The following is a 143,269-nucleotide window of genomic DNA, read 5'->3' on the forward strand; positions in this document are numbered from 1 at the left end:
GAGGGACGTGGTTAGTGGGCACGGTATGGATAGGTTGGACGTTGGACTAGGTGATCTTGGTGGTCTTTTCCAACTGCAATGATTCTATTCTATACTATACTGTACTGTACTATGCATCTAAGCTAACTGGTAGGTGGGACACAGCATCCTGGTGCCTGGAGCTTTCCCAAGATCTGGCTCCTTGCATGCACGCAATCCCCCACGGGCCCTGAGGCAGGGTGTGAAGTGCCAACAGCCCACACTGAGGCCAGGGAGCACGAGGCTGATGCACCAGGAAGGCCTGAGGCAGCGAGGGCTGCGCTGTGCTGTGATGTGTGCATGCCCAGCGAGCCTTGCTTGTGTTCAAGGGTCTGTCAGACTTCGGCACCCCTGGATAGCAGCACCGATGCCTGAATAATACAGGGGCTGTGCTTGCACTGCTGCCCCTTTCCGAACATTAACAGGTGCTCTGGCCTTGCCTGTTGGCTTCCCAGGGAAGGTGGCGGGGCGCGTTACTGATTTATGCACAGACGTGATTTGTTTGCACCGGGTCAGAGGAAGCAGCACTCAGGGCCTTTCCGCCAGCTCTCAGCCAGCTGCCCGCTAACCGCAGCCCATCTGCCTCAAGAATTCACCGGAGCCGAACGCCGAGCTCGCGGCTGCGTGCAAAGCGCTGTGTCTGCGGCGCCCCGTTGGGGCTTGGGGAGCGTGCGGCAACCGGCCCTTTAACCGGCACGCGCCGCCAGCCAGCGCCGAGCCGGGCGGGCAGCGGGCAGCGAGCAGCGGGCGGGGCCCCGGCAGCGCTGACCCCGCCCAGCGGGGGTCTCCTCCACCCCGACACACACCGCTCCCATTGGCTGCGGCGCGTGCGTGACACCGCCCCCCCTGCAGCCCGCTGCCCGCTCCCTCCCTCCCTCCCTCCCTCCCTCCGGTGCCGGCGGAGCGGGAACGGCGGGGGCGCGAGCGGCGGCGTCAGCGTCAGGTGGGACGGGCGCGGGGCGGGCGCTGCGTTGCCCGGGCGACGGGGCCGGGTCCCGCCATGGGCCGCCGTCAGCGCGATAAGAGCGGGGCGGGCGGCCGCGCGCGGCGGCTGCGGCGGAGCGAGGAGCGGGTAAGGGGGTGGCGGGTGGCGGGCGGCGGGCGACGGCGGCTGCGGCCTCGCGGGGCCCGCGTCGCGTTCGGGCGGGGCGGATCGAGGCCCCGATACGCGGGGCCGGTCGCGTTGTTAACCGGCGCCAGCTCGGCTGCGCGGCGGGAGGCGGAAGAGGCGGCTGCGGGCGGAGCTCGGGCTGCTCGGGAAGGGGCCGGGCCGCGGCGGCTCCGCCGGTTCTGAGCGCGGCCTCCGGCTTTGCCGAAAGGAAACGCGGAGCGCTGCCCTCCCGTGAGAGCCGTGCGCGCGGCCGTCGGCGTCGGGGCGGCGTGGCCGCTCGGGTGCGGGCTGCGCGCGGCCGGGGCTCGGGGCCTCCGAGCCGGGCTGTCACCTGTGTGCCTGCTGTAAGCAGCGGGCAGGGGGGCGATGAGAGCTCCGTGGGTATTCCGCAGTCGTGGGAGCCGGCGTGGGTAGAGTGTGTGGAGATGCTTCTCTGGGAGGAAGTGTTGGTTAACTTTTGGGTACTGCCTAGCGTTCCTGGGTGAAACCCAGATCTGCCTCTTAGGTCTTCATAAGCTGAGAGCGGGTGCTGGAGGACTAAATGCTGTGTGTGAGAGAAGCAGGGTGACGGAAGAAGTCAGGAAGGTGGATTGGCCGTGTGATCGAGTGTGGTAAGCTGGGAACTGGGAGAGCATCCGGTGTGGGTATAGATGGGAGCCAGGTGGAAGTCGGGACAGGAGGTACCCTTGACTGTAGTGCCGCATGAGCCAGTCAGAGCTATGTGAAAGTATCTGGAGGAAACTTGTTGGTGATACAGAGCCGTGCTACTGCCAAGGTCGTATTGCTGCCTGTGGGGTGGTGTGATAACCTGTGGCAGAAGCTGTTAGGAGATGGTTTTTACTCATGTGTCTGCTAGGTAGCAAAGAAAAAGTGCCTGCAACACTTAACTGCAGGAATTATCTGTAGGAGAGGTGGATCTGTTGACATTGGCTGCATTTGCTTGCTTGGCCAGGGGGCAGTTCTGCATGGAGCTTTTATTGGAATGGAGCCTTAGGGTGTGAGAAGCCATAAAAGTATGGTGGGTTTCTTCTTCTTTAACTGTAAGCTGGCAGGCCATTATCAGCCACGTGAAGATGAAAGTATCCTGTTAATTTAGGAAATGTGCAGTATAACGACCCCAAGAGTTTCTGTTGGACACTTAAAATATTCAGTGAATGAAGAACAAGAATGCTTCTGTGCCTTGTCACAGATAAGGAGAAATCAGTCTTTTTGTGCGGTGTTCTAATTTCATTCCTGATCAGGTTTTGGAAAGAGAATCTTGAAAGTTAAAAGCAAAGAGCTTTCCTTGCTGTGCTTCTGAAACCAGCATTTAGAAGTGAGAGCTCAGGAAGGCACTTGGTTGTTACCTGCTGTGTAAAATTTGCATAGATTTCTTCAGTGAAGTTTTTTGTCACCACCTTCTAGCTTTCCCTCTTTCTCCCCATCAGTGTTTTTATAGTGTGCTCAGAGTGCTTTTGTTTTTAAAATGTTGAATTGTAATATTTTCTGTTGGGTCAGTAACCATGTAGTTAGATTTCTTAAATGCTTCTTTTACGTTTTCCTTTCTCAGTCCTCTGTAGCCTTTCAGTGCATCTCTGTCTTGGTTTGTAGGGCAGCTCTAGACAGTGAGAAAAGAGACTGAAAGCACTTGAGCAATAGCAAAAGATCTGATGGGAAATAAAAACACAGTATCTAAACATTAGAGAAGAGAAACTGTTCTTACCACTTATTGCAAGTATGTTGCTGCTTTTATTTCACTTTCTTTAGAATTAAGCTCAGCATTATGAAATATTAACAAATGCCTCAGGAAGCTCTCGATTCTGAGTTTTTTTTACTCTCAGTGATTTCTTTAATGGTGCATCTTTATTAATATGCAATTTTAGCTTGTGCAGACACTTGAATTTCCTTTGTATTTGAAGAATTTTGCTGTTATCATGTTGATGTTTTTTTCAAATGAGATAATACAGCACATAGAGGATTCTGAACCCAAAATTGGTTCTTGTCTTTTGTGGGTAGAAGGGAACAGAGGGAAAGGAAGGTGGAATGATTGTTTTAAGGGGATCTTGTTGTGCCAGGAAGCACTTGCTGCCAAAAATGCTCTTACTTGTCCTCAGCAGATGAATTTAACTTGATTGGAGTAAACAGCCATCATGGACACGACCTCACCAAGGTCTCTCGTGTCCCTCTCTGAGGAGGTGTCAGGCTCTGTACACTTCTTAAATGGAGAGCTTCCCTAGCGGAGAGCTGTAGCAGCTGCTGCCCAAGATGTCATTGTTTAATATTGGTAATTGGTTTAGCTTCAATGTGGTCTTCTTTAGGTTTTGGGAAAAGTAGTTTGTATTAGTTTATAAACATTGTTATATGCAGGCAAGGGGAGGTTATAATTGTTTGGGGTCATTTTATACCATCTTTTTCAGCTCAGTGTGATTGTGAGTCTCAGTGGTTCTGGTGCATCACTGCTTGTTGTTATCTAAAGGCTTATGAATCTTCATTAAGTAATTGGGCTCATATCATTGGAGCTATCGGCTGTTGTGATACCGCTGTTTTGGAGGTGGTGAATCTGTTTTTGAGACCAGGTAGAAGAGATCCGGACACTTGTATTCATTACCGTGGCTCTGATTTGTCTGAGCCAGCTGAGCTGATCCAGCAGTTCCAAAATGCTGCAGGGGAGAGCCGCCTGCTCCCCTTTACTGCCCTCAGCACAGTGATTCAACAGAAAGATAATCTGTCTGGAAAAAGAAATAGTTTTTGATAAACCTGTGATAATGAATGCATGCAGAAGAAAGGGAGTGAGCAGCCAGGAGGGCTGAGCTGCCCTGCTTAGCATTACCCTCCCTGCCTCTTGGGGAGGGCTTCTGCTTTGACTCAGCAGGGCATCTGTGTCAGCTGTTGGTGATTTGGGTGGAACTAATAAAGCAGTTTGGTAGGTAGCTGATTTAGATTTTTCCTTCTCCCCGTTCTGTTTCAGACATTGTGTTTCAGAATGTTTTTCTGTGATGTGTTGAAATGAGTGCATGGGAATGTCTCATCCCCAGATAAAAGTGTGCAGAAATGATGCTGACAGTGAAAGGGAGGGGAAAAGAGAAAGATATCATGTGCAGTCTTTGTGGAAGAGGGATTTCTTGCTATAAAGTGTTAGCTCTGCATGGCTCGTGGTTACAGCCTGGGGCTAGTTAAAATCCCATTTCCTTAGAAAGTCAGATTTTGTTCTGCTATGAGAGTCTTGTGTGTGATTTTAAGGCACTGTGCTTTGTGGATAGGCAGTGCAAATCAATTTAATACCGTGGGTGAGAGCGAAGTAGAACAAGAACTAACACAATTCATTAGCGTGTGTATTTTGAAGAGGGAGGTATGTAATGCCGTGTTCCATGTGGTAGTTCTGTGATAGTTGGTTCTGTGGGTATCAAGAAATAACACTATTACATGTTGGCTCCTGGATTTTTAAATTGCACCGGCTTGCTTTGAAGCCCCTACTACCCATTCCATCATCTTTCACTGTCTGTGTCTGCATACTGCTTCTCTGGCCCATTCTTAGCCCTCTGCCTCCCAGCACCTAACTCACTGCTGCCTGCTGCTGCTGTGGATGTTTTCTGCTGGCCGTTTAGTGGACAAGCACTGCAACAGTTGTCTTCTGTGCTTCTGAGCTTGTGTAGTCCAGGCAGTCTTGTGGGTTTATCCCTCACAGCTGTGTTTGTGTAGTGCTTTGAGCCACGTGGAGCAGAGGCTCTCTGGGTTGGTTCCTGGTAGGCAGCAAAAGAGCTATTCTGTGCTTGCTGGGAACCTGAGAGGTGCGATAGTGGGAGAGCTGTGTCTGTGCCGGGCACTTGGTCAACATCCTATAACAATCCCAGTTAATCCTCATGTTTATTCATTCCTTTCCCTCCCTCCACTCACAAGTCAGCTTCTCAACTTCAGTTAAGTGTCACTGCTGCAAGAGAAAGTGCGTGCAGGCAGAGTACTGAATGCAGGTGGGAGGAGACATCCTGGTTCTTCAGACTTCCGAAAGCAGAGGAAAAACCCTCCTACTTTTCCAAGAGAAAATTGGGAAGTGGGAAATCAAAATGTAGAAGGGAATTATTGCTGGATAGTGCTGAATGCGAGACTTTATTTGAAGCATTGAAACTGCTTATTTTGTACAGGTCTATTTCAGCAAGTGACTGACTTTATTCCTTCCTCTCCAGTATTGTGGAGGAGATTTGTGTTCTTGAGGGAGATAAATGGCAAAACAACCTCACTAGATCTGTCAATTTTGTAGTTAACTGATTTGATTCAGCCTTAATGAGCTAACCAGGTCAGGAATGACTAACAGAAATGGCAGTGTGAAGGGAGGAACAGTTCTGCCTCTGTTCTGGAACAGTTCTGCCTCTGTTCTGGAACAGTTCTGCCTCTGTTCTGGAACAGTTCTGCCTCTGTTCTGGAACAGTTCTGCCTCTGTTCTGGAACAGTTCTGCCTCTGTTCTGGAACAGTGTGAACTAGGAAGGAAGGTATTTAGGATTTAAGGAAATATTCCTAAGTATTTGTAATTATATTGTAGGAATTGATAGAAGTTTGACAGCATACTTCTATTGTAATGTTACAGGAGTTAAAGTATGTATTTTCTGAGTCAGTATTTCAAACAGACACTGAAATAGTCTTAAAGAAAAAATGCAAGTCTGTCAACTTCCTTTTTTTTTTTTTTTAATGAAAGGTGGGAGAGCAAAGCAATTTTAACCTCAGATAGTTCTGCTAGCTTCCCCTCTGCTTTTAGAAGTTTCCATTCCTTCAGTTAGGAAGTCATTTTCATTTCTGGGGTCATGGTAAGTCCCCAGTACTTTCAGCAAACATTGCATCTGGTGTTTGGTTACCGAAAACACTATTTCTCTGTATATGCAGTCTTCATCTGGCATAATTTGTTTCCTGAACTATCTCATCCGCTTAAAATCTTGTGTTTGTATGTGATAGATGTGTATAGTTTGAAGGGCCTCTTGAAGTGGGACTATTTTGTGCTTTCTGGATGGATTTAGGGCTTCCTACAGTGTTTCAAAATTTTCTTAAATATCCGTCTGTCTGTTAGTAGGAATAGGGGGAAGTTTCACACTTAGGTGTTATATGAGGTTAAGTATAAGCTGTTCGACTTGCATTTTTACTGGGGAGAAGCTGCCTGAAGTGAGGTTTGATGTGACTCCTTTTGGCTATAGTTGTCCAGCTGGCTGGCTGCAGGCCAATGCAGGAGGATCAGCACAGCTGGAACAGATGTCTCTGCTGCAGAATCTGAGAGGTGCAGGGTCAGCTTCCCTAAGGCAAGTAAAGCTGCTTGCACTTGAAAAGGAAGCTTAACTGGAACAAGTGTGTGAAACTCTTAAATAGTGTGGGAAATGATGTCTTTTTTTATATCACTTTCAGAATTGCTACTTGCTGCTTTGTCTCTTCTTGATTACTGCTAGAAAACATGGATTTCACAGACCGATTTTTTTAAAATCCCGGAAGCAGAATTAGTCTTCTGCATGTTAATGACCTTCTTTAACTCTGATCATGGACCTTCTTGTCTTATTCAACTGCTCTGTGTGAGTACCTCAGACACAATGGCCAAGTTTATCTTCAGCACCATATTTTCTAATTTTAATCCTCTAATAGTGTAGTTTCAGTTTCAGGAATAGCATATTCTCACTCATACCTCTTCAGCAAGAGTGCCTCAAGACACTGTTCAACTCTTTCCTGTTTTTTCTTCCCTCTTTGGTCTTGCTGAGTATTGTTGCAATCAGAATGCATCATCTTGCAAATTAGAGAAGGATGTGCACGGTCTTCCAGATCAGTTTGAGTAGAATGTTAGATGCTTAAAGTCATTTCCAGGTGGATGCAGTGTGTTCTGCATCACATCCACACCATTTCTCCCAGCTGTGTTGGAGACCACTTGATCTGCCATCCTGCACAATAATAAAGGAGGGTCTTTGCAAGGTCAGACACATCTTGCAGGAGTTAGTCTTGGCTGGCTCTCTGCTGGAGGGACCCTGAACTTTTGACTTACCTTCTGTGGTACCTGGTTTCTTCCCTGCTGCTGTTTACAGTCTGTGGAATTTAGTCTTTGTCTTCAAAGTCAGTCATTGCTGTGCAACCACGACTGTCAGGACTTGCTCTCTGATCTCTTTTGGGGGTATGCATCAAATCTAAAGCTTGGAAGAAGATATTGAGTATTACATGCCTTATTTTAGGTTAAGAATGTAGCAATCTGAATGCGCGTTACTTGGGAGCTGTGCAATTTCAGTCTTTTCTCTTCTGAATGCTTCACTGAAGTTCTTCATCCTCTGGTTTTCTTTTGAAATAATATCATGGTCTTCCATAGTTTATTTTTCTACATAATTTCTGTCTCGTGTTGGAGTATTTCTCAGGTTTTTTTTGTTTTTTTTTTGGCACCATGTGCTCCTTACAGGTCTTGTCCTTTAGATAAGATCTGGAACACATTCTTGTCTTCTCTACTTGTGCTAATCAGGCTTATCTCTAGCATTTTCATGGTTTTACTAACAGTGTGGTGGGATTCTTTTTTGGAGCATCTTACACTTGATATCACAGAGACTGTCTTGTTTTTAACACAGTTAATGTTGCAATGGTTACGTTTAAAGACCCACAGCTTTCACCATGCCTTTTCAAAGGTGTGTTTATTCTCTCTGCCTGCAGGCACTGGTCTGAAAGATGTAAAATTAAATAACCTGGAATGCACATAGCGTTGCTGACAACTCTATTGTAGTTACTGTTTTGGGTGATAGAAAACCACAAGCTTAGCATAACTTGTACACAGCATATGCTACACATGCTGTTAATGTGTGACTTGTGTGTAGGTAGCTGCTTGGGAACCAGTCTTTCATCAGTGCTGCATTTATCTTCTAGATGAGTCATGTTTTCTTTGACTTGCATTCTTGTTAAGGCTGAAATCGTGTCCAGGTGTTTCATTTTGGTTGATGACTCAATAAAATTACATATTGACTTGAGAAGCTGTCCCAAAACACTTGTGCAGTATGCAGCTAAGTAGAGAGATTCTTTGCTATATACTGTTGCAGTGATATTCTTTTCAAACTCAATGGAGGGAAATTGTGGGGAATTTGCTAGCTTGTAAAGGGGATACAGATCTTCATAGTTCAAGGTGGAGCCTGCTGAGTTGCTGAAAGTCAGCAAGATAAACTTTCCTAACACTGTGCACTGAATTTAACTCAGGTGCCTTCTTAGCACAAAGTCAGTATAGGATTGCTCTGCTTCATTATGACAGCTTGCATTGCTCATTATTACAACAAAAACTACTTCAATCTTTAAGAACTCCTAATCTCATCCACTATTTCTTTGAAGTAATGGTTGTATCTATCAAGTAGGTATTTATATGTTGGAAATCTAGTTCAAGACTGAGATATTAAAGCGTGACAGTTTTCTACCAACAGATTTCCTCTTTCTTACATGATGCTCTACAAATAGAGTAGAGAGTACTCTATGTGGCATGTAATTTTAGTCCCCAGGATAATACTTCTGAAAAGGTAAATATGAAGTATGGGAAGGATTTGCAGGTGCCACATGTCTCAAGTTTTAACATTTGCTTCTTAAACCTCTTGAAACTGCAGCAACGTAATACGCTTTTTGTGTACAATTTCCGTCCTATGTTGGTGACTTCACAATCAAATTGGATAAGCTGTTGTAGTCTGAGTTAAACATTGGAAATGTTGTTTGTGTTTTTGCTGCTGTGGACACTTCAGTAGCCTGTGTTGCACCAAAAACTGCATCAAAATTCACTGGATTGGTGTTAATGAGGTGTTCCTAAAACATCCTACTTCCTGATAAAGTAGGATAGCTAACTTAAGGTACTACATGAAATTATGCTAAGGATTTGATGGAAAATATGGGAAACCGTTGCCCGTGTCATTAACGAAGTACTTAGCATAAGGGTGGGCCAGAAGGCATTGGCTTGCAGATATGATGCTGGAGAGGACAACTGATGTGTTAGCCCTGTAAGGTTTGAATAACGTGTAGCTTGTCCTCTACTGTACACTTGGACAGACTGTGCTTTGTGATCTTACCTTGAACTGCAGCCCTAGTGACTAAGGCCATCACTGAAATCTTCAGTCTGTCCTGGAGTTTAATCATGATAGATGCCAGAATTCTTACTTCATGATGAGGGGCCTGAAGCATGTCCCATGTGAGGAAAGGCTGAGAGACCTGGGACTGTTCAGCCTGGAAAAGAGAAGTCTACGAGGAGATCTTATCAATATGCATCAATACCTAATGAGTGAGAGTCAAGTGGATGGGGCCAGGCTCTTCTCAGCCGTGCCCAAAGACTGGTCAAGGGGCAGTGGGCACAAAGTGCAACATAGGAAGCTCCATACAAACATGAGGAAAAACCCCTTTACTGTGAAGGTGACGAAGCACTGAAACGGATTGCCCAGAAGAGGTTGTGGAGTCTCCTTTTGTGGAGATCCCATTTTCCTGTTTGAGAGTTTCTAATATGTAACCAAAGATATTCCTTAATATGTAGTAATCTGTTATAATACATTTTTGATCCGTCATTTGTTCAGAGGTGCCGTTACTATTATGCTGGAGATAAGAGATTCTGGAAGCAGTCTTGGGCAGAGCACTGAAAGTCAGAGTATATCACAGGAACTACATTATACTTTTCAAACATGGCCAGCTTTATTTTCAGAAGTAATTTTGCCAGAGTTTAATCTGAGACTTAGTGCTCAAAAGAATTACTTGTTAGTGTCATTTCCCTTTGTAAACAAGCACACCCAAAAAAACACTGAATGATAAAGATACATAGCAATAGATGACTTGGGGATGAGGAAAGATGTTCTTGGTTTGTTTTTCTTTAGTTCTTTACTTTGCGTGGTGTGGTGCAGGTCTGGATCTCTATCAGAAGAATGACACTTCTGAAACTGAGAGGTTGACTTGCCTGCATGTCTCATGTCATTTTGTGCATCTATAGGTGCCTGTAGCCTTAGGTGTGTTTGCTAATGGAGGTCTGCTGGCTTGTTTATACCAATGTGATGGATATTTTGGGAAGTGCCTATTTCCTTAATGTGACTGGATTTAGCATAGCATTTGTCTGACTTGGAACAGGAATTGCTAGCTTAGGAAGCACTGTGACATGGGTAGCTGGCTGTACATCATATTAAAGGAAGCATTTTTATTTAAGTACTATTTTTTTGTTGTGGAGTGCCTTTTTTTGTTTGTTTTTAGGAAATATAGATGGTGCAATTCCCAAACTGTAAGATAACATGCTTTCACATCCACTTCATGGGAGAAATCTCTTAATCCCAGGTTGTATAAATACTGAGCTTATTAAAGTTTTAATTGTTAGGCAGTGGAACATAAGCAGGCTGCATGTTTGCAGGAGACTTAAGTTGGTTGTAGAAGCAGACTCTTCTGTCTTGTGGTTTGTAGGACAAGCATCCCACTGATGCGAGAAAGGAGCTGAGTAACTTCTGATTTTATGTGATTGTAGCATTAGTAAGATGGTACGTACACAAACAACTTGTATATGCAGCAGTGCTATTGCTCTGAAGATCTCAATGTACTCAATAGTGGTTATTAAAGTAATACTTGTTTACTGTAGTGGGAGCTTGACGTGTTTCCCTGGTTAGAGAAAAACACAGTGCATGCATTATTTTTCCAAAGGTAGTGAGCATTCTTATCCATTTCTGTTAGTGACCTAGTGGATTGCCCAGAAGACTGAAAGCTGGTTAGTGAGGTCCTTAGTGAAACAAGACTATGTCAGACATTGGAGAAAATAAAATAAAACTCACATCTCCCTGTAGTCTTAAGGAAAATTCTGTATCTTCATTTTAAAGTAAGATGGGAGGTTTAGGTAGGTATTAGGAGGAAGTTTTTCACACAGAGGGTGTGATGCAGTGTAACAGATTGCCCAAGGAGGTTGTGGATGCCCCATCCCTGGAGGCATTCAAGGCCAGGCTGGATGTGGCTCTGGGCAGCCTGGTCTGGTGGTTGGCGACCCTGCACATAGCAGGGGGTTGAAACTAGGTGATCATTGTGGTCCTTTTCAACCCAGGCCATTCTATGATTCTGTCCTAAGAAGTAGTTTTGCATGTGTAGGTTAATGGTTGATACAGTGTTGTCTTCATAACCTGTCTGCTCATGGAACCCCAGGTAGTTAATAAATGATAACAAAGAACAGACCAGAAAATGGTTAGAAATAGAGAGTAATTAGGAGATCTTTTGTAGAGTGAGAGCGCTGTCTGATCTGTCTGCTTTGAGAATGAACTGAAGTGTCTTGTTTATACTTGTTTGCTCTTGTGTTTGAGTATCAGTGCTGTTGGATGGTTAGCAAATGTTCACTACCTGTTTTTAAGCTGTGCTTTTGGCTGAATTCCTTGTGTTTTTTTACAAACCAGGTATCAAGGGCCTCTCAAGTCTTCTGTTGATGCTCTGCTTGAATTGCAGGTTCTGTTTTCTAAAAGGGTTGTGTTGTTCATGCTGCTTAACACCCCCTGACAGGGTCAGCTGGTATTTGTTTCTGGTCTGTGTCAAGTTTTGAATGATGTCAAAAGGACAGAAAAGGAAGAATGCTAATTTCTGCAGTGCATTTGCTTTGGGTTTTACTTATTTTCTCACCAAGGAGTCAAATGTGATGTCTGTTGATGCCTAGACAAACAATTTCCAGGGTAAACCTGGCAGTCTGTTACAGTTGTGAAAGCCTATTGTGGAGTGACTGTCAGTGATGTGCTGCTGCTCTTCATCGCGTCTGTTGTCCTTTGCTGACAGAAGTCAGAGTTACACTGAGGGTGTAACGCCAAAGGAAATGAGATGAAAATCACTGTTAATGTTAGCATATAAATGTCAGTCGTTGATGAGGTCGCGAGAATATTCCATAACCTGTATATGTGAAGTATAAGCAATGAGGCTGGGACAAACATTCGCTACACGGAGTGAATGCTCTATAATGTAAACGTAGCATTGGCTATAGCTGGTGGTGACTTTATTTTCGTATTCTTTGTTACAAAGAATGAGTAAAACAGCTACAGATTGGCATCGGAAATAGCTGCTGTACAATAGATTATCTAGATAATGTTTTTCCCAAGTGTTGATTTTAATACCTTCTGACAGTGTAACCCCACTGTACTCTGTACTCAACAAAGAACTCGCAGCTGTGTCTTTGTGTAAGGTTTGGGCAGCATTTGTCTCTTATCTGGAACAGAGTATTGAGGAGGGTAAACAAATGGCTGGCTTCGTGTGCCAGACACTCTACTCTTTGTTTGCATGGTTAGTGATATAACTTCTCCTAAGATTATTCTTTTTCTTATAAACATGGCTAACACTCCTTCAGTGCAGTGTACAGCCAGGTTATACCACATATAAACTTGCATACAAGGTGTTTTTCATGAAGATAACAATGGGCTACAGGAAATCCAGGCTTTCAAGTGGTTCCTGCCTGTCATCCACACCTGCTCTGTATGTACAGCTCCTGTTTTACTCAGACACTGTAGCCTGACAGTGCAGCTATATGAGTAGTCCTTGGTGTGGTCATTTTGGGCTGACCTTTACCAGCCTCTGATTGGTAGGAATTTGACATCTACCTCATAACACATAGAGGAGATTTCAGTAGTATATTACTTGCTTTCCTTTGCTAGTTCTGTAGAATTAATAGTGAAAAAATACCTGTTAGAGGTCTAATTTGGGATCTTGTGTTCATCTAGAGACCAGCACCAAACTTTGTCTCACTCTAACCCTTGCTGTGGCTGTTGGACAACAGTTACAGAATGTTATTATTTGAAATCATATTATGGCATTTTGATCTAATTTGGCTTAGTGTATAATTTTATTATAATGTTGCTATAATTCTTTGATAATTAGTATTTTTATTACATTACTGGACTTTCCAGATCTTTCTGGGCAGTGTGTTGCTGAAAGGATAACCAAGTACAAGGCAAAATTCACACAGTAATAGCTCTGGCCACAAGTTCCTTAATTTTTTTTGTCATTCCCCCACATTGCACTGATGCCAGAGATAACACTATCTGATCTGTAGCACTGTATGAAGTGTATATGCTCATGACCCATATTCAATGCTGAACTTGGTCTCAAGTTCTACTGTGGTTTAAATTATTTAAGGAATGCTTTTGCTATTGTCTTTCAAAGATGTAAAGCCCACCAAAGTACAAAGCATTCCTATACTTAAAAATGCTCAAAGTGATGAGCAACTTCATGAAAATAGAATGAAGTCAGTAGAAACCATGAGTTTCAATTGCAGGTAAGTTGATCTGTACCATGACAGTAAATAGAAAATGTAGCCCTTGAGAGCTGGTACAGAAAGGCCCTTGAGGGCAGAAGTGGTAGCAATTGAGTTGAGGATGGTGTAAAGATGGATGTGAAGAGATCACATATGAACACTGGGTCATTCACAGCATAAGCGATTTGTTCGCTTAAATGCTTGTGAATATCTTCTCTCAGAAGTGGATATTATTTTAGAGATGTTTTTTTATGAAATACAATCTTCGTATTCTAGGAGGTGAAATGGAATGTAAGGATATTCTTTCAGTATCTAAAGGGAGCCTACAAACAGGAGGGGAATCAACTCTCTGAAAGGGTTGATAACTGCAGGACAAGAGAAAATGGTTTTAAGTTGAGGGAGGGAAGATTTAGGTTGGGTGTCAGAGGGAAGTTCTTTACAGAGAGTGGTGAACAGGCTGCCCAGAGGTTGTGGATGCCCCGTCCCTGAGCTGTTCGAGGCCAGATTGGGTGGGGCCCTGGGCAGCCTGGTCTAGTATTAAATGTGGAGGTTAGTGGCCCTGCGTGTGGCAGGGGGTTTGGAGATTCATGATCCTTGAGGTCCCTTCCAACCCTGGCCATTTTTGATTCTGTGATGTGCATTTATTTCAGGACTAGCAATAGGAAGTCCTGACACATTCTTCCAGAACTGTAGCAATCCCATTACACGTGTGCACAGCAGTGCTGAATTGAGATTCTGGTAGGTTTCTTGCTGTTCTCTCATGGCCTAGTTCCTGTCATTTATTTTGGGTTACTTTTTCCTCTGATGTGTGTTCTCTGAAGTTCAAATCTGGGTGAAGACACTTTACCTCAGTACTGGTGTTTTGCACAGCATCTATTTCTGTATTACCAGGCATCATGGCAATTAAGGATATGTCATTTTAAGGAAAAAAAAAAAATTGTAGCACTGTCTCTACCTAAAGTGAATTGGGTGACACGCTTTCTAAGTAAGAAGAAATTCCATGCCATGTGGGTGCAGTGTCAGTGTGCTGCAATCTGTAAAAGAAGGGGAAGGTGATAAGCAGGCTGGAACAATGAACATACTTTAAGACAGGATGAACAATGAGGTTAAGTAACAGGCTGCCCAGGGAGGTTGTGGATGCCCTGTCCCTGGAGGTGTTCAAAGCCAGATTGGATGGGGCCCTGGGCAGTCTGGTCTAGCATTAGGTGGAATGGTGGTGGCCCTGCATGTGGCAGGGGGGTTGGAGATTCATGATCCTTGAGGTCCCTTCCAACCCTGGCCATTCTGTGATTCTGTGATTTAAGTTTGAAGCTGCATTTCCAAGGATGTGTGTGCAGTGAGTCTGTTTAGTGACAGGACAAGGGGGAATGGTTTGAAACTAAAGGAGGAGAGATCTAGATTAGATGTTGGGGGAATATTTTGTGGAGAGAGTGGTGAGGTGCTGGGACAGGCTGCCCGGAGAGCCTGTGGTTGCCCCTTTCCTGGAGGTGTTCAAAGCCAGGTTGGATGTGGCCCTGGGCAGCCTCTTCTAGTATTGAATGTAGAAGTTGGTGGCCCTGCCTGTGACAGGGACTTAGAACTCTGTGTTCCTTAGGGTCCTTCCAACCCAAGGCATTCTGTGATTCTTGACTGAAGGGAAAGAAATAGGTACAAGTAAGAAGCAGCTAATGCTTGTTCCAACAAATCCATCTAAACAATAGTGCTTTGTTATCTGGCCTGGTAGCCATAAATTTTCTGTGGTGTAGAATGAAGGTATCTTATTTCCTTACCAATTACATATGAACTTTGTGCATTAAAAAAGCATGCTTGACATCTTTTTGCAATTGGAATTAATAAAATAGTGCTTTCTCTTACTAGTGATGTTGAGAATGCACCCTTGTGGTGGAGCATTGCCAATTTGTTAATCCTTGGAACAGTGCACACAGTGTGGGAAGTTTGGAGACTGAAGTTTCAGCAAACAGCATAGCTTTCACGTCTTTCAATAAAGTCTGCTGCAAGTGTAAAAATCTGTGAGTTGCTCAAGGCATTCAGTTGGGATGAGCTGTAAGGATAAGTTGATGTTCTGCAAGGCTCTAGTTGAAATGTGTTGCTCCAGGCACTCAAAAGGGAGCCAATTACAAAGAAGCCCATAGAAGTCTTTTACCCAATGTTCATACTCTGTCACAGTTGTAAGGCTAATTTGACCAAGTTTTCCTTTAATTTCTGTGAGTGCTGCAGTCATAAATTTATCCTTTTCTTTTTTGATTTACTATCCTCATCTCTTCTTTTTTTTCTATCCACAATTCTGAACGTGTCTTTCGAGCACTCACCTAGAGACCTTTGTAGTTGAATGATTTGGGGGCTTCACATTTCTACCGCTAACAAACACCTTTCTGACTCTTAACCCCTCCAGAGAACAGGATTTTTGATGTTTATATCAGCTTGCAGCTGAAGTGCCTCAGTTTGTGGACCCTGGAATAAGCGTATGTTTGGACAGTTCGTATATGTACATGTCTGTGTGCTAGGTACAACTTCTGAGAGGTGTAAAGCTTTGCTAAAAATTGGATGCAGTTATGTGTATATATATGAAAATGTTAACTATGAAGGAGACAGATAAGGAGTTCTGGTACCATAGAATAGCAAAATAATTAGCCCTGGAACAAGATTTGGGAACAATAGTAGCACATGTTGAGAGATTGTAGTAATAAACGCTGTCTCTCTAATTACTGGTATCCCTTTTAGGAGACAGCAGAGAAAATATTTAACCAGTCAGAGGAAACCATGCATTAGAGCTTTAAGTATATTTAAGGAGCTTTTCAGTCTTGCTTAAGTAAAAATAAGAAAGATTATTTTTTTTTTTCCATAGGCTGAATTTACTCTGAAGATGTGTGAAGAAACCTTACTAACTAGAAATTCCAAGTTTTCAAATAGAAAAAATTAAGTCCTTTGACAGCTTAGCTTACAGCGCAGAATGCTGCATGTCGGGGCTGTATGAATGCTTATTATGCATAGCAATAATTTTCCTTGTGTCGTCGTGGAGATGATATTTGCCCTTCACACAGAGTTCACAGAAACAAGGCTGCTGTATGTGTTTTGTTGACACATTTACATGTTCCATTTGCTTGGGGTAATGGACTTGCTATTTCTGGACCTTCTGGAGTGAATTAGGAGATTCTCCCTCTTGGTCTCTTCTTCACTACTAATTACAGCTCAAAACTTGGGAAGTGTAAGGTATGCTGAGGAACACTGATTTGTTGCCTCTTTGTATCCTCTGTTAGTACTGGAGTGGGTTAGAGGCATGAGAGGGAGAAAAGAACTTGATACTGCTTCACTGTGCTCTCTGGAGACAAAGAGCAAAGCAGGCACAATACCAATTCTTCCTTTCCAGTTCTATTAATTGCAGCTTCCCAAGCACCACAGACATGTACATATACGATCTTCCCATCTTAAAGTGATAAAGATGGGTTGTTTGCCAGGGTAAAACAAAGGGACAGGACTGAAGTGCAGTCAGGTGCTGATGCAAATGCATAGTTTAGTTTCTCCTAATATGCTTTACTTGTCCCAGACCTGCAGGTGCGTGAAGCATTATGTATGCAGATAATCAGCACTGAAGAATTTGTATTTTTTCTAAAGGGAAATGTTGAAACTTGCATACCTCATTCATCTTACATTTTAAAAACTAGATAATTCTATTATGTTGACTTGCCATGCACCAGTTACTTCCTCTGTAATAGGATTTTGTGGACAGGGTAATAACAAAAAAAAAAAAAGAGAACTTGAAAGCTCAAACCTCAAGGAGCTTCAGATAGCTATCACAGAATGAATTGTTTAAAAAATTGCATATTAAACATCACACATTTTCACTTTTTCTAAACAGGTGAACTGGGAGTGACGTTTCCTGGGTGTATCTCCTTTTCCTTCCAATTAGAAGCTAAATGTATTAAGCTGGCAAAGTAATTCTGGTAAGAGTCTTTCTGTTACTTCAGAGAATGTCATTATATGTGAAGTATTCAGTCTTGCCACTAAAAGAACTTTTTCACCATCAGCACTAACAAACTTGTTCTTTCTTACAGCTCTCATTTTTGACCTAATGCCTGTATGTAGATGCTAGCTGATCATGCTGTACTAATCCATTCATTACATTTCCATGACCTTAGGCCATTTGGCTCTCATCTTGGAAGTTCTGGGTTTGGACGATGAAAATATTTGAGTTTTGAAGATTTCACTTGAGTTGCTTATTCAGGAATAAAAGAAGTTAAACGTGCTGTAGTATTCATTAAATGAATTTTCTGTGGATTAAATATTCTTGCTTTTGTTCTGCCTTCACCAGTGATTCCCTTGATCAGGTTTTTTATGGCTGCCTCTTGCATTTCTTTTGGCTTCTTGTTTTTTTTGAACTTTTCAGCACGTGCTAGTGCTGACTGATGAGAACATTTCTCATATAAGAGAACCAGAAACATTACTTAGTAATAATGAATATACAAAGTGCATGAGTGCCTTGTGTATATTATCTAAAATAAAATTAGTTTGGGGTCAGTAGCAATGCTTTTAGTGTTTTCTCCTGAACATGTGCATCAGAATAAATGTCTTGAATTAAGTACATGATAGTGACTGCCACCCACTCACTTAATCTTATTTTGAAGGAAGTGCTTGGGGGGAGAGGAGGGAGAATAAATCAAAAGTATTATATTAACAGAAGTCTAAGTTTATCTCCATTCCTTGATTTTTTTTTTTTTTTTTCCCTTGAAACAGTCTGTATACTGTTGGAATACTGAACACTGAAAGCATTCAGATAAAATATTTGACTGCATTTCCTATGCAGTGCTGTTTAATTACTACCTTTGCTGTCTTTCAGAAGCAGATAAAGATTCAAGATCTTATCTAGGTTTAAGTTAAGAATGAAATCATTAACTTTCATGTTTGCAATGTGAAGGACTGCTGTGTGTCCTAGACTTACCTAATAGGTTTATAAAATGAATGTTTGGGATCACTGGCTGTTAGCTGAAGTCTCACTGTAATAAGCTTATCTTTCCTGTTCCCTTCCATTGTATGTTAGTATATTGATTCCTCAGTCCTACACATCCTCCATGCTTCAGAGAGGAGGCAGTTGGAAGGAGTGACCTTTTCTGCCTCTTTTTTTTTTTCTTAAGAAATATATTTTCTGGTGAATTTACTTTCCATGCTTTCTACTTACAGCTCAGACATGAGCAGTGCCAGTAACTCACTGGCACGGGAGTTCTTGACAGATGTCAACAGACTGTGCAATGCAGTGGTCCAGAGGGCAGAAGCCAAGGACGATGAAGAGGAAGAAACTCATATGGCTGCCCTGGGACAGTACTTAGTTCAAGGCCGTGGGTTTATTTTGCTTAGCACACTCAACTCCAATATTGATCAGGTAATAGTTTTTCTTATCTGGTTATAAGCTTTTCTTTTTGCATTGAGCCTTGACTGTTGTGTTCTGTCCTTCTGCAAGCACAAAAGAAAAATAGCTAACCGTATACCTGTTTGCCAGCTGATGCTGATGGCTATTAAACTTCCATCTAGTTAAGCTGTGTGAATCTTGAATTCGGCAGCTGGGTAGAAAGGCAGTAGGGTAGAATTTTTGAGAGAAATTAGTCTGCTTACTTAACCTGTAGTGAAAAACCAGCATTTGTTACTTTGAAGCAATAAAGTCAAAATGTACACCCTTCCAGTTTGTTTAAAAAAAAAAAAAAGCATACATCTTTCAACAAAACACTTCGCAGGAAGATAAATGCAATTCTGTGAGCGGCTTTTTTTCACTGATTGTGATGTGAATGAGAGATGGATATTTGAGTTTGTTCTAATTGTAGTGTTAAAATCTTTCAGTCCTAATTATCACCATACATGGAATCCCATCTATTATTGGCAGTATTATTTCTAGAAAAGGTTCCAAAACTTTAAGACTTGACTTTTCAGTAAACTGGGTTGAAATGTATTTGCCTTGTTCTTTCAATTTTTATTTTCATTTGTTGCACTATTTACTACATCTTTCTCTTCCATTCCAAAATGGAAAAATACAAGTGAACTTGTGAAACCACATCTAATTCAAATTTCGTTATCAACCTAATAATTTGTAGTGAGGTTTTTGGTTATGATGCATTTCTGGTTCAGTCTTTTGAATATGCAGACCTAACTTTTGTATGCTGGTTCTATTCAAAGGCTGAGAGGAAGAAGGTTGTTTGTTTGTTTTTAATGAATGATCAGGAGTCATATCAGTGTTAAGGTGATCATTGAACCAAGCCAGGTGAATTAACTGGCATGAAGAAATGTATTTATGTTTATGTAAGTAGAATCATCGAATTCCTTCAGTTGGAAGGGATCCTTAAAGATGTTCTAGTCTGACTCCCCTGCAATGAACAGGGACCCCTACAGCTACGTCAGGTTGCTCAGAGCCTGGTCCAGTCTGACCTTGAATGTCTCCAGGGGTAGGGCTTCTACGACATCTCTGGACAAAAAGAAGTTGATGCTGCTTTGTCATCCATAATCAGTTTAACTTACTGAGTCATTTGGCTCAGTATCTTAATTTCTTAAAATTTTAGTAAGAAACATGCACAGAATACTTAAATATTTCAAGTAGATTATCTCTAAATAGGTGGCTTGTGAAGTTAACAGTAGGTTTTTCACTTTGTTCTACCTCTTAACATTTGCAAGTGCCTTTTTAAGGACTCTGGATCTCAAATCTCAGTAGATAAGAGTGTATGCAAACATTTCAAGGCACTCAAATTCTGATCTTCAGTTAAAAGCAAGTTGTGTAAGCTTCTTAACATAATGTTGCAGCTTCTTACCAAAATTGTTGCTCATCTTCACACACCTTAATTTATTTGCATCTTGAATTTTTGGGTAAAGTTGTTGCTTCAGCTGTGTGTCACTGAATGATGTCAGCTACAAAAATGCTCAGGTCAGGTTTTTATGGTTCTGAATTGGGGGTTGGGGATTTCTTTTTATTTTGTTTCTAGCACTGAAACCATACTGATAGTGACATAAAGCAACCAGTAAATTGTTGGAATTTTCCATCATCTTCTTATATTATTTGCTTTCAACTTTAACTTCCTGGTTTTCTTATGTTGTGGGTGAGGAATTTGTTCAACAAAAAGGATTTGAAGAGCTTTTTATATGAAGAGTTGAAAAAGTTTAATAAATACTTCAAAAGTATTCTGATTGGCTCCAGTTAATGATTATAGCATTCTTTGCAATTAAGTTGTCTTTCCAGTTCTGCATAGAACAGCAAGAAGACACAGGGAACTGAATGTTTATAGCTTATTAAAATAAGCTGGAGGATTCATCTTTTGGGGGGGGGGGAGAGTACAAAAGATTGTTTTTTTTCCTTCCGAACACAGGAGCTGACATGTCGGGAAGAACTGCTGACCCTCCTTCTGTCACTTCTGCCACTGGTCTGGAAAATCCCTGTCCAAGAAGAAAAAGCAGTAGGTAAGATTTATTACAGTATTAAGGATATAGAAGAGGTCATGCATTGTATTTGTTTTCTAGTATTGCCAGCTAAAGAACAGAAGTCCATTGTGTCCATTGTCTATGGCCTCTTAGTATAGAATGAAGGTGGTAATTCTACAAAGAGATTAAATTTTAAAATACCAGTGCTCTGTCAACATACAAGGAAAATTGTACAGAGAAGGTAAAGGCTCTTGGTTTATGTACAAGATGATGCTCACATTACTGTGTATCTGAACTGTGTGGTGAGATCACTTCCTGTGTTGGTGGGTTGGTTTCTGCTTTTTAGGTGATATGGGGAAGACTGGAAAGGAGTTGAAAGTGCATGATTTTGCAAATATGAAGTGTTTCGTGGTGGGTGGGAGGAGGAAAGACTTAATGGTTAATTAAAAAAAAAATCCACAACAGGATGCTTTAGACTGGTCAGAGATGGAGTGAGACTTTTTTCCTTCTAAAATTGAAGATTTTCTGAAATGAAAGACATGATAGAAGAGAGACTTAAAAACTAATGAGGTAATAGAATGTGAAAGTAGAATGAATATCACAGATGTAGGCCTTGAAAATGGAATAATACTGGATGACTATGAACAGAATGAGAGTGCATCTTGGATGTTCTGTATCAGGAAAAACTGATGTGTGAACAGGAAAACTAAATCACAAGGATTCAATTGCCGAAAAAGTTGTTTAAACCAAAGGAGTGGAAGGTATGATACAAAATCAAGAGATTAAAGAGGTGATACAAGATAAATTGTGCAAGAAGTGAACTATGAAGTGACCCCAGCTTTTGGGGGGAGGGGGAGCTTCTGTGTTTTTCTTTATTAGAAGATAAAACAGAGGATGAGACAAGTTATTTGTATGTTTGAAAGAATTCTGAAGGATTCCCAACTGAAACTTTCCCAGAGTTCTTTGCCATTTTAAAGCCCTGTAAATCTAAGGATTTTGTTAATGTTTGGAGTTGCATGGCATTTAGAATGCCAGTTTCATAATACTTTATGTAAACAACTATCCTGCTTGCATCTTTCCTCTGTGTTCCCGGAAGCATGATTGAATTAAATATTTTGGCCCTATGATAGCCTAGTGACTTTTCTAATGTTAGTTTAAAATGATGCTGTTGAAACAGGTTTTAAGATGTGCTGATTTTACACTTTGTATAATGTGGTTTGCACCTACTACAAACTTCTAGCTTGTGGTACTGAAGCAGTAAACATGATATAATCAATTTTGCATGGAGAGCATGTTTTCCTTGATCTGAAATAACATATTTTAACCCATCTGTATTAGCTAGCTTGCTTTCTTCTCGTTCAGGAAATACCCTTTATTTGATATGATATTCATAGTTCCTGCCTCCAAAGCAGCTGTTCTACAAGTATTGCAGCTATGGCTATGAAACAGCAAGAGTGGTTGTGCTTGCTCACAAAGTATCTTTTCTTTCAGTTTAGTGTTTATATCTGTATTGTATGCTTTGGGATTTTTTTTAGGGGTTGAGTCGTGCATTATTGTTAACTATCACTACTTTCTCTGAGCACTGAACATAGTGGATGGTGAATACTTGCCATTGTTTGGTTGGTTATTCTTATGCACAAAGCATACAGCCACTTTTCTGCTACTGATTAAAAGTCACGGTGGACTTCATCCAAAAGCATATAAATTTTTTTCCATCTGCTTTTTTGACTGTTTACAGTCTGAGTTGACCAGTGCAAGTCAAGTGGAAATATTGTATTTTATTTTTCAAAAAATTTCTTGCCCATTGAATAAGATTTAGATTTCATATTCCATACTTTACGCTGAATAGTTGAAAGGTGTTTCATCTTGGCTTTCCTGGGAGCGTTGCACATCTTGAACGTAAGGGGTCCTCATTTCAATCTCACTCTTGGCCTTGATTATTTCTGGAAGTCCACAACATATGTCTGCTGCTTGGATTTGAAACAATTAAAGCTGGAATGGTTAAGACCTGTTTACTTAAAGATCTACTCTGTACTTAAAGGGTTTTTTCTATTACTACCAATAGTCTGTAATCATATCTTAATGCCTATAGCATGTGAGTTGCGTAAAGCAATGTTGAATCATCAAGCTGAAGACATTTTCTCACTCCCTTTAGAGTTCAGTTTTTCTTTTACTTGTTGTGGGTTGGAGTTGTTTGGCAGTGCTTACTGTGAATGACTTCTGAATGATGAGTGGAAAATAAGTAATGTTTTTGTTGCTGCCTAGAACTGCTTCCACAACTAAGTAATAGAGTAGATCCTGGAGTTGGAGTGCTGCTGACTGATATTTTACTACTATATTGGTGTGTCTAACTTCACCAAAGTAGATTATAATCAGTGGCTATAACAGGCCAAAAGATTTTTTCAAACTAAACTTTCCTTCAAGAAATCCTTTTATCTGCCTTCATGACCTTATTTTTTAAGAGGATGGAATAGTTGTGCCTACAAGTAAGTTCTAGAAAATGCTAGCACAGTTTATCTATTCGTAATACCTCAGCTGTCTAGGATTTAAAGGAAAGCCACTGTGGTTCCTAAACATGAATCGTTACCAACTTTTTCTGTTGTAAATGTCAAATGTGCAAAATCATGGCATGTTATGATACTACTCACACTTGAGGCTAAAAGTATTCAAGTATTTTTCTTATTTTTGTTTTTTTAACATATTATTTCTGAGTGTTCTTTTAATGTTCCTTTGTCTTTCTTTTGCAACAGGTTTCAATATACCTTTTACAGTAGATGTTTGCCTGACCAAAGAGAGCAATTCAAGTGTGAAATCCACTCAGGAAAAAATAGGTTTAGATCGAAGCACTCGTTCATCTCTTCAGGCTTCCGCACACCTACATCCTCGATCTCGAAAAAGTGGGCGGATGCGCAAAACCACCCATCGTTACTCTGTGCGAGATGCAAGAAGATCGCAGCTGTCCACTTCAGATTCAGAAGGCAATTCTGATGACAAGAATACTGTAACAATGAAACACAGACGTTCCCAGTTCCTGCAGCCTTTTTTAACGTATCCAGCTAGAGACAGCTACCTTGTAGGTAGAAGTGATTTCTTACCTACTGAAGTGGTACCAAATCCTAATCCTGATGTCCCTAGTCTAGAAAATTCTAGCCAAATTATTCCAGTGCATGAGCTAAATCCAGAGATTTTGAATGAGCCAGTTGCAGGAATTGCTGAGAGCAATATGGATAACTCTCCTTTTGACTTATGCCATGTGTTATTGTCGCTACTAGAGAAGGTGTGTGGATTTGATATTACTTTGAATCACAGTTCTGCTCTTTCAGCTACTGTGGTGCCCACGTTAACTGAGTTCTTATCAGGATTTGGAGACTGTAATCTAAGTAGTAACACGGAAAATGAAGTGGTTTCTGCAGGGTGGACAGAAGAACCTGTGGCTCTGGTCCAAAGGATGCTTTTTCGAACAGTTCTGTATCTTATGTCTTTAGATATAAGCAGTACGGAAGCAATGCCTGACAACTTGAGAAGAAATGTGACAGACTTGCTTAAAGCAGCATTAAAAATCAAAATTTGCTTGGAAAAGCAGCCTCATCCTTTTGCTCCAGAATATAAGAAAACACTACAGCAGCTTGTTCAGGATGACTTTGAATTATCTAGATACCGTCATAGAGCCTTGCTTCTACCAGAAGTTATAGAAGGAATCTTGCAGATCTTGATCCGCTGCCTGCAGAGTGCAGCCTCTAATCCATTCTACTTTAGCCAAGCAATAGATCTTGTTCATGAGTTCATACAGCATCAAGGTTTTAAGCTGTTTGAAGTAACAGTACTTCAGATGGAATGGCTGTGTACGAAGAATGAGGGAGTAACTGGGGAAGCTCCAGAGCATCTGAAATCCCTTATAAACAGTGTCATGAAAATAATCAGTACTGTCAAAAAAGTGAAATCAGAGCAGCTCCATCAGTCAGTGTGTGCAAGAAAGCGGCATAGACGATGTGAGTACTCTTACTTCATGCATCACCACAGAGATCTCTCTGGGCTCTCTGTATCTGCTTTTAAAAACCAAGGTTCCAGAAATCCCTTTGAGACAACCGATGGAGAAGTTAATTATCCTGACAGATGCTGTTGCATTGCTGTTTGTGCACACCAGTGTTTGCACTTGTTGCAGCAAGTCTCTCTGAGCAGTACTTGTGTTCAAATTCTCTCAGGTATACATAATGTAGGAATATGCTGCTGCATGGACCCAAAATCTGTGATTGTCCCATTGCTTCGTGCTTCCAAGTTACCAATATTAAAAAACTTTCAACAGCATATACTGAACATCCTTAACAAGTTTATACTGGATCAGCTGGGTGGAGCGGAGGCTTCTCCAAGAATTATACAGGCATCGTGCAATATATGTACTGTTGACTGTGATCAGCTTTTGCAGTTGGAAGATGCCTTGCAGGGCAACTCTAATGATGCTGGTCTTGCATCTAGTTCCTCCTGCAGAGTTCAGGGAATTCTGCCTAGCAATGGATCTGAAGATGTGTTGTTGAGATGGGATGCATTGGAGGCTTATCAGAATGTTGTTTTTGAAGACGACAAACTACACGGCATGCAGGTTGCAAGCCATATTTGCCACTTAATTCAAAAGGGAAATGCAGTGGTCCAGTGGAAACTATATAATTGTATTTATAATCCAGTGCTTCAGAAGGGGGTTGAGCTAGCTTGCCATGCTCAACAACTGGGACTAACCGATAAACACACAAGCAGTTACCATAGCCAGTGTTTGCCTTACGAAGTACTTCAGATTTACTTGCAGACACTTCCTGCGTTGCTTAAATCCAGGTTGGTAGATTTTCTGCTTATTAATGGAAAACGCAGTAATTATGTAGTACAGAGTTCTATCTGTTTGTCACTTATTAGAATATAAACATTATTTGGACTATATTTTGCACTTGGATATCTCAGAGAGGATGTCAAGATAAATTAATAACAGAAGACTTTCTGTTAGATTCATAAGCTGCAGAAAGTTATGGGGGCCTTGAACAAGTCAAAACAAAGCATGTAAGAACAAAATCTTTGTCTAATGTGGTATGTTCTTTGCCTCTTAATTCTTCATGCTAAAGTGAGTCAGTGTTGAACAGATTCTCATTTCACTTCTTGATAAGAATTTCTCCGAAATTTTCTGGTCTCTTTCCCTTCTCCTAGTACCTACGAATCTTGTGAATCAATTTAAAAAAAAAAGGAGAAAACAAGCTTCTAAGATATTAAGTAGAAAATTTTCTATTTGTTCTGCACTCATAGCTTCTGAATAAAATTCCATATATTTTATTAAGAATATGAATGAGTCCTTTCTTCTATGAAGGATTCTGATCTTTTCTGTTAGAGTCCTGATGAAGTGAATTTAGTAAATATGGGAATGAAGTTGGAGGTTAGGGAAGGTGAATGTCTGTAAGCCAACAGTACATTAAGAAACTTACAGATCTTTACCCCCAAATTCTGTGTGAACTCAATGTAATACATGGGCAATAGAAAGAATGGAGAAAATATCCTTGGAAGTATGCCAATATTAAAAAACGCCTTTGGCAATAACAGTTGCATGAAGTTGTGCTTGAAATGTCTCAGATACTGTTCAGCAGTCTTTTCTTAAAACTGTTAAAGACATAGCAAGTAAAAGTCTTTAAGACTTCATGTTTATTTGAGAAGCAGTCTATTTCCTTCCAAAGTCATAGGCTTGAAGTCTGACTAGCTCTGACTGTTAATAAAAAGTTGTCTGGAAATGCTGTTGCAGAGCAGATGTTATAGAGCTGAACACTTTAATGCTTTGAACATCATATACATTGTTGTGGTCTGTATTAGTGATTAATCAATGTCAACTCTACATAAGGTTGTATGTCCCTACATTGTAGCTTAACGAAAAGTTAAATTTTCCTCTACTGGATGGATGATGCTTAGAGATTCTGAAGTATTGCAGATGAGCCCCCCTCTAGCCCACCTTGCATACCTGAAGTGCAATGCTTGCACTTCATGATATGTTTATTTCACGTAAATGTGATTTGGTCTTGGTGTCACTCAAGTGTGTGGAACAGGATTATTTTTAAATGTCACATCTTAACGAATGTCTCATGAAATCTTATGAGATAATGAATTCATTGTTGATTTGTAAGGAAACTGTTATGCTTTCTCTTACAGGGTGATTAGAGACTTATTTCTGAGTTGTAATGGAGTGAATCAAATGACTGAGTTAAACTACTTAGATACTTTAAGAAGCTATTCTTTGAAAGTGTTAGAGACTTTGATACTCTGCCTTGGTGAGCAGCAGAAAGATCAAGCAGTGCCAGAGCTAGAAGACTTCAACGATGAGCACAAGGAGTCTGCATCTGATTTGCCTGCTTCTCTTTGTAGCCAGCATTCTGCTTCAGAAATTCCTCAAAGCCTGAGCAAGTTTTATGCAGGCCTTAAAGAGGCTTACCCAAAAAAGAAAAAGTTTGAGAGTCAAGACATTCATGTTAACACAATAAACCTGTTTCTCTGTGTTGCATTTTTATGTGTAAGTAAAGAAGCAGATGGTGATCTGGATTCAGCTAATGACTCTGAAGATACATCAGGATATGATAGCACAGCTAGTGAGCCATTAGGCCATAAATTACCATGTCTGTCATTGGAAAGCCTTACTTTGCCCTCTCTGGAACATATTCACAGAGCTGCTGATATTTGGTCCATGTGTCGTTGTATCTATTTGTATAGTTCGGTTTTCCAGAGACAGTTCCATAGGCTTGGAGGTTTTGAAGCATGCCATAGACTGCTAATCCTCATAATTCAGAAGCTTGTGGAAAATAAGGAGAAAGAACAAGATAAAAGGGAGAGAACACTGAGTGAAAGCAGAAGTTCACATGGGAGTGCTCGTGCTGAACATCTCAGCAAAGATGCCTCTGTTCATTTCCCTGAAAGCAGGGAAGTGACACAATCAGAGCTCAGTAGTTCTGATAGTCTTGCTGTTGCAGAACAGCTGGTGTCTGAATGTGTGTCCTGTGACAGCTCTGCAAGTAGGGAACATGCTTCAGTTGGAAATCTGGAAGAGATAAAATCTTCTGTAGGAGAAGAAACTGAATGGGCACTTCAGGGCATCAGACTTCTAGAAGCTTTGCTGATGATATGTCTGCACAGTGCAAGCACCACACAGCAGAAGATGGAAGTAGAGATGTTTCATCAGGTAATGCACAACTTCCCGTGGCTTACCTTACTTGTATCTGTTTTGTACAACATTATTTTAACAGTAATCCATCTGAAGGGGTTTTGTTGTTTTTTTGGAGTTTAAAGAAAGTTTGTTGTTATGGTGCATATTTAACTGTATGCCTTAACCATGACAGAAAGCAATATATCTAGATGATGATGGTAGTGGTCAGCAGGCATGAAGGAATAGGAGTAGGCAGATGGACAGACTGCAGTTGCTTTTTCTGAGGAGGCAACTTTCTACGTGTCAGCTCAGGGGCACTCCTGGTTAGGATCCTTGTTTGCCCTCTAACATAATATCATGTTTCTTCCATCTCTTTTGGACTGGATCCCTGTTTGTGCCAATTCTCTGTTTCTCAGTGGCTGGAGGAGCCTTGTGGAATGGCAGAGTAATCTAGCTTGAATGACATGTTTACCCTGTTTGGTTTCTTAATTGTTTCCAATTTATTAATCTCTCTGTTACCATTTGAGCTAGCATGGTTGATATGGATAAGGCAAAAACATCATATGCTCTTTTCTGTTTTAATGCATCTTGGGTTAATGTATCTTCAGCCCAAGAACTGTGCTAGGACTATGATCCTAACAGATAAAGCTTATTTTTTTTCTCTTTGGCCTAAAATAGTCCTGACTTGTGGGATGGCATGTTTTCCTCTGCCCACAAATGCAGTGGTGGATGCAGACTACTACTTATTTCAGGCTGGTCATGACTGCTTTTTTTTCTAGTTGAGTACCTTTCTTTTCCTGTTGTCCAGTCATGTGCTCTGTGTTTGAACTGATGAGTGTTGAACGGTGGTAGACACTTCTGCAAGGGTGCTCACTGGAGAATGTGAGACAGAGCTGGAGTCTAAGAATGTAGACAAGACACTAGTACACAGTGACTTGCATGTTAAGCAAAACACTGTAAAAATGATGAGTAGAGGATGGTGCTTTAGGAGAGAGGGGTGTTAAATGACAGTGATATTTAAGGAGCACCTGAAAAAAAACTATTTAAGCTGTAGAGGTGAACTAATTCAGCATTCCATCAAAAGTTATTGATTCATGGAAGAATCCTTCACTATGGTTTAATTATTTTAATTATCATTTTGAGGTTTTTTTAGCACCTTACTTATCTCCTTCTGCTGTCATAGTATGTATGAGAACTGTGATTTAGAGCCACTTGCTATTTTTATGAAGTTGGACTTATCGCTCTCTATCCTTTTAACCTCTTGAGTAACATGGTGTGGTCTGAATGCACTCTACTTCCAGTTTCAGAAGCAAGTTTGTTGTTTGTGTTGTTTTTTTTTTTGAAAGAGTGCCTTCGCATGTACTTTTACAGAAACAGTAAGTTGCTTAGATTTTTCAGTGTGCAGTCTGTATAACCCACAAAGTGTTTGTCATGGCAAACTGTAAGTCTTTGTTGTAAGAGACTCAGTGAAATCTGACAGTTCTAGCTGGGAAGACTGATTAGTGTGGGTGGAAGAGAGAGTTGTTAAATTGAAGTACTGGTCTATTTTAGCCAAAACAATAATGAATCAAAATGTTTATCTTTCAAATTCTAGAATATTTGTGTGGATGATATCTTACTACAAATACGAGAACAACTTGCTCAGTCAAAACTGCTAGAAACTGACTTGGCGAAGCCTCTGTTTGATTCACTGCTTCGTGTTGCATTGGGCACTTTTTCTACTGACCTGGATCATTCTGAAGAGAAAATAGAGAAGGTATGAAATGCTGACTAAACAAATCTATTTCTGCGAGGTTTGCTGGATCAAGGTTTTGTTCAGATCCATTTTTTAAAATAAGGTTTAAATCTGTTGGATTCTTACAGCTGTTGAAAATGAATTCTGATTCTCATATGCAAGTGTCAAGGTGAATGATGCATATTCATATGCTCCCCATTTTGCTGCTCTGAAATAAGTCACTCCAAAAAAGAGCAAGCCCTATTTTGCTTTGTGGGAATACCTGAAGTTGGAAGTTCTTGCTCTTCTGTTTTACTGTAGGTAGTGGAAGAACTCAAAGTGGATATTCACAGACCTTAGAGACTGCGGATGTCTTGACATAAGAGCAGATGTCTCCAAAAATTACCACTGTAATCATTTTGACAATTTTTTTTTAATGTGTTGATCACCTGTTTCCCAAAACTGTATTTGGGTAGTTAGTAACAGAAATCCATCTTTTCAGAGTCAATTTTCTTTGTAGAAGTGCAACATCCTTACAAGGAGTCTTGACTTTCCTGGAAGTATGTGATGAGTTTCTTTCCCCGGTGGGCATGGAAAAAGGTTCAAAACTATTTGTTTTTCTGAACCGAGGTGGTGAATTTGCATTTTACAGACCCATTACACTGAAAAGGAGTCAATGTCTCAGCCTGGAGATATACCTGAGGAAGCTGATGAGTCACAGTGCTGTAGTCTTAAACTTTTTGCTGAAGAAGAAGGATATGAAGCAGACAGTGAAAGTAATCCTGACAGTGAAACGAAGGATGGAGGTAAATGTGAACTTCTGCATATGCAAAGCAGTCTTTGACATGGCCAAGCTTGGTTGTCTTTTTAAGATGTACAAAAACAGGATGATCAGAGACTTTTTACAGATGCAGTTAGGTTAGATTTTTCACTGGAAGTGTAATTGGATTCCACCAGAAGTGAAGCTGACTATTCTAATACTGAGTGTTGCAGGAACTGTTCTGTATTGGTTATGCTAGTTTACGTGATTCTTGTTCTGAAATTATGTTGGATTGTCTTTCAACATTTATTATTGTGATCTAAAGCAATTATCTCCAGAGATACTTATCAGTAGCTTGTCTGTAAGTCAATGCTCAAAATTTTATGTAGTACTAAAAAAAAAAATGGTTGAAGTTGTATAGTCTGGTTATATCTATTGATATTCAACAACTGATATGTATGTGTTTTACTCTTTTGGTGTGATTTTGAACATAGATTTGTTTTAATTTTTGCCTTTGTGCTGTGAACTTACATTCCACTACTGCTGTTTATCTGTATGACTAGACTTTCAGTAGAGAATCAATTATATACAAATGCATGTTTTAGAAGTTTCTGAATTATAAATTCAACCTGAAGCTATTTCCATGAAACACTTGCAGGTAGCATGTCTGTCTCTATCACATCATTTTGGTTTTAAATGACATGTCCTGAAAAGGTGGGTGTGTAAGAGGTAGAACTTAAATGCTTGGGTTTTCTTTTTAATGAAGACATTACGTGTGCTGTCGAGCATTTTGTGAGTTAAATGACTAAACGACTGCTTCCCCCTGCCTTTTAAGGTAAAGATCATTTACATTGTTCCTTGGCAGGGTCAGAGTTCTGTATAGAAGATGAAGTTCTGTTACAAAGATTCATATTTGAATTGCATATTTATCATTGCCGTGTGTCCAGTTCCCAGGAAGTAACAGCATGTAGTTCAAGAACATGTAATGGGGGAAACTGCATCTCTGCCCTTGTGTTGGCAGGAAAATATGGGAACATGAAGCAGAATAGGTGTTACGAGCTTCTGAAAACTGCTGATACACTAGTGACTATTTTTGTATGTTTGAGAAGATTGGAGAAACTATGACCTTGGATATGCTACTTGAGTAATGCAAACTGTATTCATCTGAGTACGTTTGAGTAAGACAAATGTTCTATTACAGGAGCAGACACGAAGACAGAACCAGAATGTACCAGTCCTTCAGGTTATCTTAGTGACCTAACTGAAAACATCAATCAAGGAGAATTAATATATCCTGAAATCTGCATGTTAGAATTAAATTTGCTGTCAGCTGGTAATGCAAGTTTAGATGTGCTTGCTCATGTATTCCAGAGCTGCCTGAAAATCATCAACCACAAGGAGAGAAATGCCACTTTACTTATAGAACAGGTAAAAATGTTGCTGAGCCAATGCATCACTTCAACAGTTGCTCATTCTCTTCAGTTTTATGTAATAGTATTAAAAAAAAAAAATTGCCTGAACTCTGAAGTACTCATTATGGTGTTTGGTAAGACCTGAAATAATGTAAAGCATTGGTAAAACTGCATTGAATTAAAAAGTTATGAGAAAATTAATGTATTAAAAGGCAGTTGACTTACAGTTGTTTTATTTCATCAAAACTATTGAACCACAAAAGCTGTCAGTGCAGATCTAGAAACCATCAGGTGTTCTAATATTTAGAATATGCATGTACATATTCATGTATGTATTAACATGCTTTTTTGAAACTTTCAATGCTGCACCTGCAAAACATTTCATTCAATCCTCTTAAGTTTTATATTACAAATCAGTTAAGCACACGGGGGTCACTTGGGATTTCTAAGAGCTAGTTTGTTGGGGTTTTTTTTTTTTGCCTTTAAGTAACTAAATTTAGTAAACTTCTCCAGAAGAGGAAAATATGGTAAAGTCACTTGAGCTTTTAAAGTGTTTTTATATAGAGTCATCTGACTAAGAAGCAATGTTACTAGTGCTTGACAGCTTAAACCAAAGGCAGGGAAGGCTGAAGTGGGAAAATGTCTTATTTAGTATTCCAGTTCTTTGTGTGAATTACTTACTTAAAATTTCTTGCACACATGTATTTTATTTTTGTGAACTTTAGCACATAAAATGACTTAGGATTCAAAGATTTTTATTTTAAGTGTGTTTTAGAGCAAGCTTATTAATCTACTGAACTAACGAGCTTAGAAACTTTGAATGTATTAGATTTTTGAATTTTATTTATCTAAGAGGATATTTGTGAAGGATGTTGCTCTTATGGAAGCTACTTGGACTCCTTAGTTAATTTTAAAAACTTGGTCCTAAAATTTGGGGAAATGTTAAACTCTCTGTATTCCATTATTATATACCAATGATGTGTTTTATCATAGCCTGTTGAATTATGTAATTCTATTTTGGGAGAGAAGACAAGGCAGCAGTTGTTAGTTGCTGAATGCATAGTGGCAAGGGATTATTTCTTTAATCATTTGGATTTCAAAGCCTTTCTCATGATGCAGTTGAACTGTACAGAACATGAAAACATGCTCATTAGCAAACATCAAATCATGGGAGTTTTTTTATAACTGTAATTATTTTCACTTAAATCAACAGTAGATGTGAATTGTTTGATATAAGTTGTTCTTTGGGCTGGTGTGTCCTCCTGATTGTTTCCCTGTATTTTTTTTTAACAGGGAGCTGTTAAACATATTTTGGGAGGATTTATGAATATACTGACACAAACAGAGTCTAGTTTTCATGGTGAGTTCGAAGTTTAATTCAAAGAACATTTTTTATAATTTAACTTGTACACACTCGATTTTTTAGCCCATAATGCAAACACAAAATTTACCAAGGGAATTAATTGGCAGGCATGAATCAATGCACCTGTGTCTCTAGCTTCTCACAGATCTCTAACATGTAAATAATCCTGTTTTTAAAGGGCTATTCCTGAGGCAGTCTAGATTACATTATTTAAACACATGCTAACAGATCTGAAAAAAATAATGGAAATCAGAAACCTCAGATGATGATGTTAACAAGCATTATTCAGAAAAAATAGTAGTTGTGATGCAGTTAGATTGATATAGTATAACAACATAAGTTGTTTCAGATTCTTTGTAACAGAGGACTGAGTGATATCTTGACTTTCTACTCAGTTTTATTTCTACTCAGAAAATACCTAGCTAATCAAAAAATGTGGAATTAAATTATATATTTGCCCTAAGGTAGCTCACACAACCTTGTAAACCATCCCAGGACTTTAAACCATGGCTTTTTGGGGGGATTATTTGCAACCTAGATGCAAAGGTTCCCAAACCTTCAGACTGTTTTACAAACCTGGAAGCCAAACTTGTTGTAGCAATCTTGATTTGTTCAAGTGAATTGTGAATGGTAATACTTAATACTATCAGAAAGCAGAAGAATCTCGTAATTTATTTTGTAATCATTGCAACTTCCTGAATTTTAAATATTTTCATGAAACTCTAAATTCCACATTAATTCTTTTTCCTAACATTATCAAATAGAATTTTTTAAAGATTTTCACACATTCTCCTGAAGAATATTCTCTTATTTTTAGCATGTCAGATGGTGCTGGTAGACCTGCTCGTTTCTTTGATGAGCTCACAGACATGTTCAGAAGAACTAACTCTTCTCCTACGGATATTTTTGGAGAAGACTCCTTGTACGGTATGTCTTCAGTAACAAATAATACAATTCAGAAGCATGAAGAGAATCTCTTTGTGCTCAAGTATTTTTGGAAATAAGGATATAATAACGTCACTCAGTTGCTGAAACAACTCCCTTTCATGTTTTGAAAGTGAGATAGCAAAAGGAGAAAAGGATTTAGAAAACTGTGTTCTTGAAGCTGTATTCTGGGAACTCTTCAGCACAAGAAAGCAAGATTTGTCTTGAGTAAACTGGCATAATGGTTATCAATGACAATATTGTATACTGTTAAACTTGAAGTAGTTTCCTTAGTTGTAAAGCATTTTCTTTTCATCAATGGGTGCTGCTTTATCTGCAGGAATTGCTTTTAAAACTGTCATGGGTTGGCTTGTTTAACACTGGAATCTACTGCTTGTGTGGGAAACACTGTGAAAGCATGTATCAGTTTGTGTGGGAGTCTGTAGGACAAAATGAGGTGAAGGAAATTAAAAGTTACTGCAAAGCATGTAATAATACCGAATTACAGTATGTAAATCAGTTTTTCAAAGGTTGCTTGCAGTAATTGGTTATGTAACTGGACACATTTTTGCCGAAGGACTCAGATAGTTCTCTTAATAATTATGCCGTAACAAGATGATGGTCTGTATTTGTGTTCTTAGTCTTCCTCAAAGTGAAGTAAAAGATGCAGCCTTTTGTTGAGGTGTAAATGAATCTGCTAGCACATAACAAATCTGAGCTGAGACTGCCAAGTAACCATCTACTGTGATTTGTCTAATTCCTAAATGTAGTAACTTAAAGATCTCTGCTGTCACTAAATCCCCCAAAACTGTTGTACTTCAACTTAGCTTGTTGAAATAGTACCTTAAGGCTGTTGTAAATGTCTCAGTTTAGATGTGAAAGCCCACCTACGTAGTGAAAATATGAACCTGAATTTAAATGAAGAGTGGGGTTCTGTTTAGTTATGAAATTTAGAAATGATGTCTGGCTACATGGTGTTGAGCAGTTTGATTCTTGCTTGTTTATTTCTTCTAGGAGATACTGCTTAAGGGTGTATTGAAGATTATAGAAACTAATATGGACATGAACCCATTACAGTACCTTGCCTTCCCTTTGCTACATGGCACAAATTTGAGTAGTTCTTCACAAAAATCCACCGGCACTTCCAACAGCAAAACTGCCGGACTATTAAAAAAAGCAAAATTTTCACAGAGTAAGAAAGAGGCAGATGGTGAAAACTTGAGTCATCAACTGCTTTCTTCTTGGCACGTGGCCCCAATTCACTTGCCTTTAGTTGGACAGAACTGTTGGCCACATATGTCTGATGGTTTCAGTGTTTCCTTGTGGTTTCATCTGGAGTGTGTTCATGAAATGGAAAACTCAACAGAGAAGGGGAAGAAAGTCAAGAGAAGACTTTTCTCTGTAAGAGAGAACAGCTTTGATAGCACAGGTGAGAATATAGCTCTTGTTCCTATTATAAGTAGCACTGAAGAATTCTGGTTACAATTACTACACATTGCTGTCTCTTATACAAAAAGGTTGCACTTTTTAATGAATGTTGAACAGGAATGATAAGCCTTTCTGATTGTTCTTCGCCTTCTTTGAGTACTGTGAGTTATACTTAAAGATAAAACGTTTCCAGTTTGTTCATAAACCAGGTTTGTGCCTGGTTCCTTTAGGAATTTAGTGTTCTCACTGAATTTTTAACTTCAGTAAAATGTCTTTGTACTGCTTCATGTTGTGTTGAAGAGAATATTCAGTGCTGCAGCTGAAAGGTCGTAGGAAATTACTACTGTTAGACTTAACTGATCTCATATGTATTGTTGAAGCAAGTGGCTTTTGTGTATTTTCTTTTAAATATAGAGCTACTAAAACTTCTTGATTTAAGATTTAATTATTGGAATTCTTACCTGGAAAGTTGCTTCTCATTGATCATGAGCCTGAGGCTAACTTTATATAAATCCTTCAACTTTCCTTGTGTGTGCTATCACAGATATCAATAGCTGTAAAAACATTTACCTGTTTATACTGTTGTAGCGTGTTGCCAGGTCCCAAAATGTTTGAGGTACTTAAAATGCCTCCCAGTTGCAACACTTGGAATACCTCTATTTTACAACTTAAAAAAAAAAAAAAAAGAGAGGGGACTGAGTCTTAGCAGTTTTTGAGCTGCTTTTGTAAGAAGGACTATGTTTTTGCTTCATAACCTAAAGCAGAAAATATTGGATGTAAAATCTTGCTTAAAGGGTTAAAGGGCAGCATGATTTGTAAAATAAATAAATAAATCTAGACTTCAGGTGTACAATGAGACTTGCAATTCTACATGTGAATATAATATGACATATTAACAATATCATTGAATTAGATGAAATATGCATGCTTAGTGTGTTTACTTAATTACAAACAAGAATAAAGTGCTTAACTAATGTCTGTTACAATACACAAAAGACCTAGGTTTCTGAAGAGGATTGTACATTCCAGCTCATTTAATTAAAAAAAAAAAAAGAGGCATTGATGTAGTAGTTGTTCTTATAAACGTGCTTGTATTTCTAGAAGAAACCAAGTCTGTAGGAATGGAATACCTAAGCCTGGGAGACAAACTTGTTGAAGATGGCTGTATTCATATAATTTCATTGGGTTCCAAAGCATTGATGATGCAGATCTGGGCAGACATGAACACTGGAGCTTTCATATTTCGGTATGGTACATTAGTCCAAAAACTGTCTTGTGAGCATACGTATTGTCCTATCCTAATTTCTACTAACAGCTTGCAGAAAATGCTGCTGTGGAATAAAAAAACTGATGTGTATATTAGAGCCATTTTGCATGCTGCCAGCATCAAGTTAGGTTTATTGTATACGGATCTACAGGGTCATTACATCCTCAGTCTCGTGTGTTTCATGTAGGCAAATATAAATAGTTGGCTGAAGTGAAAGACAAGATCAGCCATAAACACTGTGCAATTTAGATGTTAATGAAGTGACACAATAAATATATGGACACAGGCAAAAAGCTTTTGTAGTTACGTTTTTACACCTCAGATGTGAAAATTCTTAGTACTTATCATGGCAATCCTTATCTTAATGTTTTGAAACACTTTAGCATTTTTATTTCCTATAAGAAATGGATCCTTTAAATTTTTTAGAGCACTTTATTTTATGAAGTTCAATTTATTATAAAAGAATCAGTTACTTTGATCCTTGTGAAATACAGACATCATCTTGAATCTACGTGTATGTATCAATATTTATGCAAGTTAAATACCTCAGTTGAAAACATGTTTGCCTAGATTATGTTGAGCATTCTGAATAGATTACTAATTTTTTTTAAAGAAAAATGTCACCTGAAAGTAACTGATAAAATTAAGATATGGGGCTGAGAAGCAAGTTTAAAAAAAAAAAAAACACTTTTCTGTTTTCATAGTATGTGCATGGATCCAAATGATGAGATGAAAGCTGGCCTGCTGGCACAGGCTGAATCTCCAGAGAATATTTTCCTTGTGGGCAGGTGGCAACACTTGGCAATACAGTATAAGCAGAAGCAAGAAAGCAAGAAAAACATCCATGGAGAGCTGTCCCTGTGGGTTTCTGGTCAGAGGTAAACTACACTTTAGTTAAACTTCTTAAAAAGATGTTTTCTAATGAGAAAATGTCTACACTACTGTAATACAGACTGAAGTTCTGTTTGTGAAGTCAATTTGGGGGGATGGAAAAGGGAAATTTTGCCCTGGATTTGCCTCTGCTCCGGAGTTGCTTTGATTACTTTCAGGATCTTTAGTCCAAACCATAAGCTGATGCTGACATCTCTGTTCTTCATCAGACATGGATAAATGAAAAAGATAAATACTACAAAGCTGTGAGAGTAAGGTCCAAAACCAGCTATGACAAGAGATTAGCAGTGGGTTCGATCTTGCTGGTTAAGAATCTGAGTTAAGGATGTGTAGTTAAAGTGCTAGAAATATGATTGAAAGAAATAAAGAGGAGATGAAGAGAATATAGTCACTTGTCTTTGTCAAGAGAAATAGGGGAGAAATGCAACATGTACCTCAGGCAAGGTCTGAATTGGCATTAGGAAATGCTACTGCCAATGAAAACCTGAGGTCCCTAATGCTAGGTTGAGTGGCCCTTGGCCTGTGTGAAATACACCTTGGTTAGAAGAGGAGGGATTGATTAAATTATCAGATAACTTTTTTCTTGAAGTCCAGATGGTGAAGCTGCCTTTTGTATTTCAGATACAAAATAAGTAGTTAAAAATTCCATTTTAAAGTAATCAGATGCATCATGAGTTCTTTCTTGTAATTCCTTTACAGTTTGATCCATGAATAAGGAATTGCAGGAATGTTGTTCTTAAAGCTGTTGTTAAAGTTACTGCATTTTACTTTTCTATGTATGATTAATCAGGAATTGAAATTGTGAAAACTTATGTGGAATTGTTTTTTAAAGAAATTAATATTAATTTTCTCCCTCTTCCTGTTCAGTCTTTGTTCTGGTAGACTGTGCAGTCCAAATATGGAGATGTGGGGAAAACAAAAAATACTACCATGTTATGCAGTTAATGAAGCCACTCTGCATATAGAGTTACCTATTTTCTAAGCATTAGATTCTTCCAGAGAAGCTTCTGATGACCTTTACAGTCCAATTAGTCTGCCTTTGTAATTGATTGTAAGGTTCATTGGGCATTTTCTCAAAGCATCAGGCTTATTGCCCATGGCTGTACTGCACATCAGTTCTGACAGAGTTCCTTTGGAAAAGGAAATACTTGGTGTAATTTCCAGCATATGCAAACCCCAATCCTCACTTTGGTTCATTAATGTGATCAGACACTTCCATTTTTGGCTGTGTTTTTTCTAAGACCAATAAAAATTCTTGAAAAATAGCGATGTTTTAGAGGAAGAGATGGTCACTCAATTGCTTGTGTAGTGTATATGCAGATTATTTTTCATTGAAGTCATAGGGAATGAGGAAGAATTTTTCAGTTTAGGAAACTTTGATTTTAAGGCAAACATGGCTGTCACCTTCATTCCTTTTTCCTCTTGTGTAGTATTTAAATATATACACCACTATGAAAATGAGTTTTTGAAGGTACCTAGAAGTTGAAGATGGCTTTAGTAATTTAGTGTCAATAACAACATGGCTTTTCATCTGCTAAATATTAAAACTATTTTAAGTCTAAGCTGAATATTTGAGGTGGCAAATCTGATCGCTTACTGTTATTCATACTTCTTTGTATTTTTAGGAAATGTGAAATCAACTTAGATTATGCTCTACCAAGGAAATCAAGCTTGTCATCTGACAGTAATAAAACATTTTGTATGATTGGCCACTGTACATCATCTCAGGAAGAATTGCTTCGATTGTCAGGCAGATGGAATCTTGGGAATCTACTTCTCTTCAATGGTACTTTGCTTTTTTTTTTTCCTGCATAAGTCTTCATTTCTTCTTTCTTTCCCCCATCCTGTTCAAAGGAGTAACTTGATTATTTTTTTGTACATGCCAACTGATTACAGTCAAAACAGTACATTCTTTACTAGTGTGATAGAGAAGAAGTAAACATTTCTGTATTGGGTAGTTCCTAATGTGTCCTTTTGCCACTGTTGTCTTGCCTTTTCTGTGCTGTAGCTGGCAATTCCAGTTACTTCAGCCATTTGTTTATATTTCTTTAAATAATATCTTTGTGTAGGACATGGAGATGGTAGCATTCGCTCTACTTTTTCTTAAAGCACTCAGTCTTTGTCTTCTAGAAAATGGGGTTCATTTACCTGCCTCTGAACTACTAATTTCAAATTACACAAAGAATATTAAAAAGTGACCAAAATTTAAACTACTGAATGTTCCTTGTTATGTGTGCTAATTGCTGAAACTACTGAGGTTACTTCTGAGTTTTCTTAGGTTTATAATTCCTCTCCCTCTTCAGAATCTTTTGTCTAGGACATCCAAATATTTGTTTAGCCCCAAAGGCTGAGATATTGGTGATCATAATTTTGGTGTTTTCTCATGTGCAGTGGCCTACGCTGCTGGGGTTTATGGGTCTGCTGTGTGTATGGACACTTCATGTTTGTCCAGGCAGTAGGTGAGACATTTGTTCTAAGTATCAGCTCTACATGGTGAATGTGTATGGTCTGATTTTACTACAGCCACTACAATTAATGTTTCCAGAGAGATACTCTAATCCAGCTGTCTTGTACTCAGATATCATAGACTTGTGTCATTCTGTGATCTTAAGCAACTGATAGAGATGCTTTGTTTGAAGATGCACTCTCATAAACAGGTTACCTAAGATAAGCTGTCTGAAAAGGGGATGGGAGATTCATTTGATTTCCTTTTACAGTGTTATTTTTTCTCCTCTTGTTAGTTGCAGTGAGCTATTTATTGTTGACGGATCCTTCTGAATCACTCCACAATATCATGGAAAGTTGAATAGCATGTTTGTACTACCTGTAATCTTGATATGCTTTGAAAGTTGAAGAGGCTTGGAGAGATGATTTTTTTTCAGTTTAAAAGCACTGTAATTGAATATTCAGATATGTTGTATTCAGCTCATACACATTACTTTCCTGATATGGTTTCAGTTTCCTTTAGCAGTGGCCTGTGATATTTGGCAGAAGTCACACATCTGTAGTAGTTAGTGCTGGACTTCACTGGTTGCTTCAGGTTACAGCAGGTGCTGTAAAAACCAGCTGGTAATTTTCCTTGTGAAGTCTAATAGTCAATATATAAATTTTGCTTTATTGTGTAATCAGAAACTAATGTCATTTCTGGATTTTAGGTGCAAAGATTGGACCAGAGGAAGCATTTTACTTATACACATGTGGACCAGACTTCACATCTGTAATGCCTTGTAAATATGGCAAAACATTGACTGAATGCTCTAAGTACATAAGTAAAGATATTCTACAGTGTGAACAAATTAAGGAGCTCTTCATGGCGAAGAAGGAAGTGGATGTTGGACCTTTGATTGTAAGTTTCTGCTTAACAGTGGTTTCTGGTTTCTTAGAACTGATGAAACTGAGAAAGCATTTCCTGCTGTCTCTCAATGTTTCACTTTCTCAATGCAGACTAGAGCAGATCCGATTCTCATTAAAATCACTGCAGAGTTCTTCCCATTTATTTCAGTGGGATTCGAAGTAGACACCTTGTGTGGAGTTTGTGTTGATTTGGGTTGGATTCTGACAACTCTTACATATGTGTTCCAGAGTCTCTAACACTGTGTATTTCTTCCATCTGAGAAGCAGGCACCTCTGGAATTGAATATCTGTGCTAGAATGAATGGGCAGCTCTCCTCCCTCTTATAAAGATGACAAAGAGTAGCTTAGCTTAGTTGAACTTCTTGTATGAAAACTGGGGAGGTAGGAGGATTTAACTGACTTCATCCTAGTTTTTCAGTGTTTTTGTGAGCTGAAAGCTTTGCTGAGCAGTTATTTTTCATCTGGCAGATTGTAGCTTCTCTCATCTTTCTTGGCTGATACACCTGTGCCAAAAGCAGATGTAAATATTAGTTATATTAGAAAAAGAAGGAATATTTTTTGTCAGTGGAGCCTTTTTAGAGGATTTGGAGTCTTATCTTCATGCAGGTAACACCTGCTGTATGAATTGTTCCCACTAGAGGGAATTCTCTGATCTTGTTATATAGCAGTTTTCTAACTGTAAGTAGAGGACCTAATCCTTGTAAACGTCAGTACTAACTGGTGACAGATCCGAGTAGCCAGAGTAGAGCTATATATGTTCAGGTAAAAAATTTGTCTCAACTTGTGCACAGCAAGCAAATTTCTTGGTTGTAATTAGTACACTGGCCTCCCAGATATGGTCCATTTAATGTTTTCTCTGAGAATTAGTTGGCTACTTTTTATAGTGTTGGTTTTGGTCTAAGTTTTTTCATCCGTGAAAGAAACTTCTTTAGCCTTACATGTATACCTTCTACTGAGATCCTTTTTCTTATAGTAAAGCTGACTGAAGAACAGATTAACAAGTATAAGAATTGGAGATTTTTCTATACTTTCTATTTTGGACTTCCTTGTTCTTCCAGTTTTAGAAAGGGGAAAAAATGCTTAATACATGTGCGTATTTATTTTCTTTTAATCTTATTAGTAACTGTTCTTATGGAAAATAGTTGTTACCCTCAGTGATAAGAGGAGGGTCTTTGGATAGAAGTTGATAAAATGCAATTGCACAGATGTGCAAAAATCTGTTGCATTATAGTACTCATGCATCATGCAGAGCTTAGAGCATGCTAATGATAAAGCAGAAAAGAACTACTGAAGTTGCTACTACTTGTTAGGTGACTTTTTTGTGTGCTTTTGTTTTTTTTTTTATCAATTCAAATGTCTTAAATTTCTGGCTGATAAATTTCTCTTGTTTCAGGAAAGCCTTGCTGTTGTTTATGCCACGTGCTGCCCCAGTCACTACACCATATACGAACCTGTTATTAGATTGAAAGGTCAAGTGAAGACTGTACCTTCTCAGAGGCCCTTCAGTTCAAAAGAAGTTCAGAGCAATGTACTGGATTCTCATCACCTGAAAGCACTTCAGCCTGTTGAATATAAAAATCTTCAGGGTATACTACATGAAATTGGAGGAACTGGTGCATTTGTTTTCCTCTTTGCTAGGGTAAGAGAGATGGAAGAGAAAGAGTGCATGTGTAGTTTCTTGTATAAAATAGTCTTTTTATCTCAGGCAGCAAGTCTGGTATTGTGACTGCCAAATGCATCTTACTCAGAAATCTGTATGTGATTCTTTTTTAAAGTAAATTCATGAAAGGGATCTGTGGTAGAAGAGTGTACCATAAGGGGTCCTAGCAGTTATTGTTGAACTGTGTAGTGCTTTTTGTAATACAGATAGCGTGTAACAGGTGCACTGGGGCTTCTGAATGTCAAAATAAATTTTTAGGAGAATTGTAAACTGGTCCTAATAGCACTTTAAGTACAGGATATTCAAAATGCAAATATGAATACATGTAAAATTGCAGAGTGTGCAGAGCTTGAGCTTTATCTAGCAGTGAGAGCTTTTCTGAAAGGAGGCTGTTGTGCCATGTTCAAAGGTTTATCCTGTCTAAGAAATTGTGCTGATACACAACACAGCAAGAGCTCATGTAGGAATCGGAATTCGACAGATGTGATATTTTTGTCCTGAGTTTCCTGTTAAAAAGTATATATATACATATTTGCTCCTTCTTGGGTTTGAAGAATTGTAAGAATAGAAGAGGGAAGAATGGTCCTTTGTCTTCATTTATCAAATTGTTTTCATGGACCAAATAAAACATCATTGTTTGGATGAATCTGTATGGAAGTACTCCATCTCCAGGAACTTAAGTTCAAACTTGCCTTAAAGATTTAAGAAACCTCTTTGTGACTTCACTGTATAACAAGAATTGGCATCTCCTACTTAAATTTTATTTAGACTAATCTTTTTCTTACAAAGGAATTCTTGTAATGACTCCTTATTTTCTTACAGATAATCATTTATAACAGTGTGGGTCAGTACTTCAGGTATAAAAATCCGAATGTACCGCCATTACTTTCATTTGTTGCCTATGTATGTGATCTGAAAAATCTTACAGTAGCTTAATCCACAAGTTATCACTTAAGCACTTTTTTAGATTTTGTCTAAATATTTCTCATATAAACTCTTTAATTAAACTTCAGGTTGTAGAGATCAGCAGCTGTGAAGACACTCAAGCTCTAGCACTGCAGCTTATACTATCTTTAACAAAATACAATCAACAGAGAATACAGGAAATGAAAAATTGTAATGGTTATTCCATGATTCACCGAGTGTTGATCAAACCGAAGTGCATTGTTGGATTTCGCATGCTCAAGGTACTCTTTAAACTTGATGCTGTGTTGAATGTTAGCACAAATTTAGAAACCTCTGATTTTAATTGTGTATTTGCAAACACTCTTCAAAGGCAGAACAGTGATTTGGAACCAGTTCTGTCTGAATGTTGTACCTTAAGCTAGAAACTTTGGTGGGAGAGAGATGAAAAGTGTCAATAAATCCTTATTTTAAAGAGGGATTTGGGGGGGAGTCAACTTTTCTTTGAGAACAAAGACTTTAGAGTAAACAAACTTGTAAGCGTTTAATGAAAGATGGGGTTTTATTTTTGTTTTTCTACCTTAAGTTGCCAGATAGAAAAACTTGTATGTAGTGAGTGAACCCTGATCCTTTTGTGTGTTCTTATTGCAAGACGGATAAACAGCAAGGCCTTTGCTAGTACATCTTGAAAATAGTTAAATGAACCGCTGATTATCTGAAGCATCTTGGCAATAACTTTTGTAAAAGTTTACTGGGAAGTTTTTGTATGTTCGTTGTGAAAATACATAGTAGTGATACTTTGCACTGTGTGTGTAAATATTTATGGAAAACAGTCAATCAAACTCTGTCTTTTGGTAGACAGAACTGTTACAGGATGCCTTACCTGAATAAAATAAAGGCTGAGCTTTCTGTAATTTCAGAGCTTTGGTATGAATGTAATTCTCAAGCCACAAAGTTTCATAGAAAAAGGCCAGGTTTAAGGCTTTCAGATTGTCTAATATTTGAGTCCCTATCTTTGTGCTCAAACCACCTAATGCTTGCAAATATATGCACTGGTGTTGTAAGATTTGAGCCTCTACAATCCCTACAGTGGAGTTAGTAAACTCATTATTTTCTGAGCTGACCGGTAAGTAGATATGTGCCTTTGCTGTCAAGAGATCAATGTCTTCATAAATATATTTTTATAAAGCTGATAGGACAACTGATCTGTTTCATACTTAAAATATTCCATGTCCATCCCCTCTTTAAGACTCTTCTTGAAGGATGCTGCAGTGCTGAGATTCTCTATATAAATGAGAATGGGCAATTTGTGCTCGACACAGATTCTACAGCAGTTATCCAGGATGTTCAATTGTTAGAAAAGCTGCTTCTTGACTGGAAGATTTGGTCTAAAGCAAAGGTAATTCGTTTCTTTTGTAAGACTTTTTTTTTAAGCCTGAAAGTCAATTAAAATGGTTAGAAGTCTGAAATGCTTTTCTTCAGTTAGAAAATCTGAATGGTTACAGACATCTAAAAATAAATGGTTCTTGTTTTATTTTGAATAGCTGGTAGCAGTGTCAAGCTCCCAGTGCCAGTTTTTAAGGTTGCTGTAGTGCATTAAATTCTATAATTGTAACATGTGCAAATGATTTATTGGTTGAACAGATAACTTTTTTTAAATCAACGCTGACAGTTTTGTAAGGGGGAAATATCCATCTGAAATTATCCAGTTGGTGTTAACAAAACAAAGAGTATGTGACAGATGGCTTAGATAAAATGTAATCTTTTGTAGCTTTAATCAGTAAGGTATGTTCTCTTGCAATGAGTGTAACTTTGGTTTCTAGTTTGGACTTGTTCGTTTACAGTCAATCTTATTTCATGCTTGCAAAAAAGTGCTCTTGATTTGACTAATTCATAATCTGTTAATTATTTTTTTATGCGCAGTATGGACTCAGTATTATATTTTAAACCATATTCCTGTTTTGTTTGCTTTTCAGCAAGGTGTTTGGGAAACTCTGTTAGCAGCTCTAGAAATCCTTATCAGAGCTAACCATCACCAACAGATGTTTAATGTTAAACAGCTATTGAAAGCTCAAGTGGTGCACCACTTCCTGTTAACCTGCCAGGTTCTGCAGGTACTTCCAGTCTGATCCTATTTTGTGCTTGGCAAACATTAGATTTGATTTTGCTTAATGGAAAAAATATGGGATTATGTGCTATGGGGAAAAAATGTTGTAGGCATTTCTTTGTATGTCCTCCCTGCTTCCAGGCCCCTTTCATCCTCTTCAGCAGGCATTGTTGATGTACCCTAGAGTACCCTAAGTCCTCTTATTAGCACTGGCAGTTTAAGCAGAGGGAGCAGTATTTCTACTGATGGCCAGAAGGGGCAACAATTCTTAACCACCTGTGTCTACTTGAAGGCTTGGACACTGGTTTGCTTGAAAAATCCATGCATGAGGGGAACTTAAAAAAAAAATCGTGAACCTTTGATACAGAACAAAGTCCTCATTACTGAGAAACAGATGAATTATATGAGAATCTTTTAGTATCTGCCTCTAGCTAATAACTCTGTGCTTTAGCAGTAGTCTAATTTGTTATTTCTGAGAAAATATGAGACAAACTATATTAGTATATTTTCAGAAACATGTTATTGTTAGCGATGACTGAAAACCTCTGCAGGCTTTCTAATGAGCTCAGATTTGTGCCAATCTACTGGAAGTGAACTTACATAACGTCAGCAATATTTTGTTCTGAATTTTGATATTGTTCCCCTTAGATAATGTTGAGTAGGTACAGCAGCTTTTTCAAGTTTTTCAAATGGTACAATTTTTATTGCTTTTTTCCTTGTCTGTTTTCCTATTACAGCATGATAATTAAAAAATACTGTCTGATGAAAAGTATAAATAGCAGTTATACTGCTCTTTCTTTCTAGGAGCATAAAGAAGGGCACCTTGCCTCTCTGCCTCGGGAAGTTTGTAGGTCATTTGTGAAAATAATTGAAGAAGTACTTGGATCTCCCCCAGACCTGGAATTGCTGACACTGGTCTTCAATTTCCTCTTAGCTGTTCACCCTCCCACTAATACATATGTTTGTCACAATCCTACCAACTTCTACTTCTCCCTGCACATAGGTAGATATGTCATGTTTAACTATAAATACACAATTGGAATAAAATATATTCTGATTGCTGAGTAGAGGCTTTAATCTGTCTACAGATAATAACTTTGGTTGTGTCCTGAACTTTCTTTAAAGTTTGCTGCTGCTAAGCGTAATGCATAACATTTGGTGCCTGTATGGACACAATGCTTATGACTATATACAAATCTGATGACTCTGAGATGCATATGGTTTTACAGCATCAGAAGCTTAGGCTCAGAGGACTATACATATCAGTAACAGATGTTCATTTTGAGTACTCTCTCTCTCTCCAGTAAGGCTAACATCCTAGGCAATTGTGGTTCTAGTGAAAGCATGTTTATGTTCAGCTGGGTCTTCAGGTACGTTTGCTTAAAACATCAGTCTGACATAAAAATGAAAGTAATTCTACTTTACTGATTTAAAAAAAAAAAAAAAATTGTCCAATTCCATTTATTAGTGTATCTCATAGGATTTCAATTGTTACTGCTATACATGAAGTTTTAAAGCCAGGACCTGTACTTAGACATCTGATTTGGAGAAATTGTTAGTTGTCCTGTTATATAAATTTGCCACAAAAGACTGTTTCAAATAAACTTTAACTGATCTGAGTATCAATCTATCAGGATTTTTCATATAAATAAGAATTACAGAAGCTTAGTTCAGGAAGTTATCGACCAGAGGAGCTCACACTGCCTCATACCACCAAAGATTTCTGTAGTGTTTCCAGAATGTCCTTTGTAAATTATAAACATAAGTCAGTGAAAACTGCACTCAAGCATGTTGTCAGATCTAAATCCCATTTGGGGAGCATTTTCTTGCCACTTCACTTAGATGCTTGCTGCTTATTAAACCCTTGTCATTTAACAGTGTAATAGTTTTAATATTCAAATCGTACTACCTTAGCTGTAATCTTTGTAAAAACTGAAAACTTGATCAGTTAAAAATGCTTTTTCCTGTTGCAGATGCCTGTGCCTCCCATTTTAGTAACTGACTTCTATTCAAAGGCATTGTGGCTGTATCTTATCTCTCATCTAAAAATATTAGATGTAAAATTCTAAGAAAGAGCGGAACTCATTTTTGGTGTTTTGAGCTTTGTTAGGTGAACTTAAACAGTCACTGTTGTGGCACAGCCAATGTCAGTGTTTCTAGCTGTATGCATGTGAGGACTGTCTCTAAGTATAATTACTGCAGAATAGTTTAATATTTTGTATTCTGAAATAAAATATGGAGATGAGTCACTGAAACAATGAAAAACCTGTTCTCAAGTGATTTTTCTCAGATGCTAGTGAGTTGAGCACTTCTTGTTAGCTTAAACTGTAACCTGAACACTGTGAATCTTAAAAGCTTTACAAGTTCATTCTTGTATATTGTGTTAACTTTCCCCTTCTATTTCTAGATGGTAAAATTTTTCAGGAGAAAGTTGAATCCCTTATGTACCTGAGAAATTCCAGCAGTGGTGGGAAGTCTGCAGATAGTTCTGCCTTCGTAGTTACAACTCCAACTGGATTTGCAGCTTTACCACTGGAAGGTAAAACAATGAACACCTAAGGATGTTAAGATGCTGTCCTTTGTAGAGTCTTGGAGTATTGCTTTCCCACAGATTTTTCTTCCTAAGTCCTGTATCAGCACCTCTTGGAACTAGATGTTGGGCAGCAGAGTAAAAAAGAAGGAATTGAGCAGACTGCCTCAGCTGCTCTTCTTTTTTTAAATGTAGGAGAAATTACTATGTTGCTAGCTCAGGCAGAGAAGTGGACCAGATGGCTGAACAACTCCTGTTAAACTTGTAGAGACGTATGAGAAAACCTTAACTAGACAGCAGTTAAAATAGTGAGCCATTTGCAGCTATCCTGTGATGCATCTGAATACTTTCTGTGGATTAAGTATATAATGTTCTTATGCATCGTCATTGCATTAGTACTAACTTGTGTGTAGTTTTTGAAATACTTCCAGCTCCTTTTCCTAGACTAAGAGAACTTCCTCTGCCAGACTGTTATCCCTCTTGAAAATGGTAAGGGAGATACCTGTAATGTGCTCTAAATTAGGACTGTTTCAGGCTAAAATGTGCCCCTAAAAAGCAAACTGTTGAATAGAATATGCAGTAATTTGTTACAAATCTAAAGTACATGTAATGCCTTAGTGTAAAAAAAAAAAAAAAAAAAAGTTCATTGGTGAGCAGCTTGCCAGTGCCCACTGAAACATGTTGGTAGATTAAACCTAGACCTCTTAGAGGGAAGAGCAGCCTGTTCTTTGATTTTGCTTTGAACAGAGGGGTTGAATTAGATAGTTTCCATAGACATCTTCATAGAATGACTTGGGTTGGAAGGGATCTTAAGGGTCATCCAGTTTCAGCCCCCTTACTGTGGGCAGAGTTGCCAGCCATTATATCAGACACCCCAGGAACCCATCAAGCCTGGCCTTGAATGCCTCCAAGGATAGAGCATCCACAGCTTGACTGGGCAGCCTGTTCCAGTGTCTCACTGCTGTCTCAGTGACGAATTTCTTCCTAACATCTAACCTAAACCTCCCCTTTCGGTTTAAATCTATTCCCCCTTGTCCTGTCACAATCTACCTGAATAAAAAGTTGGTCTTTATAGCAGCTTTCCGCCCTCAGTGATTCTGAGTAAATTCCTTCTGAGGTTTAGTTAAGAGGATCCAGAAGGTAAATCTAAGAGCATGAATTGCTGAACAGTTTTTCCAAATGAACTCATGCATTGTCCTGACTTGACCATGACTTGCCAAATGTATGGCTGCACAGTGATCTGTTATCTCTACTTGATTGTTTGGCAGAATCTGATCTATGCCAGGTGTGGAATCGGTTTTGCTGTATAGGATTAGTTTGGGCATCAGTGTTACATTCCACATGCAAATAAAACAGTTAAGGAAATGCTTAAGAGGGCAAAGGCAATGCTAAAGATATTCTTATTTCTCTAGGAGATACTTCTGAGATTAGTGTACAGCAGAAGATAAGTTCTCAAGTACCTAAAAGGCTTTGCAAAAGCTTACCAGCATCTCCTACTTCATCACCTCAAGTACATAGAAGAAGATTAATGGAAAGATCGCAAAGGAGCATTGATGACCTGCAGAATATTGGCAAATATGATTACACTGATCTTGAGGGTAGAGTTGTTTTTGAAGGACATTCCGAAACCGTAAAAAGGGTACAGGAAGATTTTCTTAGCAGTTGTGAGTCTGCAAAAACAGTTTGTGATTCAGAGTTAACATCTGCTGAAATGTTTGAAGACATTCCAAAAGAAGAGCTATCTGAAAACACATTTGAGAGCAAAGAAGCAGATGCAGACCTGAAATGTAAAGGTGATGCTGCACCTCAGCTGTTGCTGCGTCGTCCAGACAATCTGAAAGGATTACCTTCTCTTCAGAAGAGTCAGAGTACTTTTGCAGGGTTGGGCTTAGCATTTTCTGTTCACGGAGGATCCTCAGCCATTGCTCGCTGGCCAAGTTTTGCTGACAAGAATGCACTTCCTGAGGAATGGGAGAATCTTGCTTTTTCCTCAGCAAATGAGAATCCCCGAAAAACGTATGAAAGCTCTGATGAGAGGTAAGCAGATAAAAACATAATAAATAAACAGTAGCTCGCTGTATTGGGGAAGGCTTTATTTAGCCATTTCTTCATCTTGGCTACTGTCCTACAATATTAAGAAATCTGCAAGAGTAGGGAAATATTTTCAATTGCTGTACTAAACCAATTCATTAAGCTCTTGGTAGTCTATAGAATTGTTTAATTTTTAATTCTCAAATTTATATCTTTGGGAGTTAATGATGTTATGTACAGTAGGAGCATGGACTTGTTCTGCTATCTCATCAGAAAACTCATAGTAGTATTTCTGATCACATTACTCTTTTGTTACCCAAAATCAAAAGTAAATATTAGACATAAAGAATAAGTACTAGTAAAGAGGGATTCACTGGGAAAATGTCAAATCCCCCCCCTATTCCACCCCCTCAATCTCAGCAGTAACTAGCAATTATATGTTTATAATGTTTCCTATTGTTGGCAATGAACTGTGGTAAAACATATTCTTCTGTCTTTAGGTATACAGAAGACTATCTTGTGCTTATCTGTTGTGGATTGTATGACCTCTTGCGTGGAGTTCTCCTAATTTTACCAGATGTCATGCTAGAGGATGTGATGGACAAGCTTATTCAACCTGATTATCTTATAGTTCTTGTGAACCACCCATCTCCTCTCGTACAACAAGGCGTCATTAAAGTAGGCCAATAGAAAAATCTGAAATCGTCTTCTAGCTTAGCTAGCATCAGAAACATGAAAAAGCCTTCATTTTTGTAGACTTACTTCTCAGTTTTAAGATCTGTTTCTACTCTCACAGATTATAAAAACAAAAACAGACCAAAAGGCCAAAAAAAAAAAAACAACCCGAAACACCAAGCCTAAGGAATCTTTATGAGATTAATATGATCTTTGTGCTGAGCCCAATGGTTTACACATCAAGGTGGAGGGATTAACAAATGCCACAATTCTAAATCTAAATCAACTGATGCATTCAGTCTCAATGTATAAGAAAGAAATCCTTTTATGATGAGGCTGCTCACAAAAGATTTGGATGCCTTACTGTTGGAAATCTTCAGTCAGAGTAGAGGAGACTTTGAGCAACCTGAACTAGTGGAAAATGTCTCTGCCTGCCTGTGGTGGGTTGGTTCTATCTAGGTGATCTTTAAAGGTCCCTTCCAACCCAAACCACTCTGTGATTCTGTGCTTGTTATGAATGTGACTCAATTTCCCTTGAACCTGAGTAAAAACCAGAAGTAGTCTTCATATTAAAAAGATAAATTCAACTGTTGTGTGAAATAAGGGCAGTTTAGACTGTAGTTGAAATATCACAATTTTTTTAAACTTTGAAATCAATTCTTTAAATTGCAGATAAAAACTAAGCTTTCATTGAATTTGTAAATATTGAAGTCTTATGTCACAATTATGTATTTATTTTTAGTTGTTGGATGCATATTTCAACAGAGCAAGGAGAGAGCAGAAGGAAAAATTCCTAAAGAATCGCGGCTTCTCCTTGCTTGCCAACCAGCTCTACCTTCACCAGGGGACTCAGGAAGTTGTCGAGTGCTTTTTGGAAATGCTCTTTGGCCGTTCTGTTGGCCTGGATGAAGAGTAAGTAATGTTTTGTTTTTGCATCCTATAACTTAATATTTGAACTAAAAGCTGCACTTTCTTGCTGAAAGCAAAAATGTGATAGGTTTCTGATTCTTGTTTTCCTTCCTTTAAAAAAAAAAAATCATTTAAAAACTTTAAATGTTGTGTTGTTGCTTTAGCGTATTTTTAAATGTACTTTAAAGTACTATTGTAAGGTCCTTAAGCTGCTGGTTAGCAACTTCATCTGATGGGTGCTATCAGCTGGGATGTTCTAAACCCTCAGGATTTATGAGGATCTCAGAGGTCTTCACACTTTCAATTTATTGTAGTCAGCTTAATTTCTTTTTCATCTGTGATCCTACTGGACTGCTACTACTGGATTTTGATAAGTAATTGAGGAAAAAGCTTGCTGCTGCTTGTTCTCCTGACTAGTCCTGATTGCAAATGCCACTTCTTTAGGGCATATCCCACAGATGTGCCATTTACTTGAACTGAAGAAACTCCCCATACTGGCAGAAACAGAGAGATGCTTCAAGCAGACAACCAACTTTCTAAGCAAGTGGTGTATTTTAGAATTAGTTTGACAATGTTAATGATTGTGTAGGGAGAACATGCATTTAAGCATAGTCAACAGCAGATAAATCTTGGAAAAAAGCTCAGTCCCAGTTGCCTTCTTGCAGTATTTGTAACCAGTAACTTGTGCATGTTGGCCTGATCTTCACTCAGTACAAATATTCCTGTTTTATCGCAAGACTTGAACCTTCTGGCTGCTTAACCAGCCCCAAAGCAGAGAACTGTTATTTTCTCAGGACTCATTATGGGGCTGGAAAGTTAATTCTTAGATTCACATTCTTTTAGGATTGTACATTAATAGATAGGATGATAACCTTAGAATAATCCAGTTTGTTAATGCAAGGCCTGAAGCTCTGCTTTTAAGTTCTGCACTTGAAGTAAGTTAGAAGTTGCCAAAGTTGATCTAAACCTCACCAATAATGGATATAAGATATCAGATGTGCTGCGAGGTCAGTATGACTTAAGTGAAGTCAGGCTGTGTTTGGTTTCTTGGTATTGTCTGTGCCAGTTGTAATATTTATTACTGGAAATAAGTCATTTGTGTTTACTGATTTAAAAAAAAAAAAAAAAACTGCTTGCATGAAATCTATACTGAAGACCATTGGTAGATAGCTAAAGGACCAGGTTTGTTTTTAGGTACTTCATTTCCTTACAGTTTCTCCAAATGTTTTATTTTACTCTTATTTCAGTGGTAGTTACTGTGTTACTGTAATGAAATGTAAGAATTTGCCATCTAAACCTTTGCCAAAATGCTATTATAAACTGATATTGTAGCATTTAAGAAATACAGTGTATACCATGTTGCTATTTTAAAGACATTAGACTGACTTCTTTATTTTAATAGATTTGATCTGGAAGATGTCAAGAATGTTGGACTTTTTCAAAAATGGTGTGTCATTCCTGTTCTGGGTCTGATAGAGAACTCTTTATATGATAATGTTTTGCTGCATAACTGCTTCTGTCTCCTACTACAAATTATAAATTCCTGCTCAAAAGTCGCAGACCTGCTGCTTGACAATGGTTTGCTGTATGTGCTGTGTAATACTCTGGCTGCTCTCAATGGACTGGAAACCAAGTGAGTATTTTATCCATTGCTATAAGATAACACAGACACAATGTTAGGAGTAGCAGAAACTGAAGCATATTGTGTTCTTCGTACTTTGTAAAATGTTCAGAGACCATGTATAAAATGCTGTATTTACAGCTTTTAACTGTACTTCCAAGTAAAAGCTAGTGTTTAGGTATTTGGTTTAAACAATAGAATACACTGCTTATAAAATATCCTTTGAATGCTTTAAGTTTTCAAGTGAAGGGACCTTTTGAAATGCAGGATTCAGTGTGTGTTCTGGATGCTTCTCCTAGTAAAACTTGAAAAGTAAAATAAAGGTGCAGGAGTTGGTAGCATTCTGCCATATCTGTGGCAAATGTTGAAAGTGCGCAAAGAATCCCTCCTGTGCTGCCTGTCACTTAGCATTTGAGATGTCGAGTAACTTAAATTACTTTGTTTGTGAACATTCTGTACTCCTTTAAGGAAGGTTATACAATGAAGAAAGGAGAAGTGGGGTGTCTTGCATGTTTATTTCTTGATACACTGAAGAACTAAGTAGATTTTTTTTATAATCTCATAATTTAAATTCAGGATGCTTATAGAATGAGAGATTATCCTGAATTCCTCGAGATACTATTTGAGAAATTTAGATTTCAGAACTGTTCTTAAACTTATGAATCTGATAATAAAAATCATCGTTTTTTCTGATGGAACTTTGTTACAATCTTAATTTTACTGTCATAAAGATTTTTCAGGCATCCAATTTGTAAAAGTTAAGCTCTTTGATTACAATTTCCTAGCTTTCAGCAGCAATGTTTTTATATCAGATACAATATAATATTAGATATGGCTGGCAGAAGTAGCAGGGAAAATAGTAATAGGTCTCGTTACAGCTTATGGTCTGCTGGCATTGTAATGTTTCTGGTAACTACAACTTTCTTTGCAGCATTCCCCTAAACGATTACAAGCTACTCGCATGTGATATACAACAGCTCCTGGTAGCAGTTGCAATTCATGCCTGCAGCTCCTCAGGTTCACAGTATTTTCGTGTTATTGAAGACCTCATTGTGCTGCTGGGTCATCTTCAAAACAGTAAAAATACAAGGATGCAAAGTAAGATATTTGCTTATTGTTGGGGGTCGCAGGACTGGAGAAGTAAATCCATTTCCAGCCAGTTGGTTTAATATTCCATTTGAGCAAGAAGGGGGAATTTTTCTGCTTTTGAGATTCTTTCTTCTCAAAGTAGTACTCTTCCTTGGAAGCCTGTCTTGTGGTTGTGTACTGCTAATCTGAAGGAACAACAGCTCTAAGTTCATAGAGGATGTTTGAATAGAAACAGTCTGTGAAGTTGTTCTTAGCTTATTTCACAATTCAACAACTTTTCTGTGAGTACTCACTTATGTATCACGTACCTTTGTGTAATAGTGAGCTGGCTTTCTATATGGCTTCCTGAAAATCTAGGATTTTAGTTCTCACACTTAGTGTTCTTTTACTTTTTTGTACAAATATCTGATGAAAGTTCTTGAATACTTGTGAAGTAAGAATCTGTCACACATCCTATGTTTGTTTCTTCCTATAGATATGGCAGTTGCTCTGCAGTTAAGAGTTCTTCAAGCAGCTATTGAATTAATAAGAACTACAGCAAATAGAGATGCTCAGGAGCAGGCTGGTGTGGCCCCATCACTATCTGCAGCACATCGTGCAATGTTTCAAAAGCGTAAAGGCATTGCTGGTAAGCAGCAGAAGTCTATGCTTGTACTCTTGCCCTTGTTTATTACTAGTGAAATGTCTATTTTAAACTCTAATTTTGATAATAGAGCAAGTGAATCTTGTTCTAAAATATGTATTGATTTATTGACTTTATTTATCAATATATATATTTTGGAACAGAAAAGCCTGTACGTACTTTGAGCTTGTTTTTGTATTACAAGGGGAGAATGGGATACTGCATTGACACTTCAGTCAACTTTTTCCTCACTTGAGTCTCTAAATTCAGCTGCTGCCTGCCTTTGAAGAGATTCCCAATTCATGAGTTGCTTAGTGAAAACATTTTTCAAATAATTTGTAGTAGTTTTATACCTAACTTCACAATGAAATACCAAAATAAAGTTAGTTCTTCTAAATTCAGTGTATCTACAATGTGGGTATTGCACTATTACACAGCTTTAAACAGGTGATTTATCCTGAAGTAATACCTTGCATTGTAAATTTAATTGGGGCCATGGCATTTTCTGTAAAAACATTTGTGCAATTCAAGAGTAATACTGTCTGTGTATATAATGGCTTGTGAATTCTATAAAGCCTTTGGAATCTTCTGACTGGAAACTGTGTTTAAGACTTGGTAGGATGTATAATTTAAAGCCTGATATGTACTTCAGTTGTTTAAAAAAATGTATTTTTTTCCTTATTCACTATGGAACCTCTTGCTTGATATGATTAGCTTTCAAGGCCTTTCAGCCTAGTAAATATAGTAAAAATATTTTTGCTAGTGAATCTAGTAAGGCACTAAAGGTAATAAAACGATATAAGTAGAGTTAGAGCTATGACTGTAACATTTTCCTGAAAGAATCAAATGCGGTCAAGGCTTGGCAGTTGAAGATGTTTTTCCTCCAATGATATTTTGATGACACACAACTATTTTTAACTGTATTAATGTTGGCGGCAATGGATATGATACAAAATGTTTGTTTATATGCTGTATTCTAAGAGACTCCTCATTTGCGTTGATAAATCTATCTTCTGATAGTAAAAATAAATACATGAAAAACTCTAGCATCCTTTATCATAATTGCACAACAAAAAAGGAATAAAAGTGCCTTAAAATCTGCTCTGCACAAAAATACCTAGGTTGCTCAGTAAATCTCATCTTGACACTAACTTATTTTATAGTGCCCTTTCTTTATGTATTCATTTTCAAATGTGAGAAATCTTGAAAGAGGCAAGCACCCTAATGACACTTACTCCGTTTAACATTAATGTATTTCAAGTGTTTGATTCATCCAAAGATTTTTGCATCATTTGATGAAGACAGTAACTGAGTGATTAACTTGGTGTGTTTTTAGTAGGACACTTCTTAATGTTTCTTTACTTGAAGGTTCCAGAAAATTTTCGCCTGCTCAGTCTGATGCTCTGCTGATGAAAATGCGTTCAGTAGCAAGTGAGGAGTTTAATATGATGATGCAACGGAGAATGAGTCAAGAAAATCCTATCCAAGCCACTGAGACTGAGTTTGTACAAAGGTTACAGAGGCTAACTGTCCTTGCTGTAAACAGACTCATTTATTTAGGTAGGATTTTCTGTTTATTTGTTTTGACAGTGCCAGGGTAGTGTTCTGTGACAAATGGGTGCTTGATTTCAGAGAGTTTGAAAGGAAAGCAATGCTATTGGTGGTGGTAAAGGCAATGTTTGATTTGATGCCAGCTAAAGGAATGTAGGATCAGCTTGGTTGAGATGGTACTGATCAATTTGTCTATTAAACTTTAAGCATCTACTGAAGAGTGCTTTGACATACTGGGTATAACAGAAACGGCAAGTCAAAGCAGGCTTGCAGCATCCCAGCTGGAAGTTCCTGAAGAAGAGATCCAGCAAGAGCTGCCTAACAGAACAAATCCTTTTCTGAAAGAAATGTTCAAAATGTTAGTGGAAGGAGTCAGACTGTCCCCTGTAAGTAACTAATTACGTGTTTTCCACATAAAAGCATATTTCATAAGGTTCACTTGTTAGGAATTTCTTATACCTAAAGCTTTCTATCCGTAAATGTTCTTCTTGCTGCCTCTCTCAGTTCAGCTGTGGTGCTATTAAAACCTATTCAGCTTCCCAGTTATTCTCTAGTTGTGAAATACTAAATGTCTGTTCAGATTCAGTCACAACATTTAGCAAAATTCAGTTTCTATAATGCACTCACACAGGATGAATAGACTTGTTTTTCCCCTATTGGTCTGTTGTTGGACCCTATAAAAGCAGGTTTGCTGTACATCCACGGATGATGCATAAAAAGTAATAAATAAATAAATAAATAAAGTTTATCTGAGCAATTTGTCTATAATATATTTAACAGTTAATGACGTTTGGGTGTATCAGGAAGTGGAACCTTTTTTCAGTTATTGCTGAATTTTGTTTTCTAGCATAGAGTTGTTAGCCTGTCAACCTGTCCAAGGTAACTATGTTTCACTTGGGTAATTTGAAATGTTATACTGGGAAAAATGAACTTATTGCTCCTTGTGTCTGTGTTTCTCTTAAGTCATCTCTATAAAAATTAGCACAATCTAATTTTTTTTCTAGCTTTGGAAAATGTAGTTTGTTAGGTCAGTTATCTTCCCATCATGCCTTACCTGTAGTACTTCTCAAAGCCTGCATGTCTCTTTGAGCCCTAGCACTTCAATCAAATGCCTGGTTTCTGATCTTTTGAGAAAATCCATTGCAGATGAGCTGCATATCAAAACAAACCCTTCAATATTTAAACCTCCTGTTCTGATATCTACTTCTTGAATTGTTGCATGTTCCCTCTGAGTATTCAGTTCAGTGAAGAGCTGCATTCTTGTCATTAGCCTATCGAGGGAAAATGCTCATCTTGTTACTAAAAATGAAACAAAGGTTTCCTTTTTCTAAAACGCCTTCAAACATACAGTAAAACAGTAAATAAAACACATTATTTTGGTAGAGAAGTCTTTATTGCTTTTACACTTGGATCATTTTAACTCTAAGTTTCTTTTTGCAATGTAAATAAATCTTATAAAAGGAAGCCTTATCCCTCTCTGAAGTCTAAAAAGAAATGTCCCTTTACCTTAGGGCACCAGCAGAACAAGCACACCCAAGCAGCAGTGGAAGAGAATCCTCTTGTCATGTAAAGACACTTTCCGTACACAGCTTGGAAGACTTCTTGTGCACATCTTGTCTCCAGCAAGGCCACTGCAAGAAAGAAGGCAGGCTTTGGAGATGGTCCGTGAAGTGAACCATCAGGAGATTCTGTGTGACTGTCTTAGCCCAACTTTGCAAGTAAGCTTTAGGGTATTAGGGGAGTCTATAGAGCTTGGATTCAAATTTCTGGTTTAAATAGTACAGTTAATGTGGGCAGGGTTTGTGCCTGGAGTTCTTCAGTGCTATTTTAGCCTGCATGCGTATCTGCAGTTACTCTGTTATCTTGAGGACAGACAGCTTTATAATGGGCAAAAATGGGATTCTTTCTGGTTGTTGTGACTATGTAGCACATCTTTGTCATATAGAACCAAAAAGTAGTACTAGTTTTAACAGGAGGAACTGGAAGATGTTTGAAGGAAATTAATGAAGGTGTTATGCTTGCCCTGAACTCTAACTGCAGACTTTCTGAAACTTGTTAGAACTGATTGCTACAATATCTTGAGTAGGTTAGTCATCAATTAAAGCAGTACTCTATTTTTCCTTATTTAGTCTTAATTCTCTAAGTGAAATTGTGTGGTCTATGTTTTTAAAACTTAAATACTTGAATGACTTCTCCATTTCTGGGATTTAAAAGGAAGGAAAAAAACCACACTTTTGATCTGTCTGTTTGTGTACTGCAGTCTTGTGAGAAAGCATTTCTTAGTCGTGACCTGTTATGGAATAGGAACATTGCTGTTTGGGATCTTCTGCAAGAATTAAATAATATCAGTACACGATAAGGAGAGAAAGTACTCACTGAATGAACCTATGACACATTTCTGATCACATGTATGGTAGTAAAAGAGCTGATGTGCTAGCAGTGACTTCTCTGGATATGTCATGTGGAGAGCATTTATTGCCTGTGTCTGCTTAACTTTCTTATTTGTCTGTTCTAATTTATTAATCAAACAAAGTAAAATTAGGAACTTCTGAGACATACTCATTGAAGTATAATCAGTGTTTCTAGAGGATCAGAGTATTTGCACAAGAATATTATCTTTTCTGTAAGCCATTTAAAAAGCCACAAGTTGCTGGGAGAAGCTCAAAAATGTAGAGGATTACATTCAGCAAGTTCGTCTTTGGACATCAAAGCAGCCATTTTCTTTAATCACAGAAAAAGTAGAAGTCCTGGGTGATTGGGAAAGGGAAAATAAGATTAGAGGAAGCAAGAAGTTCAGTGCTGTATGTGTTTTAGAATTGAGAATGACCATGCCTCTTTTCTTCCTGCCTTCCTTCTTTTTGTCTTTTAGCATGGACCTAAATTAGTACTATATCTATATGAGTTAATGTGCAATCACATTGATGATCTGACCAAAGAAGAACAAACGGCAGCGGGAGACTTTGTGAATACGTTAAAATGTTGTGGCTATAAATGTATTCCTCTGAGCCCAAGACCAAAACCAGATGTAATAAAAGCTTTGAAAGAGGTTTGTGAACAAACAACCTTCTGAAGTAAAGCAGATTTACTTAAGACAACTGTTTATTGTATGGGAATTGAGCTCTAATGAAGAGGGTTTGGTTGGATTTGAGCATGGCTTATGGTTTTTTTATTGGGATTCTCTTTGAGTTCTGAATTTTTATGCATGCTCAACATTTCGCAGCAATCTCATGTGTTACTGCTCCCTGGTTAAGTATATTACTTAAAGCAAAAATATGAGCTTGCAGTAATCTTCTAGTATCAAATGGTCTGGAAAAAATGAATTTTTCTGGCTCTTTGCAAAAAAATAAGATTAATTCTAAATGTATTACAGTGACATTAATTGAAATGAAGATGTGGCAAGGTATCAGGTCAACAGTTTTCTGACAGTCTTCCTTTTAAACTGGAATATCCTTTAGTTTCTGCTTAATTATTTCTGACATGGGAGAAATAACATAAAATTTCTGTTCAGGATCAAAAGAAGTATGAGGTGGAAGAAGGTGTGAACAGAGCTGCCTGGGAGAAAACAATGGCAAATAATCGACAAAAGTAAGTGCTTAAAAGAACTGTGAAAACTCTCTTGGAATGCTGCATGCTTAGCATGTTCTATCACAGTTACCTGTGTCATTATTATAAACGTGGGATTTTTGAACTTAACAACACTGACTGCATTTTGTAAGAGTTTTTGCTTTCATTTTCAATGTGATTTGACACGTTGAAGCATGATTCTTTTTTTCCCTCAGTCTCTTTCAACGCCTGGATACAAAATCTAAAGATATTTCCAAAATAGCTGGAGACATCACACAGGCTGTATCTCTCTCACAAGGAATGGAAAGAAAGAAAGTTATCCAGCACATCAGGGGGATGTATAAGGCAGAGCTGAGTGCCAGCAGACATTGGCAGGAGCTTGTTCAGCAGCTTACGCATGATCGGTAAGTGGAGAGGGGGGAGATGCCTGATGTGCACTTCATTCTACTTAGATGACTGAAATGTAGATTACATAAAATTAGAATGACTAATATATTAATCATTTGATGGTTAAAGACCTGTGAAATACTTCTGAGTTGTTCTTTCAATTTTTTAGAGCGGGTAAGCCAAGTATTATTTCTGTTACTGAGATAGTTCTGTTTTTTGTCAGATAACATTTCGCTGTACGTAGTCAAATGAAGAACTTAGTGGAGATTTAACATCTTGCATTATAGCGATGGAATAACAAAGTACTTTTGATTAATATCATTCATACTAACATCCAGCTACTGTGCTTGCTAATGTGCTAATCTGATGTTTTGACATGAAACTAAACAACGATACTTTTGCCAGTGTTGAACTAATGTTTGCAATAGCTGTGTTTTCAAAACACTCAGACATGTTGTGTTGCTGACTTCATCAGAATTAATAACATAAAGAGCAGTCTTACAGTAACTGTTCATAAACAGCAAGTCAGTGGGGATAGCTCATGAGAATAAACAACATAATTGCCTTTTTAATTATTTTGCAGAAAAAACTGCCCAGTGCTGTGTAGCTACTGCAACTCTTCCTTTTAAACAGAACCTGAGTGAATAACACTATAACCAACTTTGTTTTTTTTTTTTCAGAGCACTCTGGTATGACCCAGTCTATTACCCAACTTCTTGGCAACTGGATCCAACAGAGGGCCCAAACAGGGAGAGGAGGCGCTTGCAGAGGTGCTACCTAACTATTCCAAATAAATACCTTCTTCCGGACAGGCAGAAGCAGGAAGGTGATTATAATATATTTCAACAATGGATCTCAATAACAGTGAATGCTTGTGCTTTATTGCTTTTTGTTTTTTTAATAGGCATAATAAAACCTCCCCTATCTTACCTATTTGAAGATAAAACACATTCTTCTCATTCTTCAACTGTAAAGGATAAAGCTGCAAGTGAACATATAAGGTAACTTTTTAAGATCTGCCTTCCTTTTCCACCTTCTCTCATGCCAACAAAGCTCTTCCTCACTGTTAGTGTGAACATTAAGAAACTGAGTGAAGTAAGAGACAAAGTCAGAACGTAGTGGATTTTCTTGCTATACTTGCCAAGTAGCAGAGCTACCAACATGTATGTTTGCTGATTCTTAAAACAGTTTGTCTCCACGAGTTTGAAAATCTGTAAAAAGAAATACCACGTGGTGTGATGTGGGTATGGGTCTTCTCTGGGACAGCCTGATGGGATTTTCTTACTTCTCTATCCAGTGCAGGTAGTACAACTAGATCTGTAGGTCTTTCCATCAGTAAACTGGTCTTTCATCTTCCCTGCTTTAGGATTGCGTTATAAAACACTATTTAGCTAGTAAGCATTAAGTTAATTTATCATGTATTACAGTCACTAATTCTGCCTAAAATGACTGAAAAGAACATACGATGCAATAAATTAAATACAAATACATTTGTATGTAAGCCCAGAACATCAATGTTCTAATTTCTTTATCTCCTTGGAATTAGAACCTTTACAGTCATGGTGTTGAGAGCTCTGTTTTCAACTGTACCTTTTAAGGCTGTTAGTTCTAAGTACGTGCCAGAAGTAACTAACTTCTGAATTATTTCAGAGTTAATCGAAGATGTATCAGTGTAGCACCTTCTAGAGAGACTGCTGGTGAGCTGCTGCTAGGTAAATTCCATTTTCAGTTCTCATAAATATTCTGTTTTGTCTAAGATTTTGCAGTATATGTAAACTTAGCTGTTTAGCTAAGAATATCCTTGTTATGAATATGTTAGGAAGAGCAGTATATAATTGAATGGTTTCTTGACTTCTCATGGATAATGTATCCTATAGCTCAGCTATGGCATCTGCTTGAGTACTGTTTGGACTGTAGTTATTTTTAAAGTTGCAGAACTCTTTCCAAAGGTTATGGAATATTGAATTCTATGTTTCTCAACTACTGCTTCTTCAGATACTACTCTTAGTTCTCTTAACACCTAAACACTGAATGTTTATACTAAAATGAAGGTGCAGTGTACAAAGAGTAGTATCATTTTGGCAACTGGTTCTCCCTGCAGGAAAATGTGGCATGTATTTTGTTGAGGACAACGCATCAGACACAATTGAAAACTCTGTAAGTATTAGATCACGTTGTCCAATCTTTATTTTTCCAAGCTGCATTGTAAATTGCTTCTGTCTGCTGTCACTGACATTACATGGAGTGCTAGAGTTAGATCTACAGGCAAGGTGAATGAAAATATTTTGGGTTCCTGTTGCAGCCTGCTGTGGGATCAGAAATCCATCTTCCTTAAGGCTGGGAAGGGAATGAGGAGAGGGTGGTGTTGGGAGTCTTTGGTTCCTTCTGTCTATTACTCTGAGTTCATTAGCAGAGCTGCATAGAGCTTGTGCTGGCCTGCACCTGAAAAACAAGTTGCTGGAAGCCAGAACATTAGGAAGTACAGAAATTCGTAAGTGTATAAATTGTGCTGTGCTTTACACCACCTCTGTTACTTGAATTTTTCATTATGTAGGGTGATCTAAATCACCTTCCTTATTCTCTTCAAGAAAAGACTTTTATGGAGGAAATAGGAACTGACTTAATCCTTCTGATGAAAATAATCAAGCTATGAGTTATGCTGCCGAAAGTCTTGATGTACTGTCATGAAGCTCCACTGTGCACATGTCACACAGCCCTGTGGTTTAAGATGTTATTGGTTATTTTGATGTTTTGTCCTTTGCAGAACCAGCAGAATTAGGATATATAACCAAGCTTTGCTTTCTCTTGTTATCCAGTATTTCAGTTTAAGTGCCAATTAAAGCTTTCTTATGCTGGAGTGTTGGATGTGGTACTGAAGGGGCTGAGGAGTATGCATGATGTTCTGCCTTCTGTCTTGGGGACAGAGGAATGTGGGAAACTTCTATGAAGAAAGTCACAGTGTCTTAAAGCATCACAGCACAATTGTCTGTTTTGCTTAAGATGTGCTATATGGTTATAAACTGTACCAACTAAAATAGTTTCCTGTTTGGAAAACCTGATATATAGAGTAACTTTTTCAATTGCATGTTCCTTAGAGTTTTCATGGAGAGACTGAACCAGCATCATTTTCTTGGACCTATGAGGAAATCAAGGAAGTCCATAAGCGTTGGTGGCAGCTAAGAGACAATGCTGTGGAAATATTTCTGACAAATGGCAGAACTTTACTCTTGGCTTTTGATAATACAAAGGTGATGTAGCACTGATGTGTAATAAATACATCAAAGCACTTTGCCGTATCTTTGTAACATACATGAATGTGTTAGTTTTTAAAGTGAGCTGTTGCATGGACTAGTAATAAATTCTGCTTAATATCTGCAAAAAAGCCTATGCTCAGCTAGGCTTCTAGACAGACAGTCTGACAAAATCATGGTGTAAAATGCATCTCTGATGTCCTAAGGCATGAAAGAATCTTAGTCATACTGGACATCCATCCATTGCAACACAGCTCTGGAAATTTGTAAGTGAGACAAAGTTACTAAGTCTTTTTATTTTGAAGATTTTTTTAAAACTATATGATTAAATCTCTGGTATTTTCTTTTAGGTCCGTAATGATGTGTACCACAACATCTTAACTAACAATTTGCCTAACCTTCTGGAATATGGAAATATCACTGCTTTGACCCACCTGTGGTGCACGGGACAGATTACTAACTTTGAATACCTGACTCATTTAAACAAACATGCGGGCCGTTCCTTCAATGATCTCATGCAGTATCCAGTATTTCCCTTTATACTTTCTGACTACATAAATGAGACACTGGACCTAAATGACCCATCAGTATATAGGTAATATGAGATGTTTGGAACTGGTTATTTCCAAATAATTCAAGTGATCGGGATAGCTATTGAATTTCACTTTACTGAACTGTGCACATACATGAGCACAGCTGTTCAGAAATAAGGCCCATAATAACTTGAATTTTTTACACTAGGTAGCTGTTTCACCTAAGATATTTAAATGAAATATCTGATGTTATGGGTGTGTGTATTCATAGCTTGTTAGGGACCGCACTTATCAGTATCACATTATGACAGCAGCTAGTCTATTATTTAAATAAAGCCTATGTTTAAGTTTGAGAGTGAAGACTTCCATGCCATTTGCCATTTAGAAAAATAAAAACCGTGAAAAAATGTGGCCAGTTACAAAATCATATTGCCTTAACTAAGTTGATCCCTGTGAGTTGTCCCACCATAAGTTTGTTAAGCTGATTTTAACACTGCACAAAATATTCACTTTTAAATGATGCTTTTGATTTGACAGAGGCACTTTGAGTGCACCTACTTACCTGTTAGTGTGCCTATGGGTCTGAGTTTGCCTTCACTATTAACTGAAAGTGACCATTGTATTTTCTGAAATTTTTTGTAAAAAGCTGTTAAGTTTTGCTCGTCCTTCTTGTGATATTAAAGGTCTTATTCTTAATGCACTATTAAATGGTGTGAATCAAGATCTTCATAAAAATGACAAGATATTGGTACTACTTCTGTTACAGAAATCTGGTCAAACCAATAGCTGTGCAGTCTAAAGAAAAAGAGGATCGGTATGTGGATACTTACAAGGTAATTCAGATAAGTTTGTTCTTTGCTGTTCTCTGTATAAGTTACATATGTTATATATAAATTATTTTTTTAATATGTATCAAGGGAGTGGAGGATGGTGGTGATGGGACACAAAGCCAGCATTTTATTGATGAAATTCTCATTTCCAGTATGTTATTTTCTTAGAATCATTTTAGGACATTTGGAATCTGAGATTGTTCCTGTCACTGAAATCATAGATCAATTTAATCTTTCTGTGAGATACTGGAGGTTGAATCGGTATGCTCTTACATCTGAACATATCTTCAGTGATCTTTAAATATGTAATCTATTGATGTGATTTCAATGAAACTTGTGACTAATTTATTGGGTAACTGAAAGTAAGACAGTATTCTGTTGTAACGCGCACTGCTGTAACTGTTGTGCTCTTGGTTTTTTGCTCTTTAGAGTATTTTTAAAGTCTTTAGAAAATAACATAGAAGCTGGAAAGCATTTGCTGCTGGACCTTCCAACTTATCTGTATTGTCATTTTCTAATTGTATTCCTCTAAGTTTGTGTTATTCTTAAAAGTCTTAGACAAACGTTTATTTTTGTTACTGGAATGCAGGGAATAGGATTGTCCTTTACCTTTCTAGTACTAGCGTGGCATTTTCATGGCTTCTATAGAGCACCAAACTGCCTGATTTGTTTGGTACAAGTTAACAGGCCAGTTAAATGCCTGAAAATACAGTTTAGAACGTTTTTCTCTTTTGAGAGGTGACTATTTTGAATGGACGTTCAGAACAATTGGTAAGATGCTACTTGAATGGTAGGTGATAAAAATGACTGGTTACTTCAGAAAAATGTATATTGTACCAGGTGCTGAGGGTAGAGTTCTTCAATAAAAAAAGATGGTCTTGGGCATATCTGAAGTTTCTGAGAAGCTGAAGTATTAAAATACTCTGTAGGAGATCTCAGCAATTGCCTTTATTATCAAGCACAAGTTGTTGAAGATCTTAGTTTGTGATATGTTTTCCTCCAACTTTCCTAGTATTTGGAAGAAGAGTACCGTAAAGGAGCACGGGAGGACGATCCGATGCCCCCTGTACAACCGTACCACTATGGATCTCATTATTCTAACAGTGGAACTGTGCTTCATTTCCTAGTTCGGCTGCCACCTTTCACTAAAATGTTTTTAGCCTATCAAGGTAGGATTCCCTTTAACTTTTACTTAGCTTTCATGTCTGGGTTTTTTCCTAACAACCCAGGAAAACTGCATGTTATCAATTCCAAATACCTGAGTTTAGTAAAATTGAATCTGGCGTATTTACACAATGAATAGACCCATTCTGAATTATCAAAATTAGACACCAAAATTAGGAAAAAACTTGTTTATACCTTGGTAGATGTTTAGAATAAAAAGCTGAGCTGTATTCAACTTCTAGTCCATGTTTAACACACAAAAATTGGGATAGAATTCAAAATGTTCTCAGCTAAGTAGAGAGCAGTTGACTTTTTTGAAGCTGCTGATGTGCAACTGATTTTTGTCAAAAATGCAATAAATTCTTTTGTTTCTTTTTTTACAGATCAAAGTTTTGACATTCCAGACAGAACTTTTCATTCTACCAACACAACCTGGCGCCTCTCTTCATATGAATCAATGACTGATGTAAAGGAGCTCATCCCAGAATTTTTCTACCTTCCAGACTTTCTAGTTAACAGAGAAGGTATACTAAGAGGATACCAAAATTACATACTTCAAACAGCCATGGGGTTGGGACAAGTTTAAAATTGAGAACGTTTATATCTGGCATGAATATATAGGATATGCTACAGAAGCTGCATAAGACTTAAGGAATAGCTCATAAATTCTGTTCTAGATGCAAAGGAGCATTTCCTATTGATCTGTTTCTCCATTTGTGTGTGAAGGGATTTGCTAAAGGTACTGCTTTGCTGATGGGCAATAATGTTGCTTAATTTTTAGTTTTCGTAAAACTTTATTAAGATTTTAATGAAGTCACTAACCTAAGGTGTTGAACACTTATTCCTGTGCTTCTAGGATTTGATTTTGGAGTACGTCAAAATGGTGACAGAGTTAATCATGTCAATCTTCCACCCTGGGCTCGTAATGATCCTCGTCTGTTCATCTTGATTCACCGTCAAGCTTTGGAGTCTGACCATGTTTCCCAGACAATCTGTCACTGGATAGACTTAGTGTTTGGCTATAAACAAAAAGGCAAGGCCTCTGTTCAGGCTATTAATGTCTTTCATCCCGCAGTAAGTATTTTTGTCAAGCTTTGTTTGTTCATTGTAGTAAGACTGAATCTTCCCCCATGAAGTTACTGACTTGCTTGGAAAACGTCCAGCACAGAGGAAGCTCCTTTGCTTATGAGGTGTTATAAGAATAGGCTTTAAGAATTTTGGTGCAGAACTGATAAGATCCCATCATCTGATGTGTGTGAATTTGTTAATCTTTTTTGTCTAGAAGTATAGGTGGTGATCAGTTACAGAGTTTACACTTGCCGGTTAGTTGTTTGCAATGGCATACAAATTTGGTGTTTGTATCTGCTTCTTTGTCATTCAGAAGAAGCCTTAAATTTAGGTGAACTCTAGTGCAGGTTTTGATGAGACGAAAATAGCTTAGTTTGTCTGTGGTCAGTATTTATATTCTTCTATTTATATGTATCTTGTCTTGTTTCTAGTAAGCATTTTCTTTTCCACTGAATTTAATTTTGGATAAGTCAAATAAGTTTTCATTGATGTAAAAGCTTCCAGAGTGTCATTACTGACTTACTGTAACATTGAAATTTCTCTGAATTTCTTTAAATTTTTTTGAATCTTCTATCCTTACTATTGCAAGGCCTGCTCAGTTAGCAGCCCTTCTTTTAAATTTCAAATGGATTTGCTTCCACTGTTTAGCATGTGTTCTGTAGCTGTCAGAGGAGCTAATAGCAGTCATGTTCAGTAGCAGCGGCTTTTTTCTTTTCAAGCAGCCATCCAAATGCCTTCCTTACCTTTCTTCTTTGAGATTAAGTACTGATTTAGTTACTACCTTCAACTTAAATTATCTGCAACTTAAAATACTAAGTTTGTGTGATTACATTTATTTTTCTTTGAAGTGAAGGCATTGTCAGTGTGAGTGATGAGAAGAGTGTGGCACACACGTAGAGACATGGTCAATTTTAAAGGAAGAAAAGTCAAAGACAACTTTCACGTTCCTGAAATACAGAGCTTCCTACTCCCCATTTTTTGATGTTGTTTATCATCAGCAACCCTTCTGTTTTCAGACAGATTAGTAAAGGTCTATTAAGAAAACCTTTGAAACTAATAATGGAATACATGCAGGATCAACTCAGATCATAAGGCTTTAGTTACTTCAATAAGAAGTGATGAAAACAATGTTCTCAGTGATTCCTTTCTCAGTACAACCTGTGTGAGATAGCTTCTGTCCTAGCCAAGGAGCTGATGGGTACAACTCTAAATTTGTAGGTATATGTTTAGAAATCTTTCCCATGACAAATTGGAGAAGCTCATTCTTGCCTTTCCCCGCTTTTTTTTCCTCTGCAGACTTACTTTGGGATGGATGTTTCTGCTGTTGAGGATCCTGTTCAGAGAAGAGCCCTTGAAACAATGATAAAAACATATGGGCAAACACCTCGCCAACTGTTCCATACAGCACATGTTAGCAGGCCTGGATCCAGGCTCATCATGGAAGGAGAACTTCCTGCTGCCATGGGATTATTAGTGCAGTTTGCTTTCAGAGAGACCAGAGAGCACACCAAAGAAGTAATATATCCAGTACGTCGTCTTGATTGTGAAATGGTTCAATTAACTTCCATATACTATAGTTACTGTACCTCTGATATTTACAGTTGAATAACGGAGGTTTGTCAGTCCTTTAGAGAAAGATACAGACACTGCACCCACTTTTACATGCAAACCTAGAGTAGGCAAATGCATGCTGCACTTCTGTCTCCTACTTGCTCATTGCCTGTAGGATAGATCAACTGTCTTCACTTCAGACATTTGCCTTCTCTAGAGTCCAGTGAGAAACTGAATTCTTGTGTTCAAAGAAATTGGAATATTGTACTGCACTATTTGAATGGTCTGCTTGCCATCTTAACTCTTAAAGCTGATGTTTAGCTGATGATACTACAGTGCTTCATACTTGTCTTTCTGTTACTTCTGGAATACTTCAGTAGTCCTTACTGTGAGGTTAGTTAGGGGAATGGGATATGAATGATTCTTCTTCCTCCCTCCCTCATGAAGTAATAATTTTCAGAAAAGTTTCAATCACCTTTTAATCTGCACCTTATTTGTGTTTTAGAGTCCATTGCCATGGATAAAAGGCTTGAAGTGGGGAGAATATGTAGGTTCTCCAAGTGCCCCAGATCCTGTTGTCTGTTTTAGCCAACCACATGGGGAAAGGTTTGGCTCTCTGCAGGCTTTGCCAACTAAAGCTATATGTGGTTTGTCCCGCAAGTTTTGCCTTTTGATGATATACAGCAAGGAGCAAGGTATGAATTTGTGATTATTCTCTACGTGCACAACCCATGCAAAACAGAGCCAAAAAACTTTTAAATCTAGTGCTACTACTGTTCTCCAGTAAACTTTCCACATTTAATCTCTTTTGCCAAAGTCTGATCTATAAATCCAAGGACAGCTTCCATGACTGATATCTTTTCTGATGGTTAGATTTGGCTTGTGACTTTCAAAAGTATAGGTGTCCAGTAATTAGGTTTTTCATTAAAGCCTTATGCTTAAATCACTTTAACTTCAGAACTTGCTGGCAGGTCCAAAAGGAACTGGAAAAAAAGCAGAGGAGGATATGTGGCATTGGAAGGGATAATTAAAGAGTTTTTTAGCGTCATGGGAAAAAGTGAGATGAAAGGATCTGCTCTCAGACAAACTTGAAAGGATTCTTATTGACAATATGCAAACAGGTTCTCATACTACCCCCCTTCCCCCTCTATGTAATATGCGTTAGTGAAAGTTTTATAAATGATCCATTGAAGACTTCATGTTTTGTCATTTAAAATATACAATTCTGAGCAATCACTTCTCTGGGAAGCACTGGCACATCTTCCCTTTTTATCCATTCCCACTAAATGCAATGCTTCTTTAAAAAGCTTTGTCTAGGCTGCAAATTGTTCTTGGAGAATACTTAATGTTTACATCATCTTTGAAAATTGTTTAAAAAAGCATCTTGTTTTGAAATGTTGCTTTCTATTTTCTAGTTGGCAATAAAGCATGGAACTTAAGTTTTTATTGACTATCAAAGTGGTCAACCCTTTGATTTTGTATCTGACACAGAATCTTCTGTACCTTCCTTCAGGTGTGAGAAGTATGCACAGCACTGATATTCAGTGGTCAGCTATCCTAAGCTGGGGATATGCTGATAACATTTTACGACTAAAAAGCAAGCAGAGTGAACCTCCAGTAAATTTTATACAGAGTTCCCAGTTTCATCAGGTAAAAATCCGTCTTTTGGTCTTTAATATTGCTTGTTTAATCATGTGGTGGCTTGTTGTGGCAGTAATTGCACTTGATTTCATTTTCTGCAAAGCCTATAGTGAATAACACATCTTATTCTGAGAGAATGAGTATTTAAGCATAACTTCATGCAGTTGTCCAATGTTTTAATTCTAACCTGCTGGATTCTCTTTTGGATCTAGCCCTTGCTATTCCAGAATATCTTGCTCCTGGACTGGGAGCCAGTGTATTCCTGGACTAGACAATGTTCCCTTTTAAATGCATTTGACTTCTGTAGATTTCCCTCCTATGGATTGTTGGTGTGAATTTATAAAAGTTAAGTCCTGGACAAAGAAAAATGAAAACTGAAAGAATTAGCTCACATTAGAAACATAACTCCACTGTAGTTTGATTTCTCTGGAAAGATGATGTCTTAATTCTGTTAACAAACTCTTCATAATCTCTATTACAGTTCAGTGGTGTTTGAGATTTTACTGAAATGATTCTGACTAATGTGGCTGTAGTCCTGAAAGTCAGAAGTTCACTGCTCTTTCGCTGTGAATTCTGAGCTACGTGGAATTTTCCTCTTTATTTTGTTACTGAAGTAATGATATGTGATCTACAATAGTATCTGTCCTTAACTCATTAAGTATTTTACATGATTTTTCTTAGGAAAAGTGATAAAAGTCAGTGTGACCATATCCTGTGGTATGATGACAGTAGCAGTTAGTAGTTGTTCTCATTCTTTTCTCCCCTTTGTCTTTCCAAGGTAACAAGTTGTGCTTGGGTCCCAGACAGCTGTCAGCTTTTCACAGGTAGCAAATCTGGTGTAATCACAGCATACATGAACAGATTCACTAGCAGTACGGTAAGTTCTGTTGCATGGAACTGATGTGTAAGGATTACCTTTGACATTGTTGAATAGATTTATTTCAGCATGTTTGTGTTTTTTCTTACACTTTTTAGTTCATGTATTGCTGCTAGCTGTTAGTTGGCCCTCATCATCTGGATGATTGATTTGTACAGATTTTTGAATTCAGGCTGTCTGGCATGGTGAAGTTTGCTAAATTAGAGCGTAATTTTTTTGCTGTATAGAAAACAAAGCTTTTGAAAGCCTTAAAAGAAACTGAAATGTTTTTTCCCCAAAGCCAAAAACATTTCCAATGCTGTAGAGAGTGGCAATGAATTCTCAAACACTGTATTTACTAACTGCTCAGACTCTTCACTTTACAGTATTCCCAAAGGGGGGAAAGCAGTGTGGAAGGAAGTGAGAAATGTGATTAAAGTACTTACTGTATTAGTGGCAGGTGCTAAGGAGATGCTTGCAGAAATCTTCTTGATGCTATGTAACAATAAGCGTGGTATGAAAACATAAATACAACCCCAAACTCATCTGTTCAGGCTGAGTTTTGGAGCTCATCTCATTTTCTTCAGCTGTAACTTCTGTTTTTTGTAGTTTCAGCAGAGTTTATAACTTCCTTTGAAAGGCTGTGTGATTTACCCATAACAAACTTATCTATCCAGTTTAGCTTGATACAGGTATTGGCAAACACTAGTAATATTGTGCCACTGCTCTTGAATCATTACATTAGTCTGGGCTAGCAGGAGCTTTGGTAAGATCTGCTATGCCTACCCAGTTTCCTGCCACTTTAAACAGTGGCAAACAGCAGATGCTCAGACTGGGAAGAACATAAACACACTGTGATTCCTGCCTTGGCTTTCTTTCAGTTTTGATGATCTGCATCTCAGACTTCCTGAGTTCAGCAGCTTTGAGTTTAAAAGTTGAAGAAGGTCTTGAAGCCTTGCAAGCTTAAATCAGTTGGGTCAGGCACTGTTCCTGCTCACCAGGATTAGTGAGCTCACAAATAACTGAGTCTTGAGTTCCATTTTAATATAGTGGGCTTATGATTCTTGAGTTCTCTGCATTACCTAGGAACAAGTGTTTTTGTTTTTGCTGCACAGATGTTGTCTTTGAGACCATCTTTGAATTCCCCAGCACTGCCAGTTTTACATGCCCCAGGCAGATCGACCTTGCTGCCAATTTTATAGCTTCTGTTGTTGAGTCAGTTACCCAAGCCAGGGCTGCAGGGAATGCAAATATGCTTCCTAGCATCTGTTCTGGATGCATCATGTCAGCTGTTCAGTGATGAACACTATATAAAATACACTACCTGGAACATGACTATTTTGCCCTGATTGATGCATAGGTATGAAGTGAGAATCATGTCATTAGTTGTCCTTCACGTTGTCAGTATGAGAACCTGAAGAGCCATGTTGTCAGAATTCTAAAATATCTAAAATACAACATGGAGCTATTTTCTTTTTCCTAGCCTTTAAAAAGCAGTCAAAAAATGAAGTACTGCTTTGAATACCTTGACAGTAAGGCATACAAACGTTGAAAATGCATCTTCAAGCATTACAGATTATACTCTTTCAGCAAGAGAAACTTACATTTTCTGCAGATAAAGTATACACGTTTTTTGTCTGTTACTGCTTCAAAGGTTTCTATAGACATGCTATGCATACCCTTTACCCTTCCACACAAATGCCGACGATGTGCTCTAAGCCAGTTTTCAAGAAGCCTGAGTTGTTCCAAATGACATAACTTGAAGTGTTACTGGTGTTCGACTTACCTTTGTAATTTGTATTTTGTTCAGCAGTGTTAACTACTGAGCTCAGTTATGTCTACGTTTCTAAGTATTTCCTCTACATACTCAAATAGTGAGGCTGCCATTTCTCTATCTTGTGAAAATAATGCTGTCTTGCAGAAAGTAGCTAATTTCAAGTGCTTAGTTGACAGTAGTTTCTCTTCAATTCATTGTATTGCCAAAATGTTTGTTTAGAATAAAGCACTTGAAATAGCTGAATGTTAATGATTAGTTCGGCATACTGCATTATAAAACATTAGTTGTAATAAAGCAGTAACAATGTTAATCTAAGAAAAATCTTATCTTATTTTTATCTCTTTCAGAAAAGAGACATTAAAATGTTAATGATTTCATGTTGCTGTTTTTCAGCCTTCAGAGATAGAAATGGAATCACAAGTCCATCTGTACGGTCACACAGCAGAGATAACGAGCCTGTTTGTGTGCAAACCATATAGTATAATGATAAGCGTCAGCAAAGATGGCACCTGCATTATATGGGATTTGAACAGGTATATGTACATCTAGCTTTTTCCATCATTTTTTTCAGTACTTGTTTTCAAATTCCTGGTGTCTTCTCATTTTAAAGTTAACTGAATTTATTTTGTGTATATGTCTAATGTGAAGTGAAACTCTTACTATGTAGGAATTCTGGAGTTAATATAAAAAACACCATTAAGAAAAGTGTTGGTTGAGATTAATGAAAGTCTTTAAAAAAAAAATAATTCTTTAACCTTTTCTATATTTTAGTCTGACGTTAAGCTTGTTTGTTCTCTTACTATCTTTTAGGCTGTGCTATGTCCAGAGTCTGGCTGGACACAAAAGTCCCGTGACTGCAGTTTCAGCTAGCGAAACAACTGGTGATATTGCAACGGTTTGTGATTCAGGTAAATCTGTCAGCCAAAGCTGCAAGTCAGAAGACCAGATAAATCACTAGATTTGTTATTGTATGGGTTATCGTGTGGTTTAATCATCTGAGGATGCTTCTGGTCAAAGAGCACTTGTAAAAAATTTGTTAATATTTGAATTTGTTGAGAAACTATTAGGTAGGTGTTGGAGCAAAGAGGAGTAACAGCTATACTAAAGAAGGATGTAGATACTTGTATTGGTTCCTACAAAGGGAAATAATTCTGTTCTTGACTCACTCCCCACTTCCACCTAATCTTATTTTAAAGCAAGCTTTTAGTACAGTCATCTTTTCTGTATGGGACTGTTTCTGGACTAAGGCATGAAGATCTATTTGAGTAGTGGACTTTGGAGTGCAATTCAGGGTCCTCAGTGACTCAAACTACCCGTATGCTGCAGTACTATATATATATATGTATATATATATATATCTAAAGCAGGTCTAAGTCAGACCTCACACATTTGCTGTGTGTATTTTATTTGTTGACTTGACATGGAGGCTGGGTAATAGGCTCTATATAAATGACAGTTTTCTTCCATTGATCCAAGGATTTCAAACTGATGTGAAGACTCTGATCTCTTCCATTTGTGCAACTGAAGTCAGCTGTACAAATAAGCCAACTTCTACTGGAAAACATTGTATTCTTGTGTTGGTAGGGGACAAAGTGAGTTTCAATCGCCTTTAAGACAAAGTAGTAATTGAGTATTAGAACGTTAATAAATGCAAATAATGCCAGATAACCTGGTAAGCTACTTGTGATTAGTACTCTAGGTATCTTACTTAAATGCAATCCAGGGTATGAGAATGAGCTGTTTAAAGAAAATACTGAATTCTTTTCTTTTCTCTTAGTGTGTGACAACTGGTTGTTAAATGATATTTAATCATTTGGGTATTGTAATTACGACGTTTCATGGATATAAAGCGATGTCTTCTGAATCATTTTGCTGTGGCTTGGTGGTTTGCATGAGAAAAGAGCAGGGAAGTAATTGTTTCCTGCAGCATGTGTCACTCCAGGCCATTTAATACCTTTTATCTTTCAAGAAGTTCTTGAAGCTTTAAAGGTTCTGTTACATAGACCTAATTGTGATCTGGATTTGTTTTTTAATACTACCATGCTCTGTTTTGTTACAGTTGGAGGGGGGAGTGATTTGAGGCTTTGGACCGTTAACGGTGATCTCGTGGGACACGTACACTGCAGGGAAAGTATTTGCTCTGTTGCTTTCTCTAACCAGCCTGAAGGAGTATCTGTCAACGTGATTGCAGGAGGGCTCGAAAATGGAGTGGTAAGGTAAGCATTTCAAACTTTCTGTGACCAAAATATGTTATAACTTAAGCTCGCAGATGTATCTATATAACTGATAGGACATTTAAAGAAGGTGGACAAACTGCTGTCCATTTTCCAATCTTAGTAGCTGCTAAAATAGGTTGTGTTTATCACTGAAATATTTGTAAAGACTAATGTAAAGAAAAATTAATCTATCTTTCAGACTGTGGAGTACATGGGACTTGAAGCCAGTACGAGAAATAACATTTTCTAAGTCAGCCAAACCTATTGTAAGGTAAAGATTAAGTATGTAATAAATGGATTTTTCTTTGAAAATAAAACCAAGAATAGCTATGAGTATTGAACATGGATTTGAAATGAAGACAAGGGGTGAACACCCATGTTTAAAAAGAGCCATGCAATCCTACTAATTATTCATGAGAGCAAAGTGGGCACAAGTGTACCATATTTGTAATGACAGTAATAACTAGGTTCTGCTGCTAGCAGAAGGAAATTGGCAGGGTTCCCTTGAGAACTGAACAATAGCTACCCTTCTTAAGTTGAATATTTTTCCACAGAATCTGTTTAAAAATCAGGAGGTACTAACTTCAGCAGCCTCAATAGGTTTTTTTTTCTCCCTCAAATAATTGAAAGGACTGCATTTTCCCTTTTTTAAAAAATATATATACTGGAAGGAAATGGGAGAGAGTAAAGGAGCCTCAGAAGCATGGAAGCTGCCATTTAGAGTGCTTATGTAATTTTGCCTATTAGAGTCCCCTTGATTAATGAAAAACAGAATTACTGTGCCAAAGTGCTTTCAGAGCACAGCTGAAGGATAGAGCGATATCCTCTGGAGTACTGTACCCTGCACAGGAGTCTTGTGGAGTTCTGCCAGATATGATGTTAGCATGGTACATATTACTCTGAAGAATGTTGTTGTGCCCGTTACTGAAATATCATTTACAATTCAAACCACTAATCACTATTTCTTAAAAATGAAAAAACATTATCTGATAGGCGCTAGAATGGCAGTAATTGCAAGGAAGCATGTTTCACAAAATCTTGTTGATTTAAAATAATAATAATAATAATGAAAAGGTTTTCTGCTTAAATGTGACAGAAAATAGATGCTGGCCTTCATGTTCTCTAACCCTGGCATGATGGAAAGGTTTTCAGTAGTAACAGCTCGGGAAATGCTCAGTGCTGTGCTGTGAAATCTGGCAGATTTGTATATTATCAAGTAAGTTCAGAGGGCCTTGTTCTCTGTACTGAAAAGCCTCCATTCAGAGGTAACAGGGCAGGGCAGACTACTTTCTTTGTTGCTGCAAATAAATACTAAACTGCACGGCATGTTGAAGAGCTGGACAGAGCTGCAGTTGAGCCTGTTTGGTTACAAAGCTGAGTAGCCAGGTGTTTGCACACACTGCTACGTTAATCACTCACTGGATTTCTCCTAACCGAGAACTGATTTTTTGTCAGCTACACTCATGTGGCTTTTTAATGTCTTCTAGCATTTTAAATAGCCAAATCTGATACCAAAATATTTTCTTGTTTTTCAGCCTTACCTTTTCCTGTGACGGTCATCACTTGTTCACAGCAAATAGTGATGGAAATGTAATAGCTTGGTGTCGCAAGGACCAGCAGCGCTTGAAGTTACCCATGTTCTATTCATTCCTTAGCAGCTATGCAGCTGGGTGATGACTACTTCTGCTGCTCATTCAAGTCTCCATGCACTTTAAATCCACAATAAATTATAGAATCTCTTCATTAACTGGATTTTGAAATAGTTTGAATGTCTCTAGAATGACTGCATAGGTGAAAAACAGAAGGCAGTCTAAGATGGTTATAAATTGTGCATGCACAAACCTGAAGTGTATGGAGTCACCAGGAAGCTCTGGTTGCATACTCCAGTACCAGCAAAGTGGTGTATAAATGCTCTAACCTACAAGTCAAAATGCTGCAATACAAAATGTAATAATATTTTTTTAAATCACTTCTTGGAAGCAACTATTTCAAAAATTGGATCAGTAGTGTTTGTCCCTCCTGTGTTGTAAAATATCAGCAGTATGAAGCTCTGTAAATATTTATAAAAATGTCAGCATATGTATATCTGATTAGTCAAGGATGATGATGTTAGCTCTGGGATAAGTGACCCAAAATTTAAAAAATCCAAGATGATTCAAAATTGCTTTTTTTGAGAAGCAAAGAACTTAGTAGGTGCTTATTGCACCATTTAATGGTATTGTAATACTGAAAAATTAGATCCATCTTCATTTACAACTCCTGCTGTCTTCTCTGTTCAGATGGTGTGAAAGTCTTTGGACGAAAACGAGGATGGGCAGACACCTCATAGCTTCACAAAGCAATAGTTAACTCGTGTTTTGGTTTTGTGTTCCACGTAGTGTTATCTCAGTTTGTAACACCTAGCTGTTGTGGTCCTGTGGCAGACTACACACACATCATACACACAGCCTGCCATCCAGAGCTCTAAAAACGGTACTAAAGAAGGCACTAATGTGCTCGTATTCTCAGTGTCATTGAACTTCAGTGCACTGTAAAATGTTCGAATCCAAATGTTTAAATCAATGTTTATAGGCACTGAGTAATTCAGAACTGTTTATGTAGGTACACTGTGCAAATATGCTATTTATTTCTAGGTGCTATTTTTGAGAGGAGGAAAAAAATAAGCTGCCGTTAATAGCTTACATCTGAATTCTTAGGCCAGATAGAAAAGCTAACACTTAAGCTGATGGATTTCAAGACCCAACTGACACTGAGTGAGTGCCTGCTAGTCATGCAAATGGTACAAGAATGCAACACAACTCTGTAGTTAAATTTTTCTTAGTCATACCTTCGCTTTTTCATCATTGACATTTTCCACTACTGCCATACAGACAAACTGCTCTACCTTAGTTTTAAGGTTCATTTGCCTTCCAAGTACTGTGTTATGAAATCGTAATGAAGATGTGCATACAGGAAAACTGTACACTTCAGAAAATTCCACATGATCTTTACAAAAATCTTTGCGACTTTCTGATTTTGGGGCTTTTCAAACTGGAAAAACTGAAGTCCTCTCAGTCCATGACACAGATTGATTTACTACTTGTAGTTCAATTAAGCAAGCAGCTGTATGAACTGAATTTTAAACTGCATATATTGTAGCAACGTTGTATGGGGTGGCTGTAGTCATGTTTTTCACTGTCTAAATGTTAATGTAAGGTCCAAATACAGACCGAAAAGCTTCTTGGCTCATGTTGAAGTGATGCACTTGACTTAAGCGACAAAATACAAATGTGATGGTTTGGGGATGCTTTTGTCCTCCTTGAATTGGGATGTTGCTCACAAAGGCTTATTTTTATAAAGTAGAATTCCACTTGTTACAAATCAATATGCAAAATTGCTGGCCTTGTAAAAAGTGCAATATTATATATTTTTATGTATAAGTCAAAGATTTTTTTGAACTGAGGAATATTTATTCAGCTTAATGTTCTGGAACTATTGAAATACCATTGCAATAGTATATGTGCATGATGTACTGAAACCTCCTGTAAATTTCACATTCCACACTGTCTTTGTATACACTGTCACACTGTTGGGTAATAAACAGACCTTTGTATCAAATGGTGATGGCTAAAACCATGTTTTTGGCTTTATTCCACCTCTCTTTGAGAAATCTGCTCACTTCTCTCCAGTTCCTTTTCTGCTTGTTCTCAGGTCTTTAACCTTTAAAGGTTCTTGGAGGAGGAAAGTTCTGTTTGTGGACTACATCATGTTGCTGTGAAACTGCACAAGGTGGGGTATAAGTTGGGAAGTGAGAAACTCAGTTGTACATATGTGCATGTGCCCCCCCCCCCCTTCTCATGGGATGTGGGGCTAGAAGTGGAAGTGATTTATCTCTAAGCAGAGACACTTCTCCCTCCCCCCAGCCTCCTTCTCTCAGAAAACCCAGCTGGGCTGAGGGAAAAAATGGAAAAGCAACAAACTTTGGAGGTTCTGGAGGCTTTGGAGGTTCTGGAGGAAAGGAAGATTATAAATGAAGGAGAGGAAGAGAATGGTGCTGGTGGAAGTTGGAGACTGAGATCTCTTGACTTCTTTGTGGCAAGGCCTATCTGATAGCCTCACAAGGCTTTTGTGGTGAACCTCGGTCACTGATTGCACCAGTGCATGTAATGAGAAAGGGAAGGCCATGCACTAGTTATATTTTCACTTGTAGTGGTGAAAGGAAACCGAGATATTGGGTTTGGGACAAATGTTTAGGACAAAACCACAATAACAAATAGAAGGAATGAAAGAAGTCCAGTAGAAAACCACAGGGGCTGCTCCAAAAGTAGTGTATCCTATCTTATTATCTTGGTCTGAGGCTGATGTTGTGGATATGGCACAGTGGAGGTTGAACCTTCCCACCAATATTCTGCCACATGTTTCTCCCTGACAGAAAACAGCAGAGGGGCAATCTGACAAAATGATGTCTGACATGGAAGAGAGTATGAAGCAAAGGTGTGGCATCTAATTCCTCCATGTGGCATAAATGACACCCACTGACACTTGCTGACTGTCTATGGAGACCAAAGAGTGGATGTTAGTACTGGAAGGCAGTGGTGGTGTGTTTCATCACTGGGGACAGTGACGTGTGTGGTAAGCCACATTTTGGATGGTCATGTGCAGCTGTTACATCACAAAATGAAGCACTCTTGTTTATTGCTAGTGAAAATGCATAGCTAACAGTGGTAACTATGTTGAAAAAGTGTTTTGCGGCTGAGAATTTGCTTTATTAAATAGTGTTACTTTGCTCTTTGTCTTTTCCATGGAAATAAATAGGAAGCATTATTTTTGGAGCACCTACAAGTACATGTGAAGTAAATCAAACAGTAGAAAATAATTCTGCAGGGGGGAAAAGAGGGATTCTATAAGTAAATAAAACGGTAATTTAAAGAAAATGGAGAAACTTTTAACTTGAAGCCTGAAATACAATGTTAAGGTTCTTCTTTGCACTGACGCCCTATCTATTTCTGAAGAAAGACCCAATGAAAAATCTGTCCCTGAGTACTGAGCAAGAGTCCATGAAACTCCACGGAGAGCAGTGTAGGGGGGGTAAGAAACCACAGGGTTTCAACTTGCAAATTTAGTTCACCTTCATGTGGCAATTGTAGGGTTAATCTGTAACACTACAGCCAACCCGACCTCTGCTGCCGAGAAATGCCCAGATAATGTAAGGTAATTCTCCCTGGAAGCTCATAATGGAGTCCCAAAAGTACTAGTTTTCTTTATGCTTTTTGTGTTGGTGTTTTCTTTTTCTCACATATGAAAACAAGTTGCAACATTTTGTTACTCTACCACAATAATGCAAGACTATTTTAAAGCTGTTGCTTGCCTTAAAAAAAAAAAAAAAAAAAAAAAAAAAAATCTTGAAAAATCCACTACGCATTTTTGAGCTTCTAGATGTACTGACACTGTAGTGAGATAAAACTGCTGACAAGTGCCCTCTGTGCTAATGAGATGTGGCAGAGTTACTGTGTGCTAGCTCTGGGTGGGGTCAGAAAGCCACTGTTTTTACACCTGCATTCCGCAATGGGCTGTGCTGTGTGTTTCACAACTTGGGCGGGTCGCTACTGAAAGAGGATCAAGAGCTGTGGCTGCTTGGTCTGATTGCACACTCGCACTTTGCTGGGCTACCCAGCGGAGAGCCAGGCAAAACCAAGCTTGCCCGCTTTTCCTCAGGCAATTCTAAAATTCTCGGTTTCTAACACAACCGAATAGCGTCTGCAGCAAACATATTGCGTGCATCAGTGACAAGTCTGGTTATTTGAACCGCCTAGTAATTGCTTTGTTTCAGAGCATGTAAATCCTTGATATGGTAAACAGAACCTTCTGTAGGCTGATGGTGATGCTATTGCGTGTGAAAGGAGCAGCTCTTCCATAAGCCACCCAATCTTCTGGGACCCCAGTGAAGGTAGGGCTGTGAGTGTACATGTGCACGGTCAGTAATGCGTTTTGCCCTGCTTGCCTTTCTCCTGCCGCGTTTCCTTCTCCTGAATAACCATCCGAAAAGCCGTGGACTCAGTCTTTGGGAGGGGACGTCTTTGCTTCGAAGCGCCTTTAAAAGCAGAACTTTGCCCTGCGCTGTATGGCAAACAGAAGCGCCTTGGAAACGCTCGCGACTGATCTGATGAGGGGAGGAGAGGCAGCGATGGCAGAGGGGTGACACGTGTGCCTGTCCCTTAATGGGAGCTTCTAGAGCGGCTCTCCCGGCAGCACGCGTGTTTTTAGGGCCGATTTTTAGTTAACGACGTTAACTGCCACCGAGCCTTACGGCTGATTCTCCCATTTGATTTGTGTACGCTTTTTCCCTCTACGGCGCTGACTCATGTTGCCGTGCCCCATTAGCCGCGACGGCACAACTCGCGGAGGTCCCAGCACGGTTTTTTTTCCACGGCGGCATCTTTCTTCCTCTTCACCCTCGCGTTGCAGGGCCGGCGCGAGCTCCTCGCCAGAGCCGCTTCGCCAGCTCCGCGCTCCAGAAACGCGCAGCCGCTCGCTCCGCGCCATTCGCTGGAAGCGTCCCAGCGGCTGACTGACTGCTGCGGGGCGCCGCGGGCGGGTGCCGCCGCCTGCGGGGGAGGAGGCGAGGGCAGGGCGGCTGCAGAGCGGTGCCCGGGGAGCGCCCGCGCAGCCCCTGCCACCGGCGGCCGCGGACGGCTCCCGCCTCGCCGCGCTCTGGGTGGGTACCGGCGGCGCGCGCCGCTCCTCGGGGCCTAACGGCTCCGCGGCGGCTGACGGGCGCGCGGGCGGAGCGGCCGCCGGCGAGCGCCGCGCTCCTCGGGCGCGGGAGCCGACCCTCGCCGTGTGCCGGGAGCCGCGCGCCGCGGGAGGTACGGGCGGTCTGCGGCGGCCGAGAGCCGGAACCGGGGCGCTCAGCGGAGCCGCGCCGCCGCCCGGCCGGCCTGCCGTCCCGGGGCGGGGCCGTGCGCGGGGAAGCGGCTTCTGCCCCTTCCCACCGGCGGGGCTGAGCGCGGGACGGGTGCGCGGCGCTGCTGCCCGGCCGCTGCGTGCGGTGCCGCCGCACAGGGCGCGGGTAACGGGCGGGGACGCCGCTGTCCGGCCGGGGCGGGCGCTGCGCCGTTCTGTGCTTTACTTCTGGTTGGAACGGTCGCTTTTACCCGTGTATTTCTTTGAAAGTTCGCGAGTACCTTAAACTTCGCCAAGGAAGCGAAACAGCGGGGGAGCGGAGCGGAGCGAAGCGAAGCTCTGTGCTTCAGACCTTCTGCTTCCCTACTGGCGGTCCACGGACAGCATGAGAGGGCTGTCCCTGCGAGGCTGGCTGCTGCCTTGGCTGCTGGAGCGAGAAGCGAGCTGTACTCACGTACAGAACGCAGCGTGCCAGTGTAGGAGCTCGGCAGCTGCGTGTCGTGCAGCGCCGTGTTAGATGGAAACAGAGCCGCTGAAGTTGAGCAGGTCTGCAGTTACTGGTGAAGTCACCGCACTCACAGGACGAGAGTTATGTTGTCTCTTTCTTGCTAAGAGCAGCCCTCCCGGTAATCATTTCTGCCGGTGTTACCAAGCGCCTTTGGAGGGAGTGGACTTCCCCTCAGCATCTTCAGTATCTGTCAGCGTGGCACGGAACAGCTGTGAGCTTGTAAATGTTCTGTTTGTATTCCCGGTGCGTTTGCACGTGGGTAAACACAGATGGGCTCTTTCTGCCATTTTGAGTTTGGTTTGCCATCACGTCTGACTCAGGGGCTGTTCCCAGGTATGTCTGTGCCTGGATTACCGTTGCATGGGGAACGCGTTCTGCTGAGGTGGAAGTCCTAGAAGATCTGGAGAGGGCCGTAACATTCAGTAATTTTGAGTCCACCATTTTTGATTGCTGAAAGGAAAGAGAATGCAACAGTTTGAGTTGGGATTTGTTAGATTTAGTTCTGCAGTATTGCACCTTTAGCTTTACAGCTGTACTTGGAGGTGTAAGAAGATAAGCTTGCTGTGCAGCCTTTCATCCGACTGTAGAAAACTGTACCGTAGAGCTTGAAACTGGATGTTGCTTCTGTGTTATGCAGTATTTCAGATTCCTTCTGCATTCCCTTTAATAAGTGTTTAGAGGCTTTGGTAAATGTACGTTGCACCTCTTACCTACACAAGATCAACATTTACCTGCAAATATTGATGTAACTTCCTGGCTTATCAGGAGACAGTTTGGCCTTTGAAGTGCTATAGGCTACAGCCTAATCTACTCTATAAACAATGCAGAAAAGTTGTTCTTCACAAACATTTTATGAGCCCTGGAGAGTTAAAGTAAAAAAAAAAAAAAAAAAAAGAGGACGAAGATCATATGGGGTCAAAAAATCTAACAAGAAAAAAGCAGGATGGGAAAATGTCACTGCGCAGCCTGAGGAGTGTTAGGATATGGCTGACCAGCACGGTGTCAGCCCACAGTAACTGCTCGGCTGGAAAAGGCCATGTAGCTGCTGCCCCTGCTCTTTTTAACATGGTCAGCATTCCCCTTAAAGAGCCACCGAGAACGGATGGATGAGCTCAGCACACTGCGTAGCCATATTCCGGATAGATGAGCTCCTGTATGATCTAGGACTACTGGCACACACCGGTAACATGCAGACTGTATGTAGTCTGTTCACTAACATGGTTACTGTAACTACGGTGACTGTCAGAGCCTGTGTACCTTTGTATCGATCTGACTTAATAGGGGACTGCTGGAAAAACAAGCAGAAATGAACACGGTGAGCACAGCTGAGCGCTTTCTGGTTTGAGGCTTTGTAAGTAACTGAAAAGATGGGGAGAAGTTATTCCTTGTGGGCATCCTACCACCACGTAGGATACAAATGTTAGTGTGCCATCCCAGGAGCACGCAGGCCTGGAGAACACCTGAGTGTCTGTAGGGAGTGCTGCAGAGAGTGCTCAGGGCTGTACGTCAGGCTGTGGGCTGGAGCTGAACAGTGAGACAGAGATCCCATGGGAGCACAGCTGGAGGAGTTCTCATCTGACCCCAGGGAATGAGAGTTCACAGAAGGGATATGTAACAGATTGTCTGGTTATTACAATTTCTTTTTTTCTCCAGAGCTTTATTTCTGAGCAACAAAGTTGTTTCATTAAAGAATATTGAGTGGAAGGTTATTAGAGGATATCACAGGATCTGAGGATTCTCAGCCAAAGCCTTATCTGCTAAAACATCATAGTTTGGTTTGAGAATGGGAACTACTCTCGTAGTCGACATCACTTAATGTGTGATAGTGTCACAACTGATATGTTAGTGCTCTATTTGTGCATGAGGGAAGCCAGAGGTATATTTAGCTTGTGAAGTGTGAAACAGGAGAAATCTACCTTATAAATTCTAGAACCCAAACTGTCTATATGGAAAAACAGACTAGATGCTTAAATGGATGCTAAGCGCTTCCAGAAATACAGTGGTTAAATATTTAAGTGTGTGTAAAGGTCGGGAGAGGAGCAGGATTTGGAACACAGTTCATGTATGTGCCTCAGGGCATAAACAAACCTCTTACTAGGGATAAACGGAAATTTTCTACAGTGGCTGAAATACCTTTGGCCAGATTTTTTTCCTTTTTGAAGTTTATTTATGAAGCCTTCTACTCTGATTGTTTGCTGAAATAGTTTACCAGAGTAATACAGATTTTCTTCTAATTTTTGCCCCATTTGTTATATCAGAATGCTCTATGGTTGTGGCATCATTTGAGTAAACGGGGTTTGGATTTTTTTTCAGTGACATTGTGACCATCCCTGAATCCCTTTTTCACTTAAAAGTGCTTAAAAACCAGGTGGAATTACTGGAAACACTGTTCTCTTCAGCTTCAATGCAACCAGTAACATTTCACATATCCTCATTCTAGTGCATGTAACTTTCAGAGGTTGATTACATTTACCAGAAAAGCTAAGGAGATCTGGAATTCTCTGTACTGTTCGTGGAGTTTCAGTCTCTTAATTCGGTTTAGCTGAAATGCATTATTCAAAATCAGATTTCTTGTTTGCCTCTCAACTCGTGCTGCAGCAAATGGAGGCATGCCTCTGTACTTAGCTTTGATTTTTCATCTCTGTGGTCATTATTAGTCCAGCCATGAAGATGATTTAAGTGATTCATATTTGTGGGAGTATCATGTTGTAAACAAAGATAAATATGTTTGTTCTCATCTTTGTAAATGGGTCAAACCTTAAAAGCTAGGAGGTTAGGTCGAAGAGGAAGCCCAGAGATGAGATTTAATTCAGAACTTTGCACTCTTCTGGCTACCTCAAAGCCTTTCTCCTTGCCCACTGCAAGTCAGAACATACCTGAACGCTGTTTGAAGACTGACTGGTGGATTGGTTTGAGGTTTCTTTTGTACTGTATGTTGCATTTTATGCAAAGCCAGTTCTTCCACATGCATTTAATCCTGTGCTCTGTGAGGAGTATGAGTTAGCTGATTGTAGACAAAGGCCGAGAGAAAAAGTAACATTTCTGTGTTCTGTGTTTTAGTTAGTCAGGGTGCACTTCTGGGAGAAACTCATGTTCCATCTAAATAGCATACGCATGCACAGAAAGTGTTCTTTGTTTTGGCATACATTATTTGGCACACAGTATAATTAAAGGTAGCGTTTCTTCTTCCCAAGTTTCTACAAGTACTGTGCAGACTACCTAGGGCACACGGGATGGAAATCTAAGGTTCCAGAGTGGTTATTCATCTTATTTGATCTAGAAAAACATTGAAAACTGCACGGTAATGAGCTGACTTACTCTCACGTCGTTAGGAAGGAGCAATTCAAGAAAACCACTCAAATGCTGACCTATCTTAATTAGGTGTCTCTTTGACCAGATCATGCTGTCTGAGCTTGGGTGTAGATCAGGCAGTAATTACATTCTTTTGTCTAAGTATCTGTGGACCAAGATGACTTCTGAAATGCTGCAACATGAGTGTTCCTAAGGGCAGAAAAAAAACCAACTTAAAGATAGCTACGAACTGCTGAGTCTTTGGCACAGAGATGTCTTCCTCTTCCACGGTCTTTGTCACTCATTTCCCAGCCATAGCCTTACTATTCCCAAAGCATTCTCAGTAGTACTTCACTTCCTTCAGATTAATCTACAAACAGCTCTTAAAAATGGTAAGCACAGCTATCAAATGCTGAAGTGAAATCCCTATGGATATCACTCCTTACTTTCCCGGTTCCTTGAACCAGGCATGGACCACCTGCCTTGCCCTCATGGGCTGCAGTTTCATCCACATACAGGAATGCTTTCTTGAGCACACTTGCAGCTGCTCCCTAAGAGAAGCGGTAAGAGTATATTAGAAATGCCTGGAGTAAATGGCAACTTGGTGTGAAACAGAGAAGTGGGAGACTGAGGATGGGAAGAGGTACAGAACTAGGGTTCCTGTCCCTTCATCAGAGCAGATGTGTATGCTTGCCCATATTAATCCCTTGTGTGTCCTACTTGTTTCTGTTTAGACAAATGGTAGTAATTTGTAAATTGTAGATTTGTAAATGATCAGGCTGACAATGAAAAAATACCAGCTAACAATTATACAGACAATCTCTTTGCTTTTGGTCAATTCTTTTTAAAACTCTGAGTACATTTAAGGTCAAGCTTTTTTCTGTACCAGCCATTAGACTACTCTTCTGAATAACAAGTTCATTTAATGAAATTACAGTGGCTCTGAGAAGTAGTACTCTTAAATTGAAATAAAGAGCTGCATCAAAAGCATATATCAGTAACCATGAGGTGGTGAGCAGAATGTGCTTGTGTGATACAGCTTTACAGTTTTACAGTTATTTAGTACTGATGGTAGAATGAGAGCTGTAAAGTGATGTGGAAAAAAAGACTTGCCAGCCCTGTGCACGATAATTAGCCTTGATGCTAATGTATTTCTTAATGAGTAACTCTGAACTATGAAATTCTTGTGTGACCCCAACTTGGGGTGTTGTCTCAATCTCCAAAGGAAACACTAAAAAGCAAGGGCTAAGTACCAGAGTCAAATTTTTTGCTTACCCTGGACTTCTCCAGATCATATGCAGTACAGTATGCTATATAATATTTGATTCTTCTTTTCACTTCACTGGAGATCTGCAAGAAAAATTTGGAAACCCTGTGTTATTTCTTCTCAATCTCAATTATTTCATTTCTAAATTACTTAATTCCATAGCCAAAATATTGACCCTTTCTCTACCTTAAAATACCCCTGTTTCCGATGTTCAGTGAGGTCAGTGTGGCATTCATTATTATTATGCAGTTTCTGATCTTTTTCTCATGTTAGTAGGCGTAATTAGGGTATGGAGCCAAACTGCATAATGTCTGAAAAGTCAGTTTGTGAACATCTGTTCTGTGCTGGCACTCTGAACCAGGGTAACAATTTCTGCACTGAAATACTGGCAGTGTAATCTCATATTGTTTGCAGAATTCAGACAATGCTTGCAGTTGAAGATGCAAATACGTGATGCAATCAGGTACTATTGAACAAGGGAACAGTATAAATGATACCTAATTTGTATTTATAACCTACAGCCTGGCATGGTCAGTGTGGTGGGGGTGGGGTTGGTTAGATTTTGATAACTGTCTTCTTGCTAATTGGTGTATTTGCTAGCTATACTTCTAAACTGTCTCAACTTTGCCTCCTCCAGGGAAAACAAAATGAAGGAACTAACGTCAAACAGTACAACCAATATATCTCAAGCTAGGAAAGCTGTGGAGCAATTAAAAATGGAAGCATACATGGATAGGATGAAGGTAAACTTAGGCTTATTTTTCGTATCTTGAGTTCATTTCATTTGAATTCACTTGTGGTATAACCTCCCTATAATATTCCAAAAAGACCTGATCACCTGAAATCAAAATTCTTGTTGAGGAATAAGACAGTATCAGGTCATAAACTCGCTAATTAGAAAAACAGTATTTATGACTCAGAAATATTAGTACAACTGACACAAATAATCAGTCACAAATAGTCACAAAGAAATTTCAGTTTTTTCGGCTATTAGTGTTGTCTTGTCAGAGACAGCTCAATTTGCATAGCTATAGTTTCTATTTTGTACAGTATCTTGACAAGGTTAGTTTTCAATTGAATCAGTCCCTGATTTGGGTCATGTTGCAGCTGTGTGAACAACAGAACTGACAAGGAGGAAAGTTAATGAGTGGAAGAGGGAAGGGCTGGAAAAATGTGGGCTAGTTTCTTTTAATTTGAATTGTTGATCCTTAGTAGATTATTTAAAACTTGCTTTTATATAATCAAACTAACTTTCAAGTATGAAATCATTAGCTCAGTTATGCAGATAGCTTCATTTGTTAGATGTATAATGACATTCTTAATTACATATGTAAGAATTACATAGGTTACTTTTTGCAGTTAGTTTAATTAAAAAGAACGCAGGCACTAGCAAGACCTAACAATCTTCTGGCTTACAAGTGTAATTGTTTTACCTTTCAGCTTGGGACCAAAAAAGCCACTAGAGAAGTTAATATGTTTCAGTATTCTGAACGAATGACTGGGATTATAAGAAAGTAAATAGAAAGCAGGAGGTGCAGATTCAGAGCTAGGAAACATGAAATAAAATCAGATGAACAATGGCCTCGTGACTTGTAGCGTAATGCATCTACCAACGTTGTAAAGTTGAGAAAGCAAAGATAATATTGGTACTTTATCACAGTTGTCCCAAGTATAAAACCCTGTTTAGTCTTCCCTTCATAAGCAGGAAAGCAAGGAGGAGTGGTCTGACATTAAGCATCATAGTGTATCAGCTATTATTACATTTTCTTTTTTCTTTAAGAAGATAGAAAATATTCCTAAGAGATTCTGAATAGTGTTGGGAGATAAATGTGGTGGGATTGGCAATATATGTGTGTGAATCTCTTTGTTTTAGATGTAAAGGATAAGCAGAGTGGGTGTCTAAGCAAAGATGGTAATTAGTCACAACCCATGACAAGGCAGATGACATAGTAATTGCAGCATTTTGCCCTGTCATTGAAGCTTGTAATTATCAGTGCAGCTAACAGGATTATGTTATAGCTTTGGCTGTTTTTGTCACCTCTGTTATCCTAAAATGTAATGGTAAAATTCCACAGTCCTCCTAAGACTGATTCTTCAAAGCATCAGAAGCATCAGAGTTGAGTGTTTTCGTCTTGTTTTGTTTGGCTTTTTCTTTTGGTAATTTGACAACCAGACATATTTATCATTAAACAGAATAAATATACTTTTATAAAATGTGAGATTGATGTGATACTGATGTATTCCATCCTCTCCACATATACATTTTTAAATGTTTTTAAAAAATGAAATGCTGACTTTCTGTTAGAATTCATCAATCAAACTGGAGTCTAATATTTTTTTTAGCCACTTCTGCAGTGTGTAAAAATTACTTTGCATCTGCAGAGCAAACTGTATTGCGCAGGTGAGCTGAAATGATAAATGTGTGCTAGTTTTGTTTGAATATTCAAATTAGATGCTTTTACTTTAAGTCTTGCTAAAAGCTGCCTGGTAGTATTCCCCTAAAGGTGAGTAGAAGCTATGGTAGACTGGCCTTGCCTTCATTTAACTTCCTCTGTTACAGAAATAGGGTGAGTAGCACATTATTTTGTGCGGTAACAAACCATAGTGTTGGCCAGTAGGCTACCTCTGCATGCTGACACATGCTAAAAAAAAGCTATCTATCTATGCTGTAGCTTTAATATAATGCATAATGCAGAGGTCTTCTGCCACCGTTGGTCTGAATAATCACACTGAGCAGGAAATGTACTGGAGGCAAAACTATATTTCGCTTTATTTTTTTGGCCACCGCTCTGAATTTGGTTCCTGTGGCTGTGAGTAATGTTGGCAGTGTGTTCACTGCTGCTGCAGTGTGATCATCTAATTTAACTCTCCATACTAAGTGGTCATTTTTCCACTGCTATTTCAGTTCTTCAGTGAAGAAATCGCTATAATTCAGTTTCATAACCAGTGTAATCCCCATGGGAGGATTTCTCTTCCTCACACCTTTTCTTGCTTAAAGGATGAAAATATACAGCCTAGTACAGGCTAGGAGGCTGAGTTTGTGATAACGTACAGAAATGTGATAATGTTCATCAGTACCATCCTTTTCATTGCTGTATGATGACTAAGCACAGTAATATGTAGAGAAACAATTAGAAAATTATATAGCTGGATTTATATCCTCAAAAAAAAAAGAAAAAAAAAAAGAAAAAAAACAACAAAGCAACATACTTGGGCTGGTGCAGCTTATCCATATGTGGAACAATCATGACAGTTATGGGAAAGTTGGTCTTATATCAGTCTGCTTAAAAAGTTGTTGGCTTCATGAATAAAATGTTTCCTAATAAACTTATTCAGTACTTTAGTTGCTGAAGACGAGTACGCTGAGCATCTTTAATAAATCCATTATCCAGGACCTGGAGAACTAGAGTAGATCTCCATTAGATTTTATGGGAGTAAAATTTATTATGATACAGAACTGTAAATGTTATTGAACATTTTTGTAGGCACCTGTGGTTCAGGGTTTAACTTGTTCTGTTTGTATGAAAGAGAGTTCAGATCAAATAAATCAACAAAAGCGTAAAACTGCCTTAATTTGATAAATGCAGCTGAGCTTGAAAGAAATAGAAAAGTGGAAATAAATAGACTGGTGATTGTCATTACCTGAAAATACTTCTCCAAGATGCTGTGGTGTACATTCCTCCTACAGTTCCTGGAAACTTGTTAATTTCTTCAGTGAATGGATTTTCTGCTCATTTATATTTTCTTGAGGTCAGTGTAAGTCATTAGCACAGAAAAACATCTTTGCTGTCTTTTGATCTTTTGGGGCTCGATATGAATTTCATAATCAGTGTACATTGTGCTTCTCTTTGGAAAGTCTGCTGTTTAAAAATTCACATGTAAATTTAAAATTGTGAATATAGCATTCCCACACTTTTGGCCATTATAGCTCTACCTCTGCCCAGCTTTTTGTCGTGCAGACTAATTCATAGCAAACTCATTTTAAGTAACCTGAACACACCCGCTTCTTCAGCTGGGTGACAGATAGCCTACACTGGGAAGCCAACCATAGAAAATCTGTGGGTTTCAGCATTCTGCAAAGGCATATTTAGTGGATATTTTAAAGATAGAAAGTCACTTATTATCTTCTGGCAGTTAATTTAATTGTTGTGTGAATCATGATTTGACATCCATTGACTTTGTAGAGCTAATGCCTACCACAGGATGGACTTTTGCCAAAGCAAGCAGAATGTGGGGAAGCTAAAGCCAATAGTGACGATACACTTGTCATAAACATAGCAGAAATCAGATTTATTTTTCCTCTTTGTTATATTTGTGCAAAGATGCTGACTTCAATGTTTGACTGAGGAAAATCTCTCATGGTGATCAGGGGAAAGACTTTGTAAACTGTCTCATTCTCTTTATCATAATACTGAAAATGCAGTAATTCAACAAAGCGAAGAAATGCAGATAATTGTAAATATCTTGTGAACTGAACAGAAGTAATTCATTCGTGTATGTATGTCCTAAGTTCTTGAGGGAAAAAAAAATCAAACAATTGAGCCACAGTATTTTCAAATCACAAAGTTGCAAAAGTTTGAAGATTTTAGCTAAATCTGAAATAGTTTCATCTTTCATTTCTTGCAAAACATCTTGAATATCAAAACACTGTTACATTCCTATAGGGAGTGTATAGTTTATTTATAGTAAGGATAAGCCAGACTTTGGAATTTGGAGACCTTACAATTTTTTATTTTAGAAGCTTAAAAATATTTAGGTGACGATCAAATTTAATGTGATGAGTGAAACATTACTTATAATAATTTACTAAACAGAAGATAATAGACTGTTTTATCTCATTTAGCTTAAATGAGAACTATGACAAATTATTATTTTTACTCCTGATTTATTATTTCATTTCTTAGTTCCATTTCCATGCTCACGTGCCTCAAGATCTTTTTTTCCACATCCAGATGTGGAAAGGATAGAGAGAGTCCGTAAAAAACTTTGCAACTCTGCTGTTTTGATGCCTGGGAGTAAGAACTGAGGCAGAAGTCCTCAGAAGGCACGTGTATATGAAGATATTTGTCATGAAGGATCTCTTTTGCTTACAACCAATCAGCAGATGGATATTTCAGTGTGTATGTTCTCCTGACCTCGCTACTGATGGAGATGAAAAGCTGAATATTAATCATATAAATCAATACCATGCCCTGGCACTGAGTTAGGTAAAGTGTACGTAAGGCTTATTAGGCATAATAAGAGCAAATTCAGAGCTAACATGAAGAATAAAGCAGTTTACTGTTTGAAGGCAGTTTCCAATTCTGTATGTTATATGAAGAATATTTACGCATTGCCAATTGGTTTGGATTTAAGTGTTAAAGTGGTTCTTCTTTTCTCTTCTGTTAGGTATCCAAGGCTGCAGCAGACTTACTGGCATACTGTGATGCTCATATTGGAGAAGATCCCCTTATTATTCCAGTGCCTGCATCTGAAAATCCCTTCAGGGAGAAGAAACTCTTTTGCACTATCCTTTGAGTTGGTTTTCAACTAAAAATATCGTATATTAAAATTTGGTATCAGTGATGCATGTTTTTGGATTTAGCATATTTTCCTCAGATATCAATATTTAACCTAGAATGACAATGTTTTTAGAAGGTAGTGCATTTCCTGTTAATAAATAAATAAAATAAAAATAAAAATCCTAAAAAAAATCAAGGTAATCCTTATTTTTCAGACCAGTGCATAAATTCCATTTCAGTATTCATAAAGATTCCGTGGTTCTTAATGAAAGTATCTAGTACAGTATCGAGTTGTAGATATCTTTGCCAGTCATAGATTTTTCTGAGACCTAAATGAGTCATACCGACTCTGAAGCTATTTTTAACACTCTTGTTTTCTTCAGAAGGTGAATTTAATTCATTTGCCTTTACAAATTTTTATCTAAAAAGAGTAGTGTGACCTTTCCACAAGAGGCACTATTAAGGAAAAAATGCCAGTGATCTATGATGTTTGGAATGGTCAGTCTTATACAGTAAGTGATGTTTATAAATATGTTTTGTGAAGGCTATAATAAACTTGACTACAAAAACAATCTCAGTAAGGAAGTACTGTAACTACTAGGTAAAATGAAGATGTATAGTTATATACTATGGCTGCATCAATAAAACTTTGGGGAAACGTGGCTGCTTGCATCTTGTTTTGAATGACGATGATTTAAATTATTTTAGAACATGAACTGATCTGTAATGTATCATGTCTTCCTATGGGGCTCATGGAAGGGTGTAAATTCTGCCCTGATCAGTACTGGAAGGTGGATTACATTTTCTAAGCAGCTCTCTACATGCTTTCACCATTTATGGGTACAGAAAGCAATAGTAAAATAAGGTTATTCCAGAATGCTCATCAAGACCACCATGCCATCAACAGGCACTATGTTTGTATGTTTTGAAGCCACAGACTTCAGGCATTGTGAGAAAAGTTATCAGCAAGTTATTTGCTGAGGTTCTGAGAGTTTTTTTCTGACAGCTTCGTCTAAAGTGCAACTCGAGAAAAAGAATGAGGTGTGGAGGAATATGAATTAAGCTCAACTGAGACACCTGATGGAAACAACTGTTGTGGTTTTTTTTTCTCTTTAATTTTCTTACTTTGAAACAAAGTGAAAGCTCTCCATCCTGATATATTAGGAGAGATACCTCACTTCTACATGCATAGTGGAAATTCCCCTCCATGAGAGTGCATATGAAGTCAGTCCCACAAGTGAGGCAGAAAACAATTTTGTTAGAAAATTCTATTACTCAGTAAGTCAGTGCTTCAAACAGCCATCCATAATGGAACAGAAACTTGGATTCCTTCTGTGTCTTTAAGTACCTGCAAGATGAAGACAAGCTGAGGTGCCAAGTTTTGTGAAATATTTACATGTTCAGTTTAGATGCTAAAAATTTGGTGGTTTGATGAATGAAGGTTGCATTTAGCCCAAAGTGCATGTTCTTGCCTCTCAATGTATTTTTAGCATTTTGTCAATGTCTGTTGTACTGTTTCATGCAGGAGAAATACAAGATGTCTTCATTGTCAGGTTTAGCTTTCTTTCCCAATGACTTGAATAACATGTTGCAGCCACCTGCATTCATCTACCAGAGTGCACACAGATGGGTTTGGACTGGGGTTCTGCTGCAGGGCTAGCTCCTTCACCAGATCAAACAGTGAACCTACATATTTATTCATGAAATATTCTTGAAAAATAACAGCTTATTATAGTAGTATTATCATAAAAAATCATATTCCTTGTAACCAATAGAGTTTCATTGATTTCATTTAAAGGTTTGTTTATTCATTTGCCAACTGAGGACATCAATAGTCTAGTTAGAGCTGTTTCACAATAACTATTCTGAAAAACATTCAAACATTACGAGTAGGTCTTTTTATTTAGGCTCTGTCTTGGCTCTCATTCCTAACTTCTAACAATATTTATTGATGCTTGTCATGCTCAGCTTTATTTTGGAGGGTAGGGAAACAGGCTTTGGCTTACTTCAGCAGTGAAATAAAAATGGCTTTCTGAAAACATTTGTTAAAAAGGAGCAACAAAATGCTTAATCAGGTTCTTTAGGGAATCCTTCCTACACAGTAAATGGCTCGGTAACTGCTCTGATCACCATGACAACATTTTCATTTGTTCTTCCACATGTATGGTTTTCACTGGAACAGCAAGGAAGAGGAATATAGGACATACTGCTTAATTCTCAGAGGCTTTGTAAAAACTTGCATTTGTGGCTCATCATTAACACTCCCGTCTAACATAACAAAATTGCTGCAGCTTATTACAGTAGTGCAAATAGCTTGCTTTCCTCTTCCAATTAACATCTGAAGTCTTGAGATTGAAACGTTTTGTGATAGCTTTGAACATCACTCATTTTAAGAGCTGCATCTGCAAAAATTCAGTGTTACCCAGAAAAGGTGATTGATTGGTTTGTACGTAAGATTTTTCTGCAAAAAGAAAAGAAAGAATGCTTTTCTTGAGTGGTTGTGAACATACTGAATCTCTTATAAACTTAATAGCTGGCTTCCTGTGTTTGTGGTTTCTTTCATCAGTTCTTGATATAAAAATTCTCAATTAAGGTGGCTTCATGCTTCTGATGTTAAGAAAGGAAACATACAGAGTACTGTAAATTGCATATTTATTATAGCAGATATCTATAATATACCTGAAGAAGTTAAACTGTATAAGTGTAACACTTCATTGGAGAACAGGACAGCCTTCTCCAGTATCACTGCACCTTATCTGCTAGTTCCTTGAATAAATATATATATTACTGGTAAACTGCTGGGAGGAAAACTGGTAAAAAAGAAACCTGAAGGATGAGAAGTTCAAAATAATTTTAACAACTTTGGATCATTTAGGATCAAAATACTGTCCCACAAATGTAAAGGACATCATCTGTTGGTTTTTTCTTTTCTTTTTTTTATGCCAACTTGGTCCAAAGATCAACATTTAGAAGAATTTTCTTCTTACTCCTGCAAACCATAAAATGTCCTTTTCACTATTGTATTTTTTGCTGCTTTGACGTTTGATTTAGCTAATCTGCTATTGATGTTTGAGTTTCAAATATGCTCAAACATTTTACCTCAAACTCTACAAACGAATACCTAAAATTTCTTGAAGATTTTTCTAAAAGTAGGTGCATATAACTTCATGAAGTACAACATGTTTTCAAAAAACAATAAAAAACATCCCTTCAGAATATGGCTTTGTCCAACAGAAAGGTTTTTTAGAGGTAGAAGCTCAACTATCTGATTTGGTTCCCACTACCTTCAGTGAGAGCAAGACCAGGCCATTTACCCTTCTAGTGTTGCATTCATCTCTCAGAGCTTTATTTCATATGCAAATAGAAGTATTACTGTGTATTTCAGGCCCAGAGAATAATGCACGTTCACTGTTAAGTGTGAGACAACATTGCAGTTGTCATCTCATGTAATGAGAAACATGGAACAGAAGTTGGATTGAAGAAATTTCAATGTTGTTAGTAAGCTTTTCTTCATATTCTTCTTCCTTGTGTTTGTGCTGTGATGAAATAAGAATTCCCAAAGGTAGATTATATGTATTATGTATTATATTATATATATATGGTATAGTAAACTATAGTGTATCAATATCATCTGTAGGGCTGGCTGGTTTGCATTCCTTAGATTAATCTCCTTGTTTGATGTTGAACTTAAAATGTAATCATTTTGATATTGAAATTATTTCCTACTGTATGGTAACTGCTGAGTTACAGCCTGAACCACTGATTGAGCACCTGGGGAAAGGACCCGGTCAGCCCTGGGAACACAGGTGAAGGCAATTCAGCTGTGTGACTGGAAAGGGTGGAGCTCGGCTGCACCTCTCTTAGACATCATTTAAGGGCTGACTGATCTCTGGTTGGAGTTCTTGGTCTTGTGAAGTTTTTATCTGTAGGTATGGATTCCCTGGAGATGAGTGAGCAGTCCTTTTTTTTCTTCCCTTTTAGCATGTTTCTATTGTTAGTCCCTCAGTCATTATGTGTCTTGTGTTACCTTTCCATCACACTGATCTCTCTGACTGTTATACCTACTCTACTATACATCAATTTTCTCTTCTTTGTTTTCTTCACCATGTATTAAATTAGCAGCGGGCTGCTGGGCTACCAATAGCAAGTAGGATTTTTAAGCTTGTCTATGGAGAAAGTAGAAGAACAAATGGTGGTAAACTTAAGTTATTCTATGTTACGCTACGGATTAAAATAAATACAAACTTTGCTGTCAGTGACACAAAGATAAATGCAGGAACTGTTACCAGGAAGTTCTGAGGGGCATGGTAACAAAGAACCTGTCAGGGTATAATGAGACAATGACATTTTATTGCAGTGACTTACAACAATGCCATTAACTGTAGCAGAAGGAAAGAACAGTCAGGAACATTAATGCAGTAATTGTTTATTGAGTTGAATTTCTTTTGTGAACGGAGTAACAAAAAATGGACTTTGGAAAGACCTGGAATATCGGCCTTCCTATATTCTTGTTGAACAAAGATAAAAATCTGTATCCATCCTGTCCTAGAAAATGCTATGGTTATGGCTAATCTTTAGGGTTGCTGGATTTCTTTCTTCAAAGAGACTAAAGGAGATGTGGGGGAAGGGATGGTTCCTTAGAAATAGAGGTTTCTTGTATTGAAAAGCAATAATAATGAGTTTAAGTCATTACACTTTCTTAAACAGTACTATGAAGTGTGAAAAACAGCAGGCAAAATTACCAGAGTGCTATATGAAATGTTGAAGGCATCTGCATATTTAATCTTTGGGGAAAGTGGTATTTGAAATATACATTACATATTTGCATCTGATTTAATTCAGGATTATGACATGATTAAATTAAGTACATCAAAAAATACCAGAACTGTTATGGGAAGAACTTTTCTGTCTGTTATAGGAAGATGTATGTATGAGGCATGAAGTAGATTTTCACCACTTATATTTGTGAATGCACAAAAGGAGAAACTTTACACTAAAATAGGCTTGCTTTTTTCCTTCCTACATTTCTTTTATGAAGCAGAAATTGTGCAGGATCATCTATGACTGCCACCTACTGATACACTGACAAACAGCCAGCTGAGACAGGAAAAAAACATCAAGCCTCAACTAGAATGGCCTAGTACAAAGAGTACTTTAAATTATTAGGTGCTGGACAGCAAGCACTTCAGTTTTCATAGTCTGTACTTGATAAGGTATCACCTCTAACTTCTGAGGCTTCAGCAGTTCAGTTCCAGACTTCTCAGTTTAGGAGAAAATGAAAGTTGAATATACATGATTGGCTAAATAGGTCATAAGAAAAACAAACAAAAAAAATTAACTAAAACTTTGACAGTCTTTGAAGGTATGAGTCGGAGTTGCTGTGTATTCCCATCTTGAATTGCGTTTTCCAGTTTGAAACATTGCTCTTCTTCGTCACCAAACGCAACCAGTTGTGCCACTATTTCCCCTTTTCTCCTTTCATCAGTGATGTCATTGCAAACTGCCCTGAGTCGTGGTACAGTGAGCCTCTGGTAATGAATTTTGCCTTCCTTACTCCTTGCAGAACTGTGCAAAAGCTTTAATGTGGCTGAGAGCTGCATTATTCCTTTGTTCCTGGCTTCCATTTGTTGTTGTAGTTGTTGCTTTTGATGTTTGTTTATTGCTTAATTTTATTTCTGAGTACTACTTTCCAGTTATTATAGTCTAGGAAATACATCTCCCTGTACCACAGGGTAAGAACTCAGGATAGAACATAGACCACTGCCTATGTTCAGAAAAGTATTTTACTGAAAATGCATGAGGTGTGGCATAAAAATCTGTCTGTTATGTATCTTCTCACTGTACTATATCCTGTCGTGGCTTTGAACTTCAGGCTGCGTACAACAGCCCTTTGTTCTTTGTATAGCGTACTCCAAAGGGATGCACTGTTGTGGTGGGCTTTTTTGTGTTTTTTTCTTTTTTTCTTCAGAGAAAGGAAGGGATGAGCCAGACTTTCTGTTAACTTTGCATTTATAGAAAAGAACCACTGTGACTTTTAAAAGTCTTTCAATTTGCGATGGCTTTAAAAATCTTTACAGCGTAACTGCTGCTCTCTGGCAAATGTAGCTTGCTTGAATTTTTCTGTAAAACTGTTCTTACCTTTCTTGTCACAAAGACTTTCACTACCATGGCTCCTGATCGTGATTCTTGTCTGAGAGATTTCCCTGAAGAGAGCACAGGAATCTTTAATCATATTCACCAGAACACAACAGATATGAATTTACAATACGTATTTGCAGTGTTGATACACAAATGTAACTGTATTTGTATGAGGATAGTCATATCTTCAGACGATTAAGAAAAAACTTCAAATATTAAGATTCTTATGGAAGCAGAATCTAAATGGAAATGCTGAGAATATAAGGAATACCTTGGTAATATCCTCTTCAAGGTCTTTTCTACTCATTCAGATTGTACGTTTGCTTCAGATTCTAGAAAACATCCATAGAGAGTAGCTATAAGATATCTATTTGACAAAAATCAGGAGGCTGTAAACAATTCTGTCTATACCAGCTTAAAAAAAAGTTTGCAACAAGACCGAACACATTCATGGGTATTAAAACAGTATCTAAACACAGATATATCTGTGTTCACTATGATCACTAACGTGGCTAAGTTAAGCACTCATTTAAGGAATATCAGAGCTAAATTTGCTTATGCAACTTCCACTTGCCTCTCTAATTTGTATGCACTACTATTACATACTTACACTGCAGGAATTCCCACAAGGCATGGTATAGGCAGTGCTCAGTTAACGAGCAGTTCTTCAATACTGTTTTGGCATCTTTATTCATTGTGTAGCCTTAGGCCTGATTTACTTACAAATTCTGCTTTCAAGGCAGAAGCAGTCCCTGATGGACTTTGCTGCTTCACAGAGCATCTCCGCAGTACCCTGCAGGAACAAGAGGGTGGAAGTACTCCCAGTACGGTGCAAAGCTGAGGCAGAGGCTGAGCAGGACAGGTGAAATTACCAGTCCTCACCTTCCCAGGGTGTTTAGCTTTTTCAATACGTGAAGCAATGTTTCTCACTTGCTCACGCTTCAGCTGCAACTCCTCACTGCTACAGATTAGAATGAATTTTGCAAGCCAAGTGCCGAGAAATGAAAGGAATAAAACAGTGTGGAATACTTGGTTTCGTGATTTTTCTGCTATCCCACAAGGCAATGACAAATCCAATCCTCCTGAGTAGCAATGAGCCTACCTTACACTTGTAACACAGTTTCTTTCATGGTCCCACCTCATTCACAGGGCATCTTCTGCGACAAATGAATCAGCCATCTGGTGCGTTCTCACAGCCTTCCTAAGCAGGGTAAGCACTGTGTGGGTTAAAGAGCCTCCAGTCATGTAAAAATATTTTTGTTAAGAAACAAGCCTGCGTACTGTCTATCCAATGACAGTTAATAATAAAATGGTGATATATAGCACATAGTCAATCTGTCTTGTAATACCCTCAACAGCTTAATGCTCTGCCAGCTGAGTGCTTAAAAAGCATACTTGCTGCCATAGGTCTCATCAGGGCTTCCTGGAACCCCTAACCTCTTATATCCACATCTTCAAGCCTTTCTACCGCTTGTTAAAAATAGCTGTTTTTTATCTAGACACAAAGTACCTAACCCCACGGCTGGCTGTTGCCTAGTTATTGGCTATTTCAGGCTAATTCAGCTCTCTGCAAGACGTTCCTGTTTGTTCTTTGCCTGTCAATATGTTGTTGCTACCATATGGGCAGTTTTTGAGTCTATTTCTATGTTTTTGATTGTTGTGATAATGACAAAGAGTTAAATAAGAAATGAAACTTATTATTGCTGTATTGATAGATCTGAATCACTTTGGCGCTCTGCAGAATGGTTTTGTGTGGTAGTTACAAATTCTTGTGCAGGCTAGGCTGATTCTGATTAACAAAAATAAAACAGAACAACCTCTTCTTGCCAAAACATTACAAGGATTATTCTAATTTGCCTCCCTCTACAATAAAGCATGGTGACTTCTTGTCACCACGCTGCTCACGTGACCCCTTGGTGAGAGGAAATGAAATGTGGAACTCCATCTTACCATGAAGGAAAAAGAGATGAGGAATTTGGATTACCTTTGTCTGAATATGATGCAAGAGCTGTTTCATTGTCAGGTTCTTGCAATGCCAGTGAAAGGAAGACCCTAGAGGACATTCCTGGATCTCAGAGAAGCCATTCTAAACTGTGTCTCCTGCTATGAATCAGAGCTAAGTGCCAAAATGGTTAAAGCTTCTGTACAGGAAACATCAGGGAAGAAGAGCAGGTTTGGATGACATAAATCAGCTAAGTTTAAAGGCTTCTCAAATTTGAGTGTGAAACAGATTGTTGTCACTGCAACGCTCAGCCCAAACAGTGACAGAAGCTCTATTCTCCAATTGGGAAGCACAGGACAGCCTTCATTAAAAACCAAGAAATAAATAAATCCCCTGGAATAAAACCAGTGCAACTTATGACACCCCACAGTGCTCTAGTTTTGGTGGGTCTTACAGATCCCAGCTACAGATTGTTTTAGTACCAACTATATGAAGGGATTGTGAGATTTAGTCCTGTAGTAACCAAGCCCTGAAGCACTGTGGTATTGCTATGGAGAGTCCAGTCAATGTGGTTTCTGTGAAGGAAATGCTGCCTTTTTGACCTTCTTAGTTCTTTGAATCTCTGAATAAGGGGGAACAGAGAATAGAATCAGTAGTCTTAACATATCTGGACTTTTCTCTGTGCCTAGTAAGTCTCCCTTGGGAGACTATTAAGGAAAGTAGCCCTGGGCAAAACACTGTTAGATGCTTACTTCTATCCAGTGTACAAATGAGCACAGGCCTGATGCCACACCAGCTGCATACTGTGTGCTGTGCAAAGCTTTCTAATAGGATCTCTCTTCCTCTCTGCATCAGCCCTTGCCTGGTCACATACTGTTGACTTGTCTTTCCTGCTGCTAGCTATATGAGCTGGCAGCCCTTCAGAGAGACAGCCTGCTTTCCAGAGATCTTTTTTTTCCACAGGAATTTCTTTCTCTCCTTAGCAGACCCCAATTATACTGACTCCATTAATAGCCAAGAAGAGGAGTCCAGGGACTTACCTGCTTCTGTATTTCATCCTGATCTGAAAGCAGAAAGGGGAAGCAGGGAGGCATTGCTTCCATTTGGGAAAATAAACAAGATGAATATCTTCTGGAGAACCTAAGGAAAGGATTGGTAACCCTCAATACACACAGTGAATCTGTCTAGGTTGTGAGCTTAGCTTATGAGAATTATGAACATGGGCTAACAAACATTAAAAATCTGAATGCTGCAGACAGGCTGATCACGGTATGTAACTGCAGCTCAGGTGTGTCAGGAAGGACAGTGTCTACCCAGAGACATTACGCAAATTTAACAGAAGCATCCTGTGTTTGCAAGCAGACTGGGGACTTACATTTTGATCTCTTCTCTCTCCAGTTCCTGTGCCCAACATGTTTTGCTGTGCTTCATGTGCCGGAGGGACAATCTGAGTCTGTAATGTCAGAAGAGTACATCTGCACAGTGAGACAGACTGAAAATTGTATGTTTTGACTGAACGATATATTGTGAGCATATTATCGTATAGAAAGCAAGGTATTGAGGAACATGATCCTCTGTTATTTCTGCAAGTAATTATAGCTCCTGGACATGTTTATAATTAAGTTCTCATCAGCTCACCTGCCTATGGAGGAAACTTAGTATGTTAAGTATGAGGAGTACAAGCAAATGTACAGCAGCGATAGCTGTTGGACCTGCTGTTATTTCTGCAGCTGAACCTGCTGAAAGGCAAGGCAAGTGTAAATAGCCATTAATACCAATAGCATATCTGTGCAAATACTTTACCTAGTGTTATTGTTTGCTGACAAATACACACTCAATTGCATATTAAATATGTTTATGTATGCAAACACAATAAAGTAGATGTATTTCCAACGTGGGTTTTTTTTTTCTGTTTATACCCAACATACATATGATAAAGTCATTGATTTTTCCTTTCAATATCTCACTCCCATTGAAAAATGAATCTTAATTAAGCTATGTGAAAGGACTTTAAACGTTTTCCAATCATTTTCACAGCTTGATTCTTTCAAGAACAGATTTAGGCTTCTTTTCTACAAACTCAATCCTTTCTTTTAATTATACTTCATAGAGGTTCAATGACTAAATTATGTGTTTCTGATAGAATAGCTTCAGGAAGCATTCATTTAAGCCTTAGGGCTATTACACAGTAACTTTTAGTTTATACATTAGCTTCTGAGAAGCTTATTTATCCATGCTGCTTTTTCAGGTAGATTCACCATGCAGAAGGTCAAGGAGACCTTTGCTGTCTGTGTTCAGAAGGACCAGAGAGATGAATAACTTCTCAAGGTATCAATAATCTTATGCTCTCCTTCATCCAACATTATTGAAAGTTGTTTAATCAGGGTGAAGTTACCCTCGTGGCTACCCAGCTTCAGCGAGTGGTGGTTGTGGGTTAGATACAAGACAGAACTTGGACTATTAACATTTCCTAAATGCCTTCCCCAAATCAAGAATATTGCCATCACTTCTTGGCCATTGTCCTGCCATGGTAATGACATATCAATTGTTTGAAATCCTCCATGGGACTGTAGCCAAATAATAGATTCCTTGCTGGAATGTAGTATTTCACTCAACCGGTTTTGAGTGCTGTTGTGTTGATGCAGTTCTCTGCCAAAGTGAAGCACCATCTTGCCTTTATTGGATTAATAAAGGATTGTTCTGGAAAGTGATGCTGTTGTTATACCATGACTTTTTGAAGGAGACCCTCTGCGGATAAATCTAGTGTTGCACAAAGAAAGATGAAGCAGGAAGGTTGTTTTCTTGCTTTTCTGAGCCGTGCTGAGTGCAAGAAAACAAATCACAGAGAAGAGCCTCACGCAGCCCAAGCACAACTGAGGGCAGCCATTCCTGGCAACGGGACAGGCCTGCACGACCTCACGGCTTCGTGGCCTTGCCATCAGCCACGTAGGAGAGCTGAGCTCCCAGCAAGGCAGGGGCAGGTAAAATGGGGTCTGCGGCCGTCTGTGAGCTCGCTCCAGCTGCAGCGTCTCTCCTCCGGCTGTCTCTGTGGGACCGCCACGTCTGTCAGCTCTACGCGCCGGCACCTTCACCGCGAAGCTCCCATTTAACACAAAGCCCTTCACGCGGAGCCGCGCAGTGGACGGGCTGCCGAAGCCCAGCGCTGAGATGAGGCGCCCACACGCAGCCGTGCCAAGGGCGCGCTGGGGCTGCGGCACTGAGGCGGGCGGCCGACACCGCGCCTCAGCTCAGCGGCAGCCGCCCAGCGCCGGGCTCGGCCGCGCGCGGCGCCCCGCCGGACGGTCGCACGAGGATTTTTCCAGACGGCAGAAATCTGGCACGCGGAGCGCGTGGTGCCGGCAGAGCGGTGCGCCGGCAGACAGCCCTCCCTCGGCACGGTTATATAAGGATCTCGCGTCAGCGCTGATGTTTTGGTACCGTGCGTAAATACGAGCTGCCGTGAGGAGAGAGGGGCGCTGGGGGATTCCCGCGCCGCCCGGTCCCCGCGCGCCGGCCGAGGCGCGGCTGGCTCCCGGCGGCGGGAGGAGTCCCGGGGCGGCCAGGTGCGCGGCTGCCGCCGGCCGCGTCCCGCCGCGCTCGCGCACGAGGCGAGGCGAAGCCCCGCTCCGCCGCCGCCTCCCCGAGGGAGAGGACGCCGCTCTCCCGCCGCGCCCCCGCCCCGCCGGTCCCAACCTCCCGGGGCCGCGCCGCCCCGCGGCATTCTGGGGACTGTAGGCGGCCGCCGCCGCCGCCCGCGCCGCCGCCGCCCGCCGGGGCCGGGGCAGGACTGCAGCTCCCGGCGGCCGCGGGGCAGCGGAGCTCGGCCCGGCCCGGCCGAGCGGCGGCGCGGAGAGGAGGAGCCGCGTTCCGCCGAGCGGGCCCGTAGTCCCGGCGCGGAGTGGAAGGGGCCGGCTGCGGCGGCGGCCAATGCGAAACTGGCTGGTGCTGCTGTGCCCCTGTGCGCTCGGGGTCGCGCTGCACCTCTGGCTGCTGCTCGGCTGCCCCGGCGGCCCCGGGAGGCGGCCGGCAGGTAGGGCAGGGGCCGCTCGGAGGCGCTCCCGCGGCGGGACCGGGGCTGAGCGGGGCGGGGAGCCGGGAGCCGGGAGCCGAGGCCGGCCGTTAAACGGGGCCGCGGCTGCTTCCAGCGCTGGGTGCCGACCGCCCGGCAGCGCGTCCCGCTGCGCGCTCCTCCGGGACGGGCAGCGCACGCCAGGCGGTGCTGCGGGGCGGCCTGGAACGGCGCCGAGGGGGCGAAGAGCTTCTTATGGGGCTGGGTGCGAGCCGGCGCGAGCGAAAGCACAGCCCTGAGGGCTGCGTTGCTTTCTTCATCGCGCGACCTGTGGTTTTCAGGCCGTGGATCTGCACGGCGGGTAGAAATAAGCGTCTGTTGGGGGAGAAACTTCTGTCAGACGCCCGTAGGTGCTGTCTGGGAGCGTTATGTTCTTTTTATAGGGTGTCTGGGAAACGATCTGGAGATAACAGCGCGTTTTGTCCTCGAGCTCTGTTGAGAGACCCAGCAGCCCATTGGGTAACAGAGCCGTGCTTTGGGGCTGGTCCTGCCTGCAGCCCTGCCGGGTCTGCAGGCCTCCAGTACTGCTGGGTGGTGCAGGTGTGGGGCGAGCAGGGTGGGAGCTGGGGCGCTCTGTGAGTCACAGGCTGTGTGGCTGTGCCTGTGATCCCCTCGTGGAGGTGACTCTAAGTTGTCACAGGAGTTGTTGCTCTGAGGCTGAGGTACTTCTGGATGCTGGGGATCACCGTGTCATTTGTCTTCCGTGGTGCAGCCCTATAAGCTCAGCACGTGGGAGCTACAGGTGGCCGTGTGAAATCTCATAGAATCATAATCGTAGAATGGCCTGGGTTGAAAAGGATCACAATAAACATCTGTTTTCACCCCCCTTGCTATGTACGGGGTCACCAACCACCACACCAGGCTGCCCAGAGTGCCCAGAGCCACATCCAGCCTGGCCTTGAATGCCTCCAGGGATGGGGCATCCACAGCCTCCTTGGGCAGCCTGTTCCAGTGTGTTGTGGTGACATTTTCTGCTGAGATTTCTAAAGCAAATGCAGAGGTTTCTCAGCTTGGGATGGGGAAGAAGCTTTGTTCTGGGATTTCCTGTTAGCAGTTCTGTTGGAGTTTGTGCCTGCTACCATGAAACTATACTGCATTCAATGGTGCTTTTTATTTTTATTTTTATTTTATTTTATTTTTGGTAGTAGGAGAATAAGCATGCATTTTGTTTGGTTGTAGTTAATTGAGTGATGTATCACTGCAGACGGAAGGAAAACTGATACTTCTCATAAAAGCTGAATTTCCATCATTGGTAGAAAAATGCTCAGTATGAGATAGGTGCTCTCTGCAGGCCTGGTTTTCATGTTGTGTTTTAAGGAGGACTCTGCCCTCACAATAAGAATAGACTATGGGACGATGTTCTATAGGAGCTGTGACATAAAAACATGCTATTTGTGTATTCCCTGGTGTTTCATTTTCCTGTGTAGTGTCTCAACAGTTGCAAAAACAGCCCCAGCATAGACCAAAAGCAATAGAAGAGCAGTTCTACTTTTTGAGAAGTTTTCCCCTCTCAGTAACCATTGTGCATGCATACACACAGATGCAGAATGGAAACTTCTGTTAAAATCTGATGACTTGTTGTAACAGTTATTTACCTTGATGCAATTGACTCATGAACACAAGGCTGAAAGAGACATCTCTGACTACCCATTCTGCTCAACCTTTCTAATAAGCAGCTCTTAATATTTATGTTTAAATGGCAGCTGTATAGTCTCTGTTTATCTAACAAAGGGTTGGGGCTGCTCTGTTTGTTTGCTTGGATTCTAATTGCCTTACAAAGGCTGTACCAGGAGCTTATGGTCCTGCTTGTCCTGCTTCTCCTTCATTGGAAGAGCCTCCTTTAATAAAACCTTCTTCCTGACTGCCCATGTGAAAGGCTGTAGCCTGCCTGCACACTTTGGCCCATTGTGGCATGTGGTTGTCCTCTGTGTTCATGATGACTTTCACCTCACTGCTGCAGAAGCCAGCATACTTCTTGTACACCATACTCATTAACTGGAAAAAGTAAATAGGATCAGTCCTGAGATGAAATGCACTGACTGCTGACGTAGCATCCTGGCTCTCTGCTCCTTTTCTTCACCAGTGAGTGGGACTGTAATTCATGCTTCTGAGCAAGATGTGCAAGAAGATGCATTTAGGTTTAACTGAAGTCTGACTGGTTACAAACAGGTTCTATCCGAAGGAAATTCGTGGGTAGGAAGCTTTGGTTAATTTTTGTAAAAGTCTTAGATAGCAGCTAATTATAAAATGACCTCAGAAACCTGAGAAAGAACAGACAGACCTGCTTTTCACACTCCATGTGGATTCATTGCTAATTGTGGGTTTTAATTGATGGCATGATTCTAATTGAGTAGGAAAAAAGAGCCTTCATTTACTGTACCTAATCAAATGCCCCACAAGTTCAGTGTAACAAACTACTTTGCTGATGGTAATGCCCTTTCAGACATAATTCCAGTTGTGTTTCTGAGGGTATGTGGCAGCTAAAATGTGGCCCTTGTGGTTCTGTTAAAGACAGTCTTACTAGTGAATATTACAGAGCAGATTAAGAAACACCATTTTTTTTGAAGCTGCTTGTGTACCATCTGTTGTCCTGTGGTTCAGCACGTACTTTTCCAGCACTGTCCTAATGGATCCATATACAGAGTTGGTTAGGCTGGCAGTGACTTACCTTACAGAATCAGGGCCGTGTCCTGCATGGACTGGCCTGTGCACTTGTCAGGTGAGAGAGCAGGGAGAGCTGAACCCACTGTTGGCTTTTTGACATGGAAATAGCAAAAAGTAGAAAAATCCTCTGTGGTTATGAATAAAACTTTGCTTTGTAAGGAGAAATTTTGCCAAAAAGAGAGAACGTTAAGAAGAAATGTTCTTGGCATCTGTTAACCCTGTCTGTCAGGGAGCAGTATATTGCTTGATCATAGAGTTGTTTCATCTTTTGTAGGCATGTTAAGACTGATTAGTCTGATGGCCTTGGAGATTGAAACTGTCTGGCAGCAGGCAGGCTTGGTGTTGGCTCTTCAGCTGTGTGGTTCTGCCTAAAATGTCTGTTGTTCCCCGCCTTGGTCCACAAGATCTTACCAGAACATGTTTTCCAGGGTTGGGCCAGGCCAAACAAAAACAACTCCCTTACTTTTGATGAGCATGAAATAACCGTCAATCCAATATTTGTCAACTGAATTGGGATTTTTTTTTTTTTTTTTTTTTTTTTTTGAGTCTTGCAACTGTTCTGTCTGATACATTCCAAACTCCTGATAAGCAACATTAGAAATGCATTTTAATGCATTTTTTGGCATTGGAGCAAAAGCCAAAGGATGCCCACCAGTAATTCCATAGCTGGGCAGCCAGGCTTGTGGCTGAAGGAAGCTGCTCTAAATCGCCTGTTGACTAGGACAGCCACAAGGGAGCAAGCAGCCTTCTCTGGGAGCTGGCTTTTGTACTCAGAGGTTGGTAATTACTCTTCCCACAGGTAAAGGTGCTGCTCATCACTTTAGGTGTCGCAAAAGGGATTTGCTTTGTTCCTTTTGCCTCTACACTTCAGAGGCTTGGCCTGGAATAGTGCGAGTGCTGTATTGTTAATGGTGCTCAGTCACTGTCAGCCTGCCAGTAGTGCAACTGCTGCTTTGCAATGCTGTAGGATCCCACTGTTCTATTTCCTTAAAGGAATGAGATTAATGTAAAATAAATAAATAAATCTTCTGCCTGCAGAGGTTTTCCTCATTGAATCTGTAAGTGCTTAAAAGCTTGCTTAAAGGCTTGTCTGTGCTAAGGAGTACCGTACTCCTGCAGCAACCAGGGTGTGTGCACATCTTGTTGGTTTTTAGCTCTGGTCTAAAGTAGGTCCTGCAGTGAGGTCATGCAGCTCTGCTTGCACAGAAACCTGTAATGGAGATGAGCTATAGCAGATTACTTTAAGTGAAGAAGATTAGAAGTGTGAAGAGAGGTGCTTTTGCTCTTTGGTTTGTTCTTTTTCTGTGTGTGTCAGCACTCTGTGAACACAAACCTTCTTTATATTCAGTTAATTCCTTCCTCCGTGTTTGTTTGGATCTTTCAGAAAGCAGCACAGAAGAGAAGGGCATTTAAAAGCGGGGATACATCTCCAAAGTCACAAGAATAGGCAAAGATAACACCTGGATTTGTGGGGAGTATTCCTTTGGAGTCTTATGAAGTGGATTAGTTGAGAACTGTTCTTAACTTCTGAGCAGCCTACCTAGTTCTGTCCGTTGACAGACCCACACAAGCAGGTAGCTGCAGGATGGCAGAAGGCGCACAGCCCAGCATTCTGCACAGCTCGCTTCCTCCTGCAGTAGCCAGCAGAGGATTACTGCCTGATAGTGCAGGGAGGCATGCAGTGCTGGGCCTCTCTGGGCAAGAGCTCCAGGCGAGTCTCTTCTTTGTCCAGTTCCATGAAACGTGTTGGTACTGGGGCACTTTGGGGCCTGTGCTCCTGGTAAAACTTGTCTGAAAACATCATGCAGATTTAGTAGTTGCTCGGGGACTCATCAATAGAGATATGTGCAGCAAGATCACGTTTACTTTGTTTATTGACAAAATCAAGCTAAATGATCTCTCAATCTTTTCATGTCCTTGTAATGGCTGTAAATATAATTAACAGCTTAGCTTGACATTTTGTTGAGAGTCAGTCTCACAGGAAGGAGAGATGCTTGTTAATATTTGTAGTGTGAGAAATAATACTTCTGTTGGCTGCAGCTGAGGTGGTTCACATTGGAGTAGGGCCAGCAGGCCGCCTGGCAGCCCTGACCTCTTCCCACAGACACCTCACCAGGAGGCACTGCTTTGTCTTCAGCCTCATCTCCTACGGGCACATCTTTGTGCTGTACAGACTTATTCCCCTCCTCCTGCATTTCTCCCTATATTTGATCTGTTGGTAGCTCTCAGTCATGTTTGACAGACAGGTGGAGGTCACAAAGACTGGTGTTTTCCCCAGGTTTCACATCCTGTGACTGCTTATGGCAGGTCGTACTGAGGTGAACACTGTGCCAATAGAGATACGTGTTTGGTCAGACGTCAGAGAATTGTGTGGGAGCCTGTCCTTACCAATACCCCAGCCTAAGAAAAGCTGCTGAAAGAGCTTATTAGGCGTGTGGCACAAGATTCTGGCAGGCTGGGCTTCTGTCATTCTTAGTGCTGACAGAAGTAGTCGTTATGATTTCTGTGTAGAACAAAATGGATCTCAGTGGCTGGGAAACAGGCTGCCTCCATTCAGATCTTCGTAGTCTTGGCTGTGGGGTAATGGGCTTAAGCAGAAGGGCAGTGAAAGCAACTTGTGCCTGATGCTGGGAGAGTGTGGGGTAGGCACTGCACGTTTGGCTGCTTACACTTCACTGAAAAGTCCTTGGCTGCTTGATGCAGCTGCCACGCAGATCTAAGACAGGAAGAATTCAAAAGCAAGGCAACTAATGGGAGCATGGCCTTTTAACTGAAAAAAGCTTTCCCTCCTGCATCCCTTCAGTTTGTGGCACTTTTAGGATTTATCACAGAATGTGATACATAGTTTTCCTGTTGTTGTTCTTTTGACTTTTCTTTTCATGTATGGTTTTTCACAGTCAGCAGGCCTGTAACCACGACCCTGTAAAGTACTTTCTCTGTGAAGCAACTGGAAGTGTAAGTAGTGCAAGGTGGCAGAGACTTGCACTGGATCATGCAGAGAACCAGTAGCATAGCTAACAGTAGGCTTCTGCTCACCTTCCTTCTCCATCTTCCACCAAAAATACCCAACATGTTTGCAGTTTTCCCTTTGTTTTGTAACTGGAAATTGGTTTTGTTGTCTTACACAGTCAATGCAAGTTAAGAGTGATATAGTAGATACGTATTTTTTAAGGTTGTTATTAGTGCTTCATGTTTTGGCCTAAGAATACACAAAAATAGAAGATATGATAATTCACTTTGGTCCCCAGTGTCAAATATTGATTGCTTATATAAATACTTAGTTACTATCGACTTGGAGGTCAGCATTGTTTTCTTGTGACTTATGCTGCATCAGATCATATACATGACATGTCGAAATTGTGTGTATAAGTGAATAATAGCCTCATCTTTTTTTCCCCACCTTTCTGACTTTTTTTTGCTCTTGCTCTTTTTTGATAGTACTAATTCAGAGAGAAACATCTGAATCTGTTTTCCTGAAAGCTTAGCAAGTGTTGTTACTACTTCTCAGCAGAAAGTAGAAACCTTTGCTAACAAGTAAGGAACTTATTCATTAAAGTTTTGAAAAATTAAGCTTTCCTGTGGCCTTTTCTTTTCTTTTTTTTTTTTTTTTTTCTTTCTTCTTTCTTTTCCATTCTCAGTGATTTTAAAAGTACAGCAGAATACCCTCAAGGACAAGAAGATATTCTGAGTATGGGCTGCTGTAACACTACCTTACGAAGCTAGGAGACTGCCTAAAACAGGAGAAAGAGCTGCCTGTTCTCAGTGCAGTAGGATACTGATTCTGAAGCATCTGTTATATTAATGCTGTTCCCACATGAATGGTTCATAAGACAAAGCTTCACTCATTTGAAAATATAAACTGAGTAAAAAAACGTATTTTTGATTCAAGTAGCTTTTTTTTTAAAATTGATTGATGCCAAATTTTGGTATTCTAAATCAAGTCATCCCATAGACATCTGTGCACAGTTTCATTTTTCTTAAATTTTGGTTTGATGGAATTACTCTGCTTTGAATTAAAAGTGATATTTTAAAAACGGAATCTGCACAAACAGTGTCTAATGTGCACTCAGAAAACACGTTTGTCCTCCTGTGAGATTTGTGCTGGGAGACTTGCAGCTAAAGCTGTTGAGAGAATAATCACAGGAGTGTGTGAGAAAGACATATGAGACCTTAGAGGAATTTGTTGTAATGTTGTAGTCTTAGAGACGTGTGGCTGTATCATGTACCTCTGTTGTGGAGTCGTGGCAGATCTTGGTTATTTAGTGGCCTTTGAAGAATTGCAGGGGTTCCAGGTAGTCAGTATTTAGCAGCCTACTGGAAGGCTAAAGTTGTGTTCGGATTGAATGATGTGTTTCATTCACAAGTTTCTCTGCGTGTTTTATAGAGCAACCAGTTTGGATTTAGCTCCATCAGCACACAAATAATATTCCTGATCCTTGCCACCCGTTCAGTCTGCCATTTCTATATGAGATATAGCAGTTGACTGTAGTGAAAAACTGATGCTGAAGAATGGAAATAATGGATTACTGCTTGGGTTTAATTCCTTTTGAGTCTAAGCTGATGTAAACTTCTCTCAGTATGTTAATGCTCAGTTTAAGTTACCAATAAACTTGCCAGCACAAGTTCATTTAAATAATATGGAACTTAAACCTTCTTCTTCCTTGAAAATCACTATTTGCAGAAATATTTAGTGGGAAATAGACTGAGAAAGGTTTGCCTGTGAGAGCACCACAGTCTACATGCCCAGCTATTGTGCTGTCCTAGGAATCAGTAGTAGAGTACTGTTTTATTTGGCTGTGGGATTCAAGAGTCAGCTGCAATTCATTATGAACAGACCCTAGAGCAAAAAAAGTATTCTTCTCCAAGTCTCTGGATGTTGATTGAGCTACTTCCCTGGCTGTTCTCAGGCTCCAAGTCACAGCTTCTTAGGTTTTGTGATCTCTAAGTTAAACCAGCACAAGCTAAAACATGGATTACAAGTGTTGGCTGTGATGCCCAGAGACTCTGTGCAGGGATGTCAGACCCTGTGTGAAGGCACACGGTGCTGCTCAGCTTTGAGCAGCTGGAAGCAACAGGCCTTGGTGTGATAGAGTGAAGTGGTGAAGCTGAGGGGTCCAGCAGCCTTAAGAAGAAACAGAGGAAGAACTGGCATGTTTTTGAATCTGACAGGCTTGGTTTAAATATTTCTTCTTCTGGGTAGAATCATGGTGAATTGTAATAGTGAAGGCTTTGTACCAGCAATGTCAGGTGCCCAGGCTTTAGCATAAAAAAGTGCCTAGCAGGAGGCTCAAGCTCCCATGAGACTGGCAGAGTACACAGTAGGACCTTATATCAGAAATCCTGTGGGTAAGGTACGCTTTGTTCATTCCAGAAGTGTTTTCACAGATTGCTAGCGAAGGTTTTGGTGTGCTGAAGATGTTTTCCTGTTTCTGAACCAAGAATGCAACAGTAATTTTACTTCTTGTTTTTAGTTTCAGGTACCCAGTACTCTTGCTTTTGATGTGCATTTTAATTACTGCTTGCAGCTCAGAACTGTGCGTATAATGTAGCTGTTGTTATTTTATATTTCTAGGTCCGCTGGCCTTCTTTCCTCAGTGGAAGCTGAAACATTATGATGTTGTTGTAGGTGTTTTGTCAGCTCGCCACAATCATGAACTGCGCACTGTTATAAGGAACACGTGGTTCCAGCACTTGAAACAACACCCAACACTGAGCCAACGGTAATCTCTAGTGTTTTGAACTTTTGGGGCTGTGAGAAGAAAACAATATTATGCATAAATCTCTTGATTTAATCATTTTTTTAAAAAGGATTTCCATTTTTTCTTTTTTTTTTTTTTCCCCCTTCATTTTGAGCATCTTATGTTCCAATCATTTTAAAATCTGCTTAGTGCTGTATAAAAATACTGCTTGTTCCAGGCTGGAACTGTTTTATACAGGTAATTCTAATTGTACAACTGTATACAGAAACTTTTGATTGTTCAACTGCTCACTGCTGTTCAGTTTTACAATTAATTGCTGTTGTTCATTAGTAGTGTAGCAGACTTTCCCTTTTTCATGTTACAGTATATGTTTTGTATGGTATGCAGCTTGAGGTGCTTAGTAACTCAGAATACTTGAAAGCAAGCACAATTGTCTTTGGTGAGAGCACCACAAAATGTTTTTTTACAGCTTCAACTGTCAAGTTGAGGTAAAGTTTAGGTGTATTTCCCACTGACACAAGTATACCAGCAGAACTCCTCCTGACCAGTCACTTAGACCTGTCAGTCTGCAGACCAGACAGTTTCTACTGAGAAAGTTCTGCAGTTCATTCCTGGAATCACTGTGAAACTTATAGGCCTCCCCTCTAGGTACCTGCCTTATACTGAAAGTCATTTGCTGTTCACAAATTTGGTGTCAGTGTGCAATACGGAGCGAAGCATAGCTGCTTTGGTTATCTGAAAATGTGCCCTTTCATAGCTTTGATGGAATCTGAGGAGGATATTTAGCCACTGAGTGAAAGACTGGGTGAAGTCGATGCTTTGCTGGTTGTACTGCTTATTGTCTCCTGACTTGCACTGTCAGGATTGGGGCTGAAAACAACAATCCCAATCCTGGTGGCCAGTATTCCTGTGCCCTTGTGTAAAAGGCTGGTGTGTGTTTGGAGCTGAGCCCCCACACACAGATTCATAGTTTATCTATGAAGAAACCCTCATTGTTAATCTTAAGGGGTTTTAAATCTTAATCCTGGGGAAGACGGGCTGCTGTAATGAAATAAGTTTATTGAAGGTGAAGGGAGGAGGGAAAAGAACTGGTGTTAATAAAACCAAATTATTTTAGTGTCCTTGTGAAGTTTATAATAGGTGCGCATGGTTGTGCTGTGCCAGTGGAGGACAGAGAAGACCCCTACTCCTGCAAGCTTCTGAACATCAGTAATCCAGGTATAGAAGTTAACTTCTAAAAATTCTGTGTTCTGAACTAGAAATAATCACCTTTTAATAACTTGAGGTGCTTAACTGAGATGGATAGTCCTTAAATGAACGCCGCCTAGAATTTGCTGTTCTGACAGTCACATAACCTTCCTGTAAGTGCCAAGTGCAGGCATGGAGAGGAGAGGTCTTGAAGGTGTGAAGGGGAGGCTGTTGGATTCTAATGAATTTGCATTCTTCTTGTATCAAGGAATGGTCTCTCCCATGTGATATATTTTCCCTACACATTTTTTACTATATCCCTGTGTGAAATCAAGTTGGAGAAAGCTTCAGTGACGCAGTCCAGTACCATACATGAGTGCAGACAGTAGCAAGGCAAGACAAGGAGTGTCAGGCAGACGTTTCTGTTGGTGAATTGAGTTCCAAGCAGACTTTTCTGTTGTTCCGAGCAAGTCTGGCTGATAGATTTTTTCAAGGGTATAGTGAAATGCTGCCTTACAAAAATACTTTAACTTAAATTACAAATTTCTTCCTGACATTTTTTTTTTTCTATTTAATTTTTGCTCTTTAATTACGAGTTATCTAAGGACTGCCTGGCTATGGAGCCAGAGTAACTTCTGTAACCTTTGGATATGAATAGCAATAACCTCTGCTTAGCCAGTCCCAAGAATAACCATTGCCTCAGGGCACGGGGGAGGGCATAATGCTAAAACAGGCAGCCAAGTTAAGCAAAAATATGTGTCATTTTGGATGTAATTATTTTAATATATTAATACACAGACATACACATGATCAAGTAGCATTTTTATCTTCATCCTGTGGATTTACTGTTTTTCTCTGTGGATGCATAGGCACTGAATTACTGTTGCTGGTAACCTGCAGACTGCTGCATCACTGGGAGTTTCTCCTTACTGCAGTCTGCAGTCAGCTGTCTTTTCTTCTCCTCTAGCATTTGGTTATCCTTGTGCACTTGCCAGCCATGCAAGTTAATCAGCATGCTTTGCATGTATCCAGTGTGCTTTGTGTATATGCAGTTCCAGAACTATAAAATCTTCTCACATTATCTCTGTTCTTTCTTTTTTCATCTAGTTTTGAATCAGGAAATTGAAGCATTCAGCCTCCCTGAGGACACACCTTCTGTGCTATCTGAGGACAGAGTTGTCAGTGTGAACTTCCGTGTGCTTTACCCCATTGTCATCACCAGTCTTGGGGTCTTTTATGAAGCTGATGGGGTGGGATTCCAGAGGAACATCACTGTCAAACTGTACCAAGCAGAACATGAGGTAAAGTATTACACTTATCTTTTCCAGGTGACCTGAGGCATATTGTCTGTATTGCAAACCTATTTCGTATAGAAAGCAACATGCTGTGTTGGTGATTTAGAAGAGCAATACTTAAATGGCAAGCACAGGAATTCTATTTTACTTTAGTTGCATCATAAATTCTTATTTCACAGCTATATATATGCAGTACAGGTGAGGAAAAGAAAAGGAAATTAAAACAATTTCATAAAGTGCTATGAGTTAATTTCAATGCTTTTTGAATGAACACTAATAGCTAATTCCAGGCTACACTTCTGGTTACATTTGAGATTCTAAAATATTAATAAGTATTAAGGAGTAAAAGGTAATCTGTTAAATATATGTAAAACACGTGCCCAGAAAAACACATTGCATATTTTTGTCCCAAAGTCATTGTATGTCTGAAATTTTTTCTTGTCTATTCTTTGGCAAGGCATTTTGGCTTTTTTTTTTTTTTTTTTTTTGAAAATGCTGCTTTTTACAGGTAACTAACTTCCCCCAGTGCAATTCAAACAGTGATAATTCCCCTAACTTCTAAGCTCAGATGTGGGTATAACACACACATAATTTAGTATCTGGAGGGGAAAAAAAAAATAATTGAGCATAATCAGGAAGCACTTCTGTGCTGTGCAGGTGACAGAGCACTGGTGCAGGTTGCTCCACTCTCCCTGGAGATCTCCAAAAGCCACCTGGACGTGGCCCCAGGCACCCTGCTCTGTGCGTGTCTGGAGCAGGGAATGGAGCACGTGGACCCAGAGGTTCCCTGCTAACCTCGTCCGTGCTGTGATCCTGTGGTGTTCACTGCACTTAATATATTGCACTTATCTCTCCTAATAATTTGGTGGGCCAATGTCAAGATATACAGTAATACAGTAGAAAGAATTTTAAATTTAAGAAAATAATTAAGTACAGAAAATATACTGAAGTATGACTTTTATGGATGAATAATGAGAGCTGGTTTTATAATACAAAAAAAGGTATAATATAATCAGATTTATGTTTGCTAAATGGTAGAATACTAAATGTTAACAGCCTAATAACTTGATCTGTTTTTACTTCCAGTGAAGGTGAAAAATTAGTAAGAAAGCTTGGAGACTTTTTCTAAAGATTGGAAATCTGGTGATGCAGCATCTTTATGTCACTCTTTTACAACCTAAGAGCTGTTTGGTGGCCTATTTAATATAGTCCTAATTAAGTTTTAGGGGACAGCATCCTCTGTTGCAATAAATAGCAGTGAGCTATTTAAACAGAAGATAGAAAGTCTGTTATCTGGGACAGAGTCTTCCAGATGATGTGCTGCCTTGGCTGGATTCTGGTTGAGCTCACACTCTTGTTTCATTGTTGCTTGCTTCCCCCTCCTCAGTCCAATGCTTGAATACCATGGAGTCTCATAGGCTGTCTTGGGAAGACAATTTCCAGTAATCTTTATACAATCTGTAAGTCTGTTTCCATTGTAACTGAGATGATCGAGATTTGCCTTATCTCACAGCACTTGTACTACATTTATTGTTCACAGGAAGCTCTCTTCAGTGCGCGCTTTAGCCCACCAAGCTGTGGAGTGCAAGTGAACAGACTGTGGTACAAGCCAGTGGAGCAGTTCATTTTGCCAGAGGTATGCATGGTGTCAAAAGTGTCTTCAGTTCTCTTAAGTCAGCCAGAGTGATTGTCTAATAGAACTGGCCTATGCTTGAGGCAGAAACGGGCAAGTGAAAACCTCTGGGAGTTCATATTTGGGGTCCAGAATTTCTTTTTCACTATCTAGATTACCACCAGTTGTTAAAAAGGAAAATGTGATTAGTTGGAGAAGATGTTTCTGCTTCCAGTATCTTGGACACAGCAGTGGTGTGTTATGGTTGCAATGGCAGTGGTAGCCAAATACTTATTAAGATGTGCTTACTTAGATCTTCTGAAATTTCAGTAGTTGTGTTTCTGAACAACATTGGGAAGGAAATTGTTTCATTACTGAACCACGCAGGAAAACTTCAAGGACTTCGGTAGAGTCATCTTGTAAAATATAAGCTGGAGGATGTGGCACCGAGTAGGCTGTGGGTTTTCACATGGTAAAACTTGTATTTTAAAACATGTCAATGTTCTGTGGCTGTGCCCCTCAGAAATTAGGGAAAGACCTTTATTCTAGGCAGTAATGACAGCACTGGCATTCTTAATTGCCCTGAGATACCATTAGCCAAGCTGTCAAGGTTTGAAGGGTTTGTTTGTTTGTTTTCTTCTTATTGGCTTTGGGAGGTGCAGTCCAAGACAGATTTTGGTATAGGGCTATAGTTGTGGCAGCTTGGGAAGGAACGTGATTGAACACAGAAGGAACAGAATACAGGAAGGAAAAAAACCTGATATTGTTATAGTGGAAGGCTAGTGAATACAGGTTGACTCAGAATGAGGATTCCGGTTCAACAGATCCTCCTGGGTCCAGGGATTTTTCCTGTTGGACCAGCAGTACCACTTTAAATATGTCAACTGCCATTTTACGTTGTTTTTCTTCATTTAAGTATTCTTCTACATGATTGGGTCTTTGCTGCTATTTACGTAAGTTGTCTTTGGGTCTGGGTTGTTTTTTATGGCAGAAGTTAAGTGTTGTCTGAAAGAATGCAGTCAGAAACTGAAAGGGAGGGGAAGACATTTGGGTCAGTTTCATCCTGATTTATTTCCGTGGCTCTGCACTTGGAAGTCCGCTCCTTTTAAGAGGACTGCTGCTGATTAATTGGTTTGTCATCTTAATCAAGTTTTAGACATTTTTTTTTAGTGTTGCTTCCTGAGTAATTTGCTAGTATAACAAGGAAGACTTACACCTCGTGGTCGTTGTTCTGAGACACTAAAATTCTAGGCAGTTGTAATTTGGGTATAAATGACTGCATTTTCCGTGAAAGGCAGATGGGAAATATTTAATTTAGGAAGAGGATATTAGTATTCATTTATTTCTTTGTGTGGGCATCCTTAATCTGATATATATCATGCGCTGAATGCTTACAGGATAACATGATGTTTCTAACGTAGATTAATATGGTTTATGCACAGCATGTCGTCTTCTGTGATAGTTAAGATGCTGAAGCATAAAAGATGATTCAGAAGAGATAGAACGCCCACGTGTTCCTACCTACTTCTTTAGCAGTAAATTTAGTGAACGGTTTAATTATCACAAGATGGTTTCTGAGACAATATCTATTCTCTGCCCTTGCACCTTCAAGAATTAATGGATTGTACAAACTGCTGAAGAGCTTCATTCATCTTCCAACTGAAGTGCTGCTCTTTCTCCTCATCTGGAGGAAAGGGAGAGAAACGCAGCATAGAAGAAGCATCTGGCAAGCCAGATTGCTGGAGGCTGAACTGATGGTTCCACTTTGCAGCGACTGAAGGCACAGAAGAGCAGAACCACCAGCAGATAACTAAAACTTACACGTGGGGTTCCTACAGCCAAGTCCTAGGAATGCATTTATGTTGACAAAAAGCCAAAGGCCGCTTGCATGAAAATGGAGCTCTGTGCCATATGTATTCCATACCACTGATGGGAAGTAGCTGGAGAGACAAAAAGGACAGTGCTGTTTAACATTAGGAAAGGAGTTTGGCAGGGCTGCATTATGTCAGTACACCTGTTCGGTATTCACTGTAATTGCTGCTGCATTCTGGCAACAACAAGATTGGAATTTAAATGGGGAAAAACAGATGATGTAGTCTCAGGTGTGCCACTAATGCTTTGCTTTCAGCATTTTTGGGCTTCAGTTTCCATTAAACAGCTTAGAGTAAGAATAGCTGAAGGTTAAAGTAATTAGAAAATTTGCTTACAAGTCTCTCAACCTGGAAAGTAGTGATAGTTTGCAGCTTCAGAACGTTTAGGGTTCACTGGTAAAAATGGATTAAGACTCCTAGTACATGTTTGAAGTCAGTAATATTGAAAGGTAAGAATTTTAATGTTGTAACGTTTCTGATTGCTGAATGGTGAAAGGACTTAGAAGCTTACTAAACAACTGAATAGTGGTTGTGTCTTTTATATGAGGCGTAAAAGTGGGATTAAAGCCCAGTCCCTACTTAAAAATGAAAATAAGTCAGAATGGTAGATGACATCTGCTGCAAATACAGACATTCAGTGTATGGGTTTCACTGTGCATTGATGTTTATGGGTCCTGGTACTAAGAAATGTCTTAGTGGCCATTTGATTTGATAACTGACAGGTATTTGAAGAAGTGAGGGAAAGATACTGAGCATGCAAATCAGGCTTGAGTAAACACTGACTAGCTCTGTTATTAGATTATAAAGCTGACATTATAAATAATAGATATGATCCTTCTGAAATATGCAGCTGTAATTAACCTCTGAGACTGTTGCAGATGTTAAGACCTACTTCTGGAGAAAAGCAAAGAATCGAGCAGGGATGTAAGCTGGACACAGTGGTTGGTCAGTAACTGGAAAAGATGTACAAGGAAGCTTAAGTGGGATAAAGCTGGGAGGCTAGTAAAATTAAACTGAAATGCATCTACAAAAATAGCTGAAACATGTTGTTTCTGTTCTGAGACCCGTACCTACCAGTGTTTTTCCTATGAAACTGGGAGAAACAAAACTGAATGCACTCATCATTTAGCAATCAGGAGTGTAATATCCCTGCAACTACTCCACACCATCTTGTGATTAAGATGAGATGATTTCAAAGAAAGAAAGAAAGAATATACACTATTGCCACCACTCTTAGCTGTTCAGCATACCACTTGTTCTTCCTAGGGGTCTTTGGGAAGTCTTATATAACATAGGTAACAGTTGGACTGCTGGAGGGATGAGTTTCAAGTTGAGATGAAGTGCTTCTAAATGCAGTATATTTTTAAAGGAATGACATAAATTAAGAGTTAAAAATATTCAGTTCTGAAAAGATTCAGTTATTTTTCCTTCTCCTTTCCCTGCCTGCCAAGATGACATGCCAGAGTTCTGTGACTACAGTGGTTTGTGACAGCTTTGCCAGTATAAAGATGGCACTGTTTTCCTTTGAGTTTTGCTGATGTCATGCTCAAGGCTCTGATCTCTGGTTATGGCAGATAACTAAAAAGCAGCACTTATTTCCAAATCTGTTTTAACATACATCTTGCTAATGTTAAAAAGGCAAAAGCTTTTGCAATAGAGATTTCTGTTAAAATTTAATGTTCCTAATTCACATTCATGATTAGTCCTAAAAGCATGGTTGTATTACTGAGTTTCACAGATGTATTTTTCTGAGACTTTTTTTGAAGTATAAGTAAAACATTTATGTTGTGTTCAAGCTGTCCATTTTGTGAAGTGGACTATTTTAAAATTAAAAAAAAATCCACACAAAACTGTTTAATTTTTTGAAGTCTTTGAATACCTGCATAACCGCTTCCTGCTCTCTTAACAGAGTTTTGAAGGCACCATTGTATGGGAGAGCCAGGATCTACAGGGCCTTGTTTCAAGAAACCTTCACAAAGTGATGGTGAATGATGGAGGGGGTGTTTTCAGAGTCATTACAGTGAGTCAGCTTATCTTCTCTTCCACCACATTTCCATTTTTCCTAGAACTCTCACAACTTAGCGTTTTGCTTTCCTGCATTTCTCTGTAAAACATTAATTCAGTTGGGCCTCTGATGTCTCAGAGCAGAAGTTTGCTTTACCCAGGAAAAGAACTGGAGCATACAAGAAATGGTGCTAGCGTGGGACGTGTTCTTGTGTTTTGAGAGAAGTGAAGTTCACCCATTGTATTTCAATAGGTGATGAAATAAGAGATGCCCAGTGTTACTGCGGTTTTGGATTCAGGGTGCACTAGCTTTAAGTGAAACTTTAAAAAATGCCACAAAAATTTGCAGTTCAAAATCTTAATCTTTGTCTTTCATTATGCAGTCACCTCAACCAGAATTGTTTTCAACTCATTTCATTCTTAGTTTTCAGGAAATTTCACGTCCTAAAATCAGTGGAAAGCAGGTCAGTAATGCAAGTTTAAATAATTTATTCCTTTCTATTACTGTGTCCTCAACAGGCAGGGGAAGGGCTGTTGCCACATGAACTCACAGAAGGTGTGGAAGGGATAGCAGGTGGTTTCATCTACACTATTCAAGGTAAGTTTTCAGACAGCATTGCATTTGATGTTATGATAAAACAGGAACTTTAAGTTACTTTTCTGAGGTAAAATTAGTGCTCACTCTGTTAACTTGATCAGCTTATTGTCTCTACTAAAATAATTATTTCTTTTTAATGCCCAGCATCAATATCCTGCCGTAGCTTCTTTGTTTGCCCCTTGTCAGCTGCTCCAATTGACTTCAATCTCATTGTCTTTTTATTAACAGAAACAACATTTTTCAGTAGTCTCTTCAGCCCTTGTTTTCTGTAACCCACACCCAAGTTTAAAAACACTGTGTGCAATGTGGTCCTCAGGAGATCTTTCCTGGGTAACGTTCACGTGTGCTCCCGTCCTGCTACTTTCAGAATTATTATTATTAATGTTTGCTATCAATAACTAACAAACAGTTACCTAATGCAGCCTGCTTGTTCACTGCTGCTGTTTTACACCTATTTCAGCAGAACATTCAGAGACTCTATAAGGGCCCTTTTCAATTTCTTAAGATTTTGGCCACATGGTACTGTAATGTATTCTCATCTGTGCATCATAGCCAACACAGGTAATGACTTTCAGAGTGTTACTGCTGTCTTTTTGTAGCTAGATGTAGCGATATGGCTGGGCAGTCTTTTCATCTTGTCTTTTGTGTAGAAACATAAACTGAGATGTGCTAAGGCCCATCCCTCCTGATGTTGGATAAATTCCTGAGTGCCACAAAGTCTCTTCTTACCAAGAAGTTCAGTATTGCAAGATCTTTTTAGCTTTTACCTACAGTCAGGTATGTGGTGAAGTTCAGCAGGGGCCAACTATGCTACATCAAAACAATGCCAGTTTGGTTATCTTTAGCAAAGGATATTTTGTTTGTTTTGAGGTTTCTATAGCAGTAACAGAGTAAAGCCTTTCTGCTCTGCTGGTAAGAGTGAACAGCTCTTTGCATTGAATAACTTCAAAAGGTTGAATTCTTTTGTTACTGAAGATTTGTTCTGCAACTTTTAACCTCATATATATTTTAAAATTGACTGTAGGATTTTTGTAATCTCATTAAACACCTTTCCAGATTTGTCTGTATGCTGCATATGATCCAAAAGAAATATGTAAAATACTATGTGGATATGCATCTTTGTTTAATGATGGCTGCTGCTTCTTTCAGAAGGTGATGCTCTTTTAAAAAGCCTCCATACTCGCCCAGAAAGGTTTACAAGTCATATAAAAAGTCTTGAGAAGGAAGATATTTTACTGGAGGAAGAAAGCAGTACCTATGATGATATTGTTTTTGTAGATGTTATTGACACTTACAGAAACGTTCCATCTAAACTACTGAACTTCTACCGATGGTAAGTTGAAAGAATGGTGTTTCCTCTTAGGAATGTTGTTTGTAGTGTGTGAGATAATCCAGCATATTACATTATATGACAGCTTTCACAAAATGCGTACCTTATGTGATTTCCTTCTCTCTCACAATTTTGAGGCACATAGTATATGCAATGAATAAAGTATTTGGTGCCTTAAATGAGCATGGCCTGGCAAAGCAGACGTTTCTGCTCTAAGAGTCCAGGTGACAAAATTGTTGTGTCTTTGAATTTCTTCTGTTTGTGACATGCACTTTTAGTTTTCTAAAGGATGTTTTTTGGCCAGCTTGTAACCTTAGAGTTTCAGTTTGTGCCCATTGCCTCTTGTTGTGTTGTCGGATACAACTGAAATGAGACTGGCTCTGTTGACTTTACACCCTGCCTTCAGGTATCTGTAGATCCCGATGAGAGCTCTCCTGAGCTCCTTTTTTTTTCAGGCTGAACAGTCCCCCGCTCTCTCAGCCTTTCCTCATAAGAAAGCTGGTCCAGTCCCAGATCCTCTTAGTGGCCCTGCACTAGATGCTCTCCAGCCAGTATATCCATGTCTCCTTACTGATTAGCCCCTGGACTGGACGCTGTCCTTCAGTTGTGTTCTCAGCCACGCTGAATGGAGGGAAAGGACAGGAGGATTGCATAGTGTGGGAAAGAAAGAGTGAGAGGAAGCATTTTCATAATATATTTTATCATCTGTGTTATTCTGAGACAACTGTTTCAGTTAATTGATCTTGAATGGAGTAAGAAGTATAGCTGACAGTTTTAGCTGCCTGCGAGATTCTACATTTCCTTAGTAAATGTCGTGGTTAAGAATGTAACTGAAAACTGAAGCATGCTTTCAGTTCTAAAAAGGGAGATTAGATGTAAAGATGTAGATCTCAGTGATCATTTCTTAAAGGTTAGCAAAATCTTCAGGATTTCGTACTGTAAAACTTAAGGAAAATGCCTTTCTGCCTGAAATTACCCTCGGAAACAAAGTTAGATTAAACCAAGGAATAATCTCTAGAATCTCAAGCTTTGGCTATTTTACAGATGATGGATATTTCAGACAGTTTCAAATAGCTTTTTTCCTATTAGAAGCATGCTTTGTATAGGAAACCTAAGTACCAGGTTGTTTCCTCAGGTGTTCTGTGTAACTTCCTACAGCTGTACTGCCCTTGAATTGACTGTCTCATCCTGAGGTACAGACCACTAACTTTTAACAGCTGTGTGGCCATCATCACCAGAGATTCATATCCTTCTGAGGCTAGTACTGCTTAAGGCAGATTTATTTGTAAATCCTCCATCTGTACTGGAGAACAGAACAGAACTGCAAGATTCTTTTCTGCAGATCCATGCCATAAGATTATTATAGAGTGCAGCTCCATCTCCTTTTGATAGGACAGGTAGTAAGCCTTAGGCTAGAGGGAAACCATTTAAAACTTAGTTGAGGGAAGGAAATGCCTTCACTTACCTCTTCCTTTCTCTTCTGCTCCCCCCAAAAACCCTTGTGAAGTGTTTTGTTGCATAACTGTGGGCTACAGCCAAGCAACTCATCACTTTTCTTTTACAGGACAGTTGAAACAACAAGTTTTGATTTGTTGCTGAAGACGGATGATGACTGTTACATTGATTTGGAGGCTGTTTTTAACAGGATAGCGCAGAAAAAATTGGACAGACCAAACATTTGGTGGGGCAAGTGAGTTGTTGATTTTGCTTTTTTTTTTTAATTTTCAATCAGTCCTTAAAAGGAAAAGTCGTGTACTGGGAGGGAAGATTTGGACAAAATCTTTTCTATGTGGGTAACGTCTTCATGTGTAAATTCTCTAATAGTCACAGTCTCCTGGTAAGACAAGTATGAGATGATGAAAGCTGAAATCAGTATAGGAAGTACCAAATGAGCAGCAAGGCCTTTACCCCTCAGTTTGAAGGGGGTATAGGAGGGCTGTACCTCTCCTGCCCTGTCTCAGTGGAAGATGAGAGGTGATGGCCTCAAGTTGCACCAGAGAAGATTGAGGTTGGACGTGAGGAAAAACTTCTTCTCTGAAAGAGTGGTCTGGTACTGGAATGGGCTGCTCAGGGAGGTGGTGGAGTCACTGTCCCTGGAGGTGTTCAAGGAACGTTTACATAATGATACTTAGGGACATGGTTTAATGGGAAATACTGGTGGTAGGTGGACGGTTGGACTGGATGATCTTGGAGGCCTTTTCCAACACTGGTGATTCTGTGGTTTTGTGTGATCTGAAGTGGATTGTGGTGTCAGCTGTCTTTTGTCTGCTGGGTGCTTTACATATCAACTTCAGCTGTGAATGTGGACTCTGATTACAAATCTGCCACGCAACTGTAATTCCTCACTGTTACAGAGCTGGTGTCTGAGGTGACAGTTCTTAGAAGCTCACACAAGGTGTTAGCTTATACTTATGACTAAATTCAACAATTCTTGAAGCTGCTTGCAAAAAGCAGAGAGAACCTGCTCATTGACACAGTTATGCCAGTTAGCTGAGAGTGCAGGAGAGACTTGCAAGGCAAGTGTTCTACCAGTCTTTTCCTGAAATGAGGGCATTCCTCACTGCCTGACACAGCAGCCAGATGGGGTCAGTACTACGGTGTGGTGTGACAGCATCTTGAAACTGCTGCACTGCCTGGGTACGGGAGCCAGTGCAGTGAGAGTGGGCAGGCAGTTCTTCTAGCTTCCTGCAGGTGTCTAGTAGTAAATAAAATGTCCCCTAGAGGAGGCGACTGCCAAAATGTGTTTGTGGTAGAGTGATGGCAGCCTTTGTTGAACAGCCGCTTTGTTAAGCTTCGTTTAGAAAAGAGCACAGAGGAGGGGGTGACTCCCAGAAAGCTTCAACAGTAAATCAGTGTTGAGAAAATAAACCCCTGTCCAGTGTTCCTTTCCAAGAGATGTTTTTTACTGTAACTGTGACTAAGTTACCTTGGTCTAGCAGGGCTGTTTTTGGTAGACAGCATATAAAATCCAGTACTATATCTTGTTTTTTTTTTTTAGTTTTTTTTTTAAGCAGCCATTAGTTTGATCAGGAAGATAGGATGTGTAATGGTGCTGTAACTGCATGCCTGCTGGAGGCACTGACTCTGTGGTACTGGTAGCCAGGTGGGGTTGGACACAGATGTGGCTGTTTGTTAGAGAATGCACTTAAGGATGCTGGTATGTTCCTGGATCCAAACACAGCAGTACTGCAGCCATGAGAGAGACCTGACTGTTGGTGCTACATTCCTTTTGTTCAGAGAACTTCCTGTTACTACCCAAGATGAAAACCAGACAAAAACTTCACTTTCAAGGGTTGTGTTGGATTAGGTATTGTGCTTTAGAGAAATGAGGCTATCTGGACACTATTTTGGGCCACCTTCTACTTCGTCCTCTTAGTATTGCTCTTTTTTTAGTAATAGGTCAGAGGGTAGCTGTGTTCATAGGTTTCACAGAGAGCTTTGTATAAACGCCTCACAGGTCTAATGTGGTTTTCAGTTTCAGACTTAACTGGGCAGTTGATCGAACTGGGAAATGGCAAGAGCTGGAGTACCCGAGTCCTGCCTATCCAGCCTTTGCTTGTGGGTCTGGCTACGTTATCTCCAAAGACATCGTTCAGTGGCTGGCAAGCAACTCTGAAAGATTAAAGACTTACCAGGTATTCAAATTGTGATTCAGTTCTATCTAAACTGGTTTGAGGAACAGCATGTAGTGTTGCTGACTTGGAAAGAACGCTGCTCAAGTATGTGCTGGGTTTTCCTGATTAATGCTTTGGCTTTTTGTAGTGCTTTGGCTTACTATACTTAGTGATGTTTTAGCTCCCATCACAGCTGTTTTGGACTGAGAAGCTCTGGTATGGTAATCTTAGTGGGTTTTTTTTTTTTTTTGTACTTTTTTCCTCGTGGAAACAGTTTACTGCTTTTTCACAGAAAAGTGGGAGGACTATTGGAATGCTTGTAAACTACTCAGACACAACTTTTGTAGTTAGTCTTTTTTATGTAGGTATGGGCTTTAGGCCTTCCTGGTGCAAATGCTTTTATCATGTTTTGTCTCAGGGTGAAGATGTGAGTATGGGCATCTGGATGGCAGCTATAGGACCCAAGCGATACCAAGTAAGTCTACAGAAACTCTCTGATCTTATAGAGGACGACTGTTGTTAGAATAAATAAAACAGGAGAGACATTCTCTTTTACCTTTACAAAACTTGAACCTGCTACTGGAGCAAAATCCAGAAAGCACATGTTAAAATCAATTTAAAGAACAAAAACACACCCCAACAACCACCAGCACCCCCCGTTCAAGTACTCCAAACAGCTCTAGCAGTTCAAGAAGGGATATACAACTCCAACTGGTGAAACTTGTTAGCAATACATTTGGCACACAAAGAAAACCTGATTCTTGGAAATACATTCTAAGAAAAACCACTGAAATCACTGTCTCTCTAACAGGATAGTCTCTGGCTGTGTGAGAAGACGTGTGAGAGTGGCATGCTGTCTTCCCCTCAGTACTCCCCACAGGAACTGAGAGAACTCTGGAGAGTAAAGGAACTGTGTGGAGATCCTTGCAGATGTGAGGAAAGATAATGGGCTTATATCAGCCAACATCATAGCGTATACCGATGATGGAGAACTGTACACTGGGGTTCGTTCCTTCAACAATATGGAATATTGAGGTATCTTTTATTGTTGGGTTTCATCTGAAGTGTAACGATATTTGCACATCCCTTTTGATAATTACAAGTGGACTGATACTATTCAATTTCTATAGTATAGATGTTGATCTGACAAAAACCAAAATGTTTAAGATAAAAATTTCCTTTTTATATAAAAGTCAAAGACCTACTTGTAATTAATAAATGCACATAAGAATGCCAACTAGCCTGTCTTTTGTAAATTTAAGTACTACTGATTTAACTCTGTATAGAGCTGTACCAGGATCCCAGTAGGAGCTGTGCTTAGTACCAGGGTAGCTGGTCAGTTGTGCTGCAGCAGGTTTCATGCTGTTGGAGGGGCTGAGACAGCGAGCGTTTGGGATTTATCTGACCTTGTTCAGTTTGTTTACGCCATTGTCATTTTAGATTAAAAAAATAAAATCAAAGTTTGCTAATACCAAATCTTGAAGTACTACAAACCTAGCCTGATGAGGCGGGATTTCTGATAGCTCAGTGTGCTATTTATAAAGCTGGGGGTACACGAGTGGAAGTAAAATACTACTGAGGAATAGCACAGCAGAGAATGTAAAATAAATAGCAATGCCCTGCAGTATGCTGAGAACTTATTTATATACTGTGGTATGTTAATACTGTAGGTAGAATTATGGTTTGTCAGATTTTGACCTTAAATGTTCTAAGGCTGTGTAGATATTTCTGCAATTACTGCTGATTTACTTTCATTTGCTTTAAGTTCTTTGGAAGTAAGTGAAAACAGAGTAAGTAGCTTCTTTCAGCACAGCACTAGTTTTATCCTAGAGCTATTATAAGCAAAGATATCACAACTTGATCCTGATGTCACTTCAGTAAAATACAAATTCTCACTGCTGCAGGGGGAAAGTAATATAAAATAATGGCAAAAGGGTTACCCAGAGATTTATTTAATTGAAGAATTGAAGCGCTATTTATTTGGTATCTCTTACATAAGACACTGCAATCAAAAGGAAAGGCTTTCATGGAGACCACTACTAAGCTTAGGAGCTGGCAGCATTACCACTGAGCCCTCTGGTACCACGTTTTCCCAGCCATGTTCAGGCACAGGTTGTACACGGTGTCTGCAGACAGTCCATGATGCTTCTGCAGTTCCAGTGTTGGCTCTTCCTTCAGTCTGCCAAGGGTGTCTCTTCTTACCACCGTACTAACACAGAGTCTCCATTTTCTATTGAGTAAAACTGCAAAGGCTTTAAGTCGTTGTCAAGTTCAACTTCTTTTCCTTTCAGCTAGAATAAGAAAGGAAGAAAGTAGTCTGATCAGACTTCAATAAATTCTAGTATATTCTAACCAAACTTAGATTAGGCAGCCAAGGACCATATTACAGGGTTCTAAATTACAGCAGGAAGAGCACACTCCTTGTGTGAAATCAGCGTCATTAGGCAGTACTTCAGAACATGCTATTGAACTTTATCAGCATGAAGTATTTTACTGCTAAATTACCTAATTTTAACTCACTTTAGAACTTTCGTAGGACAGTTTCAGTTCCGAACCAGGAATTCTAAGTAGGCGATAGAGCAATCCTTTGACCCTTTGAATAGTCATGGACTCTGAAAAAGGGAGGTGGGGGGGATAAAGTTATTAGAAAAATGCTGCTACCACAGAGCTGTACTGTTTTTTCAGCTATACTTGCTCATAGCAACAGAGAAAGGCTGTACTGCTGCTTCAGTTCTAACACTGCAATAACATATTTTGTACCTGAAATGATAACTGCTAACATCAAGTTGAAAATGGTTTAATCTCTGGCGGATCAGACAAAATACACTACCATGTTTTAAGTGTTTGGATCCCATATACCAAACAGAAGTGTTACGGCTTCATAATTCACCTTTGAGTTTGAATTTACTCCATGCTAAAACCAAGTGACCTTTGGGACATGTACCAGTCAGGTTCTGACTGCTGGCAGCTGGCGCCCATTCCTTCAAGTTTTTGTACCTTGAATCGGCTTTCCCGACACAAATAGCACTGTGGACCTCATGCCATTCCTACCAGTAAGTGCTGCTACATTAGCCAGGCCCCAGCAGACTGCCAGCAGAGCTGTACAGCAGTTTCTATTATGAAGTCAGTTACACTGAGGCGTATTTTTTTGTAATGAATCTTGAGTAAGTGTAGTTTGCTCCAGAGGTGAGAGCTGTTTGCAATAGATCTACTCGATATAAAAAACAAGTTCAACTTTTAATTCTTTTGAAGCTTTACCTAAAGGCACAGCAATAGTGAGTTACTCCTGTAATCCCACACATTGTACTTAAAACAAATATTTTTCTATCAAACATTTTTGTAAAAGCTGTATCTATCTATCATCTGATTTTATGCAACTTGTGATAATAAATGTGATTTTTATTTTAGAATAAAGCTTGACTAAGTTGTTTTCTTTCAGACTCCATTCTGACACGTCTTTCCAAACCTTCAGTTTGATTTAGAACCAAGTCTGCTCATTTTAGTTGTCACTACAGGTGCTAAAACTTCACTGAAGACAGATTTGATGCAGGTCAGCATCAGTCTCCTGATGTCATTTTTAAGACAGACAAGAGACCTTACAGAGCTCTAGAATTGCAGTCTAGATATTTAGCTCTTTCAACTTCGTTCTTATTACTGGTTAGTACATCCATCAGGTTTCAGATGCAGTGGTTGGCCTCTGACCGCCTCATGAAACCAGTGGCAGCCATGGTAATAAGAACAAGCATCAACTTGCAATTTTCAAACTGGACTGAAAGTGAGTGGATGAGGATCAGAAAAATGACTTTTTAAACTGAGTTCTATGTTTGTCATTCCTTTATATGACAGAATCATCAGGGGACAATCTTCAGGAGCTGACAAAGCTAGGGGCAGCTGACATCCTTTATTACAGTCATTTGCAAAGGAGCTACAAATCAATTGCTAAAACAACAAGACAAGACTTACCTGGTAGCTTTTTCTCTACAGGCTTCTGCTCAGGGTTGTCAGGACATTTAATTGTCAAAGCTTAAGGAAGAACAGCAAGGCATTAGTGAGTTAGGCTGTGTTCTAATAGGACACAAAAGCTTTCTAAGTCTGCTTTTATACAGGCTGTTTCCTCCCCTCAGCCTCATATTCCTTGTTCTACTTTGCTTCTACCTAAACATTAAAATATAATGCTTTACAATACTGTTTAAAATTTATTTTTTTTTAAAAAAAAGATAAATTCTATCAAATAGGAAAGAAAGCTAAGAGAATTTCTACATCTGGGATGTAATCTAGATAATCTAGATAAAGTATGTCAACAGCTCCACACACCAAACTTAGCGATATTTTTCCTTGACCGTCCTAAAGTAGTTATATACATTAAAAAACATAATCAGGGAACAGCTAAGAAAGTAAGCTTAAAATCTCAAATCTCCTCCATGGAAAAATTGTTCACGCTGGCAGAAGAGAATATCAGTACTTCTCTTCCTCACTAACTCTTAATTAAGAAAATCAATCAGGTTGGATTGCAGGGGAAAAGGAGGTGGAATACAGATGATAAGCAGGTATCCAGTTAAAAGCATTGACAAGTCTAATTCTGAGGAGCAGAATTACAAGTTGCAACCCCAGGACCTCTCAAAGGCTTTGGAGCCCTGTGTCCTCCTTATACACCCAGGAAACACCAAACTCATAAAAACATTTTTTTTAGGAAGGAAAGGCTTTGACCATTTCTGGCCTCTTACTCAAAAGTTGATTTTTCAGAGTCAAAGGCTGTTGTCCCTTCAGTTCTCCTTCTTCAGGTGCACCATATTCTACATAAAGGAAAGCACACATAGACATGAGCACTTTCGAGACTAAAATTCAACAGCAGCCCAAAGAAGAGCAACCACGGAATCGGACTTGTACTTACTAAGGCAAAGAGACAGGTATCTGGGATGGGCAGCAAGAAATTCTTTACTGGGTTTGTTTCTCGCTGGATCCCAATGCCCTCCAGCTGCTAGCCAGTCTTTCCCAAATATTTTGCGGTAATCAAGCTCTGCTCCTCTTCTCTCATCAGGAAAAATCTGTACTGACACAAGAATGGAGCACAATAAAATGATATGGCTTTCCAGAAAAGAAAATCTAATTCACGACGCTGACTCACGCTGCTACTTCCCTGTTCAGTACATTTTAACTCTACCAATAATCTTACAAACCAGTCTCTAAACACTAACTGATCCATACATTTATGGTACCTTAAACTATTGGGTATCTTAGGAGCTCTACCTCCTGTACTGACTGATCCATACATGAATATTGAAGTATTGTTTGTAGCTGCAGAACACATGCTGTTTCTGTCCTCCTTTATGTAAAAGTTTTGCTGCAAGTTCGATTTGGTTCAGATAGTCCTAGCCTTCTATTAGAGAGGATAACTGAAATGGGTTAACTATGCTGCTTTTCCTTTTCTTTTTGGGCAAGTGTATGCTTTTTATTAATGGTCCTGCAATTTCAGTAGGAACTGATGGAGAAATGCTGGTGCTATTTTATATTTTCCCACATCCTAATGTCTGTTGAACTAGCAATGTTCACAAATGGGGCTGTACTTCATGTTCCCAGTAAGTGCCCCATTTCCAAAGTGATGGAATAGTTGGTACTTTACTTTTCCTACCTCCAAACAAACAATCTTAAAAGAAGCTGAACAAGAATTAATCAAGCAATGATTTGAAATGTTTTTCTGCAGACGTGCAATTTCTTGATGCACCACATACCTCAGACTTGTTCAAAAACTCCAATTGACTTATCTTGGCAATAATTAGCTGTCTCAGGGTCTCTGGATTCTTCTCTGTGTCCATTAGAGGGTTATTGCGACACTCCAGTACCTGCAAACTTGGCAGTTTATCAAGCTCATTGATCGACGACCACTGAAATGGAGGGAAAGAGTCTGTTGAGGAAACATAAAGTGCACTGCATTGCAGAACAATAAGCAGTGACACTGGCCTTTCCTGTGCAGTAACTGTGAATGAAACAATTCTTCTGGGCAGTAGAACCAACTACTTCCATGCTCTTCATTTGATGAAGACAATAATTGCAGAACATTTAATTTAAAAAAAAAACCTAGACAAACTGGGAGCTACTCAGCATTTTAGATTGATAGAATTCCACATGAGGAATTATGAGGTAGCAGAGGGATAGGACTCACCACCATAAATCTCTTCAATTGAGATGCTAGGGATCTTTTAAAACTCTGAAATTCCCACCTGTGAGTTGACCAAAGAGCTCAGTATTTGCCTCAAGTTCTTACACAAGCAATCAAACTAATCTCAAGCAAATTGCGAGTTACCCTTAAACAAAGATGCACACGTTTACAAAATGTGAAGCTCTCACAAGCAAACCTACCTGTGAGATTTTATTGTCATTTATTGCAAGGCGTTTTAAGGAAGGAAACATTTTAGTCTTGCATCCTAGGAAAAAGAATAAGTCCAAACAATAATGAAAACTTTAAGTGAACAGAATTGTAAGGCCAAAACAAAATGCTTCTTTTACATACCAAACTCAGCATCAGGAAAGTGTACAGAAGATATTCCATTGTTGGTAAGTATTAACTGTTCTAATCTGAAATGTAAAAGACATAATAATTAGTAGAGCACATTTTTCGTTAAAAATAAACCTCCCAAAAAAACCCACCTCAAGTTTTGCTTTGTTTTTTAAAAACAAAGGTGCAATAGACTTTTGACATCAGTGACAAGTACACAGCAGTAGACAGCACCCAGACTTTAGCAGAGCATTTAGAGAATAAGTGCAATAATTTCAAGCTTTGCCTCCCTCCAATCTCACTGTTTTGTTTTCTTTTTAATTAAAAAAAAAAAAAAAAGGACAAAGAAATGGACAGTATAGGATGGCCTGCTTGTGGAAACTGCCCATCACCAATGGTCTTTAATGTCACACCTTCACCAAAGAGCCCTAACAGCATTCTGCACACTCAAACAACTGTGATGGCTGTGCAGCTACTGATGAACCTCTATGACACTGTCATGGACATAAAACCATTCCTAAGAAGCCACATCCAAATCTCTTCTGCTTTTCTACAACAACTCTCTACTGTCCTGTTGTCACAGATAAAATGCTGTAGATGTTAACAGTTAAAGAACTTAGTAAAGTGATAAATAATTTCAGTTTTGTAAGTGTATAATAAAAACTTATTGACACACGAGTTAAGAATGTCTTGCTTACAAACTAAGATTGTATTAAGATAGCTCAAGTAATTCAGATACTCTCCTCAAGAGGGAAAAGTGCTTCTGCTTTAAGATTCCATTCATCTTCCAAGAAGCATTAAAAAACAAACATATTTCAGTTCACAGAGAAGAATGAATATACAGGATAAGACAAAGAACTTCCAGCAAATTTGTTTAACAGCTACCTGGGGAGATGTCCTATCAGGTGCAGCTGACTTCCATCCAGTAGCTGGTTGTTTGAAAGGTCTAGCAGTTTCAAGGTCTGCAGGACATTATCAGGCCTGCCATATTGAAAAACAATAACAAAACAAAACACCACACAAAAGCAGAATATTTCAGGTTATTTTTCATTACAATACTAGTTTTCTATGTGTATAACTGCACACAGATAATTGTACTTATATAATGTATTTGGAAGTACATCATGTGAAGCTTGCACTGTGTATTTCACAATTATGTCATGATGACATAAACACTGCAGTAATGTACCTTTATGCGATATATAACTTGGCAGCACATCAGTCACAAAAGATTGATGTATGTTACTCATCTTACCTTTCCAAAACTGAAATATTATTTGAAGTAAGGTATAATTCTTCAAGTACTGGCCATCCTGGAGCACAAAGAAGAACCTACGAGCAAAACATCATTTAATGCAACAGAAGTTGGGAAAAAAATATTCCAGAAATTATACTTTGTGCAGATTCCCTCAGAACATATTCAGAACTAATCATATGTCTCAAAACCAGAAATAAGTACTACACTCTTTTTCTTCTAAGCAGCACTTTCTTGTATCCAGAACTAGTGTAGGAAGTAAATAGTGTAAATGGGAAAGATGGAAAGAAACTTAACAAGAGTCATCAAAGTAATGCAACAGAGCTGTTCTCAGCTACTTGCATATAAAAAGTTGGGAATTATTAAATGAAATTATCAGGCAGCAAGATCAAAAGCCAAAAGGGATATTTTCTCATACAGCACATAATTAAACTGATTTTACAAGATGTAGATATAAAAAATTTTGAATAGATCCTCAATGCTGCTAAATAAATCATGAAAGAAAACCCACAAAGATTATTTAAATACAGATTATTTAAATATACGGCCGCCAGCTCAGGAAGCCTTGGAATTCCAGATGACTTGATAAGAAGCTCTTGCTGTATACCTGTCTATTGCCTCTAATTTTTCCCAACTACCTGCCACTTGCTAGTGCCAGCAATATGATGCTGCACTTCTGCTCTAACCCTGTGTTGTTTTTTTTTTCCCCTATATATAAGATATTAGTTTGAGAACAGAACGAAAACAGATTGCTATGATTTAAATATTGAATGAGAAAAAAAAATGTAGTTTTGGAGTCCAAACTATGAATTACTCTCAAATGGATTAACTCAGTTTTCACTTCAATGGTTTCTAAAATACTTTACAGGACATCTTGTCCCCCTGAAGATTATATGGTACGTGTTGAACAACCAAAAGGAATAATACAGTAAAATGCTCTCTTAGTGATACACTAACAGAAATCTCAGATGTATTTTGATGTGCACATACAATACACAAATAACTTTTTGGAAAAACCAATGCTCAAGACAGGTAAATATGGGAGTCGTGCAAAACTGCATGACAGTCTCTATTCTTAGAACATTTCAAAAGAGAAGAACAAATGAAAACAAAAATACAGGTCTTCTTTTTAAGACCTATCCCCATGCCATACATTCTTACATATGGCGATACATTACTTTGAAATGCTCTAGATGGCTCTAATTTTGATGAAAACATTTCCAGGATTTTCAGACTTCTTTTACATTCTCATTGCCAGTCTCTGCATTTCTCTGTGGCTTGGATCACATTCATTATTATTTTCTATTAAAAAGCTGACTTCTCAATGTAACTTCCCATGCAGCTTTAGCAATAACATTTTAAGTGGTTTCTTCACAGAGTATTAATAACATGGAGTGCCTTCAATTTTTCCCCCCTGTGTGCCCTGGAACACCACCTCTTTTAAGCACAGGCTTATGTCTTATGAGGGAATTAATCAAACAAATGTTAATTTTAGAAAAAAGACTTCTGCATCAAAAGCCTCTTTAGCAGCTACGCTAAACTGTCAGCTAGACTGGAGTTTCAAAAACAAATGCAAAATATTATCTAATTTTAAACTGCTCTGACTAACCAGAGGCTTAGCTTTGAACCTTTGTTACCCATATTGAACTGTAACCTGCATGAAGTAGTGGTCAGGTGCTGGAATGGGCTGCCCAGGGAGGTGGTGGAGTCACCAACCCTGGAGGTGTTCAAGGAACATTTAGTTGTTCTGTTGACAGACATGGTTTAGTGAGAACTATTGGTGGATGGTTGGACTGAACAATCTGGTAGGTCTCTTTCAACCTTGGTATTCTATAATTCTAAGCCAAAGCTACACAACTCTTTTAGCCAAACTGGTTGGGATGCAAGCCACCAGCAGCACCAACCTCTTCTCAATGCACAAATTTACTCTGATGTGCATTAGACAGCATTTAGAGTGTAATAATTAAATTCTTCCATTCAATTCAACATTCATATTGCTGCCATTATGGAAAGATTATCAACTAGCACCAATGGTTTAAAAGGACAGTAGATAGATACCAAAAAAACCCTCATAGTAATGATCCTCCTCTAGCCTCAAAAGAAGAAACTGAAAACACTTAACTTCCACTTCAATCAGAACACCAGTTTTGGTAAGTACTCTATTATTGGGTAGCAGTTGACAGCAGAAATTTGAAAATTCAGCTGATTTCTCAACACAGAACTTGTAAGATCTGATGCAGAGAAATCCAAATAAGGGACTACTACTTACAAGTCCCTATAAGTAACATAGCACTACTGAAAAGGGATTCATAAGGCCTTCTCCTCCCCCTGCTCCAGATAAAATGTCACTGCTAGCACATTTGACAACAGGACTTTGCCTTTAATGAGGTGAGATATTAGGGCAGAATCAATGAAATATTTGCAAGTTTCAGTTCCTGAAACAACTCAGAGCTTAGTTTATTCTGTGCTAAATCTGTGTTGCATGATGTATTTCAAGTATTTCCATTAGCCAATCTCATGCTCATGCAAAGTGATGCCAAAGCAACTATTTCATGTCATACTGACCCATGTTCTCTTTGCATTTGTTCTATTAACTACATCAAAGTATAAACAAACTCTCACAAACCTCAAGGAAACAAAATTTTCAAATCTTTGGAACATGAAGCTAAACTGCTTTATGTTGACTTGGTAATTTACAGATGTAAATGAAGTCAAACATTTTCTTATTAAACTCCTGTGCCAATATAATCTACTTTTCCAACTAATACAATTACGTTACAGCACCTTTCCTAAGGATGATCACATTTCAGAAGAATAATAAAATGTATAAATATTTACTGTGCTTTATTTGTCTAAAAATCTAGCAGTATAAAAAAAAAAAAAAAGATTTAAAGTTATTACCTCTGTCCATGTTATCTCAGTCTGATTAAGTGCCAGTGTTGTCAACTTTGAAAATGTATTAGATACAGAAATTGATGTAGATGGAAATTTCATTCTGTTTCCACTGTGTAAAGAGAGTAATTATTAGCACAAACTTAATTAAATCTAATTGTTTATGAAGTCATTCATTTGGAATTACAGAGTAAGGACAAAAATAATAAGCATAATTAAAAAGTCACTGATAGCATTTCACACACCTAAAAACACTACAAGACAGAATTCTACTTACATTCAAACTCATTCTTTCCTAATTTACCTTCCTACTTCATGGATGCATATTTACTCACCTGTGGCTTCCCCCACACCTTCCTTCCTTACATTTTAAATTTGAAAATAATGGCTTTCTTTAATAAGAAATGAAACCAAGCCTGATTTGGGGCTTAAACTCCTTAGTGCTGATTGAAACTAGTGAGAATGAAACAGAAAGTACGTAGAAAATGTCGACAGCAAAAATATCACTATCAAACAGTTAAAAGATTCAAAACTGAAGACTTCAAGTTAGTTTTCATTATCTGCCCCCCCCCCCCCCCCCAAAGTTTTTCTTTCTTTCTTAAAGTCTGATGTACTTGCATATTAGTACAAGAAATTGCTCAATGTAGTCACACTTACAATAATTTTTTCCCATTTAAACAAGCTCTGAGAGAGTTGGTGGAATTTATTGGTGGATTGGATACTTCCTCCAACACTACTTGTGCACACACAAAAATTCATTAACAGACATACCTGGTAACTTCTTTTTTAGAATAAACTCTTGACAGAAGATCAAAACAATTAAAAAAATCAAAAAACAATCAAAAAAATTAAAAAAATATATTTTTAAATAGTTGTAGGTATTATATTTTTCTCAGGTTAGCTATAAAACCAAATACAAACACTGGGCACACCTTCTCATTATAGTAACTCAGTGTTTATTTCAATTTAGCTTACACTGCTTTCAAATTATTTTAGCTAAACTGTGTGTATCATACAGTGAAGGTTTTGGAAGTTGTTAATAGGACAACAGAGATCACATATGCAAGCATGTATATATACTCTTTAACAGATTTTAAAAAATAATAGTAATTAAAATTTAGCTGCCATTAAAACCCATACTGAAGCACTCATTTATCTTTTGAAAGTCGACTTCATATCTAAAATAGTCTCTTCTTTTTTGTCCTTACCTCCAAAGGAACAGAAATCCAAACATGAATATTTATACCTGATATCAAGTGTTTCCAGATTTGGAACTTGAGAAGCAATATCTATTACTGTATCCCAGTGTGACACCAGATTTTTTGATAGATCTATATGTCTGATATCTGAAATTTCATATTAAGAAAACAAATATCTCAAGCCTGAACTTCCTTTTTCAGGAACTAAAATTAGGTTTTGGTTTTGAATCAAATAAGGGAAAATGGAATATATTTTTGTTAGCCCTAAGAGATACTACCATTCAGCTACAGCAAATTTTACATTCATTTGTACAGAAAGCACAGCACAGAAATGGCTTCGAATTGTTATAAAAAAGCTTAACTTTACAAATCTTAAAATGGATAAATTTCTGCATTGATAGCAATTTTTACCAGTCCCCATAAATGAAATAACTCGCTTTGATTTTCTGTAACACTGCCATAATGTGTAGTCCACTGAATACATTATTTGTTACATATTTGAAACCTGTGGTACCTACAGAACAAATCAACTGTATTTTTTATATGGTTACCTATTCTAGAGTTATATTTAAAAAAAAAAATTTCCAATTGCTGAAATTGCAGCCACAGTAATAACCTCCGATAACATGGCTATTTTCAGTCACTATCTGCATTCCTCCTCAAAAACTGTGGGCTCCTACATTTTAACTCTGTAAACACTGAACTGAGCTTACAAATACAAATTTCAATTTTAAATATTTTTTGTAACAAAAGGATAAAGATACTCTTCCTCATTTCTTGAAATGAATGCTCAGAGTGCTAAAATACAAACTTTATTTGTGGTATTACATTATGCAGCAAATATTCCAAAAGGATACTAGCACACGTTCCACTGATTTCCTCTTTCTGACCAGCATGGCTCACCATGCATTCATGCACTGAGATATGTACAAGTCGATGCAGCTGGCTAAATGAAGAAGAACATTCTGTTAAGCAATCTTCAAACACAAACATGCACAATATAAGCACCTGGTTGTTACAAAAAAATAATATTCTTTTCATAAATATCTCCTTGAGAATGAGTGTCATACATTGTATCTCTCTTGTATACCTCTTGTACTACAAAACAGGTCTGGTTTAATCACACTTTTTTCTTCTCTCCCACTTTCCTCTTCCCCTTCATGCACCTCTCCTCTGCCTCCCACACATCACAACTGACACACATCAGAAAAAGTCATAAAACAGACAAAATGTATGCAAACTGGAATTTAGTTGGCATTTCCAAGTAATTTTTTTGTAATAGTTTTTGCAAGCAGTTCTAAGTTATTTTATATTCTTTATATCACTTATGAAAAAAGGGGGGGAAAAAGGCCTTTTTGATTACTAAATATGTTCTGGGAGACAAAAGGAATACAGTTATGGAACACCAGCTCAGAGAGGAGACTGCCACCTACTGAACTGATACCTTGCTGGTGCTGGAGGCCATTCAAACTGCTGTCTATTGCACATCATTAAATCAGTTCCTTTTTTCTTACCCTCATAAATAAATGGAAATTGACATGGACTGACTGATAAAGACATCAGTAGCTGTACAGTGACTTTCTGACTTCTTTCTCTTTGTTACATAGTCGTTGCTGATACCACTAAACTAAGATGAAACAAGAAGGACTACACTTAGAAAACCCACTTATTTGAAGAGGACCAGGAATGTGTATATACAAAGTTATAAAACACATTCATGATGATACAAAAAATATCTTAACTGTGTTGGCAACTGTGTAGCTGCTACACAAGTTGAGTCAATACACTGATCCAACAGAAAACTAGCCTACACAACAGTGAATGGTTTCATACTGGCTCAACAAGCCAAACCAGCTCACCTTTTGGTGAGCAGAAACAGAGAAAGGGAACAAGCAAGGTCAATCCTTTTGTCAGCAGCAAATAATCACATCAGATAAAAAATACTATGTGAAATTATAGACTCAATATCTTAAATTTCAAGCGATCTTTAATTTATCAACAAGTTTCTTGAACTTAGGGGAAACAATATTCCAGTAGCAATGGAATAATTACCTTAGGAACTGAGGACCATATGATTTTGCTTTCCTTATAATCAAACTAGTATTTGACACGAGTGTATCTTAGATTTCACATTACACTTGCCTTTGTTTTTTTTCAATAGAATCTCTGCCAACAAATTCCACGGTCTTCTTTCCAAATACACACGTACTCTCTATTCCATTTTGAGCATCTTGTTTTTCATTCAATCCATACCGGCCCTTTACTGCAGTAAGAAAATCTACTCCAAAATTTGCTTTGTTTGGGCGGATAAACGACCCTCCTCTGGGATGCCTGGAAAAGAGCAAGGAAACAGTGAAAGATGAAAAGTTACCATTAGAATGATTAAAAAAGAGAAAGTTTAAAAATTGAGTATTAGTTTTTAAAAAATACCACAAACCAAAGCAGGCAGAGAGCAACTGTACAGACTAATATCAGACATCTCTACTCCTGCTCAGCAAATTAGGCAATATTTGCAAAGTATCGCTGCTAGTATTCGACGTAAGTAAGATACTGTAAGAACTGAAAATCATCAACACCAAATGTACTCAAACATGAACATTGCCATGTCAGTACCAATAGCAGAAATAACTGTCTGGTTCTTTCCAAACTCATTATGAACTCATTCTTACCCAGCAAATCAAGTTTCTTCCAATTGACAGATATAAACTTATCTCAAATCATGTGACAAATACGTCTGGAGTCTTAGCTCTACCTAAGACCCATAGGAACACTCAGAATAGTAGCCATTTCACCTGAATAATTCATTTGAAATGTTGAGATTGAGAATGTAGCTTTGTCCTTTCATCCAAAAAAAAACCAACCAAAAAACAAAAAACCATAAGAAGTGGTACAATTTGTATCTTACCTCACACTAACTCAAATAAATAAAAAAAACTAATAGTAACTTGGTAAAATTTTGAAACTGAATATTCAACAATTTTAGCAAGATAATCCACGTTCTACACAGTCCTATGAAATGTCTTAGTTTTTCTTGTGCTGAAAAAAACCACATAACAATTTCTTGCCATGCAATTGCTTTGACAATTTCTATCAAATTAGAAAGGAAATAGTAGGGTGAACTGGCAAAGACAAGTTGTGGAAATGGTATCACAGAACAGATGGAGAATATAATAGGAGGATCAGCCAGAAAACAGCAGGAATAAAATTGGTAGTTATGATTACCTGTCTGCCTTCCAGCTGAGAAGAGCACTAACTTTGATTGGAAAGAACCCAGGAGGAAGAAACTACTTACATAAATAAAATTCTTTTCAAAACATCACGTAAGCATTGAGTGGCTCATTAACAAACCATAATATACATCATCAACTCTACTGAATCCAAAATTCTCTCAGAAAAACAGTAACTAGAGACCATGAATCCTATGGATCCATCGCAAGGAGATGGCACCATATATTCAAATTGTAATAAAAAAAATCAGTACTGGAAAGTGCCTGTGCTGGTTTTATTCATTAAATTTTGCAGTATTTACATAAGTGCTCTCATATCCTAATAATAATCTGGATAGAAACAAGATATTATTTACTCTAAATACTTTACTTTTCATACTCAACACAAATTTTCAATTATGTACATTTTTGCTCCAGCAACACCTTTTTGAGCCCTTCTTCCCATTTCTTTCAAGTTATTCTTCATAATTTGCAAACATTTGATTAGTTCAGACGTTCAATTTTCTCTAACATAAATTTGTGACACTTCCTTAATACAACTTCTTTTAACAATAAATCACATTTTCACTACCTTATTAACTACATCTCTTACACGTGAAGTACACCATTCCTACTTTTGTGTTTACTCAAGTCAAACAGCTCTGTAGACAGCAGATGCTTCAAGATCCGACCAGCTCTAGCAATTCTTCTTGCTTATCTGTAACTTACCTTACCTCCTGCTGTATGTTTAGTCTGAAATCTTCTGTTCTTCTTCCCATCACCTTGTCTCTCCCCATTTTGTCATCTCTATTCCTTTGCACTCAAAAATTCTGTTTCTTCTCTTCTCTCTCCAGCTCACTCATCAGAGTTAATCTTAAACCCTCCATACCAGCATCCTTCTCATCATGCTGTTTATCCCTGGCACAGACAAAGCCTTTGGACCTCCCCATTACCATACTGCTTCCTAAACCCATTTCTTACCTCTCGGGTCACTGTTTCCATTGACACCCCTTTTCTCTCACTATCTTTCCAGAAGCCAGTTCTACCCTCGAGGAAAAAAAAGAAAAAAAGTAAAGGAAACTAGCTTGCCCTGTTTTCTCAAGCACTAGGGTGATCTGAAGCTACAGTTAAATATGGTACATTTCTTCTCTCAAGCCTCTCCTATTTTTGTTGTTGTTGTTGTCTTGTTTTGATTAGAGAAAGATCATGGGGTTTCTCTCTCCTGTTTGTGCCACTCCTGAGTATTCTCCCT

General features: G+C 39.1%; 3 protein-coding genes and 1 long non-coding RNA gene across 28 annotated transcripts in view; 2 read left to right on the forward strand and 2 right to left on the reverse strand.

Annotated features, from left to right (window-relative positions):
- Positions 1-847: 847 nt before the first annotated feature.
- LOC116228355 (guanine nucleotide-binding protein G(I)/G(S)/G(O) subunit gamma-4) lies at positions 848-93,610 on the forward strand. 15 transcript variants are annotated; one of them, XM_090135393.1, is made up of 54 exons: positions 848-961; positions 1,635-1,740; positions 17,162-17,246; positions 18,481-18,679; positions 20,643-20,733; positions 23,445-25,518; positions 26,866-27,886; positions 29,445-29,606; positions 30,217-30,370; positions 31,526-31,752; positions 33,030-33,096; positions 33,917-34,026; positions 35,038-35,452; positions 36,553-36,697; positions 37,423-37,596; positions 39,235-39,395; positions 40,765-40,955; positions 42,357-42,602; positions 43,637-43,810; positions 44,776-44,925; positions 45,503-45,640; positions 46,438-46,636; positions 48,041-48,172; positions 49,576-50,200; positions 50,695-50,872; positions 51,612-51,781; positions 53,181-53,411; positions 54,331-54,497; positions 54,964-55,116; positions 56,479-56,670; positions 56,869-57,047; positions 58,173-58,379; positions 59,531-59,707; positions 60,170-60,246; positions 60,441-60,629; positions 61,293-61,438; positions 61,517-61,613; positions 62,263-62,324; positions 62,714-62,769; positions 63,708-63,860; positions 64,214-64,458; positions 65,163-65,229; positions 66,239-66,395; positions 66,774-66,914; positions 67,247-67,464; positions 68,755-68,985; positions 69,515-69,704; positions 70,523-70,659; positions 71,429-71,527; positions 73,677-73,816; positions 74,094-74,191; positions 75,343-75,499; positions 75,699-75,770; positions 77,035-80,842. In XM_090135393.1, exons 4-54 carry the CDS (start codon positions 18,488-18,490, stop codon positions 77,171-77,173), a joined length of 11,373 nt encoding a protein of 3,790 aa, XP_089991519.1. In that variant the 5' UTR covers positions 848-961; positions 1,635-1,740; positions 17,162-17,246; positions 18,481-18,487; the 3' UTR covers positions 77,174-80,842. The 15 variants fall into 15 exon arrangements, with proteins under 15 accessions (XP_089991519.1, XP_031448008.2, XP_031448001.2 ...); XM_090135394.1 differs by lacking the exon at positions 848-961 and adding an exon at positions 1,027-1,090; XM_090135400.1 differs by lacking the exons at positions 848-961; positions 77,035-80,842 and adding exons at positions 88,085-88,190; positions 92,836-93,610 and having other exon boundaries at positions 1,485-1,740.
- A 3,612-nt stretch (positions 93,611-97,222) lies between these two features.
- On the reverse strand, positions 97,223-104,581 carry LOC149918964 (uncharacterized). 9 transcript variants are annotated; one of them, XR_016464202.1, is made up of 6 exons: positions 102,404-104,581; positions 102,069-102,168; positions 99,810-101,389; positions 99,358-99,418; positions 99,087-99,151; positions 97,224-98,949 (listed from the first exon to the last, which is right to left on the reverse strand). It is a non-coding gene; the product is annotated as an uncharacterized LOC149918964 (long non-coding RNA). The 9 variants fall into 9 exon arrangements; XR_016464200.1 differs by having other exon boundaries at positions 97,223-98,949; positions 99,087-99,418; XR_016464201.1 differs by having other exon boundaries at positions 97,224-99,418; positions 99,810-100,287; positions 101,071-101,389.
- A 246-nt stretch (positions 104,582-104,827) lies between these two features.
- B3GALNT2 (beta-1,3-N-acetylgalactosaminyltransferase 2) lies at positions 104,828-128,209 on the forward strand. 3 transcript variants are annotated; one of them, XM_090135403.1, is made up of 12 exons: positions 104,828-105,058; positions 113,334-113,481; positions 114,578-114,678; positions 115,756-115,949; positions 117,484-117,579; positions 121,336-121,446; positions 121,950-122,028; positions 123,181-123,361; positions 124,923-125,048; positions 126,834-126,993; positions 127,391-127,447; positions 127,784-128,209. In XM_090135403.1, exons 1-12 carry the CDS (start codon positions 104,956-104,958, stop codon positions 127,916-127,918), a joined length of 1,491 nt encoding a protein of 496 aa, XP_089991529.1. In that variant the 5' UTR covers positions 104,828-104,955; the 3' UTR covers positions 127,919-128,209. The 3 variants fall into 3 exon arrangements, with proteins under 3 accessions (XP_089991529.1, XP_089991530.1, XP_031447933.2); XM_090135404.1 differs by having other exon boundaries at positions 113,388-113,481; positions 123,178-123,361; XM_031592073.2 differs by having other exon boundaries at positions 104,829-105,058; positions 123,178-123,361.
- A 708-nt stretch (positions 128,210-128,917) lies between these two features.
- The window catches only part of TBCE (tubulin folding cofactor E), a 24,425-nt gene continuing 10,073 nt past the window's right edge, over positions 128,918-143,269 (reverse strand). Inside the window, exons 3-16 of the mRNA XM_031592063.2 lie at positions 140,954-141,142; positions 139,669-139,757; positions 138,859-138,958; positions 137,622-137,724; positions 134,721-134,797; positions 134,351-134,446; positions 133,481-133,545; positions 133,330-133,394; positions 132,702-132,854; positions 131,864-132,017; positions 131,697-131,765; positions 130,936-130,995; positions 129,493-129,584; positions 128,918-129,263 (exon numbers count right to left, since the gene is read on the reverse strand). Coding sequence (XP_031447923.2) covers positions 129,171-129,263; positions 129,493-129,584; positions 130,936-130,995; positions 131,697-131,765; positions 131,864-132,017; positions 132,702-132,854; positions 133,330-133,394; positions 133,481-133,545; positions 134,351-134,446; positions 134,721-134,797; positions 137,622-137,724; positions 138,859-138,958; positions 139,669-139,757; positions 140,954-141,142 — 1,405 coding nt within the window. The 3' untranslated portion in view covers positions 128,918-129,170. The remainder of the gene's footprint in view (positions 129,264-129,492; positions 129,585-130,935; positions 130,996-131,696; positions 131,766-131,863; positions 132,018-132,701; positions 132,855-133,329; positions 133,395-133,480; positions 133,546-134,350; positions 134,447-134,720; positions 134,798-137,621; positions 137,725-138,858; positions 138,959-139,668; positions 139,758-140,953; positions 141,143-143,269) is intronic.

The sequence above is a fragment of the Phasianus colchicus genome, chromosome 2, assembly GCF_987193195.1.
Source record: "Phasianus colchicus chromosome 2, bPhaCol1.hap1.1, whole genome shotgun sequence".
NCBI lineage: Eukaryota > Metazoa > Chordata > Aves > Galliformes > Phasianidae > Phasianus > Phasianus colchicus.

Coding starts and splice junctions, on each gene's coding strand:
- LOC116228355 (XM_090135400.1), top strand. CDS start 18,488: ATGAGCAGTGCCAGTAACTCACTGGCACGGGAGTTCTTGACAGATGTC. Junction 18,680..20,642: donor TCAACTCCAATATTGATCAG/GTAATAGTTTTT, acceptor TTCCGAACACAG/GAGCTGACATGTCGGGAAGA. Junction 57,048..58,172: donor AAGGAGTCAGACTGTCCCCT/GTAAGTAACTAA, acceptor CCTTTACCTTAG/GGCACCAGCAGAACAAGCAC.
- B3GALNT2 (XM_031592073.2), top strand. CDS start 104,956: ATGCGAAACTGGCTGGTGCTGCTGTGCCCCTGTGCGCTCGGGGTCGCG. Junction 114,679..115,755: donor TCTGAACATCAGTAATCCAG/GTATAGAAGTTA, acceptor TTTTTCATCTAG/TTTTGAATCAGGAAATTGAA. Junction 125,049..126,833: donor CCAAACATTTGGTGGGGCAA/GTGAGTTGTTGA, acceptor TGTGGTTTTCAG/TTTCAGACTTAACTGGGCAG.